We start from the raw sequence: 144,179 nt of genomic DNA, 5'->3' as shown, positions 1-144,179 counted from the left end.
TGCAGCTTGCCATCTGACCTGTCCTCCCCTCGTCTTCATCACAGGTTTTTTGGCTTTCTCTCCCAATGCACATCACCCCTCCCTCCTCACCCCTCGTAAATGATGAGCCCACACGCTCTTAACAAGACACAAATTGTTTAAGTCAGTCTAGGTGAAGTGAGTCCCGCGTCCTCAGGCTGTCAGAGATTATGTGCACAGGAATATCAGGTCAGAGTTCAGACAAAAGACTCGATCCAGCCTCTTTAGTTTCCAAGGAGGGGAATTGAGTGCGCTTAAATGACTTGGGAATCGTTTGCCTCTTGATTTTGGAATCAATGAAGGGGGTGAAAAGGGAGGGGTGGAAGGTTTCTGTAGCAGAAAATGGCATTAGAGTTAATGACCAAGTTTGTCCCAGAGGGGTAGTCCATATTAAAGCTATTTCAACAGTGACAGCACTCACCACATGACCTGACTGATTAATGACAAAACGGTGGTCAAAAAGGAATAACAATAAGTGTCAGTCACTATGAAAGAAAAACAATTATTTTCAGCAGCATTTGTAATATTTTTGCAGTTTCGCTCGTGGATTTTGTGACAAACACGATTTCATGACAGCTGCTTTTTGGTCCATTAATATCTGCTTTAATCAAGTGAATTTCATATAGATAAATGTAACACAGGTGGTTATTTTTACAATCAAGCTAAGATGCAATGGTCAATAAGTGTCAACAAATGTTGGAAAAAGGCCTTCACGGCTCCCTGATAGCCCAAAATGCAAATAAAAGAATTTACAAAAATATAAAACTGAGATCAGCAGCAACATTTAGAAATATTTAAATGTACACATACTTCCCTTTGAATGACTAAAAAATGGCTTGACTATTAAAATTCTCACTATTATTATTGATGACTTTTTGTTTAAACTCAAACGTGACAAACTGTTTAAGCTCAGTAATCAAGTTTGACAGCTACTGATGAAGCAGATAAAGTATGGACAATAAACCTGATCAGAGGCGTGAATCAAATATGGCAGCGGGCAGTGAAAATTTTCCTAATGACAAATATAACCACAGACTCGTGTATGCAAAGGCCATATAATCTGCAGTTTGGTGACAGGAGTCTCAAATAGCTATAAGCAAGAAAGTTGGAACAGGGATGTGATATTCATGACGGTCCAAAAACATGATCCCATTGGGGCCCAGGCAGTTTCCTGCAGCTGTAATTTTAAAGTCGTCCCACCACTCAAAAATGTGTTTTGGTCAATGCTATTTCTCTTGGATGTTTGAGCTTCACTGTGCAGAATGTTGTACAATCTGTAGAGTCTGACACCGGAAGAATGTTTCCAAATTTTTCTGGTGAGAGTGGAAAGCTTCTCGGACCTCACCTTCAGTGTGAGTTTAAGGATTGTGAGCAGAATTTGTGACAACACTACACAGTTTAGAAGCCAATCAAAGAGACTGAAATGAAAAATATTTGCACATTGACAGATTCTCGATTTTCCAACGATGTAGGATCCTGTCACTATTTTGTGTTTCCTTTGGGCGTCTCAGAAGCAGCCATGTTTAATACCTTACTTCACAACTATGTTCACAAGCTTATTTTTTAACATACACACAATAATTTGATCTGAAATATGTATAAAAACATGTAGGTAAATAATTATCAATTACTTAGAAGATAATTATTTACTGAAGCAGATGGGTCCACAAAGAATTATCTTGAAGAACCTATTAAAGTTCTTTGGAGCACCATTTATAGTGCCTAAAGGAACCATTTTTGGATCAACCCTCTGCAGCCCAAAACCAGCAAGAAGATTTGAAAGGCATTTTATCTTAGAAAAAATAAACTAAAATCACACTAGGCATCAGTCAGAAACTATAAAACAAAAAGAACCATCATATTATTCACCCTCCAACGAACTACTCATCTGTGAATTGCTGTTCTGTCAAAAAAACTAAACAAATCTGAGCTTAAAATTGTAAAGGCAATTTATTGCACATGTGTTATTTAAAATGTTGCCAAAAATGGACTGTTTGCCCCAGATTAAAAACTAAAAATCCTGTCTTGTCCTCCTCGTCACGAAGGACAAATAATGTCACTTAGTTGTGAAAGTCACATCAGGAAAATTCAGGAACTACTTGCCTGAATTGCCGGCTGTGCATAGAACAGTTAAGAGAAAAGTATGGGAACAACTTAAAAATGCATGTACTGAAATATCTCTAGTATGTAGAATTTTACCTTTTGTTTGTTTGGTTTATGGCACTACGACTTTGTTATACTGCTCACAAGACATTTTTGAGTTCTTTCTACTTCTATCATGGTTACGCTGTTTCCATGGAGATACAGGTCCACAGTAAGTAAAAATGTGACGGTAAAATATGCTCAGAAACTGCGTGGACTTTGGAAGGTTAAGTATTTAAATGTAAAAATATAAACACAACTGAACCGTTGTATTTGAAAGGGTCCAAAAGCTAACATTCATACATGTAAGTGTGACAGCAGTTTGCAAAATGTTCATTCTTGCACCATTTGCAGAGGATTTCTTTTACATATTACTTCTTGGTCAGTTCTGTGTGTCAGAATCCCTAAAGCCACTTTTGGGTTGTAGCCACCAGTAGAAAAACTCCTACTAGGTTGGGGATTGTTCCGAATGGTGACTGTATTGTGTCTGTGCAGCAACTGAGGCCCCATCTGATATTTACCACTGTGAGTCTGCTGGGGGTGATGAGGGGGCAAGGCCAAGTCCCACGTGTCCGGCTGGAGAGCAGATTAAAGTGCTCTGAAAAGCCGCACACCGGTGCCCGCAATGAGAAAAATAATAATGTGGACATGGCCTTCCCTTTATGACAGTAACAACACATTCTCCAGAGACCAATCTTTTTTTTTTATCAATTCCAAAGAGTGACAAACAGTGCACACCCAAAGCCAGAATTGTATGAGAGGATGTATGGAGCATTTATGATGCTTGTGCATCCAGAAGGTGGTGATGACAAAAGCAGTCAAACAAACTTATATTACTATCTGCCGTTTTTTATCAAAACAGGTTCATTGTATCTCGTTATTTCTTTCAAAATGAATGAGGCACTGGCTGTACCCTACAGAAAATCCTTGAACAAATGTGACTGCTGAAAAAAAAGTGCTTGAATCGGATGATTGCATTTATTTCTTGCAAAAAGGAACCTGGGAATACTGTGGTTTAGTGATTGAACACATACTCAGATCCTTGAGTAACAAAAGTAACAACCAGTAATAAAAATGCAAGTACTGCAGTCAAAGTGTTAATTAAAGCTGCTATCAACCCAAATGTCATCTAAACTAGTCAATGTGAAATGAGTCACTGTGCTATTAGCGACGCCAGATCTCACGTTTTCAGAGCATTTTAGCTTCTTTCACCTTATTGTTTTGGATTTACGGTGCACAACTATTTCAGTTCAGTCTTAAATCTCTCCTCAGTGCTGTTTCCAGGCACATAATATTAGAGAACAGCCAGTCAACATAGTGGCACATTTAGCACAATTTGTCCCTCAAACTAGAATAGAACTTCAAAAAGTGAAAATTGTCTACTGGGCAGATAAACATGACTGTAAACGACTGGTTTTGCTCCATATCTGCTGGATATGTAAATAACCAACTGTTTGGTAACATTTTCACTCTATTGCTCCACAAATATTGACAGCAGGAACTACAGAAACAGTGAAAATGAGACAAAGGTTTAAAGGAAGTGTTAAAACTGTTTACACTGTGAAAATGTAATTTAATGATCTATTTATTTATTTATTTGGGGGGGGGGGGGGGGGGGTATCCGTCAAAAGAAAATTCCAGGATTCACTGGATACATCAGAAAATATACTCTGTGTTTGGACATGCCAAAAGGTAAGGTAGCTAGTTTTCTTTAGTTAGCTTTATGTAGCAAAACAAATTCTATTCTTAAGATATTGGGCAGTTAAAATCAATTGTTCAAGCACAGAAAAGGTCACTAATAAGATTTCACTAAAGCTAGCTGTGACTGCAGTTGACAGACTAGACATAACTAGCTGGAACCCAGTCTCTGCAATTTGTTTATTACCTCTTTTTTTGTTATCGTCTCGTCTGTTCCGCACTCATTTTGCTGTGCACATGTTGAGCCTGAATGTCAACAGTGTTATTTAAATAAATATGTAGCATATGTTTGGGTTACGTTGCCTTGCTTCACATTCCACTTGCTGCGCAGTCGCATATCACATAAGTCAATGCTGAAGCAATACATCATGCAGCTCTAGTTTACAGCCTGATTCTGCTGCCTCAAGTGGACATAAAATGAACAGTTAATGCAAATTTAACTATATTCACAAGTTTTATCAGCAAAATATAGTTTCATATCAGTAAAAGATTTCACTTATTGTTATAATGTTCTGCATACATTAGAGGATATTTTTTTACTGATGCTGCTGAGATTAAGATAATTTTAACACCATTATATGCTTTTGAGGTACAAACATATTTTTCCCTCTGAAATATAGTGAACATAGTAGAATCAGATTGAAAATCTCAAGTCATGCACAAGCTGTACAACAATTACTTTGCAACGCTGCTGAAGTAGAAAGCATACATCAGTAGAAACGCATTTTGACTAAAGACATTGTTAATGGTGTGCGTCAGGACACCTGATGGTATACAATTTGAAATGCACAGTACATTTTGAATTGAAGAATTAAGAAACAAAATAAACTTTAACCCTACACACAGAGTCAAGCATTCATGAGGAACTATTCATTTTTGGAGCTCTTGTAAAGTTATTGCATAGATTATTAACATTTAAAGGTCCTACATATTCATGTCTATACAACTTAGTGTCATTTAAACAAGCAAAATTGCTTTTTTAAAGTTATAATAGTGTAAGGCAGTTGTGTATTTATTTTACATCAGTTATTTGCATCTTTGAAGATTATGTGTGTTTTGTCCTGCTGCTGTGAGGACAGCAGTCAGATTAAGGGCCTAAAATCAGACCTGTAATCTGATTTGAGGGAAACAGCAGATTCATGGTTCACAGTGTGTGCAGGGTTTTCACGATCAAAATGATACTTTGGCCATGATCTGTGTAGGTTATTGGGAAAACCATCACTTAAGTCCACTGCTGCCTCAGTGGGAGCTCAGCAGACAAACAGCAGACCTACGGTGTTTGTGTAAAGCAGATTTCTTTTTTTGAATGTTTAGTTGATTTCAACATAAAGAAAATTAAAGAGCTTCTTCCTGGCAACACTCTACTGCTACTGCAAAATAATAATTTTAAAAAATGTAAAAGAAAACCCAGAAATATTACAAAAGAATGCTTTAGGAAGGAATATCTTGGACCCATCTCTCAGGTGCCCTCCACAAAACTTAAAACACAACATGAATTGCTTTTTTCAGTATTAAATTATATTATTACTTTGTTATTTTTAGCCATTTTTTTTCCAAATTATAGTCAAGTAACCATTTGTAACCATGCAACACAAGCAGTTTGACTATTTTTTGTTCTTGTTTTCAGTGTTCCAAATGCACATACACACAATTCCAGGAATAATCTGGATGTCAAACCTAAAAACAAGGACAAAAAATTGCTAACTGAAAGTGACATTTATAAGAAATAAAGTAATATACCATATGCACATACAAAAAACACAAAAACACATTTCTAAAAAAAAGAAAGGAAGATAGTCTGTTTGTTGAAGAATAACTATATGATATGTATAGGGGGAAACTACTTTGATGAATGTTAGCAGTACACAGCACCTTTGAAAACAATGAAGACACATTCAAGACAAAAGCTGTACATCTCTGGGAGATCTCTGCACACTAAACACAATAGCACTTGATCCTTTTCTCATATCTCATATTATACAACACTGCAAAGTAAATAGATGCTATATTGACATAGTAAAATAGAGGTATAAATAGATGTTGTTATTCTAAACCATCTAATGTGAAACAACACAATTTTCCTCACAATGCTTCCTAGCTTCTTTTAAAACAAACACAGTGCTTTGATACAATCTTTTGTTTCGTCTGTCTTTCTGTTCTATTATTGCAAAGAATTGTTGCTCCGAATCTACAGAGGAACTCACATGCTCGAGATTAAACTGGTCACCATAATCAGGCTGCAGATTTTAATTGTAAGAGCTTCTGCTGGCACTGTTTTCTCTCTTTTTCTGTCCTCCTTGACAAAAATCTGACAGTGGCTTTGCATGGCAAACCTGTTTAATGAATGACTAATCCAAGAAGAGCGCATTATGGCAAACTGTCACACACACATTGTACCAATATTAACTTGAATTTACATTATCATCCTCTGGTAATGCTGGAATATTTGGATTTCCATTAATGCATGGCCTTTCTGTGTGAAAAGCAAACAGCAGTGAACTAAATCTGTTTTCCCCCCTCTTTTGACTGGATGTTGGTGTTAACACCGTACAGAGGAGCTTTCTTTATTGGGACGACAGCTCCGAGGCTTCCCCACTCCTCGCAATCAAGCTCACAAACAAAAGACCCCGCTTGCATTACTCAAAACCTCTTCTCAGGCAGCAAAGCCAAACTCCTATTACGCCATTGTACTGGTGCTGTAAATCAACAAGAACAATGAGGAGAGGCACAATCACGCGGGCCGGCACCATCATCCTTATAAAGCATGAACCCAAAGAACAATGAATCAGACACTCGTGTGAAAAAGTACTTTCCTCCTCCACTTATTTATTGTGTCTATTTTCAAACTCTCCATTCAATGTGTATATTTTTATTATCCTATTTCTGACACATCAGACTCAAAGCCAAAATAAATCCAAAAAGCAGACAGCTAGGTTTTCTGGGTGGGCACTCTACATGACCGTAAGACTCTACATACCACAGATCTGCAAAGACTTCATCAAACACTTCGTAAATGCTCAAATAGTCAGACATGTAATCTCAGTTTGCTAACAATTTTCATTAGAGCTGTAATTATTAATCAGTTAATCGATTACTTATCAAAAAAGGAATCCTCGACTATTTTGATGATCAATCAATTTTGGTAGTATTTTAAGAAAAAATGTTTAAATTCTCCAATTCACACTTCTTAAATGTGAATATTTCTTTCCTCCTCTATGACAGTAAACTGGATATCTTTGAACATTTGCAATTTTGGGCTTTGGGAAACACTGATCACCATTCTTCAGCATGTATTGACTAAAGAATTAATTCCTTAATGGAGAAAATAACCAACAGATTGATCAACTATAAAAACAATCAGCAGCTGCCGGCCTATCTCTAAATACATCTAACAGGGTCACTTTTATTTCACAATCAGCCTTTTTCTGTGACTTCTGCCCTAATGGTAAAAGTGAACTTGACACTTAGTCAGTAATTCACCTAAAGCACAAAAATGACTAATGCTGTCGACCTTTACTCCAAGAGATGAAATAGATCTTTTGTCGACATATTTCCAAAACAACCCACATCAGCAGAAGAATACATTTTGTCCTAAACTTCATCTCTAAGTTTTTAAGGAGGTTCATAATATTACACAGCTTCTGCCTTTGGTCCTCACAGCCAAAAGTCACAATTTTTTGGGTCCTATTAAGAAAAAAATTAGATATATTTTATTGCGCTCTAAAAATAATGTAAATGACCTTTTTCCACCGCCTAATTAAATGTATAGTTGCAAAATAAACATTTTAACTTACTGATTTTGATAACCTTTCAGTTTGCAAACATTACTTGATGGGTTGTTTTAACAACCTAATTTCTGCATTAGTTGATTTAAAACTAAATTCAAGCTGAGGGAACTTCATTAAAATGGCTGGATAGCTAAAAATGTTTTCACTTGGAAGCCAAGATTTAGACCTCTTACTAATATTGCTAGCTAGTCCTCTGCAGATATCATCATATCAAGCCCCTCCCACTGTTTTTAACAATTCAATCACAATTAAATCCCTCTAGGAGCTAAACTCAGTCCACATATTCCACAGTTTATAGAGTCATGTCAGTATTTCTACAAGTGAAAATAAAGTGTAGGAGCGGTGACTCAGGTGATGCTCCACTCCTATGGCCTTGGATCACTCCTTAATATTTTTTTTTCAATTTTTCTCACCGACAGAACAGCAGCTGCAGTGATCTTACATTCAGATGGGTGTGAGGGATTCTAAGCATCGCTTAATCTCTTCAAAACCACGCGTCAAAACAATCCTCTTCTCTTGTCCTTCCTTAAGCTCAGTGTGCTCAAAACAGAAAACTCAAATAAATGCTGTATTCTGTCAGAATCTCAGTCATCACATGAGCATGAAAACGCAGCACAAAACCTTGAAATTTAATATTTTGAAATCTATAGTAAGCATATGAAGAGTTAAGGACATTATTGTATTGCAAGGACTGCTTTGATAGTGGTGCTGTTTAAGTTACACTGATAATGTGTACTATGTCCTCCCTCCTTGTACTGCTCTGTAGGTATCTCAGGATCCAGAACTGTGTGTTTCTGATCTGCTCAGTGTTTGTTTTCTTTTTACTCAATGCTCATCTTTTCTCTCTCCCTTTACACAAGTGCCTAGGTAGATGGCTGCCCTCCGTGACCATGGTTCTGTCCAAAGTTTGCTCTGTTAGAATAGACTTTATCCTTCCAGCTGTTGCCATGTGCTTGCTGAAGAGGTTGCTGTGTTTCTCTTTATTTGATCGTATTCTATAACATGACCTAAGATGACTTCTGTTAAAATGTGGTGCTATTTAAATGAAATTTCATTGAATTGAAACTTTTCATTGTAACTTCAGCTCTTTCATTGTAACTGATTAATTTGCACTTTGTTGGAGCTTGGAGTCAATAGGCAAAGAGTTTTTAACATTAAAAAGAAACATTTTGTTTGAAGTACTCCCTTAGTATGTGTAACTATTTCATCAGTTTTGTACGGCTGTAGTCTTCTCACCAAAATATTACAATTTTAGGTGACTGATTTGCTCTAACAACAAAGCTTTTATTGCATTTTTTGGGAAATCCGTCTGTGTATTGTTTTGTTTTGTATGTTGATATGCTTGTGTGTGCTTATTTTCTATAAATATCTGTTTCAGTCAGTCTGTGTCCTTGTCTAGATTGTTCCTTGAATTGTGTGTATGTGCACTAGGGGCAACAAAAACACCTGATTCACACTGCTTGTATGTGTACATAAACATGGTCAAGAAAGTTGATTGTAATTCTAATAAATTACAGGTAAAAAATAACAATACTGCCAATGGTAATTCACAACGTGATAAGGTTATGATGAGGGCATCTGGTTCTGATGGACTTCCTTCATTTAAAGTGGGTACTTCCATAAGGACAGTGATGTCCAGGCAGGCTTATTGTTGGGTTAATTGATATAGACTTACACTGATTTTATTAATCCTCAGAGTGAAATTCAGTTGTTACAGCAGCGTGGATATTCAACGAAGGGTTAAACAATAAGACAACACAGGGTATAAGGGTATAAGGTGAATGTTCTCATCCAACCATTGGTCAGGCTATCGCTGGTGTTACTTCATAAGGAGTAAAGTGCTACATCAACATTTTTCAAGGGTCAAACCATTATTTTTGGCAGCAGGAGAAACATACTACCTGTAAACACCTTCACATTTTCACAACTTTGAACTGGCCCAACCTAATGGAGCCTGTAAAGTAATTGACAGCGTAAGTAATTTGTAATGTTTGCATTACACTCCTCAAAAGTTCTTGTGCTGATACAGTTCTTTCTTCAGACTCACATGATCTTATGAATATGGACGGGTGCACGCTGCACTGCTCTGGGTCTGTTGATGCCATTTTAGTACAAAATAACCAGGTTATAATGATTCAACAGGCTGTAAATATTAGTTTTTCTATGTTGATTTAAATTTCATTTGGATGAGTAAGACGAGCAGGTGGAGAGCACTCCATTTAGTTCATCTACAGATAACCTGCTGATTTGTTTTTCTCTGCAGCCAAATGTTTGGTTAATGAGTTGGTACCATTTGAGTCTGTAGAGTTTCATTCATCGTTTCATTATGTGCAGTCAGTAAAGTCACACTGTCTAAAAAGGAAAGATAAAGTATATCATAGCTGTATATTGGCCAGTGGTAAAAGCCTATATAAATATTTGTCATCATAAACCCGAACTGCTTAGTTAATAATGCTTATGCTTAGTTTAGTATAGTGGCAGCTTTTCACCAGTCACACATAACGAAAGAGCAGGTGTGGAAAGGACATCCATAAGCCCGAGACAGGAGGAGTGGTGCTGGGGAGACGGAAGAGCAAAGCAGCAAGTTTTGAATATTACTGACCCAGCACTTGGAAAAAGCAATGCACAACAAGACGAAAAATGAATGCTTTTTAGTCTGAAAATCCTTTCACCCTCTCACATTCAGCAGATCAGATTAAGAGAGAGGTTTAAGAAGATTTTGACACGCACAAAAAAAAACTTCTGAGCCATGGGAGGGGGTGAGTCGGGGAAGGTGGTAGAGAGCAGTTTGTAATTCAGTGGCTTCAGGCAATTCATCACAGAAATTGAGTTTCTAATGCAGCATCTTGTGAATCCCTTTTGCCCTGTCAACGTTTTAATACATTACATTGAGAATGTAAATCATGTTTGAAATTTGGCACAAACTACACAGCTTCTACTGCACTCGTTCTCACTGTATCGCACATACTAGTCTCACATTATATACAGCATGCACAGGGTGACATGCACACATGTATGCACCATAGAAGCATGCACATACTGTAGCCAGAGCTCTGTAGGCAGAAATATTCTGCAGGCAAAACGTCCTTTAAGTTCTGCTGTTGTTTGCCATTAAAGAAAAAAAATCGAACCATTAGATTCTACAACCTAAAGCTAATATCAAGCTGTGATTTTGCATAGAATCTTACAAGGATTCATTGTTTGTCTTAATCATTGAAAAAGAAGACTAAAAAGAATATGACAAACCATAGAAATAGGATCAAAAGCCATATAGTAAATATGCATAGTGAGCAATGAAATTTTCTGTTTTAGGAGGTAAGCTTATTTTTACTGAGAATATTATCATGACATTTACCCATTACTCAAAACACAAGTGTTGTTATAACACATTATTATAATGTTAAATCTAGCATTTTTCTTCTCTAAAAAAACCCCAATGCCTTTGCCCCAGAACCATCTGTGTGATTTTTGTTGTCACAATTTTTCTTAATTGTGGCCTATTATTTTTCACAGCAATAAAAAGTCCCATTCCTCTATGGCAACAGCAGAACCATGGATAGCAGTAGTGCCTATTCAAAAACATATTTTGTGAAGTAAGACACAGTTGTAATGCCATAAATTGGTTTTTTTTGTTTGTTTTTTTTTTTTTAAAAAAAGAAAAAATGTTTGAAGTCAACATGTACAACATTTTTCTAACTGCTCACAGCTGTTATCAATAGTTCAAGAAAGGGAGATTCTACACATTATAGATATTTAACTACTTACATTTTATAATAGTTTCAATACTTGTCTCCTCTCTGCTCTAGTTAAAAACAGCATACAGTTCAGCCAGACAATATCCTTGAATATTGGTCATGTGGCTGCTGGTCCTTGCAAAGTCAGTCATGGCTTCACATTAGGACAGAGGAACACAGGATTCTTAGTTGTTTACTATTTTTGTTGAATATAAAAATGAAGAAAAAAAAAGACCTCTTAAACCTAATTTCCCAGATTTTCCTCAGTTTGTGTCACAAGGCTGAAAACTAGTTATTTCCTCCGTAACTACCAACATTTTATAATTATTGCTCTGTTATTAAGCCAGAACCTCCTTATAATCACAATCTCAGTACAAATTATGACTCCTTTGCCCTTTTATATGTGAATGATATGTTGCTACATGACTCTGAGCTCCACATGTTGAAGGATTAATGAATGGACACATGAGGCACACGCCCAGAGATTCAAGGAATCAGCATTTCTTGCTGTAAAGTAAATCAAATGATCACAGTGAAATGCAAAAGTGATGACAAAGAAGCAAAAAATGACTCTTAATAACTACAAAGACATACAAAGAGCCACCAAATGACTACAAATAGAAGAAAACCAACAAAAACAAGCGACTTAAAAAGAACACACAGGAGATGCAAAACACATCCTTGTCTTTTGTAGTAAGTTTATGTTTCTTTCAGCCAGTGTGTCCTTTTTGCAATCAAATTTTCATTTTCAGTGTTAACATGAACAAAGGCCTCCTGTTTTAAAGTCCAATGTTTTGTCAACTGATCCATCCACCCTGACCTCGTCCCTGAGCAACACTTTGTAGCTCTGTAACAGTCATTTTATTTTCTCCTTTGTTCCAGTCATAATTACTACAGTTCCTAGATGTCGTAGCCTCAATGAAACATAGCTATGGGTTGCATTAAATTGCTCAAACAAATAACCATCCTGTATTGTGCAGGTCACTCATGAGCCACAGTGTGTGTGTTCTAACTTGAATACAGAGGATGATGTTTGAGGCTGGTAATGGTGTTCAGTATCAGGTCTCATGAGATGGGATGGTGCACATATAATCAGATAAACCAATGTTTATCAAAACAAACAGTACATCTTCTTGTCTAATGTTTTTGTAAACCTTCCTTTTAAAATATTACTTATTTGCCATGTAATCCTTAACCACTGGCTATCATATCATATATTCCAGAGGCTATTCAGTTAGTCAAGTCTACAGCACCTGTTGGGGATTATCCAGTTGCTGTGTGTTTGTCACACGGTGCACTTAAGATTTATGACAAAGCAGATCTTGATCCTCAACGATCTTGCTTAGATACTGCACATGTGTTTGACATAGTTGTATTAATTACTGGTGATTCTGTATTGCTTTGGTAAAATGAACAGATACTAAGCGATCACAGTTTGGCACTGGTTTGTAGCAAAATTATAAAAGGTAAACAATCTTACTAAAGCTTTATTTTTCTTCAGTACATCCACCCAACTGAGGTGGCAGATTTAGGCTGGAGGTAGAGTTTGAATGTTGGGATCAATATGAAGGGCACCACAGGATGCTGAAGGAGAGGGTAAGGCTTGAAACATCATTTATCTTCCCTGTTGAACCCAACTGTGCTCACTTTTGCTCTTACAACCTTTGTTATGCACCTAGTAAGGAGTTTAGAAATGTTTTACTTATTAGATTTGAGTGGTATCTAACCTTTCCTTTTAATAATTCACTATCACCACAATGTGGCAGTTTCTCCTGCAGAAAAGATATTTTCCTTGTTTCTTAGTCATAGTGGTTAAAGAAAAAAGGTTGAGAGGAGCAACATTTTTTAATGAAAAACTCCAGCTTGAAGTTGTTCAGAAGAAGCACACAATGAAATCTGTGTTTAATGTTCTTGAGGCAGCAAAGACAGTGCATTCATACATAAAAAAAAAAAAAGGTCATGCAAAGTTCATTCCTGTTTTTTTGAGATGAGCCAGAAGAGGAACGTCAGAAAAACATCTAAATGTTTAACAAGTTTGTGAGATGACAAAAGTCAACAACTTCTCACAGATAAAAGCTGGCCACATAGGACCTTCAGTGGTCATAAACAGTCACGCTTTTCTTTCACTAGAAGTATTCTGCCTACAACTTGATTAAAATTATTTTTAAAATGGCAGCCCTTTGTGATTGTTTTTGAAAGACACAAAGAAAAACTGCTGTCTCTACCTGCTATTTTTATTGTTTTGTTTTTTGTAAACACTGCCTAATTAGCAACAGCTACCTAATTATGTTACAGAATGAATAAAAAATACAAACGCAGGATGAAATATAATGTGACAGTTCTAAAATTTGTGTGCTTCATATATGTAGATGAAATCAGAGTGAGTACATAGCCAGTCATTATCACATTAAGTAGATTATGGTTCAGAGTCTAAATAATTATGAAATTGTTGGGTGGTGAGTCTTTTAGTTAAAAATACCATGTGATGCGTTACTGATTATGATCCCAATGTTTAACTGGGAAGACTATGTGAGCAAGACCATGATACAGATGTGACAGACTAAACCTTGATTCCCATTTATATACGACAATGTGGGGAAGGAACACCTACCACATTCTGTAAAAAATTAAAAATGTCAGTGTTCCTCAGCACAACCAGGAAGCCATTAAGGACTCAGCTGCAACCAACAACAACAACATGACCAAAATTCAGGGACCTTTCTGCTTAACTGTAGAATGTGTGTACAAAGAGCAGAGAGGAGACAAGTATACTGCTTTTAATCAGGTGTTCAGACATGTGGAAGTTGTAATCTCAAAGTCATATTAAAATTTATGATGTTCTGGTAGAAAGTCCAATATTGTGCACCCACTGCCGGTTACATACAAAACCTCTGCACTTGCAAGTTGCACATCACACCATTGTCCTCTCTTGATATCAACAAAGTAACACCACTAGAACTGCTGGAGTTAAATGAGAGGTTAAAAGAAACATGATGATACTGTAGGGCAACGTTAAAAGAGCAGAGAGCATCACTCAGTCACTTCCCAGCTCTGGTCCAAAGTCAGGCTTGCTAACCTTTAGGCTATCACAGCCCTAATTAACTTAAGTACAACAACAATGCCTCTAACAGTGGAAGTCTTGAGTCAGTCATTCTTCATAATGCTTTTTTTTCACTAGCAGTTGTGCAAATACAGCACTGCAAGCATGTCTTCTTTGGTGGAGTGTGCCACTTACGCTGCTCCACAAGGTAAAGTGCACAATGAGCACATTTGCTTCAAATACGGTACTATCATTTTCAGAGTGGGGGATCATAATATTCAAATCCGTATTTAACCTTTCAAGGCAGGAGGATTATGCAGCAAAGTCTCCATTCCGAGCGGTTTCCTCGCCCCCTACTCCCCTGCCATAATAATGATCATTATCATCATTGTGTGAAAAGAGGATTATCATATCGTTATATAAACCCAGGAACACCCCTACTATTATGAAGTAATTTCACTCTCATCAGTGGACCGGTACTGTGTCTGGCAGTCAGCTGAGCTGTCACAGGTGACCATGGCAGTCTTCCATCATTCTCTGAGCTGGCAGAGTCTGCTCTGAACGAGAAACAGCGTCTCATCTGAACCACGAAATGGAAAAGATAAAGCTGAAGTCACTGTCTAAGACATGGTGTCTGAAGGAACTTCTGCGATATCTGCAGCAACTTTTCATGTATTTGGTGAATGAAAATGAAAAAATATGTATTTTAGTAGACTGGGACATTTATTGTCCTCCTGTGTTAAGCTACTATATTATTGAAGATTGCACCAAAATGGCTGTTTCTACTCCACAGTGACATAACGGGTGCTAATGAGCAAAAAAAAGCATGTTCATATGTGGTCATAGCTAGACACTGTCCGAAACCATTGCAGTCTAACAATGAAGCTATGTAAAATCTCCCTGCTCACAGTGATCCAGAAATAATCATGAGAACATTAGAGTAACATTTATTTTATGATTTTTTGAGTTAGCCAAAACACAAAATAATCTAGGAAACATGTATCACATGACAGTGTCTGACTGCGTGCTCTGCCAAAGAAGTTTCGTAGGAGGTGAAAAGCTACTATGTATCATTTTAATATGACAAAGCTGAGTTGGACCAACAGAATGATGAGTCTGTCAGTCAATAATCCCAATCCAGCAACACATAATGTTCCAGTCCAATGCACTGTAAATAGATACCAGTGAAGCTCTAACCAGCAGCTAGCTTTAGCACCAAGTAAACTAGCCAGAATTCAGAAATACATCACATTAAAATGTTAACCAGCTTGATAGGCATCTGCTGGTTGTCCTGTCAGTGTGTGACTGTTAGCCTCAGCCGACAAAACGATAGCAACATGTACCAGTGGCAGACAAATTATCAACAGGAATAAGAAAATCATAGTAAGAATGTTGACAGTGTGTCTAAGTGCAGGAGATGCAAACCACCACGACAACAGAAAGGTTAGTTGGATGAGTGAACCAAGAATGCCACTTCCCTCTATCATAAACAATCTATCACATCCTTTGATAACGGAGCCCTTTCACACACTGTCGGTCTGCCTGTGGTTTCCATACAGATCCCCCATAGTACACTAGGACCTTTTGTCACAGTCCTCTGCAGGCTTCCCCTGGTGGAGGCTGCCAGGGATCAGTGGTTGTCCTTGTGAGACAGGTTTTACGGTCCCCCACCACCTCCATCTCGTCAGCAGCCTACTGCAAGGGCTGACAGACCTGATGTCAGGGAGCATAGATGCAGATCCAGCTCCTCCATCAAATGGTATCTGGTCCAGGCCACTACTCTGAACCTTAACCTCAACACAGCGATCATGATCACTTTTTTCTGCTGGCAACTATATTAGCTAACGTACCATAGCTCCACAACCAAATGGAAGTCTGAGGATCACGAGCATGATAAAGCGTAACGTGTCATCACCTTTATGTTTCACATGACTCATCAGCGGTTTGCCATTTGTATGGTCAGCACAAAACTACACAGCACCATTCCTAAATATGAAACTTTGAGTGTAGTCATAGCAAATAAAGCCATCCCAGTGGCGTATGTATCATCACTAAATGCCAACTACTGTAACTCGGTCTGGTTTTCTTGTTACAGATGAAGTTTAAAGTAAAATTTTAAACTAATATTTGACAGTCGCACATTTAAGTTCAGATGAAAATTGAAAATCTTCATATCTTCAGTGAAGAAAGACAAAAGACAAAATCTCATCTAATTTACCCCTTGAAAAGTACTAACGGGACCATTTTACTTCTTGCCAGACGGTTTTGGCTGCTACACTGCAAGCACGAAGCTTGTAAGGTACTGTATTTATTCTTTAATGTGACTGGTTTGCATATGGAAGCAGTGTCTTTTCTGAAAGGGACACTAGCACCATATTGTGGATAAAGTCAGCATTACTGGACACTGATTGCAAAAACTACCTAACGGCAGTGACAAACAAACACACGCCTTATTCAAAGATTGCTTTTCTTTCGCTTTTCCCCATCTAATTATTTACACTGTGATGCATGCTGTCATTTAGAAACTCAATAGCGAGGTCAGTTCTGTCATTCCCAAGAACCCCGATGTGTCTGCATCTCCGTGGGTACAGTCTTAAACATATGAACTCTTTTAATTAAATCATACCTTGACTCAGTCCTTCTCAGTCTTACTGACAGCAAGGTCATTAAACTATTAAAGGGAGTCACAGGCAAAATTGTTGTGAGCAGATTGAGGCAGGAAAGGTTAATTAAATGGCCATTGCTTCTCCTTACCTCAAGCAAAGCAGCATTCTTCCATCCCAGACAGGCCAATATGAGAGAATGTGGCTTTTTTTCTCCACACTGCACAGGAAGTGTGAGTGTGCCGCTATATTTTTTCATCTTTTTTGTGCAGGAGAAAAAACTGGTTTATCTTTTTTTTTTTTTTAAATGTTTTTTCTTCCTACAATGCTGATACAAAACTGTGACCTCTTCCTGTGAACCCCGCAATATAGTAAAACTTAGGAAACAAAAGCAGTGAGATAGCACCTCTGTGTCTGGTGTGGTTAAGGACAAATCGTCTCAAAGTGCTGCAGAGATTATTATAAAACATCCAGATACTGTATGACTTTCTTATTACTGTTTGCTGAAAGGGTCAAGACTTGGCATATAAAGCTCATTTCAAATAATTAGCTTTTAATTAGATGGCACGCCGCATATTGGAAAATTTCCCTTATTTTCTCTTTGGTTTGTCCTTTCAAAATTCCAAAAACATAAACATGCTTTTCCAGTCTCAAGGTATGTAGAGAGCAAAACAGTTCACCGTTCACCATATGAATAACAACATGCTCAGCTTCAGTACTGCCAAGGTTTGTCTACCTCCGCCTGCAGGTGTAAGACATTTTCCACTGAATTTACAAACACTTGCTTAAATCAAATATTACTGTGGAACATAAAAGATATTCACTCCTTTTCAAAATATGATCTCAAAATTCTTCTCCACCCTGCAACTTCCCCGTACATCTCTGGTACTGCTAAGATTTTGTGGTAGATTACAGACACGATGGAATCTGTATTGTGGCTACAATCACAGCCCTCTATTATAACCACCTTTGCATCAGACAATACAGCATTTTAACTGCAGACAGCTCTGATGGATTTAACAACAGCTGGAAGTGATACTTTACAGATCTCAAGAATTTTATCTTCTCTGTACCTGCTGCTGGAATTCCACAACAACCATGCAGTGTTTTGTCTGTGAGGCATCTTCAAATGCTAACTTGGTCTTTGTGATAATCTGGACATACAGTATATCTATAAATACATGAAGATCAGGATAGATGTGATACTGTAAAGGTCTAATGAACTGTCACATTAACAACATCCCAAAACCATGAATCAAAGCAATATAAATCTGTCTAAATAAAGGTAAAGGTTGTAAGCAGTTGTGATAAAAACAACATATTTGACTACATCATAGTCAGGGTATGTTAAATGTATATTCAGCGGTTTTCTTAATGATTCTATACAAGTCTATTAGAATATGTCCCTACTTCTCACTTGATCCGTTTCCTCAGTAAACATTTTTCTTTTGTCTTCTTCAATAGAGCATGATGTTGCTCATCGATCCACTTCCAGCACTTTTTCTGTACACTGAAATTTGAAGCTATGTTTGAGTAAAAAAACACCTAAAAGAATGAAACTGTCATTGTTATTTCTCATCATATCTTTGAGTCAAAACCTGCAATACTGGACAAGTCGAAAACAGTCTGATTATTGGTGAGTCAAAATGCAAAATCAACGTGCGATAAAACATGCTATAAGTGGGTCGACAAGCAATTTGTTAAAAAAGACAATCATATCAACCATAAATACCTTTTTAAATACCCATAGTTTATGATAAAGAATTTTCAAGTAAATCAAAGATGGTCAAGCAGAAAGCCCCAGATAATTTGAGATGGAATAACCCCTTAGTGGACTTATCAATTCTTAACAGGCTATAAAGTATACCTACAGATATGACAGATTTAATTATAAATCATGCACATCAGGCTGATATGTTGTGAAAACATTACTGATCATCACTGCATAAACTTAAATATTTTCACAATTCCACACCCACACTTCTGATTAGCATTTAATAGTGCTGGGCAACAATTAAATTTTTTTTAATCGCGATTAATCACATGATTTTTCTACAATTAATCACATTGTTAAAAAATTTATTTAAAAGTAGTGTATTCTGCACCTTTCTTTTAGAAGTTCTGCTATATGAGCAAAAATGCAATCACACTTGATTTGCAAACACTTTAAACAATGCTTTTGAACAGCAGTATTCCCTTTACATTGTAGCAGTCAAAACATTTCTTGTAAATGTCAATCTAAACATTAATGTAATCAAATCAAATCAAACCAAAGCTATTTGCCACTGCAAGGGCATTAATGTTTTATTTATCTGGTTTGCTATCGAAAAACAAGTTACCCTCAGAGTCCAGAGCCACGACCGTAATATTATAACAGGAACCTTCCCAGCAACAGCAAGTTAACATTTTTACGTCTGTATTCTTATTTTTTCTCTAAACGGGTACCAGCAGAAACTGTCTATGTTCAGTAGCAGCTATCCCTCTTAGAGTGAGGTGAAGTGGTTGAACACAAAAAAGTACACAGCTGGGACTGACTGTGCAGGAGACTTTTTAGTCTGTGAAGTCCATGTTTGTACTTGTTTTTTAGGCCTTTTTAGGTTTAATATACAGGACAGCGGAGAGTGACAGGAAATGTGGGGAAAAGAGCAAATGGCCGTGGTCAGACTCGAAGCCATGACCATTGCGTCAGGGACGACAACAATATCTTCTTTACTCTGCAATACATACATTTGAACACCTGAAAATCACTAAATTTTCTGTTATATATGGCTAAAACACGGGGTGAAAATGTGCATATTTAATTTGAACATTTAACATAGAAGGATTTATAGAAGCAAGTTGTGCTTGGTGTCAAAATTTAGGGCAATTCCTGTACTTTCACATGGTGTCTTTTATTTTGTGATACTACCTACCCCACATGCTGATATTGACCTTTGAATCCGAAGGTCGGACAGATATTTTTGATTTTTAGCTGTTCATATATCATACATAACATAACATAGGACCTTTATTTTACAGAGATCCATTCCCTAGGTAGCCAAGATACAGCACATAAAATTTCTAATGAATAGGATGATTAGTTTTTGTGTAACAGGTGGCCAAAGGTAGCATTTTAGAAGTTTGCGATGGATAAAATCTCAACTTTGTCATTCTCTGTAACATGCAATTACAAATTTTAAGTAAATATTTTCACATTTCTTAGGACTATGGATTCCTATGAAATGATCCTGAAAATATCAGACCTCTAGCTCTTTTTGTTCAGAAGTTATAGAAGCCTGAAAATAGCCGAAAATTTCAAGTCTTAATTTTGGTCGCAATTTTAGGGTACCCCCTACCTACTTCAAATGGTCATAACTTTGGAACTCTTTACAATTAAGCCTTGAAATTTGGGATTTTTCCATCATATATAATGTTCTGTAAGTATGTAAAAATTTAGAAAAATCTGAGGGGGTCAGGTGGGGACCACTTGATGAAATTATATGTAATGACCCACATACAATATTTTATGCAAGAACATACCAAAGTATGTTAAAAATGTTGCTGACTGTTCCTTCATTACACACAATGTTGTCATCCCAAAATTATGAGTTCTATGATACCTACCTAAATAAATCTTGAAACACTGCCACAGCAAAAGCCTAAAACATCAGAGAGGGACATGGAAAAATATGAGAAAACATGAGACTTTTAAACGCTTTAAATAAAAAACATTTGTGCACATTTTCGTCATACACTGTGACTCTGCAGGAATTGAAGTTGTTTAAATGTCTTGTGGTTGACTCTAAATTTGAAATAGGGGCGATCCGATTCAGTATCGGTATTGGGTTCCAATACCAACAAAAGTCACGAATCGGAAATTTCTGATCCGCATATCGCATAGCATTTCAGTACACCTACTTGGCTGAGGATATTCGGATCTCAAAATTAATATCCGCATACCACCATGGGGACCAAAAATTCGGCTATTCAGGTCCAGCCCTTGCAACAGGTTGAAGTTTCATGGAGAAAAGCAAGCAATGGCATTTTTGTCAAACTTTTCAGAGAATAACTGAAAACATACTTTACTGTGGTATATCGTGATATATATCGTTATCGTGATATAAAATAACCCATATCGTGATATATGATTTTTTCCATGTCGCCCAGCACTACTAGTTATTATATTGATATTTGTCACTCATAACTACATCCACCAATGTAAGAAGCTCATCTGGTGAGCTGCAATGGAAAGCAGTTAGCCATATCAGCCCTGAGTATTTAGAATTACTTTTACACAAAACAGGCCATCTAAACCAACAAAATTACCATCCTTAAAATGAAAAGGTGTTAGGCCCTAAAAATCTGTTCAACTGCACCTACAAAATCAGTACTTTAGAAGTATAGTGAGGCTGCTTCTGCATGGTGTAGCATTTGCTCACTGAGTGAAAGATGGGACATGCTAATGGCCATTAAGCACACCAGCAATGACCAGTATCACCATTCTATTGCTAAAGTGAAGCCTTGCAGCTACACAAGGACAACAATAAAGACAGAAGCATAGGGTCCCAGGTGAGGAGTTAGAGCTTGTGCTGGTGTAATTAAAAAGGATGAAAGTGCTGGACTCAATTACGAGATACAGCACATTGTTTAAGGCACAATGTGGTAGTCTACCATTGCTATGCTCAGAAGATGAAGTTAGTATGGCCTCATCTTTTGTGCTCACATGGCATGCATGCACGATCGCTGAATTACTTCGTCAGGTGGAGGTGCCAAGTGAGCACAGAGCTGCAGCATACAGGAAGTGCATGTGGAGTCTCAGCCTCAGATTTGATCTTTCAGCTGCATAGACAATGGCTATTTCTTCACTTGTTTGGAGATTAATTGTATAATTGGCCAAATGAATGATTAACATGTATATTTGTAGTGTTCGTTTGACAAACATAAAAATCCAACATCTATTTCATAACCATGTACCACATTAAACTGAAATACATGGCTCGTCTTTGCTTTTTCTTTTTGTAACTTGACCCCAACTTCCACTATCTGCCACTGGTGACACACTCTCAAGACCACAGCAAGGAATTTTTCAGAAAATACACAGCAAACTGCTTTGTTTTCCTGCTGTTTTTATCTGATTATCAGCAATGTAACTCGTCCATAGCTTGTTTTTCAGCTACTCCTTGACATTGAAAAGAATGCAGAGCTTGCACTGTAGCTGTCCATGGGCATCTTCTCTTCTGTTAAATTGTAACTTGGGCCAAGGTAACGTCCGATACATTTTAATTATGGCCCTTTTTACATAACTAATCTGAAAGTATTGGTGGAGAGCAAATTGTGAATGTTTTGCACAGAGGTTCTTTATCTGGTTTATACCTGGTGTAATCAATGCTACTTTATGGAGGGAATCTGCGGCATTCGTTCTGTGAAACAATAAGCAGTGCTTATCTCATACTTCAACAGATATCTGTCACTGTCTTGCTGGACAATGTCAGATGAATATTCCATTATTCAAAAATGTGGGAATGTAGCACAGCCTTGATCAACCACAATGGTCTACTAATACACATACATTCATACTGTAGAGCTGCTGCGATTACCTATGACGCTGAAAATGCAACATCGATATTTTTAGCAACCACATGTTTGAATTTAGTTCATTCTAACAAATGTTTTTCATCAGTATCATTGTATAACGTTCACAACGTGACATCAGCTGTTTTTGACACCCGTCAATGGTCAACTGCATGTCCAATTTAAACAATTTATACCTATTATCCAGGTCTGTAGGGAAGGACGAGGGGACATTTCAGAAACTTTGACAATGGGGAGCATTGCATCAAAGTTTGAGTGACTGTCTGAACCAATAATAGTGTTAAAATAAAATGCAATCTCTCTGACTCTGCCTCTCATCTGAAAACATAATTATTCATTATCATGAATGTTTAATGCTACACTGCCAGTCAAAAGTTTGGAGACAACTTTCCATTCAATGTTTTTTCTTTATTTTTACACTGAAGACATCAAAACTATGAAGCACGATATATGGAATCATGTAGCAAACTAACAATTGTGCAGTAACTCTAAATATGTTTTATATTTTAGATTCCTCAAAGTAGTTTATCAAGAAAATGCCAACAGTATGCAAAGCAGTAATCAAAGCAAAGGGTGGCTATTTTGAAGAATCTAAAATAGAAAGCATGTTTTGACTTATTTCACACTTTTTTGTTTATTACATAATGTCATACGTGTTCACTCATAGTTTTGATGTCTTCAGTGAGAATCTACAATGACAACAGTCATGAAAATAAAGAAAAACTATCAAATGAGAAGATGTGTCCAAACACTTGACTTCTGTTTCAGAGAACATTGAGAACATGGATGAGACACATCAGGACAGCAAATCCCCTAAGCCATGAACCTGCATGACATCTGCTGTCAGATTCTGTCTGTTTGATCAGAAGAGTATGGCATGATGCACAATAACCTGTTCAAGATGATAAAGGGAATTGATGAAAAAATTATGATTTATTTTAATTTTCTAACCTGAAAATCATAATTTGTATACACTATTATTTCAGTTTAAACATATTACTGTGGCTTGGATGAGAAGTATGTTTTTATTTAGTTTATTAAGAACTAAACCATGCTGCACAGTGGCATAGTGGTTAGTAGTTTAACCTTGCAGCTAGAAGATCGCCGGTTCGTGTCCGGCCTTCCCGGGATCTTTCTGCATGGAGTTTGCATGTTCTCCCTGTGTATGTGTGGGTTTTCTCCGGGTACTCTGGCTTCCTCCCACAGTCCAAAAATATGCTGAGGTTAATTGTTTATTCTAAATTGTCCATAGGTGTGAATGTGAGAGTGTGATTTTTCGTCTGTATATGTAAACCTGCAACAGACTGGCGACCTGTCCAGGGTGTCCCCTGCCTTGATTGAGCGGTGTATAGATAATGGATGGATGGATGGATGGATGGATGGATGGATGGATGGATGGATGGATGGAAGAACTAAACCATTGGGACTTAAGGTTTTTTGTTTTCGAGATGTTCAAATGAGAGTGTTTCTGAATGGAAAAAGGAACTCTACCAACAGAGTGCCTGTTTTTGTCAAAATCATTCTTTCTGGAGCTGAAACATTACCATGCAACTTACTCGGGCTGCACACTTACGGGCCAAATGATAATGAGCATTATTTTGATGAATTTTAAGATCACAATTAGGATATTTATCATTTATATTCATTTATTGTAGAAACAATAGATTTTTATTACATCTTCACATTTAACTAAACAGAGCCCTGCTTTCATTTCTATGTTGTGATATATTCCTATTAATGTTTAATTCTGGATCAAAATAAGACCTAAAATAATGTTCACCTGAATTTAGATGCTAAATATAAATAAAATTAGACCTATGCAATAAACCGATCATAGTGGCGACAGACACTTTATCAATATAAAAACAAAATTCTTCTACAGAATGTTGGACAGTTTCAATTAAATGCATCAGATGCCAATTATTAATACATATAACAAAATGTTAAGTTGCATTAAAATGTGATTAAATTAAAAAATAAACTATTTTTCACCTAGTCTTTATCAAAAATATAACATTAAAAATGATCTGAAATTAGCAAATAAATCAACTGACATTAAACATTTCATCATAATAAACTTTTCAGCTGCATCGCCAAGCCCTCAATAAAATTGTGGCCAAAACACTTGACTGGCAGATCATCTGTTTATCAATAGAAACTACTATATACCAATGTTCCCTAAATGTCTGTGCACAGAGAAGCCTCTAGTCTCCATTCAGTCACTGCAGTGCGACCACAATTGATCTCATCTACATCCACACGTTTCTATTATCAGAGCATTTTAAAAATCAATAATAAAGTCATTCAATTCATCGTGAGAAGCCAAAATTAATATTCCATTTATTGTGCAGTTAAACAAATGACATTTAGTTTCTGTTTTGCAATTAAATCTTGCTATTCAGTGTTTCTCTCTGGTTCCTCACTAACAAACTCAGTGTCTTGCCAGCAAAGTTTACAGAAAAAAAAAGTCAGGGAATCCAAAGGCTCTTACATTAAAAGTAAAATGACTTTCATCAGACAGACTAGCAAATTAGTAATTGGAAACGAGAACCATGGAAGTTTTTTTTGTAGCAAGTAGCAAAAAAGTTGTGATGTTGCAATATAACATGTACATGTGCACAACACAATGTCAGTGCTGAACTGATAAACTGTGCAACCCTATTCTCTTACACAATACGGCAGATGAACACTTATCAACTCTTAATTGGACTAAAACAAAAATAGTTTTATTTAGTGGAAAACTCAGGGTAAGTTGCCAGTGTGAAGAAGAGGCTGGTAGTTGACTGTGCTGCACTGCTCATAATTATATACAATAAAACCTGCTCGCCATCTCTTTCTTTGCCAGGGGACAGTGGTCAGAGAGAGGGAGTTGAGTTAAGTGTGAGGAAGCAAAAATTGCCTTCTTTGCTGCCCTGGCATTACCTATGCAGATCTTTATCAGGAAGGCCAGTGACTCTATTGTGACTATTTTGCTAGCTTTACAATGGCTTTCTGTGCACCCATGCTACCAGGAGATTGGCTGAAATTATATTCTCTTCATGCTTGGCTAGGTTGCAGCTTAGAAACAAGCTGCTTATGGAAGCCAGGGGAAGATTGCTGATAATAGGAGCTTCACATCCAGTTGACCTTTTTCCTACTCTTTTTTCGCAATAGCTCAATTGCAGTGACAGGAGGAAAGGAAACAATCTGTTCTGTAGAGGACACACAACCTGCACCATCTAAGCCAAGGCCCAAGTGCACTGAATGGCAAGGTCTTGGCTCCATGCAACCAATACTGTGATTTCCACCAGGCCTAACCGGGATTGCCAGGGCTTACTCATTATTTATGTCTGTCAATTTCCACATCTCTTTGCATCTTGTTGCCTGCAGCTGGGATTCCACACAATCAGGTCTTGGAGCTACAGTGGGCCTCTAGCTGTTTGCCGCAAGGCAGTAAAAACATCTGAAAATCCTCAATTTTATCTGTCCTTTGTACAACATATAAAAACAACCTTATGGGGCAGAGTTACAAAAATATTGTAATGACTCAAAACCTGTTTGCAAAGTTGAAAGCCTTCAAGCTCTAATATTACTTAGACACATAGTATCATCCCCTAAAATGCTTTTGGGGAAACGTAATCAAGCAGAAAGTTATTGAATTAATCTGAATGAGCTGTTGTTAACACTACCGGATTTGATCTTGCATGCAATATTTGTAAAAACTTAATTGCAATTTAATTTTCTTACTCTGTCTTCACTGAAGCTTTAAATGTAATATTTCACTGGAAACTCAAACTAAATTAATTTATACCTGGCAAAATACTTTCAAACCCATTTACATGAGCAAATACAAGTATTGAGTTTTTTTCTTACTTTTTGTACATGGCTGGGGGTAAATGTGACAGTCTCCCAATGTCAAAGACAAACATATACTGATTAATTAGTTGTTGTACCTCTATTCAGCATTAGTCTAACAAAGCTGGAAAACAACAGACATGACCACAATCACAAGCCCTATATTAAAAGGACTTTCCACATGTACTCATTATTCATACACCTGCTTTTTACGAGACACAGCATTAATCAAAGGACAGTAATTGGAACTACACTAAGAAATAGTACAATCTTAAGATCAAGGAAAATCTTTACTTTCCCCCTTTTTCCCAATATGGAAGACCCTGGCAGCCACACACAAGGGAGTGTGTGAACACACATGTTCTTCCTCTGATGCACGGTGAGGAGCTGAACCAGGAAATTGTAAGAACTCCAGTATGCAAAGTTTGAAATTGAATTTGGTGTGTTTTCTTAAAGCCGCTGGGTGCAAATGCCAGGCCCCCCTCGCTTCATGACTGAGGATCTATCCTTTCAACCAGAAGGTAAAGTTTGCATACCACAGTTAAGAAGTTCAAAAACTTTAACAAGAAAGGTATATCTGTTCATCCATGACCAGTTAACTGCAATGCTTCAAATGAAAACCATGGATCATTTACTTAACTCATCAAAATAAGTTTACAAAATGCATTGGAGTTTGTTGCAGCATTTTTTTTTCCTAATTTTATAAACCTCTACTGCTGAATAGCTTTTCACGTAAACATGCAAACCATGGGGTCGGAAAAACCCTAATTATTTAATCAAACATTTTAGTGCTGGGATTTAGAAGGAGGATTGGAACACATTATCATTGACTGTAAAACAAAGGTATCCCTTATGAACTTCTATTTTCACACATTTGCATTAGTGAGGATTAGTGTGTTGCATTTTAGTTAATGAGAAACTTGTTTTACACCTAAACTGTAGACGCTGCCGTCCAAATACTGTATCTGGGGCTCAAAGTTAAAATTCTCCAAGAATTTTTGTTTCTTCTACAATGAAAAAAAGTTACAGGATGGAGGCCAATGGCTCAGGGGAGTTAGATGTGCTTCTCTTTGATCAAGACTGAAACAATACAAACCATGAAGAAGATACTGCAGGTCTGTACTTCAGTTAACTCCTGCATCTTTCTATCTGAACGGAATTAGGTCAAAGAGTTCAAAGTTCCTGGGCTTATTGGCTTCCTGGTATAAGACTAGACACAGTAAATTCTAAATTTAAAAAAGGAATTCAAGTGGAAACAGCATATAGAAGTGAAACATTCTGTGTTCTGATCATGTAACATATGTGTGTCAAACTTGGAATATGTTAATAAATTACATAAATCAGGGTTATAATGAAGTTCACTGCCTTAAAATTATAATACTTTACAGTGTACAACTGAGGTTACAGTATAACTCCCCAGGTTACAAAAAGATAGTGGTCTTGAAGTAGAGTTGCATGATGTAAAGTTTCAGCATCAAGACTACGATGTGTGCAGTGGTTATCCCAGGAAATGTGACATGAAGAAAAGCAAATTAAGTCAAACACGTCATGATACAACATTCGCTTACATGGAGGTTCTACATGTACAATGTAAAATTAGCAAGGAACAGGAGAGAAACACGGAAAACATAGATTTGGTTGCAAAGAAAACATCAGTGTGGGGAAAATGTTTCAGCTTCAGACAGGATGACAAGGATGATGAGGATGAAAGGATGATGAAACTAAGCAATCCAACTAATTTGTTTGACCATTTAAATCAGCACCGCAAAGCTCTGTGTGACGAGTGCAAAGCCAGATTTGAATGCCATTCAAATTTAAATATATATATATATATATATATATATATATATATATATATATATATATATATATATATATATATATATATGCATATGCAGTTTTTCAGTGCTTATGCACTCTCCTAAAAAATCTCCTCAATCATTCTAAAATACTAAATTCTTGCTGAAAGGGGTATTCAAGTCATTTCTGTAATTTTCCAGAATGTGATATATCATCACAGAAAGACAGAACATAGCAATGTCATTGTTTTTCAATATTGTGCAGCCCTAAGTGGTAGTGTTGTCAGTGAGAAACAGGGACAGAGAAAGCTTATCAGTCTAAATCTAAAGTGTACACATTAAATTATCAGTTTCAAATATATAGACCAGTGAGAAATTAAGTGACATAACAAGGACAACACGGAAAAAAGCATGTTGCTACCTAATTGAATTTAAGTGGCCAGACTGAGCTCCACTGCCAACTTGTATCATTTCAAATTTAAAATGTGAATCACACTCTCTCTCGACTCTTCTTTTGGCTGAGTTATGAATCTCTGAAACAATGTACACGAAAGAAATTCTTTGACTAAATAATAACTCAAAAAGTTACAACATGTCTGCACACTGAACTGTATATCTATAGTCATTTAAAATGGGAAATGTGGGGGCGGGAATGAGTGAATCATATGTAAAACAAAGTGTTTGAACCTGCAGCTCCAGCCACCGTTAACCTTACCTATTCAGCAGCCTTTTGCAAGAAACGTGTTTTGCAGAATACACAGTGATATTTACAGAGATCACTGATAAGCTGCCATCGTGAAATGTAGATTACAGCAGCAAGAAACCTTTTTTATATTGCAGATTAATCTGTCAAATTTTTCTAGATTAATCAGTTAGTTTTTTGGTCTGTAAATTGTCAAAAATTGTGAAAAATGTTGATCAGTGTCTCCAAACGTCCAAGATAATGTCCTCAAACGTCTTGTTTTGTCCACAACCCAAAGATAATCAACTTACTGTCAGAGGAGGACACAAACCTGAAAATATTCACCTTTTAGAAGCTGCAACTAGAGAATTTTCCCTTTTTTTATTTTAAAAAAATACTCAAACCAAACCATCAATCATCAAAATAGTTGGCGATGAATTTAATGGTCTATGACTATTTGATTAATCTTGCAGTTCTGAAATGTTTACAGATGATTCTCCAGCTTTAGAGTTAGCTATTTTTCTATTTTGACTTGCTGTTAGATTTCCAGTTTCTCCAATCTTCTTCTATCTACAAGAATTTCACACAAACTCTCAAAGAGTTAAACCGACGTCTCACATTTTTTTCACCCTTTCAGATAAAAAAAACAAGAATAAAAGTGATCCAAGAGATAGCTCTGGCCCTCATGTGGGGGCCAGTGGTTGCAGGGGATATGTATATCTGCAGATAAAGCCTTCTGTTCCGAAACAGTATTTACCAGGCCTTTTTAGATACACATCAGCTGTGAAGCCATGGGTCCAGCCTTCATTATACTGTGTGAATCTTCCCTCATTTAGCTCGGATAGCATCTTCTTTCTTCCACCTCCAAATACCCCTATCCACATTTCCATTCGCTCTGCACAGCTAACAAGCAAGATGTTGCCATCGATGGTGGCAATATAGCTGGAAACAAATGTCTTTGTTCAGTCTTCGAAAGAGCCAGGAAATCAAAAGGTGCTCAAGGAGACGATACAAAGTCAGGCGGCGAGAGGTGAAAAAGACCACCGACCGATAAGGCGACCAGATAACCTTTGAGAAGTTATCGGAAAAGGAAAAAACAATAAGTCACAAAAATATCAACCAGCCATCTTTTAAAAACATGCATCTATATTTCACACACAAAAAAAGCTATCCCTGTTTATAAAGTAGCTTGTCTCACATAAGAATCAGACACTGTGTTAGAAAAATGTCCAAAACTTAACATGCAGTATTTCAGACAATTAACTGGGAATTCAGATCTACAGACTCGTGGTTGTACTATTCATCATACAGCGATTTCTGTGTGTGACATTCCTGCTCATGACCTCTGTCACAGCTGCAATTAGAGATGCTCCATCCTGATCTTACAGCCCTGCTGTGCCGTTTAACACAATAATATCCTTTATATCCACTTGCACAAACACGACAACTATCCACAATTGATCAAATTCTGGTGTGCAGTTTACACAACATTTACTCACAACTCCCTTAATTTTAATCACCATATAAGAATGTGTGAGTAATGACTTTTTTGATGCTACACACTCTGACATATTTGCTGCATGGGTCAGAAGGCACCCGATGCTCCCTGAAACACTCTATTGACATTTTTCCCTCGAGAACACAAGGCCCAGGAAGCATAAACATTGGCTTGCTAGGCGTGCACTTGCGCTGATGTCGAGATGGGACCATTCCCATATCAGATTTCCGTCATATTTCTCCGGCTGACTAGACTAAGCACAAGTCAGAGGTATGAGCCGATAAAGGGTGTCTTTCACACAGCAACAACACGTACCAGTGTGCTTATCACCTCAGTGCCTAACATGCAATCACAAGGAGGACAGGGGGAAGATTGTTACATTTGGTGATTTGTTTTTTTTTCTTTTTCTTTTGCGGACTGATAAAGAATGTGGAATCTGAGCAGGAAAAGCCCGTCTCAGCAGGCACGACATGAGCCGATGCTGAGGCAGGCCTAGATTTGTTCCCTTATGTCTTAATGTAAATAAAATGCTTTGTTGGGTGGTAACCGCAATAAACACAAAAGGTGTAGACACATCACAAGAAAATGCTGAAAATTAGACAATGTAATAAAGCATGTAAAAAGAATGTTTGCCTGTATGTTGCTGCTTTTTAAAGTAGAGAGGTGAAAAGGAGAGATGAAAATGTATAGAACATCATATGTGTCATTTCTTATTAATATAAAGAATTAAAAGGCTTTTATTTACATAAAAATGTTCAGTGAGCTTTTAGTCTGAAAGCTACTGAGGCTCAGACTCGTCTTCATTCCTTTAGCTGTAATGGCAGCAATTAAAAAATATAAGGCAAACTTTTAAAGAGCCTTTTCTCCAGCATGAAAAACACTGTGTAGCAAAATGGTAATAATATATTCATCCCTAGGTAAACATCCCTGCCATGTCCTTTATAAACAACAGCGGTGAACAAAATGAAAGTGATAATTTCTCTCCCTTTGAGAATTCTCTTCTTTAATTCTGACAGTAAACTCGTGGCTGTTACGGGGTGTTAAGTAGGATTTAAAACTTGTCAGACAAGACATGTTTGAAATTGCTTTAAATAAGTGCACTGTGTTGCTGTCAACCACAGGCTTAGAGGAAAATATCCCCACAATTGAAGCACTCATCTGGGCTCAGAGAGCTGTGCCCCAGCAACCGGCGCCAGATTCTTCCTTCTTCTCTGCAGCTCTAAGACCTGTGAGCCAGCGCCCCCTGCTGGAAGACGAACACGCCGCCACAGCCCTCATCAGCTCACAGCCAGGAGATGTTCCCAGGCTCTTTTCATCTGCACGGTCAACTTTGAATTCTGTCATCGCGACTTTAAAACTGCATCTATGAAAATGGGGTCAGGTGTAGAATCCAGTAAGTTTTGGCCCTCAGAAACCTATACTTGGAGAGTTTTTCTGGCAATTGGTGATTGGAAGTTTTTGACCTGGTGTCCACCTCCTTAAATTTAAACCTCTGCTGGAACTGCACTGTGTCAGAACAAACCAGCCTTCATGTTCTCCAGCACCACATAACAGACATCACCTTGAGAAAACATGCACCTTCTTTCCATCAGCACATTTTTTTAAATGCCTACACTTTCATGGAAGTAATTGCTATTATATTACATTGATTCAGGATAAGTGATTCTATCATAATACCAGATTTAAGCCAAAAAACAAAACTCCGATTTATGAAGGCATCCTGTACAGAAAATTACAGATGTGCTTTTATTGATTGTCTTTTGTTCATGCAGTAAATGTGGATTAAAGAGGAGACTATTATCAGTCTTTGAATAAAATAAGATCCCAAGAACTTTTCAGATTTTGCCTCCACTGCTCTAAGATCTATTAAACAACATACTACAAGTAAAAAAAAAAACATTTAAATCAAATATTTTTTCAAAGGAAAAGTATTACAATAACTTAACTTCAATCACAGTGTGATAACTTCTCTGAGTGAATGCTGTGAGGGCTTAATTGCTGATAATGTGTTCATTGAGGTGTAGAAAGAAATTCTTTTACTCGAAAATATTACAATAATAATAATATAAATTTCAGTGCAAGTGAGGATTATTTTGTAGTTTTATGTGTTCAATACTGAAGTACTTCTTAGGGAATATTTTATGCTGTTTTATCTGCTTTTCTTTTCCTTAAAATCACACTACCTCACTGCAGTTACAAGCAGAGACTTCTTAGTTGTAGATTTGTTACTTCTAACAAGAACTTTTATAGCAGGACACCAATTTTGCAGACCGAGGAAATGAATCCACAACAATCTCCATTCTGGATTAATTCCTTATAAAGCAAAATTCTACCTTCTCAAATGTGACAATTTTCAGGTTACCATAATTTTATAGTAATGAATATCAAATGTCTTTGGTTTTTGAAGTGACAGAGACACAAACTGGACATATTTTACTATTTTCTGATATTTTATGTACTAAAGATTTATCAGCAAACATAATTGACAATATTAAATAAGAAAAAATACTTGTTAACTTCAGCCCTATGTTAACAACACAATAATTCCTCCAAATGTTTTCATCCACATTTGCCATCATTTAACCAGCTACAAGCATGAAATGGGAAGAGGCAACAACAAGGTAGCATTGCTGAATTCTTTTGCACACATGCTGCGGTAAAGGGTTAAACCAGCTGTTGTCAAGTGTATCACACTACTTTTTGTACTAGTGCAATAACTTTGGCTGCTGGGTCTCAAATTGCTTGTATTTCTCAGTGAAAAGAGGAGAGAAAGACAGAGCGGGGTTGTGATTTGAGGGACTAAACCTCTGCAGCACCTTGTCCTATGATCTGGCACACTCTCCTGCCAAGACGAGTCTTTATCATACAAAGGGATTAGATTGCCCAGTGTAAGTGCCTTCAAGTTATTAGCACCTTCTTATACAAAGTATAACAGCAAACCCAAAGACATTGATTGCAGGGAACAGTTCAAATATGATTTCCTTATAGCTATTAATATGTATGCCTTAAATAGAAGCACACCGCTAAGCAGCTTATGATATTATGAAAAGAATGTTCCCTCAGGGGCATAATATGCCAGCAGTGACAGTAAGGAGAGATTCGTATTTACCCAGATTGGCTGTACTTACGTCAAGCATTCTCAGAGCTTGTGGGAGGGAAGATGGGGCAGTGGCAACAGCTCGGTTTCGATAAGCACTTACCGTGAATAAAAGACAAGCATGAAAGTGAGGTTTAGCCTCTTTAAAGATTCCCGACCAAATGTAGAGGCAGATAGGGCAGGTGCCTTTGGTTCCGGACGTGATTAGCTGTCTGTGCAGCACTGTTCCCACAGAAATGAGACATAGCAGAGACATTGTCCAAGCTTGTCCAGGTGGGGGACCTGTCATCCCAAACTAGAGCTTAGCAGTGCAGTGCTTGGAGCGAAAGATTAGGACCCAGAAATTCTGATTTTTCTTTTCCTTTTTTTTCCCAATGAATGCTTAATTCAAAACTGTTTTCCCCCTGTTCCTTCTGCTTCCCTCACATGAGCTTTCATTTTATTTTATTCATCTTTACCTTCATAATATATTGACGATTTACACCTTGTCTCACATGACGAATGACGGCTTTATAAGCTTCCAAGTCATGCAGACATTTTTAGGTGCAAATGTTGTCAGACACCACCACGCACACAAGTGTGCGCACTCCTTCTCCTGCTATGTTGAGAAATGCAATATATTACAAATTAACACTCATCTAACTGTATTATGACCCAAACTAAGATCATCTGCAGAAGAAAATGATCCTTTGAGTTACATCAAAAACGGATCCTGTGAACACTGACAGATATGATTAAGGGGGCAGGATTTTGCTGTATATATTTTATTGTAATATTTGACTTGCTATGGGTTTGTGTTTCCAGGACCAGCCAGCAGAAATCTTAAAATCACAAAATCAGGGAAGAGGAATGTGCATAATGTGTGTCATTCTTACTATTCTTTTTCATTTTTTTGAGCTTTTGAGCATGGAGCAGGTGGTTGTTTAAAGATGTGTGTCGATAAATGCATAAATGTGAATCACACCTCTACAAACGAAGCATGAAAAATGTATATTTAATAATGTCGTGTACATATTTGTATGTGTGTGTGTGTGTGTGTGTGTGTGTGTGTGTGTGTGTGTATAGAGAGAGAGAGATCAGAACTGTTTAGCCCTAAACTGTAGAATTAAAATTGAATTATTTCCTTGAAAAATGTATTTCTCTAACACTATCCCTTTGTGGGGCTTTAAGGGGCAATGAGTCAGATTTACTGCCCCAGAGCTCAGAATATATCTGTGATGGATTGGTAGGATTATTGATCAATACCAATGACTCAATGACTGCTTTGCAAAAAGCACAGATTTGTGGTTTGCCAAACTTACTTTCTAGCCTATACGAGTGCAAATAAAGACACTTGATGTCATTCTGCCAACCTATTAGAGGTAAATTTTCAGCTGTTTAGGGATTATATACAAAAAGTACATTATTTTTACAGCATGATATATTTATGATCTCTTTACTTTGGTAGGATGTGTAGTTTTCTTGGCTCTACTGTGAAACCACAACTGTGCTCTTTGTTCAGTGTTGTTCATAAGGTTCAGGACATGAATATGCTGACAGATGGAGAGTGGGGCTGTGACATCATTTTAGCAACAACATTGCAATGTGTGCATTTATCACACTGCAGAAAGTGCATGGATAAAAGACAAGTTAATTCAAATACATCATGCTACAACTTCATTTCTACGTATACAGAAACAAAACCAACATAGTATTTTCCATGACAAATCAACAAGAGAGGTCAGTCTGATACAACATCAATTACTCTGATTTAAGAGATCTTGGATACAGAGCATTTTTAACTGTACTTAACACAGTTTGCTGATCTTCAGACTCCACATGTAGACAACAAAATAAACAAGGGACAGGAGAGGAAAACTAAAAAGCAAGATCTGGTTGCAAAAAAGAAACACAACATCAGTTACAAGTTTGCACTATTTGTGGAATATTAACCATGATCAGGAGTTTGGCTTCTTACAATTAAATGAGCATTTGACTGTAATACTGATGTCTAAAATGCTATGCTTGCAGAAATTAGCTCATGTTGAGAAGATCTCCTGGTTTAAGGTAAACTGACATTAAAATTCCTTATTTTACTATCTCTTTTCAAATTGTTTTTCTGTTGCACACCTGTCTCAGCTGCTCTACTGCAGTAACTAAGTGGAGGCCAGAGGCTTCTCAGTGGAATGCCGCTTAGCTACCGCTGAATGCATGTGAGGCATTTAGTGAGCATTGGGAAACTGTAGTATCTTTAATAAGCAGATGTTAAGCCAGTCTGGTGTTTTGGGAACAATTTTTAGTAAAAATTTTCCTTGTAGGGGATGCTCTGAATGCAGGTGAAAATTCTTTTAAGTGGTATTCTGATGCAGATTTGTACATTAGCAGTGATGCAGCAAAACATGAAAGTGAAAGCAATGTCATGTTTATTTAAATGTACAATATAAATAGCTTCTAAAATCATGAACTAATTGTGATCAATAGGCTAATCATGATCGCAACAGTCATGCTTATCACTTGAGCCATAATCATGCAGCCCTAGTCAGTTGTGTGTAAATATTTCCGCTATTGAAACACACATCACTGAATCAAAACACAGCAGTGTACCATAGGTGATCACACCTGTACTGTCAGGGCAAAACTTGTTTCAGATCACAGTGATGAAGCTTTTCTAAATCATTTTCACAGGAAGAACTACAGTTAAAGCTGTATACAGCCCTTAGCATATTGGCAAAATTTCAGATTTCTCTGAGCAGCAAAGTGTTTGATGTGCGACTAAAACCCAAGCAGGTGAAGGCTAAACTGAAGGAGGTGGTGAGAGTGAAGACAAGCAGAAAAATCAAACAGCAGCAGCAATGTTAGGAGCAAGAAACTGTTAGCTGGTGTGTAAACAAAGCAGTAGACACTATTGTGTGATTTCAAAGAAGCGAGATGACAAACAGCTATTGACTCTGTTACAATGCATAAGATATAACACAAGTTTCTGTGTCACCAAGGTCACTCAATGAGTTACTAGACTGGACGTTTAACAAGCTGTATTCCTTGAACAAATAAAGGAATTCAAGAGAATATGAACTGTGCCTGCTCTTTTTCCCTCTTCTGTGTATCTGTGTAAAGGATGAAGCAGGTTGTACAGATCGGCAAGCGGGCCAGTACATTACACAATGATTTAGTTGATCTCATGTGATCACATGATTGCGCATATCGTTGCCTGGATACAAAGCCTGTCACTTCAGCTCAAGGGTAAACACCTAACTTGAAAATGTCTGCACCCTGCGCTCACTCAGATTTAATTCTTAAAGTTCTGACCAGAAGTGATCTATATCTCCTATGTAAGACTCTTGTCCAGCTGGACCACAAGTCCACTGTAGCTGCATACTATATTATTCCAATGTTACAGCTCTCTTTCAGCTTGTGCTTTGCAATTTTCATACAGCTCTGGGGAGGCAGCATACTGCTTGTGAAGCGAGCAGATCGTGCTTTTAAAAAAAGGGTTAAAAAAATTTGTCCTTTTAACTTTTTAGTTTTAGTCATTTTTAAAAGTAGTTCCAATTTTCAAATGTACTGAGTAAAAGCATGGTCAATGATAGAAAATTAAGTTTCCTTATATACAAATGCTACAATAATGTCATATTTGTGCATGTCACAGTGAAACTCAGCATGATAACCATTTCAGCACACAGTTATTGAATAAACACGGTTGACATGGACATCAAATGAGCATCTGTGGGGTCTATTTCCAAAAACATGCTTCCAGGCCAAGGAACACTATCAGCTTGCAGTTTGCTTTTTTTCATTAGGACTGAGATAACTCATCCTTGCAAGCATTTACTCAAGCATCAATACTATTTAAGCATGTATAAACACATTATGGCTTTCTTGTTCACTGTTAAACTTATAATTTTATGAAGCCACAGTACAATGCCTCTGTTAAGAGTACCAGTCTATATTTTGCCTCTGCTGTTCTAGGCAGCTGCTAAGTGCTGGTGACCAGCAGCCAGAGCTCGAGCGTTCAGGCTGATGTGCATACTCATAACCAATCACATCTGTCACAGTCGCAACATTCTCCAGGGTCAGATCAAGGCACATTGATATTTCATATGGCCTATTTCTACTGAGCATGTCGCAAATTATACACATTTTCACATCGAATATGTAGTCTGCGGCAGAATTAGAGCGGTCATACTTCTTAAATTTTTCATCACAGATATCAAAATAAATTGCAAGTTGGGTTATAAGATGCAACCCTATACAGAAAATGCTCTAGCAGGCAGGCAGTCACAGTGTGACCCTAACTGTTCTGTTAACTATCCACACAATCACAGTTTTGCGAAGTAGCCCTTCCTGGGTCAATTCTCCCTGTTATGGCAAATAAGAAAAATATGGTAATATGCGTATTGATACTGGACTAAGTACCTCCTGAACAAGCCCTGACAATGATCTCACCCTGACCCTAGTGTTTATCGACTCAATTATCCTTCTATCTCCACATTTGGACCATACACTTGGACTACTTGTAAAAGATGAAAGCAGGTGAAAAGTGTGGCAAGGAAAAAATGGGAAGGGATGGGGAGAGAGTCAAAGAGTTTCATTTATGAGAGGAGGGAGGTATTATGAGCACATTTATCCAAAATTGGAAAATAATGAAGAAAGATTAAAGCCCTCCCAGTATTTTAGATGTTCCAAATGGACAACCAGTCCTGTAGTTGACAATGGACCACAGAGAGTTCCAGACACTATTATGTGCCACAAATGTGAGAGTGACAATGTGAAAGCCTCTTTGCAAGATAGAGGGAAAGAAACTTAAATAAGGCCTACTACTTGTGCACACCCTCTTTCATACATTTTGTGTTGTGGTGACAAGACAAGAGATAAGCACTCTGTCTTAAATGAAGTAAAAAGTGTAAAGAGGCTTTTACATCCCCCATTATGGCTGTTATTACACTCCACATTTGCAAGCTCCAACCAGGCTGGTTATGCTGACCTCTTATCCCTCCATTGCCATGTAATATGTACCGCCAACACAAACATGCACATGGACTTGTTCATTCAGATGTCGCTGCCCCTGATTGACTTTCTAAAAAGCTGAAAAATATGCTTTATTAGTTATGTTTTCATTGAATGAATCAGCTCCTGTGAACTACAGGTGCAGCTTCAGCTACACATAACCGGTTGAGCATTTTGTTCAGCGAAGCTAGATGAGAACTACAGCCCCCCATCACCTCCACCTAAGCTGAGAAAATACAGACACCCGGGTCACGGAAATTCTGTCACAAGTTATTGGGCACCTAAGAGTGTGGGAAATCCTATGGTGCAATATTATTCTCTGTAAATCTCAAACTGTGAATAACACAAGCCAAGCAATTTAAGCAGGAAGGTCATAGCAAAGTAAAGCAGGAAAATTGCCAAAAAAAACAGGCTTTCTGAGAGAGTGAAATAGATGAGAGATGAAGGAAGATGAAAAGTTGACGGGCTACCCAGGCAGGTCTACAAAAAGTAATGAATATCCCTTGGTGTGGAGCGATTTTGAGGAACTGTCATTCTGAATGAAGTGAGATAAAAATTATATTTCACCGAGATAAAAAAACCAACCATTACAAAAGCAGAAAGGACATATGTCTGCCTGATGCTGCCCTTAATCCAAGACAAGGCCTGACAGCCTGCACCATCAAATGTCAAAGCCACTGAAGCATCAAAACAGTATGATTATACAACACAAATGGCAAAAATAAACACCGCCAGAAAATTCTGTAAAAAGAAACAGAACGCATGGACATAATGTAAAGCAAATTAAATAGAATCTCACACAACTTTCCATTATATTCTTGTAAAATGAAGAATTAGAGCGCAAAAAATGGAAAAGAATATATGTCTTCAGTCCAGCAATCGGGCTACAGGATTTTGGAAAAAAACAACATTGTGATATTTTGTTGTTCTGTGATATGTACTGCAATATAATAAAATACAGGAATTTTACCCAGATGATTTGAGTAACTCTACTTGCAAAGAATCAATCTTTCTGGATGATTGGGTTATTTTGTAGGAGAGTGCATTTACACTGAAAAAATAAAAATAAAAAATTTGAAAACGGCGAATTACTATGAATTTTTTTAATGGAAACTCGAAACTTTTCTCATATAGTGTAACACTGGTAAAGGCATGAAAAAAAAACTGTGATTCTGATTTAAATGGTCAAAGAGATTAGTAGTGTTGCCATCTATTGCAAGAAACTGCTGACAGAGTATCTGTTTGGTCAATATAATCCTTTCTGTAACTAAAATATTTCATAGCAACTGCTGTTATATTGTGTGATCAACTTCTCCAAGCCTGCAATAAGGTGAAAAAACTGTGTGTATGCAAGAACCTTTAAATCAGAGTAAATGATGTTCTATAAGCCAGAATTCTGTTCTGTAGGTTTCTCATGGAAAAGAGAACTATGCAAGTTTTATTCTTGTTTCAAGCAGCAAAACACATTGTAGTATGTTGTGTTTAAGTTAATGGCCTTTCTTTACACTGCACCTTCTGTGATGTAAATACTGCAGCCCTACCTAGCACGCACGTTTTAATTCTCTATTCTGGAAAGAAGTTTAAAAACATTTATCCATATAAAGTCATTTAAAAAAAATAGGATTATGAGTCAAAAAATGTTAGTTTTTTTGTTTCAAATTATATTCTGTGTCTCAAATGGCCCAAAATGGTCCACAAGGCTATCAGCTTTGAAATTTGCATTGCACTGCAGTCACTGTTCAAACATGGGGGCCTATCTATGAATACAGACAAACTTTTTTTTCTCCCCTCCCCTCTCTCCCTTTTATCAATTCAGTTTCTTTTGTGCACCGCAGAATGAATTGAGCAGCCATAGATTTTGCCTTGTGTTGTAGAAAATAACGTGTCCTTCGCAAAAGAATACAGTCATGCTTCTCATTCCAAAGTCTTAGTGCTTTTTCCTTGAATAAATCATCCACATCTATTGAATCCTTTTCATTTCACAACACAAGCTCACCATTCAGAGTGAAAAGAAAAGAGCCTGAATTATTTCAAGCTGGAGAGTTACCTTGCATAGAGAGGAATTAAGGACCATTTGCCAATATTGTGGATCAACTATGTTGAGAATAAAAGCAGCATTCTTGTGTTACCTGGCTGGGGAATATAGCCACAATGGACTTCAAGGACCAGCGTACAATCCACAGACTGATTTTTACTTGAGGGACCTTGGACTTTTCACAACAAACAGTTTCCAGCAAAGACAAGCATAAAGGAAAGCGTTTGAATAGTCGTTGTATTACCCTCTTGCCCTTTGTCAGGAAGAATGTAGGCTGTTCATTGTACGTCAATGGATGACCTCAATCTCATAATTTATCACTGTGGTGCCTGAAAATAAATAGATGCCTTTGGAAACTGTTGTTTTGCATTGTTCATAAGCTGTTTGGTGTGGTTTATAACTAGGAAAGTTTCTTGCAAATTTGTATACTGGGTACCTACACATGCCCTTGTCCGTTACACATTGTGTTACTAATACAGAATAACTCATAACAATGATAAGGATGGAATAAATGACATCCATTCTTTCCGCAGACCGGAGAGCAAATTAAATTCAATCCTTTTCAGATGCACAGGAGTAGGTGGTAAAAGTTTCAGCTTCTGATTTCAAATAAATCTTTCAAGAATGAATCAAAGTGAATATGCAGGTCTGATGTTTGCACATTTCATTGTCAGTACTGCAAGTCTGCTGACTATCCCTGCTGCTCTTAAAGGTGCCCACACTCCCACCTGAGTGACACTCACTTGAGCTCTGCTCCAGTCTCTAGCCCCTCTAACAGCAAGATAAGACTCTTATCACCTCCAAGAGTGAAGATTTGGCCTCAATCCAAGAGAACCAACGGAGCAGGAAAACCACTGTCTAGACACTTAAGGTGAACTAAAAGCAACAATGCTCTGTTTGACAGGAAATACTAAAGGGCTGTCGCTGAGGCACAGCAAGTCGAGGAGGCTGTAGTTCAGACAATGTCATTGTGCGAAAGCGCCTCACCAGATCCCCTTTCCTGCAGTCATTTTTCATCACCAGCTAGCATGAACCTTCTGCAGGTCAGTGGAAGAGATGCTCCAGAGGTCTGATTTGGCATTATATCCCAGCAGATTACAGGTACCCTCCAGATCTTTATTAAAAATCAACTCAATTATGTTTAAATTATGACATTTGAACACATTGCTAAAGATGATTCTTTAATGTTTTCTGCCTTAGTTTGTGCATTTTCTTCACTTGTTTATTGCCACGTCAGTCAGTGTGTCTAACTGACAGCTGCAATGTGTGTCATGTCATCTGCAAGTGTGCACATCTTTGTATGCATGTATAATAAGTGTACGCAATACCAGAAAAAACTGACATTCTGAAGTTTTGTTTTTTGTGATATAAATGGCAATACGAAAAAATACAGGAATTTCACAAGATGATTGAATGACCCTCTCTCTGGGGGAAAAATATTATCCTTTCAAGATGATTAAGGTGATTTTGTGCATCTGCAAGGAAAACAAGATTTTAAAAAAAAAAAAAAAAAAAACTTAAAATGGCATTTTACTTTGAAGACATTAGTGAGAACTGCTGGAAACATTTTCCTTTTGTGTAACACTGGCAAACCCATCTAATATACATTTATGCTCGGATGGGATTCAGATCTGGCTTTGCACTCATTATACAAGATCTTTGTGGTGCCGATTTAAAGGGTCAAACAAAATAGTCACATTGCCTTGTTTGGTGGTAAAAATTCCAAGACACTTGACACAGAGTTTAGAAGTTCACTATTCCAGCATCAATTGGTTTCCATTCATTTCTGTACAATATGAAAACATATTAGCATACTATACTAACTTGAACATATGCAACTGTTATGACTTAATACAAAGAAGACTAAATTAAAGTAGACCTGATGTCTACTGGTATGGACTACAAAACTGAAAAAAGTGAACAAAAGTGTAAGGGTCTGGTAACACATTTGTAAACAGAGAAGAAATGAATGGTTGGGATAGTAAAAAAATATATATATTAAAATATTATAAACTGCATCTGAGTATTCACAAAGACATGGTTATGGAGCAAACACAAAAAAATCTCTTTAAATTAAGAAATATTTTTACCTATAACTGGCTTTTTATAGCAATACACGGGTAAAAAACACAGATATCATCACTTGGTTAAACACACGTCAGATATAATTAAAACCTTTCCAGCTACAATCTTTAATTGTCGTGAGAATTATTTTAATTATGAGCTGAAGATTCAACAACAAACAGTAATGTTCGGTGCCATCTTGTCTGTACATCGGTTTGTTGTGGTGAGGTTAGTCTTAAAACAAGGCAGAGCAATGAGAGATAGCAGCAGCTGCAAGCTGGAGCGTGCAGGAACATGAGGCTATGCGTGCTATCTAACACCTTTTTAGGCAGGAACTCACCTCAAGGTTTTTCTTTTTCTGTCTATGCTTTGTTTAAGTGGTAAAAACAAGATCAAAATATCCAGATGTGCTTGGGTACAGCACACTGATCTGGGGCCAGATTACTGGAGAAATGGAAAAATAAAACAGGGCCTCATATTCAGAGACTCATGACAACAGTGTTCTTTCAGTTGTTTTTTTTATCAGCAGGTATTACCTAAATAAAAGGTATCACATAAATTTAAGGTGTAGTCCTGTTTAACATTTAAGGGTCAGATGAAAGTAATTAGTGTTTGTGTTTGCGAGCGTGTGTGTGGGTGTGTGTGTGTGTGTGTGTGTGTAGGTGTGTGTGTGTTTCCAAACAGACTACTGATGTAAACCTTTTCACACCACCAGAAAACATAAAATGTGCTTTCCTTACTGCTATTATTACTTATTACACTGTTGAAGGGAAGAAGGACTATTTTCACTTGCTTTAATTAGCTGTGACTAATGATTGTTTCCATTGTTGATTAATCAGTCAATTGCTACATTAAACAACTAGCTGTTTGGTCTGTGAAATATCCAAAAAGAAAAGTCAAAATTTCTGTTTTCCAAGTCCAAAAGATGATAAATGTTTTGTTTTGGCCACTGCCCAAAGATATTCAGTTTACCATCATATAGGAGAATTGAAACTGGAAATTATCACATTTATGAAGCTGGAAACAGATATATATTTATATATATGCACATATATCTTAAAAAAAAATACTCAATTCGGTTATCAAAATAGCTGGCAATTTATGTAATACTTGACAACTTAACAATTCATTGCAGCTTTACCTTACATCACAAGGCATCTGACAGCATAGTCCAATATGTAACTATGAAATCTGAAAGATGTAGGAGCTGATGTGACCATGCTTTTAAGAATTACTGAGTACTTTATTGAACTTTTGTGTAAAAATCAGAGAGTATTTATGAATGACTCGGTGGTAAGTCTCCATGTTAACAGACCTGCTAGTCGCTCTGTAAAGACAGAGGGATAAATAATACACTGATAACCTGCAAACACAAATGCAAAGAATTATAATTTTGATGATAAGCTCCTTTTTGTTTACATTTGATGGTGGAAAGTAAGTTTAAGCAAATGGAATAATTCCCTGGCCACATGTGACCCCTACTGGTCACTATAATGGAGTCCCCTTGCTTTCTCTCTTCCTTTTTGCTACACAAGTGCTGACACAGTCAAATAACTGTGAACTGCCCATTCTCTCTCTAAAATCTTTGGATACGGTACTCATGTCCTGTCAACAGATTCAATAATGCACTGAAATGTGGCTGTTGATTTTTTTTTTTCCCCAACTTGACCGAGGCAAGCCCAATGCAGGGCAAATCAGAAGGCAAATTGGATATTTTTTTTAATGGAAGTCTTTAAGTTCAGCAAAATTTCATATAGCCAAGCCTTTTCTGGGTGTGTGTGTGTCAGGCAACATTGTATTCACTGGCATATGAATGTGTTACCTCTCATCATTTGATTGAGCCCTGCCAGTCTCGATCACAAGGGGATTCCACAGTCTGCCTGTGCCATTTGCTGCCAGGGCCCTAAAATCCAAATTGACCTAGACAGAGACAGATGGAGTCTTTTTTAGGCAAATAAAATATGAAAATTAGAGAGGAGACAGGAAACACTTTGGCAATTTGCTTTTAAAAAAATCAGCTTTAAACATGTAGAAAAGTTTTACATGAATAATATTTCTTAATACTCAGCTCACTGTGGATGAATTCTATCGCACAAGATGTACGCTATGAACCTCATTATTAATGCATTATGCTACAACTAATTGACTTGATAAATCTATGTAAAATGTACACCTTCAACAGAAACTGCTGTAGGTAGCAACACATAGCCATCTCTGCATCTCAATGAGATATTCTCTGTTTTGTAGTAAATTGTATTTTAACCAAGTGGGTGTAAAAGACATGTCTTTGCAAAAATTGCCAGAATTACTTCACTTATCAGCTAGAAACTATAAAAACAGAAAGAATAATCAGATAGTCCTTGAACAAATCATGTGTGACATGCAGTTTCATCAGGAATAATAACCACATTGAAGCTTAAAATTGCAATATTTCATCAAAATCACTTAATTAAATATGTATCTTAAAACATTTACAAAAAACAAACTGCTTATTTTATTCAGACTTGTCAGTGCAACATTAAAGCTATAGCGGATTCAGCTGCGACCAGCAGACTTTTCAGCTGAACTGCAGGCTGTGTTTACACAGAACAGAGGGACAAATGAAAAAATGGAAGCAGTAAAATATCTATAGTATGTAAAGTCAACATGTTTTCCAGTATTGGTAACAGCTGTTGGCACTTGGAAAATATTAAATATGCTAATTCCTGTTTGTTTGTTTTTTTAAAATAATAATTTAAATAAAAAAACAACTTTGATTTTCTCTTGTTTTATAATTTATGGCAGTAAAATGTTGCTATACTTCACAGAACAAATATTTGAGTGCTCTGTGTTTCTATCCATGGTTGTGTTGTTTCCAAAGAGGTGCAAATGAAAAATGAGCCCACACTGAGTATAAATGTGACAGAAAACACCCAGAGGATGCTTAGTGTCTAGAGGGTTAGTATCATATAACGCACATACACAACGTTTTTTCAACGAAAGCAGCCCTCCTGCTAAAAATATATTCATTTTGTATTAAAGCTACCAGTAAAACAGTAATACAAATGTATCATATACATTTCAGACAGGCAAAAGAGGACAGGGAACTGTACTTGATATTTTACATAGAACATGAATAAGAGAATTTGTATAGAATAATCATTATAATGGTACTTCATCACAGACGTTAGTAGAATATTTCAAATGCGCCAGCTTTTCTTTTCAACATTGAACAACTGAACAACTGATTTCAATCAAAGATGCGATGTTTAGATACTTCGAGTTTAGGTTTATTTCTTTTTTTGACATGTTTGAGATGCATAAGAGGATTTGGACACACCGAGCAAGCTGATGTAGAGTGTGAAGGCTGATGCTGGCTGAGAGGATATCAAATTCAAGTCTATCAATGCCATCTAGTGGATGGAGGTATTTACACTGAGACTTCAACTGCCCTTCCATTCCCCGCCACACATACTGTACAGTACAAACTTATCAATGTTTGTTGCTATGTATGACACAATGTGCAAATATCAAAATAATGACAGTAACTACTTTGAGTAGTTTTTGCAAACATATCTGCATACTTTATCATTTTAAAGATTATTGTAAAAATGGATTAAATGTACTTCTGTGGCAGTTAATTCATCACGCAATAAGACATGATGACAGAGCAACAAAAATATAATCCATCATTTACATAAATTGTCATGACATGGCCTGTGGGTTATTTGTAACCTTCGTAAGTAAGATTTACCTAGTCTAGCTTCTAATGCCGTGTCCCAAATCCACACTGAGGAATTTCTGACACCCCCCGACAAACAAAGCTTAGAGAGCACTAACGGAAAAATCACCAGCACCACAATATTATGTTTTGATAACAGGGGTTTCCTTCACTCAGCTGTAACAGGCATTTTTGTTCATCAAATTGTCTAATATAATAAGAAAGATTCCTGTGAAATAACACAGAGTCACTGCTGTCACTGTCTTGAGTTGTCACATCCCAAAAGTCCATTCGGAGCCAGAAAAAAACCCTGACTGTTAAGTACTGTGTATAACAAAATTTAAAAAGTAATACAAAAAAGTGTTTATCATTTACCTGACTAGCTGTCCCACAGCACACTTTTATCTTTACATCAACCACCAGCAGCAAGTAAAAGTAAGTTAAAAGACTACTGTAACAGGTGAATGTGAACTGTGAATATGAACTCACTGTAGGCTATATCTATCAGTTTTGCTGAATTAAGATAGGAAAACGTCAAAAATTGGTAGCTTAGGGTACCTTGTGAAAACAGGCAAAAAAAAAAAGTTAAGTCATAGTAAGAATGTGTCTGACTTTGCAGCAGGTGCTGGTGGACAGTTTTGTAATGGGAGAAGTTAACTATATGTCAGCTTGAAAAGACAGACTTATTGCCACCTGCTGCTTTCAGAGTTTATCAATGAAATGTATTTATCAACTTTGGGAGACTTCCTTATGTTTAATTTGTAAGACTTCAGTTAAACAATCCTATGACCAAAATGTAATGATGATCACGTCTGATTGAGGTTATTCTTATAGGAAGCCTACTGGTGTTTTTGAGGACTATTTATACTTACAGGGTTATGTTATAAATAACTTAGAAAGTTATTTTGAGAAGGTTTTATAGGGACTCAACACACCATCAGGTGGTTCCACTGATAACACAATACACTTTGTATTTCCTGAGAAGTGAGATAAAATACATTGTATTTTCTTATTATTATTAAACATTAAAGTTATTAAATATATAACTGGGAAGGCATGAGACAGGTATTAACACAGTAATGGGCAATATTTAACCCAGTCAAAGAGTTAATTTCACTCACTAGGTTGGGTCAAATGGTAAAAAACGAGCACTTGAGTCAAATGAACCCAGCACACGTGTTCTATACTGGCAGTTGGGTAAGGACTGGGTTTTTTTTTTTGTTTGTTTTAACTGATGCATTTTTCTAAATGGACAGCACCAGGAAAAGCAAAGACTTAGCTGTGGAAGTTTTGGGGTGTTGGTATGATACAAACTGGTCCCTGCCAGTGCTTACTGGAAGATCTACATGAAGCAAAGCTATCATTAATGTTACTAGTAACTTTAGAAATCATTTGTATGCTTTTCTTTTTGTATGACAAGTCAGAATTTCTGACTAATGTGATTGCAGTGGTCTAAGTAGAGTTCCTTGTACTTCATGGCTTGGTATTTAGTGTGAAAGGTACAGTATGTAGTGGATTGAGAAAACAAGCTTGTGGCTTTTATAAAAAATCAACAAAATTTGCCTCAGGTGACCTGCAATCAAGTTAAAAACACATCCTTTGTTTGGAATGGAGTCTGAATAAAAAATAAAGCATTTTAGATTTAAAATTATATTAAAGGGAAAACATGCTTTTGCTAACTTATGAGTTATTGCATGTAGACAGAACAATAAATTGCATCTAAGTCACTGTATATACAGATCATAGGGTTAATTGTTTCAGTGTTGTGTTCATTAATTTACAAGGTAAATATTCTTTGTCTATTACCAGTCGTTCATAATGCAAACAGAAATACAGCAGAAGTCTTCACAAATAAAACTAGTTGAATTCATAAAAGACTGACAAACTCTCCGTTGGCAGTTTGCACTAAATTAAATGTGAGGCTGTTCATTCAGATGTTATGCTGCACAGTGACTGAACTGTAACTTTTCACTCACACTTTCTCACTTTTAAATTTTTCATCATTCAATTTTATATTATTTCTATCTTCCGTTTCATTTTACCCTTTAAATTCCACTTATGTGTTACCTTGTGCTTCTTTTATAATTATTTTGCTTTGATTTGCCATTTAAACATGTCAGAAAAATATCATACGTGAAAGTATCTTTCAGCCCAATGTGACCTCATCAAATGTCGAATTTTTGAACTACAAACTTTAAAAAAAAACTTTAAAAAAAATATTCAAAAATGCTAAAATTACTGTGATTTCAGGCCAACAAAGCAGGAAGACCTCGCATTTAGAAACAAAATGCACTGGCATTTTACTTGAAAAAAAAGTTAATCAATTCTAAAAATTGTTTTTGACCGATACTCTTGTAATTCATCAATCGATGAATCTACTAATTGTGGAGCTCTAAAGTAAAGCACTTTAAATTGTTTCTTTATTAGAAAGTGCTATACAAAGGAATAGTCTTGCCTTGAACTTCTGTTGCAGCAGCTGCTGCTGCTTGAGGGTTTTCTGAAAAGTCATAAGTCACAATCATGATTCTACAGAGGGCTCTTAATTTGAAAGGACAGATGCAAGAAGCTGTGACGTGGTAACACCAGGCCGAGGCTACAGAAGCAGATAAAGAAGACATAAAGAAAGAAATGTTAAACAATAATCTGGGATGTCTTGTCTATTGATGTTCATGGCCGACTAATTATTAATATTAATTATGTTATGGAAATAGTGGTTCAGCCACACTGTTAGCTATGTAATACTAATATTAGCGAACTCAGTAAATCATAACATTCAGAATATCATACAGTAATGGAACACCTTCGCCCTCTATCTCTCTCCCCTGGCTGCTAGCTACAGACCCCCTTTTGGAGGCTAAAAACATCCACAAGCATGTGTCCCTGCACCACCTCCACTAAAGAGACACACTCGTGGCAACCTGCTCTGAGGGTTGACAGACTTTATGTTGGGTACTCAGGCATTTTGAGTTCTCGGCTTTTATGGTTGTGCTGTTGCATTAACGGAGCAGAACTTTTGACTTATTGCAAAATGAATAAATAGTGAGTAAAAATGTGACAGGAGCAAAATATGGCAAGAAACTGCTTGGGTTCAGAGGGTTTATGTGTATCAAGGTGAGGTCCTTACGTTATTCCTATGTATTTATATTTATGTGTGAAAATGTGGAAATTCAAATCAAGGTAGGGTTAAAATCAAATTAAACCATTTTTTTTCTCTGTGCTGTTATAAAATCAGGTCATTAAGAACGATATCAACTAAAATGAAAGATTTTCATGTGATTTTTCAGCTGTATTGTACAGCCCAAACTGTTCCCCCTACTATTTACATTCCAAAATGGATGCAGTGCCATCTAGCCCCAGATGCCAAAAAAACACAACAGTTTCATCTATATTTTTATACTCCTTGACCCTGGTACAACAAATCTCTTTCCCTGAGATTTCTACGGGAAACACTGCCAGATTTAGTACAGTAAGTAGGACAGCCTGTTTCACTAATGAAATTTATAAAGACTGACTTAAGCTACAAGAACCTGACATATTTTGCTCAGATTTCCACCCCCACACTGTAATCTCATTCGGTATGTGTTGAATTTTGAGTTTGTCATTGGATGGCAAGTGAAAGACAGAAAAAGGAGACAGAGAAAGAAAGTGAGACAGAGATAACAGGCCACTTGGCTCTTTCATGTCGCAAGATGCAGGAGTAGATGGCAGCAGAGGCAGGTAATAAGACGACAAATGCCCAGAGACACAAATCCACCACTCAAATGTTTCTTTCATTTTCAAAATCAAAACTGCATTACCTTCCGGGCAACCTCAATGGGCAAAGAGATACCTGAGGCCACCTGGATCCCACTCCAAAGAGTTAGCCAAGACAATTTCCCTCAAATCACCTGCTATCTTAATCTGACAGCCAGACTCGATTACAAGGCGTAAAAATTGCTTTTCTCGCCACCAGCAGTCGTTGAGAAATTATCTTAATTGTGTCATGATTATGCCTCAAAGCTCTGGTGAGAGCTTTACGTTGCTCCTTTCAAACACAGGAGCTCTTCGTAAGTGTAGAGAGTGCGCCTCTATCAGCTTTCATGAGGAGACAGGATGAGAGGAAAATACAGCCATTGCTACTTTTTTCTGTCTGTTCAAGTATTTCACAAACATGTACACATGTAATCCACAAAAGGGAGGAGAACTGCGAAACGTCTGCTATTAAAAGAGCTTAACAAGGAAAAAAATATTTAACATCAATCACAAATTGCCCTTTCAGTAGTTTTAAAGTAGATGAAAGGTAGTTAAGTGTTTAATTTGGACAAGCTGCTGCATTTGTAGCTTTTTGCCATGTGAAAATGGGTAAATAATAGGGCTGCATGATATTAGGAAAACGTGCAATATTTTGTTTTTCTGCAAAAATGTAGGATTTTTTTTACTAGATCACTTGAATAACTATTCTGAAAGAATTACTTGTTTTAGAACAATTGCAATGATTGATTCTGCATAGAAAATCTTTTTAAATAATAATTTAAAATCTGAGAAATTACTTTTTCACATTTTGTTAATGCAAAGACATCTGAGAGTGAACCATTTGCAACCTTTCTCTTATGGTAAAACACTGACAAAGGCCCTGAAAAAGTTTTTTGCACATTTTTAAACATTCAGATCTGGCCATTCACTCATCAAAAGGAGCTTTGTGGTACTGATTTAAAAGGTCAACAAACCAGCTGTGTTGCCTCCTGTACAAGCCAAAATCTTGTTCATGAATGATATTCCATTAGTTGTGCTGTCCTGCAACTGATGTTACATTCCTTTTCTGGAACCAAATCAGAATTTTTAGTGGTTCTTTCTTGTTCTTCCTGGTTCATTTTTCTGTATACATGAGAACCCTGCATTTCAACAAACTCTGTCTTTTAAATAAAGTTTTTTTTTTTTTAAATCTGTTTATCTAAGAACCTAAAATTGGAGTAAATGATGTCCTATCACACTGACTTCTCTTGTATATTAGTTATGCAAAATGGGAAACCTTGTGGGTTTTCTTTTTGCATCATGCAGCAAAGCATGCTGTAGCATGATATAATAGAGCTTGTCTATTGCATGTGTGCACTTCACAATGTTGATGCTGAAATATAGATATACAGTGATTTCACACTTTGTTCTGCTTAGATGCAGCTTGTGCAATATGTTAAAGAGTCATCAGTGGTCCATTTAAACCATAAGGGGGCACAATAGTCTCCAGGAAGGGTCCATCAGGTTTAATTTTTAACCTGCAATATATGCATGGTTTAGCTGCAGTCTGGTTCAGAAGCCAAGACATCTAAAGAAGAAAAGTACAACATGAGACAAATACAAAATATTCAAAGTCAGAGGGAACTGAAAATGACAATTATCAACAGAAAATTAATCAGAAGTTATGTTTAAATTAATTATTTAAGTCACAGCAGCTGGTTCTGGCTTCTCCAAGATTTGTTGCTTTTCCCTTTCATTCACTTTAAATTTGAACAGAGCCATTTAAAACAACCAATGATAAGATATCACCTCGGCAAATGGGAAACTATAATCAGCAATTATAATTTATAATGTATTAGGGCCTGTATGATATGAGGAAAATCTGTGATGTGCAAAGACATTTTTCAATATTGCAATGCTGATATGAATTTCAATACATAAACAAATACTGAAGTTTATTAGGTATACAGTTCCCATGTCTTTCTGCTTTAATAGTCACACTGCTAATATATACCAAACTGAATAATTTCTTTGAACAAAATGCACATGAACACCCAACCAATTAAACAGAACATTAATGTATAAAAGACGTTATAACTAATAAATTAAAATGTAATTTCCCTTGCTGCTTTCTTTAATATATTTTCTTCTAACCTCAACAACAACATCTTTTGACATGTTCCTCATTCTTCTCTCCTTCCTCATTCATCATACAAGCTAACTTGGCAGTTATCACCAAATTAAAAATGGGTGCTCTCCTTTTCCTATAGCTGGGGCTTGAGTCAAGGTAAAGCATTTGGCAGCATAGGAAAACATCATCTTAAAAAGGTCCCATATGGTGAGGTGTAAAATACAAGAATACAAAGACATTTACTACTGCCATTCCTCTAGCCCCCCCACGAATAGATGGCCTCCCATCTTTACAAGCCAGTCAGAATTTCATCCAGCTTCTATGTAGAAAAACTAAAGGATCAATAGCTATCAAAATCTGCATAATACTGCCCCCACACTGCCCACTTCTTCCAAGGTGAGTCATTCAGAGTGAGTAGCTGCCTCACAGTCTGCCAGGTATATTTACTTTCTAGAGCCGCTTCTGCTAACTCCAAAATGTCTCAGCCACGAGCAAAACACACACAACAATAGGAAAACCCTCAGTGTTGTGCAGCGATTGTGGCTAATGTTACTATTAGTAACATTTAGAAATGGTGGAAACTTTAAGAGAGATTTGAATCAAAGACTGGGCTGGGTTTCTGTGTTTTTTTATGTCACTTGATGTGCTTCAGTGCAACCTAATCTAAGCCAGTGTTTACATCTGTTTACTTCTCTCTTGCTTTCTGTGCACACATATACTGTACTGTATTTTTTACAGCTGAATCTACAGTCAAGCCGTTATCATTTACGTTTTGTTGTCTGACAACAAAATGAGTGTGAAACAGTGATGTGCAACCCAGTAAGACTACATGTTAACCTGCTGTCAATTCAGAGCCATTTCCAAACTGCCAGTCTGCATTAGTAAAATACTGATTTTATTCACTATACACGAGTTGAAAACAAATGCTTTGCTGCAAATTTAGTAATATTTTCCATGCAAAATGATCCCTCTGAGAGGAAGGGATAAAAGGTCCTGATCCTACACACTTTTTTACATCAGTATCGGCTGCCATACAGTCAATTGTTTAGCTCGGGCCACCTCTAACAGACACAGAGAGAGTTTTCTTCCTGAAGAGGTCATGGACAGCAGCAGCTCAGCTGCATTAAAACCTACAGACACTAAAACAGCCCATTTAAAACATGACTAAAACCAGGGACTAGACAACCATGGTAATATGAAGCATCTATGAGTATTTTGAGCTGAAATTGTAAATACACATTCTAAGAAAATGTGACACTTCAAATAATTTGTTAAAACGGGCACAATACAGGATCCTTCAACAAAGAATCTGTCAGAGCAATCAATGTTGACTGTGTTATTATCAGCAAACAATACCTGCTGCTACTCTGCTGTATGTTCAGGATATTTACGTTATTCACTGACCACTTCAGCAATTTAACATTGAATCGTTGCTCGGCATCATGTCTAACCATGTTGTGTTTGTATCAGCTGTGTAGTTGAGGTAATTGCATATAGTCTCTATACAGACTGATCAAATATTTCCTAGATTTTCCTACAGAGGGATAATACTTTTAATACGGTGTGACTTTATTCTACTCAAGGAAATGCCAAAGGTGAGATCGTATATAGTAAATTTAGATCTGGCCCTAATATGGTTAAAATGCAATGAAGTTTCCCTTAATTGCAAATAAAATACATACAAATAGAAAAAAACGTTTCACAAATCAGAGGGCGCATTTTATTGGCTCTCTAACCTCTCTGGCATAATCTAGTCTAAATTTGACTACTGACTTAGATCTGGACCTTGTCTAATGTAGTCTATATTTTTTAAGGGCAGGGAAATCTTAGTTTTTTGCATTTTTAGAACTAGCATAAATAATAGAGGACACTGTGTTTCCAAAAGTCTTTAGCCTCTCAGGAGCAATCTAATCCAGAGCTGACCAGGCTTAGTAGAGTGATTTTAGGTCTGGACCTGATCGAATGTGGTCTAGATGCAAAAAAATTACAGCAATAAAATCCATGTCTTTGTCTTGTATTTTCACAAAAAGAACAAGCCTTCCACAATTCAGAGACGGCATTTTAAAGCGTTTCTGTCGAACAGTGTAGTTCAGATTTGACATGTCTGGGTACAGAGGCTATAGATCTAGATCCGGTTTACTGTAGTCTACATTTTAAAGAAGCAGTGAAATATCTATGGGTTTCAGGCAGCAACAGGGCTTTGTCTGAAATGTCCAAGAGGGTTTTCTACATCATTAAATGAATCTGTCACTAATCAATTAGGTTTTCCCCAACAACCTAATCAAACCACAACTTCCATTTCGTTGGGCACCGAGAGCCAGAAAGTAGTAAGTAAAGTAAAAACGTCAGAAATTGCTAATTATTCAAAGCCCAGCAAGCATAGGCATTTCAGCATCATAACGTCCTACTAACATATGAACAAGAAGTTGACACACACACACACAGCCGTCACTGCACATTTAACCAGATGACATTACACAGACAGCCAGAAGTTGTATGTTACTCACGTTACTAGTTGTTTCAGTCCGTTTACTGTCTCTCATGAACGCTAGGAATCCATTTCCTTTGACGTCCCACTGCACTTGTTGCTGTGTCGGTCCTTTTATTAAATCTCCTCTTCCCGCCATCGCTGCTAGCTAACTCAGCTAGCCAAATGTTAGCAACACAAGATATTAGCTACCTAACCGTTCAGGGCTTAAATGGCGTAAAGTTTTCATCTTAAAGCGACAGTTGAAGGCAAAATGTATTTTCCACAAACCTGCCTGTTAACAGATATGCGCAGGAAAGACACTGACTGCAATTTTTATTGATTTCCTAATAAGACAGCGGGAACTCACCTAGCTACACTTCGGCTACTGGATGTATCAGCCGTTAGCACACAGGGGCGCTGTTTCTCTCAACTGCGCAAACTCAGTAAAAAAAAAAAAAAAAAAAAAAAAAAAAAAACAATTGAATTTTTTTTTTCTGAAAGCAAACGCCGAAATAGTGTTTATTTAAACGCATTGCCACTATGAAATTTTGGCTTAGACAAAGCATACAGATACAAAACAATGTCCAACTTTTCACCATCTGAAGGTCTAAATTTTGACAGAATACAACTGACAATTAAATCCTGTTAATTTCATGACAGGGAGGTGAATCGTGCATATTTCACCAACCCAAACATTGATCAAAGTTTGTTCAAATACTCCAGAACTAAAGGCAAAATTCCTACAAAATTAGTTGTAAATATTCATAGCATGCATGATGAGTTATCTAGACTTTAGCCTAAAAATCCTGGATGTTTGCGACTTCCACTGGATTTTTCTCAACAAATTAAACACAACTCACACTCTACAGGTCAAAGTAAATATGTGTTGCAATGCCTTTGCCTTCTGTGGTTGTTTTCATATTTAAAGGAGAGGACAATTAATGCAGAGGTTATAAAAAAAAGTTTTTTAAAAACTTTAAAATGCATCAACTGTCAATAAATTGATATGTTTAAATTTCTCATAGTTTTGATATCAGCACTGAGATTAATAATTCCTCTACACAAGACATTAAAAACATAAGTGATTTAACACTTCATTTTGCACAGCTCTCAAGGCAAAAAGTAACAAAGCCTGTTGTGCAAACACAGTAATGACAGAACATTATCATGCATCAGATTTACGTTTTAATGTGTTACTTTTCATAGATAAATACATTTTTACAAAAGACTCAAAGGACACACAACAAAAGATTTTCAATTTTTATTGACTTTTTGGACAATTTCTTTTCCAGTGTCATCCATAACCGTTCACTTCCATGGTATTTGCATAATCTTTCATTCAGTACTAGGAGGATATAAACCAAGGTAGGCTGATGCTAGATGATGAATTAGCAGCTAGAAAGCTAAATCTGCACTCCTGAAGCAAAATCAAACTAGTTACGATAACTGGGGGGATGGTGGGGAGGTGTTCCCAGAGCTTTGAAGGGAATGATAAACATGCCTTCCAGTTAAAAGTGCACCTTCACATCATGTCTACCTGGTTTGTATCTTTCCAGCTGTAAGGCTGATTTCAAAAAAAAAAAAAAAAAAAAAGCGCCATTGCTATTGAACAGAACTATCTGCATAGCAACTGGAAGACAAAGGGACTGGACACTGACCCAATACAGAGGATGAGTACACAGGATATCACGAGACAGATAGTTGGCACAAGATGGTCTGCTGTTTTTTGCTCACAGTCATTATCTTTTGTGGAGTGATTTATTTTTTCTTTTGAATGTCAAAAAAAAAAAAAAAGTCCATTGAACAGTTAGTGTGAGGTTTGATACGTTGGAGCTCAAGGCCTAGTGTTGTAAGAGGTTTAGTTCTGGCATGATCTCCAAGCATCTGGCAGTTTGAGTAGGTGCTTTTCTGCGGTGCCCCCCTCCCTCCTTCTCCTCCTCCTCACTCGCTCCCTTTGTAAAGTTTACCAATTCATAAGGCTACAAGGTACGACTTGACCATATTCACAGAAGCACAAGCAAATGGAAGGATGTGACAGGACGATCACTACAGTGTGCTTGAGGGCTAACGACTGACAGTTTTCACTCAGCTACATGAATAAAGCAGGAGGGGGTGGGTTACTGAAACAGCTGGCCTCATTGCTCAGGCGTAGTGTCTGAATCTGTCACCAGCAGTAATTCAATCCCTTTACCCCACCCTGCGAAGGCAACTAAGATAAGGGCAGCTCAAATAAAAACTGATGTCTGGCCACCACTGGATTTGGTATAACAGTTCAATCACAATGAAATGTCAGGTCTAATCAACATTTAAACATCAGTCTTCTACAGACTCTGCAGACTAAACCGCAATATCTGCCACTTGTTTTCTTTTTTTTTTTTTTTTTAAGCATAAGACAGTATTATTTAATGCAGATACAAAGCTCACGAGTCAATTACAGTATCTGAAAGACTTTGCAAGGGTAGACCGAGATAATTAAACAGAGAAGGATGACATTCTCAGAACTGAAGACTTTTAGGGTCAGCGGTCAGTCCAGGTCAAGAGGGGGGACAATGACGGGGAAGATTGTGTCCGGTTAAGTTCAGGCCCATCTGTTGCAGCACGGCTTAGAAGCGCTTGGGTCCCCAGGGTGAGGTCTTGGTGGCCACTGGGGCTCCAAAGCTCGGGAAATCTTCAGAGCTGCTCATATCAGGGGCCTAAAAGTGGAAAGGCAAATAGGGATTAACCCTCTAAACCCCAAACAGTTTCTAGGTGTCACATTTTTACTCACTGTGGACTCAGTTTTCACTGCAGTATAAAATCCTGCTCCTCTTAAAACAGCACAACCATGGCTAGAAGTAGGGAGAACTCAAATATCCCCTGTGCAGTATGACAGTTATCACAAAAACAGTTTGATAAAAGTTGCATATCTTTAATTATTTTCTCTCCTGCTCTGTGCTCGCAAACTGTATTTTAATACAGCTGAATTCAAAACAAAGCCGTTCTCATTTGCATATTTTTCTGTTTGTTGGAAAATAATAGTCCCTCTTTCATTTGTTTTGATCATGTTGGAGTTACCAGTTTAACCCTACAGTTTAGCATTTACATTTGTACAGTGACATACAGTTTGTCACAATAAAACAACATTAACTAAAAGGGACTTTTTTTTGGAAGAAAACTGATTCAGATTAATTGGCTAATTGGTAAAGTAGTAACAGAAAATAAATGTAAGCAGAAGCCTTATTATCTAGATAACTTTTTGCCAACTCTACATTTGCCACACAACTCTGCACAAACTGCAGAAACATATTCCATCAGGCTCAAAGTATCTTAAAAAAAAAAAAAAAAACAAAAAAAAAAACCAACTTGCTCCTTTCCATACCACTTTTGAGGCATGCTCTACTTCGCTCTGTTCTGTGTAAACAAAGTCTGTAGTTTAGCTAAAAATACAGGATGAAAACAAGATCTGGTGCAAAGACTTTGACTTTAAAATAGTACATTTTTAAATGAAACACACAGAACATAGTGTTTTTGTTTTTTAAAAAAAAAAAAAAAAAAAAAAAAAAAAAACTTATGTAATTTTAAGCGTAGATTCCATTTTCCCAACTGAACGGCACATCAATTAATACGACTATTCTTACCATTTTCAGTTTTTGCTTTGTAAATGGTGTAATTTTGTTTTTTAAAGATAATACACATTTCAAACCCGCATGCAGTTTTTGGGGTTCAAAAGGTTAAGAAGGAAAAGTGTTATCTGTTCTATTTCAGTGTCAGGGTTGTGGGAAAATGCTCACCTTCTCATTGGTGGTAGTCCAGGGAGCCTCTCTCACCACAAAGCCTTTGGATGGGCCACGTTGTTCATCCATGGCTGCAGCACTGCCGCCAGGAGGCCTCATGTAAGCCATCTTTGCTTCATTTTCCACAACATCCACCATCTGAAAAAAATGCCATAAAGTGCATGAGTGCTTCAGACATTTTTTTGCATAATCTGCTGGATGGGAGAATCAGCAGTGGAGTAGGGGGAAGCTTACATATTCCTCTTCCAGGTTAAGGAGATGGTCGATGGCTTCATCCACAAGCTCAGGGCGGCCTATGACTGTCACAAGGTTCGGGTCTGCAGCTCCACTCTGGGGAAACCTGAGATCAACCTAAAAAAAGATGGATATGAAGTCATGAGGCATGAAACCCAAAAAAATGTGGGGATTCCACTGTGGGATCACGAAGGAGCCAAGGGCAAAGTTACGCAGATCAGGATTTGCATTAAAATGGAGTATCTGGGTCATGATTGGGTTTTTGAAGTTTTTGTTTTTGCACAGCATATTCCAATTTCAGAAACCTAACTTGGCCATTTTGCCACAGTTATGAGAGACATGATTATACTGCCGGAGTGGTTTGAGACAAACTAGGATGCTAGTTTCTGACTGCTACCTGCGTAGGCGAGGCACAGCCCTGAACATTTCCTATCCTCTCAGCAGCCTCACCTTAAACTCATCCATGATCTTGCGGATACCCTTGCCACGGGCTCCAATAATGCGGGCATGGACTCTGCTGTCCAGAGTGATGTTCTCAGAGATCATTTCTTCCAGCTCGTTCACAATAGCCTGGATGGCATCTCGTGCAGCAATGGCTTTGTGCTCATACCCTGTAATGGTAATCTGATCCTGTGGAGAGACAGAGGCAAGATTAACATGAGAAAAAAATATTTAATTCAAAATAATATAAACAACACTTCTTGTTCAGCCATGAAGCTCAGTAACTGGGACTGAGCATATGGGTAAAACCAGAACCAATATAAAATACTTACATTTGCATCCTCAGGTAGTATTATGGTGAAAGAACTGGTAATTTAGCACCACCTGCTGGACTATTGCAGTACAGCATGCTTTACTTTTTCCTCCATTTTTTTTTTTATTTGTAATGACAGGGGATATATCTGTTTATAAAAGTTATTTCAGCAGGTGAGACCTTTCTTTTACCTGGTTTTCATCAGTCTTCTCTGGGAACTGAATGTTCACATCATGCTCAGTGCGGATGTTTGTAATGATGGCACCCTTGCGGCCAATGATTTTGGGGTGATACTTGGGGTCCACAGTGATGGTCAGCTTAAAGCTCCTGAGAGCCTGCAGAGGGTTTGAAAGAAATAATTTGACAACACTTTTCAATTTCTCCTGACATGGAAAACGTTTTAAGCATTAAGCTCTTTCCTAAAGTTACTGTCCCATGTGAGTGCATAATTAACACAGCAGAGACACCAAGAAAGATTACAGCTTCAGTACACACACACACACACACACACACACACACACACACACACACACACACACACACACACACACACACACACACACACACACACACACACACACACACACACACACACACACACACACACACACACACACACACACACACACACACACACACACACACACACACACACACACACACACACACACACACACACACACACACACACACACACACACACACACACACACACACACACACACACACACACACACACACACACACACAATCATTTCAACTGGATGTAAACAGGCATCAAGTGTCACACAACTGATGCATTTGAATACTGAAACAAATACTAACCCGATCCTCCTGCTCAGCCTGCAGCTCTTTGACGCGCTCCAAGAGGCCCTCTTTGGCGCGGTCAAGATGATTGGCTAAGCCAGTGATGGAGATTTTATCAGACTGCTGCTCAGGAGCAGGCACTTGAATATTAACCTGAAGGGACATAGTAAGGTCACATCAAGTGCGAAGCCAAATAAAAATCTTCCGCATGCATCCTTGTGTCGGAACAAAATCTTTAACACGTACCTCAAATTCATCCATCATCTTGCGAATTCCACTTCCTTTCTGTCCAATGATGTATCTATGAAGCTCAAAAGGCACTTCCACCTCAATAGTGACAGGAACCAAGGCCTATAGGAAAAAACAAAGACATTTAGAGGGGGAAAAATGCAACTTCTTTTTTAAAAAACAAAGCAGAGTTTTGTTATGAACTCTAACCTTCAATGCTTCCTCAGCAGCCTCGCACCGCTCTTTGCGGCCAGAAATCACAATCACATCACACTTTTTAGGTGCATTTGGATCAACTGGCTCCTTCACTTCACCATTAGCCTCTCCATTCTCCTGAATAGGAGCTTCTGCAGGAGGTGCAGCTGAAAAGAAAATCAAAGTTTATCACTACATGTTGCTTTTAGTTTATATCACTCTAAAATGAATACTTTAGGGCTTGAGACTGGTGTTCTGGCAAAATAAGTCACCTAAAGATACCATTTTTGGCTATGGAAAATTAATAATAATTTTAAGTTTTAATATTTTGTGACTTTCCACAAGAAGATACTTGGCAGGTTCATTGTTTTAAAGAAAATAAATGTTTCATTGCAGCTCTAATATAAAGGACTACAGTCTTAGGTTTTCACACAGTTTTTACCTTGTGGGTCCTCACGTTCTGGGAACTTAATCTGTACATTGTGATCTCTTGTGATCTGCTGGATCCGTGAGCCCTTAGGACCCATGATGGAGCGATGGAACTTCTGAGGGATCACACACTCAATCGTCACTTGAGCTTCCTGGAACATAAAGGGTTCAAATAGGAGGAGAAAAAAAAAAAAAAAAAAAAGAACAGAACTGATCAAATTTCAAATACAAGGGAAAAAATCTAATAAAAGAGGTGTGAAAAACAAAACAAGGAACATGGTCCTAACAAAACAGAACTGTATCTACTAACCAAGTCCTCAACAATCTCCTGCATGCGCTTTTTGGCTGCCTCCACACATTCTTTGGCTCCTTTGAGGGTGACCTTTTCGCTCTGAGAACCTGTGCGAGGGAAGCTCACCATAACACCACCATACTCATCAGCAAGGTCCCTAAGAACTTGGCCACGGCGAGCCACAAAGTAGCGATGGTGCTTGGGGTCAACGATCATGGTGTCCTCAACAACATTGTCCTGTAGGACCGAAATGAATAGGTTTAAAATTCAGACACAAAAAAGAACCAAAGCTTTCGATTAGCTAATCCTGCTGTGTTCAGAACTCCTCTGGAGCCTTACCAGACTCTTGATGAGTTCCTCCAGCTCTTTCTGGGCTTCCCGCACTGCTTCCTCAGTGCCAACCACAGTGATGAGCTCCTGGTCTTTGTCCTCTGGAGTAGGGAAGATGATTCTGGCTCCAGTGCTGTCCCGAACCTTACGGATGTTTCCACCTCCTTTTCCAATCAGGAACTTGTGGTATTCTGGCTTTGCGTGCAGCTCGGCAGTGTGACTCTTTGTTTGCTGAAAAATAACATTTTCAGAATGATTTTAGTACAACTCAACTTTAGTTTTAAGGTCAGCCCAATGAATGCTCAAATTAGTTCCAAGTTTTAAAGTCCCTCTTTTTGTCAATGGTTAACTCTTTAAAAAAAATAAAATAAAATTTAAAAAAATCATCTCTGTATAGAAGTCACACATTCAGATTTTTTTCCCCACAACAATAATCCCTTTATGCCAGATCCAGGAATCCAAATGTTGACAGGATGAGTTTCTAAGGCTTGTTGCATGTGAAACTTCCTGCTGGCTTGCTGTGAATCTGAGACAGATCAGTATAGTTTCAAGGCAAAAATATTCAACCGTGGCACTGACTGCTCATTCCACTCATGTTTTCTTGAATATTATAAAAATAATGTTTTTCCAAAATAATTAATGCAATAGAGATATGATAACAAGGTTAAAAAAGAATCTTGATCTTAACAGAAATTCTGCAATTTAACAGAAACTCAGATTACAGGCTAGGAGCAATTTGGCCTCAAGCTGGAAAAGTGCACCAAGTAAATCAAAGTTTTGCCATGTAATTTCTGACATTAGCTTGCTGGCTTCCCTCCAACTATTGAAAAGACACTGGGAAAAAAGTTCTCACCGTGTGGCAAAGTAAAATCAGTTAACCCTCTGAACCCCAAAGGCTACCATCAGAAAAGTATGTTACATTTAAAAACAAAAAAATAAAATGCCAAAATTCAAGGAAGTTGAAAATGGTGATATTTCATCTAAATTACTTTAGCCTGCATGTCTCAGTAAAAATTTGCCAAAAATTATTGATTTACTTAAACTAGATTCTGTATAAAACTAAATTATTCTGTGCTTAGTGAAATCAAGAGGCCACGACTGACTCAGAATACAGGTCACATGACAAAAATTCAGTGTTTTCAAGTTACATCGCAGTGAAAAATAAGTCCACAGTGAGTAAAAAGGGTCAGGAGTAAAAAATGCAGAGAAACTACTTGCAGTTCAGAGGGTTAAAAACAAAAGCAGCTCTTTGCCTTTTTATACCCCCTCCCCTTCCCTCCTACTGTCTCCACCCTTCAAATGGTTGCCAGTTTAGCAAGGTCAGCAGAAGTTCAGCTTTTTATTAGAGACATTCATACAAACCTTCTCCTCTGCCAAAGCAAGCAGTTGCTGCTTGGCTTTCTCAACCTCCTCCACAGGGCCTCTGATGGTGACCTTATCAATCCCTGAGCCCTCTGTGGGAAAGTGGATGTGCACGCCGCCACATTCCTCCATGATGGAGCGCACCAAACGGCCCTTCGATCCAATCAAGGAGTTGTGCAACTTTGAGGGGATGGATACATCTATTTCCGTGATGTTCGCCTGGAGGCAATAAGGCATTAATGAAGCAACCGTACAAGATTTAAACCAGCTGCCAAAGCAATAGACGGACCGATATGTATGTGCACTTACGAGCTCCTTCTGAATGGCCAAAATACGATTCCGAGCCGCCTCGCAGTTTGCCTTCTTCCCAGTGATGACAATCATCTCTGAATTGCTGTTCTCAGCAGGCAGGTCGATTTTGGTGTTTGTTTCCTCCCGAATCTAGAAAGCACAAAGACGCAATGGTAAAAATCAAACTGAGACAGATTAGCTCAATCATATTAATTCTGTTGTCAATATGCATTACCTTCTTAATGTTTGATCCTCCTTTTCCAATTATATTTCTGTGGAACTGCTTGAAGATTGGGACTGAGACGGAAAAGCTGTTCTCCACCTATTTGAAGGAATCACTGAAGGTTAACACCATATATTTAATTGTTCCTTCAACACAAACATGAAAAGTATTGAAAGATTTTTGGTAAAATTAAATCAGGAGAATAGACTAAGACTTACCATTTCAGCCACTATCTTCTGCATGAACTTTGAGCATTTTTCCACCTCATTTCGGGGACCCCTAAGCTGAACTATGTCACTTTTTTGTGCTGGGTCGGGGAAATTGATGATGACCTGGAACAAGTAATAAAAGTTATTAAAATGCTATAATAGGCTCAGTCCAGACAATCCAACACCATATAAAAACCAATGCCACTGGTTTCCAACTGACCTCTGGGAATTTGTCGCGCACTTCTTTAATCTTCTCCCCTTTTTGGCCAATGATGGCTCTGTGAAAACGCTGTTCGATGATCAGGTCCTTTGTACGCTCGTTCTCCTGCGAAGTACAAGTTAATTAAATTTAGTAACACAAGACATAACAAAAGCTAATTTGCAGCATTTTGTAAGTGAACTCAAGTTCGTACTAACCATGCGTGACGCAAGCTCCAGCAGCTCCTTCTTGGCTTCCTGCACACCCTGGGGATCCCCCTCAATGCGAATCAGGTTGCTCTTCTCATTGTCAGGGGGGATGCGGACAGTCACCTTGTGCAGCTCTTTGATGCGGTTGACTATAAATTAATCGATACGGACGTGGTTTTAGGAGAATGCGCATAGTTTTTAATGCACGTTCCACAATTCAGAGCACCAGCATTTAACATGAGAACACTACTTACTATTAACTCCTCCTTTTCCAATAAGGTGACGGTGGAATTTGGGATCCACACTTATCTCTGCATAGTCCATTCTGCTAACCTGTAAAAACAAAAAAAATACAAAAACACTGCTTATTGTACTTCCTTATAAACAGTTCAATTTGTTTGAAACTGAAACCAATTCTGAAAAAGAAGAATGATACAGAAAGCTCCCCCTGCAACAGGACTGGTTCCTTCGGTTCACTTTGCAGGAAACACCTGAAGTCTGAATCTGACTCATCAGTACACTGCAGTTTCAAGGTGGAAACGCATAGTATGGTGGGGACAGCTCATTGTGCCCATGATACATCATGTAAAAACACCATCAGGACATGTTAACAAGGTTAAGCACTTGACTGGGTCTTTAACCCTCTGAAACCCAAATGCTTTCCGCAAATGTAATTTCTTTGGTTATTTATTTTACTGTAACTTTTTGGCAAATATATAAATGAAGGATATAGAATAACATGATTTTTAGGCAATATCCCACTTTTGAACTCCGATGTGGTTATTTTATCCAACAGAACTGAAAGTCACATGAGTATTTCAAGAACAGTCGGAAAGTTGAAAATCTGATCATGCTTTCTGTTTTTACAGTTTCTCACTGACAATAGTTGAATTTTGGCAACTTATTAAAAATCACGTCTTTCAAGCCTGCCAGTTGGTTTTGGGGTTCAGCGGCTAAAAAGTTTTTTGTTTTATTGTAATACATACCAAATCCGTAACAATGGCTTCAATCTGGCTCTGCACCATTTGCACGTCTTTGGTAGGACCCTCCAGGGTGATCTTGTCTTCTCCCTCAGTGAACTCAATGTGCACCTGTATGCAAAATACACGAAAAACAGAAGTTAAAAAGATGTAGAAATCACTCATTTAAAAGCACTAAAATGAAACAGAATTTAACAGACCTTGGGCATTTGTTGAGTAATCTTGGCCAAGTTCTGCCCCTTCTTGCCAATTATGAAACGATGAAGCCAAGAAGGAGCTGAGACCGAGGAAACAGTGTAACTGTTTGCCTGTAAAATAAACATGTTTAGGTTATTAATCATTCTCTCCGCTTTTAAACAGTATTAGTAGTCGTCTGAAGGTGATTGTACCTTGGCATAAACTTCAGTGAGGGCCTGACCCAGACGGTCTGGCTCCCCACGAAGGATGACAGTTTCTGAGCTGCTGTCAGAAGGTGGGATCTCAACTGACACACCAGTTCTATCCAAGATCTCCTGCAGTGTGTTTCCCTTGGGGCCAATCACATATTTGTGCTGAGACTTCTTTACCTCCACTGCAATGGTGGTGGCATTCTTCTTCTACAAAACAAAAAACAAAACTGATCACAGTCCATTTGGGTGCAACGAGGTCAAGGTGCAGTTTAAAGGTCCAGTATGATGCAAATGTATTTTCATGCTTGTACATCTTAAAAATGTGTCTTAAAAGCTGTGAGAACAAGGAGATGTTAACTACCTTATGCACCTACTCAGCTGGATGGCCTTCCAGCTCTACATGCTCGTCAGAATTCTTTTTTGATTTCTATGTAGAAACTGGCCAACAAGTAGCTATCTAGCTAAAGATTTATATCATGCTTCCCCCTCACTGGGTTATGTTAAGTGAACCATTCAGAGTTAGCAGCTGCCTCACAGTCTGCCCGATATGTTTATTTACTAAAACTGCTTCTGCTAATTAAAATGTCTCAGCCACATACGGAGCACACAAAATGTCCTGCTGTCGCCTGTAAGAGTGAACAGAAGAGTCTTCATGCACTTCAAGTGTTTGAGGAACAAAACAACCAGTCAAAAGGAACCAATTTTCTCACAAAGTTTTTGCATACCTTGTCTTCATAAATCTTCTTGATCATAGCCACAGCAAGGGCAACCTGCTCCTTTTCCCCAGTGATGACAATTTCAGTCTTGTTCACACTTGGAGGGGGGACATTGATGCGGGCACCGGTCTCCTGCGTCATCTCTCCTACTAGTTTATTGTAGGCACCGGTGATGAAGGGGTGGTACACCTTGTCAATGTTCACCCTCTCCACAGCACGCTTGTCCTAAAAAAAAGTAAGAAGGGGAAACAAAAAGGGTTTTTTTTCTTATAACTTAAATATATAGAAGGAATTTCTTTTTATGTATTATGAATGAAGGATTTTGCACAGGGATCCACAATACCTGCTCAGCAGAGATCAACAGGATCTCATGCTTCGCCTTCTCCAGGCCCTCCTTCGTACCAGAGATCTTGATCTGGTTGCTGGGGTCGTCAGGTCGTGGGATCTGGATTTTGGTGGCGGTCTTGAGCTCCAGCTCCTGAAGCTTCTCCCCATTTTTGCCAATGACAAAACGATGATGTTCCTTGGGGATGCCAACAGTAGCTGAAGCCTGTTGGGTTTAAAATGCACAATTAGTACTGCCATCTTAAGGTGTAACTATTCAGCAACATCCATGTTGTGCATTTATCATGAACAAACACAAATCTATTGACCTGAGTCTGCAGTCGGGACACAATCTCCTTACGGGCCTTCATCACAGCATCCAGCTTTCCAGAAACCATGATGGAGAGCCCCTGATCTTTTGCCAAGGAGAGTTCCAGGTGGGCTCCGGTCTTATGCATGATGTCAACGCATACCTTTGCTTGGTCTCCTTCTCCAAACTGGTTGATGTCCTTGTACTTACGCTCCTCTAGCGGCACATGGAAGACCTTGTTCATGTGAAAAAACAAAAATTAAAAGTCAATTTGATATCACTAATAGTTCTTACATCAGGTACACTTTAAATAAACCCATATGCAAATTAAACTAAAGCACAATTTGTAGCTGTAACCACCCCTGAACTGTAAAAAGAAGGACATTATCTTGTAGATACAGACAAACTGCAAGGCAAAAATCATGAGTGCATGGATCATAAAATAGAGTGAGCCAAGAGTAGACTAGACTGGATACTGAAAACTGGAAGCATAAAATGGGAGTCAATTATGTTTTCAAGTAGAAAAATTTAAATGGCTTGCTGTCCCTGCATCATTTTGCTCAAGTCATCTTAGTCTTTCTATTACAGGAAATCCAAGCCTAAACAGAAAGCACATTGGATTTTTTTTAAATCAGTATGAATCTTTAAAAATGCACAAAAAAAATATACAGATTTACTGATTTCATTTTTCCCCCAAATATTCTTGCATATTAAACTAATAAGGCAAGTACTGATAGTTTTCTTTCTCTCAGACAGCAAAAATTCATTGGCCGTTTTATGGCACCTCTTTCAAGGCTGTTTTCAGGGAAGATGAAAAGGGATTCTGCATGTCTCCAAACTTTGTCTAGTGAATAAAATAAAAAAATAATTTAAAAAAAAAAAGTTTTATCACAGTCTTTTCTTGTAGATTAGTCACTGAAAATGACAAATGTTCCAAGTTTGCTTTTTGTACCCAGCGAACATAAAAAGCTGTAGCATGTGGTGTCTGAGTTCATTTGCCGACCCTCACATCACACTTCTTACAATGTGGGGATTGTGAAGGCGAACACTGCAACAGTTGATGCCAAAACAATACAATGTAGAGCTATAATAAATGCGTAATGGAAAGTGCTGTGGCAGGTTCACAGAAATTATGAAAAACATTACTGGATATGTAGGACACCACTAAGCGAAGAAGTAAAGGGCAGTAGACATGAGAGTACACAAAAACTAACTGAAAACACAAAACAATAATTGGTATTGTTCCTATGTTGTTTTAGCTTAGAAAAAAGGTAATACCTGGGTGATGATAGAAGACTTGAGAGGACGGATCTTTGATGTCCAGGCGTTGGCAGTTTCCTGGGTCCCCTCAGGTGAGGCCGCCTTCTCGGGCAGAGGTGGGAAGGCTTCCTTGTAGGTAGGAAGAGCATCCTCCTCCTCTCCGGCATTGGGTCCTGCCCCAGCAGCTGAACACACACAAAAAGACATGAGTCCACTTATGCCTCTTTTTAGAAGTCAAGCACAGCTGTAAACATCCAAATACTCACCACCACTCTGCTCTGGCAAGAGCCCACTGCGGTGCTCATTGAAGCTTTCCTGCGTAAGTACAGCGACTGAGCTCATGGTCAAAATCCCACGTTAACACAGAGTCCGAGTGTGCCACTGCAACAAAAGATCACATTATTTTCATACGTTTGGCAACAGCATAGCAAGGGAGGAATAACATTTAAAAGTCTTGAAAAGTTATTTTCTGAAAAGGTCATATGGTGAAAATCATTTCTATTGTGTTTTGCATGTTATATAAACTTGGAAGTATAAAATAAAAGCAGTGAGGATACAGAGAAGCTCACTACTGTCATTCCTCCAGCCTTCCAGCTCCAAAAGTCAGTCAGAATTTTACTGAAGCTACATTCCAAATCACACACTTAAGGTACCCTTACAAAATTCGTACATGTGGTATGCATACAATTAGGACATTAAACTTTAATGCTGTTGTCTGTAATTTGATTAAAGATTACTTAAATGTAATACTGAAGGACATTCAGAGGAAATGGTAAGAAAAGCATGATGGTTTGCATATTTCAAAATACAGCCAAATGTAGTAGGACATCTGAGTATTTTTGACATGCTACATTGAACATACCGTGTATCAGCATGCATACTTTACATTATGGTAGTTTGGATGTGGAAACATACCCTCAGTTTCAACACAAACTGAGGAACCAATAGTTGCCAGGCAAAAAAAAATCTGCATAATCCTTCCCTGTCACTGCCTACTGCTTCCAGGTAAGCCATTCAGAATGAGCAGTGGCCTTGCTGTCCACAAGGTTATTGACTTTCTAGAGCTGCTGCTGTTAACTCTAAAATGTGTCAGCAACAAGTGAAGCTCACCAAATATTCTGCGGTTGGCTGTAAGAATGAACACAAGAGTCTTCAGGCACTATTCAGCACTGCTGAAAGGTCTTATATGGTGAAATAAGTTTCTTGGGTTTTTTGTTTGTTTTTTGTTTTTTAACTGTTGTAATGCGTTTTGTTTTTTCTGTGCTTGGAGTTGTAAACAAAAAAAAAAAATAAGACATGAAGAAGTTTACTTCTGCCATTTCTCTAGTCCCATGTCAACTACAGAGACTTGGAGCATCTAAAGACGACGGGATCTGGTGGACACTTAATTTTCAATGACAAATGTCACCACAAGAACAGGAAAATACTTAGTGTCTGCCAATGTAGAGAATAGAATAGAATAGAACAGCTAATGCAGCTATCATTAGCTTTAAACATATGTCCACAGGTCAAAGCTGTGTGGTGTGGAAATCATAATTCTGAAGGACATTAAAAAAGACAATAATAAAGAATGACTGAGTGGGTTACTGAGTTGTCATGTCATCGGTTGTGCTTCAGCGAAACCTAAACTTAGCTGGTGTTTAGAACTGTTGTTTCTCTTCTGTTCTCTGTACTCACATGTACCGTAATTTACTACAGTCAAATTCTAAGAAAAGCCTTCTTATTTACATATTTTAAGGTTTCAGTTGTCACACTGCAGAACAAGTATTTTGACTGAATCACATCCCATTAAGATGACATATTAACCAGCAGTCATTTCAGAGCCACCTTCAAGTTGCTGCTCTGCACCAATAAACTACTGATTTTATAACAATGTTGTCTGACAAACTCAGACACGAGTTAAAAATAATGCCTGTGCTGTAAATTTGGCGATGTTTTCATGTAAAATCACCACTAAGAGGAAAAGTTAGTCATTCACATCTGTATCGACTGATGTGTGATCAGCTGGTTTGTTCTGCACTGTCAATCACAAATGCAGAGAGAGTGTTCTTCCTGAAGTGGGCGTGGACTGTAGCAGGTCACTGCATTTAAAGTTACAGATAACACAACAGCCCATTTAGGGCAGGAATAAAACCAGGGAATATATATATATATATAACGTCATGGTGAAATAAAGATTCTTTTTTTTTTTTTAAATGGGATTTTAAGGTGAAAATTGGAAAACACATTCTTGTTGAAGAGGGGCACAATATGGAACCTTTAAATATAAGACTTCAAAAATGCAGCCGACAGTGTAGCTTGTTCAACTTACGTTAACTAGAGTTAACAATTTTTGATAGCAACTAACAGCCACCATTTGCAAACAGTTGTGAGGTTGTTTCTTTATGCTGCAGTATCAGCAGTCAAATATTATCAAACCACACTCGCACCGTCCAGTCACATGCTGTAATCAATCTTGGATTTGTGCCGTGTATGATTTGCACATCTGCACCGCTGGTGAGAAAAGGTATAGGACAAGTTTGGTTTTTTTTTTAAACCAAGAAACTGGGTTTTGCATGAAGTCATGGGTCATGATAGCATAGACTTTGTTTAAATGTTAGGAAAAGGGACACGTTCCTTTAAAATGTCACGTGCACAGCTTCAGCATGGTAATAACTATGCAAGCTTATCATAGGCGGACTTTGGGACTGTCATCATTATCTAATCTACCTTTATCAAAGAAAGGCATGCGTCTCACAGAATAACCACACTTGTCACAATAACGTGTCAGCACTGTGTTTGTGTATACAGACTAACAAGATTAAACTTTAGCACCACAAAGAACACTGGTGTGGGCTGGGCTGAAGCTACAGAGCATTTCTACAAGAATCCAGTTAGTCTTTCTGTTCAACTGCCTTAGTCTGGTGCTATTCTAAGAAATGTAGCCAAGTGTGTAGGCTCCAAGGTTAAGAGGATTTTACCCCAGTGACCACTCTGTATGTCCTCACTGGACAGGATTAAACTAAAAATCCACCAAGAGAAAACTCAGTAGCCCTGTCTAGGATCTTTGAACCTAATATTTTTTTCCAAGAAACCAATCCTCTCATATGTGACATTTAAAAAAAAAAAAAAAACTGAAAAAAAGGTCCCACTGCCATTTTGATTTCTGAATTATATAAACCTGACACAGTCTTATTAATAACAATTGCTTTACACTTAGGAAGTGGGGAATAAATGAGTGCTACAGCTTGATTTTCTTCCTCCATCAATGACATATGACCAGAAGTCTCCACTCTGTTCTTTTGGCAGGCAAAGAAACTTAAATTCTGTTGCCCCCAAGCATGCCTGAAATTCATCTAAAAGGATGAAAAGACAACTCCCCGATGTCACAGAGAACCAGCCGATACCTTACATTTTTCCATAAACCAGGCAACTGAAGGAAATGTGTTTCAAGCTTCAACATGGTGGAAGTCAGTGTAGCAGGCTTCCCCCACTCCTAAACGCATTTCAGAGAACAACCTTTCACTGGCCTCTTCCTTCTCAGGCTTCATAAACTTAAGGCTGCTGTGCCCAGCACTCATTACTGTTTGCCTATACTGTACCAGTTCAAGTCTATGAATATCCTTAATTTAAGCACAGAAAGAAACATGCAACAACAGATTTGATACTTGCAAAGATGCGTGTAAGAAATGTACTGTTATGATAGCTTTTGTTGATACATTTAAATATGGATTCCATTATTTTAGCAACTTTAAAGCAATAGCTATTGAACCACATTGTGTTGACACTTTCCAGCAGAAGACAGGTACAACACATCAAAGTCAGGCATGGTTGGGCAAAACGTAGCCACTCTAAAGATAAACAGACCAGGTTAAACGTTTGCTCTTCAAACTCACTTAACAGGCAACAGTGCACATTTATTTCAGGTTCTTCCCTTCAAGAGTCAGCCAAGCACACCGAGACCGAACAACGAAAGCTTTTACCAATGTCCTACATATAGCAACATTTTACTACGTCTCTAGAATCAAGTTTTCTGCAAATATAATGCTGCTACACATTTAAGCTGCAACAATCACTACATTAGTTGTCAACTGTTCAATTTATCAGCAACTATTCTGATAAATCACTTTGAGTAATTGTGTTAAATACAATTCTAATTCCAGGTTCGTCTGGTTTCTTTCCTTCCCTGTGACAGTAAACTGATTATCTTTGTGTTGTGGACAAAAAAAGCAGTTTCCAGATGCCATCTTGGGTTTTGGGAAACACTGATCAGCATTTGGTACCATTTTCTGACATTTTATAGACAAAACGACTAATCAACTGACTGAGAAAGAATTCATTTTTTGACAATCAAAATAATCATTAGTTACAGCCGTATTAAATCCTTAACATTTCACAACAAATGCTGTAAAAACTTACCAGCTAAATGGTCAGTTACCAGATAATCCGTCCTGTAAAGATGCAATTTCCCGTCAGCCTGCCAGCTTTTGCCTGAAGACCAGAAAGAAAAAAAAAGAATTTGTCATGAGGCAACCAGTATGCGATGATTCTTTCAAAAGAAATAGATATCCGAGAGGACTGTGTAATAAATTTATGTGAGCCTTAGGCTGTGCTATACTTAATCAAACTAAAGAAAAATGACATAGCAATGGTGGATATTGATATGAAGAGTTATTAAATAACAAAAGTGGCTAAGGTCTAACTTGCAAATGTTGCAAAAGTGTAGTTTATGAATAAAGAAAAATTCTGCAATCCTGTGAAGTCAGACAGCTGAAGCCATTTGTAAATTAAGAAGTGTTCAGGTAAAGTAGATGCCAAGAGGCGCATTACTGAACACCGAGAAAGTGTAGGTGCTACTGGAGGTCACTCTCCTTGACAAGCATCTGTCTTCTATAATTGGACACCACCTCTTCATACAGAAGTACAGACCTGGCAAGTGACGAAGCTGCTCTGGGTGAACCAGGTAAACAGGATATTGTTCTCTTATGCAAGAAGGGTCAGCAAAATTACACAATGATTGGTTCCAATTAAAGGATGCCATTTATCAAAAGACTGTGGGGTCTGGCAAAGCACAACATGACACTGGTGAAGTCAGAAGAACATTTGGATATACTTCAGTATGTTGCCACTGGTGTCACCAGTTTCCTTTCTCATTCTAGAAAAACGGGTCAAAGTTTCCACTGAGGTGTGCACAGGCTCCCATAAAGCTTGTTTTAATAAATCCCTAGCTGATGTTTTGCAAGAGAAATAATCTGAGAGACCCATTTGTGTGCATCCTCAAAATTTATAAAAGATGCACTAATATTGTGTACTTCGCACTTTCAGTGATATAGTAGTATTGGCAAGAGCAACAGCATGTGGCCGGTTCCCTTTCACACTATTAAAGGAACTAGTGACAGATTAGCTGTTTCAGCTGCAATGGTGAGTAAATAAAAGAATGTATACAGGCCTTAAAATTAAACATGTAAATTAGGCCGCAAATTAAGATATACATTGCGAATCTCTTAGACGAATCACATCAGAATTTACACAGATTGTTCATCACTAATGTGACTTATAGCACAGTGATTCCAAATTGTTATTTTAAATAAATTTAAAAAAAAAAAAAAACATGTTATGGGTAAGGCTTGGGCAATAAATCAACAGCAGTACAAACCAGTGATGAACGCTCAATACTAATAAGAAAATTGTTAGTTGAATGGTCCATATTTTCATTTATATGAATCAGACACAAACTGCCATGAAAATACAAAGTGAAAACCCAAAGTGTGATCCTTCCCTGAATCATAAGCAGACCAACATACCTTGACAAAAAAAACAATTTAAAAAGTCCCTTCCCCTTGTACTATTCAAGTCAGTGACCACCTGGACCTCTTTTTGCCTTCGTCCAAGTGGCAAGTGGAGATGGCCTTTCTAAAAAATACCCATGACCCCCGTGTCTCCCACCACCTCCACCATAAAAGCGACACTCAGTGGCCTGGTCAGAGGGCTATTGGACTTGATGCCAGGGGCCCAAGAAGGCTGGTGCAAGGTCCCTATTGCGAAATGTATTCATTTGTGTGTTTTTCCATTGTTTGTGTTAAAATTATCTGTATACCATGATAAATGAACTGTTTAAATTCAAATTAAACATTTTTAATCCTGGTGTTTTCAAAAATAAGTCATTAAAACAATCAGTAATTGTTGATATTGACGAAAATAAAACATTATAGCATGATAAAACATCAGCATTATCACCTAACCCTAAGTATGTGTAATAATTGCAAGCTAAAAACTCTAAAAAGCCAAGCCACATTATTATGGTTTACTAATGTAATTTAGCTTAATGAAAATTAGCAATACATTGTGTAATCTAAGAGATTATTCATATTAATTGACTGCTTTTAGATCCTCAGAGAAGCTGCTTTTAATTCTTCCACCATCAATTCTGATGGGGCAGATCGAACCTTTGCAGCTCTGAAATTTCTTTAAAGAAAATATCAAGACCCACCTGTTATCAGAGGCTACTGGTTGCCATTAATCGTCATAATATTGTGTTGTCTTATGTTTATTTAGCTTGTGTTTTTATAGAAACTGACTATACAAGCTGGTGTCTTGTTTTTTTAATATTTGTTTTTAGAATTTAGTATTACAAGTTGTTGTTCTGGTCTTTATCATTTAATGGCTAATATTGAGTGGATTTAGTGTTTTTCAGAAACTGATCTTAGATGTTATTGTCCTGTTTGTCCAGTTTTGCAATACGTTATATTAAATGATATTGCAAATTTCTATCCAAGTTTCTGTTTTGCTTTGCTACACATTGTTTTTGTTGCCCGTCTTATCACATGTACAGCACTTTGGGCAGCTCAGACGCTTATGAAACCTGCTATACATGTAAATAAACTTGATTCGCTTCTGAACAAATTATAGCTGACTAACTCATTTAGCTGATCAAACTTACATACACTGCAGCCTGACAGCCTTCAAGCCAATACCATTATACCCAAATCCCAGATTAAGGGTTTAAGTAGCTGGTTAGTGCGAGTGCTAGCTAACAGGATATCAAGTTAACTAGCTGACAGCTGCCAGCGACACATTACAGTTAATGCTAGCCGCCGACATCTCGGCTAACGCTGGTCAACCATAAAAAATGTACTGTGACCGTGACAAACTAACAGTATCTTAACTATCGAGGACGCTGTCAGATATATGTGGCTCTTATCACAAGTGGGATAGTCAGTGTAGCACGGATTACTAGCTCCGAACCGCTAGCTAGTTAGCAAACTTGCTAAAAACTTTGACTGTGGTGTGACACGTAGCCCCTCTGCTAATAGTGAAGTTAGCTTGGCTCACTCACAGAGAAAGTTCAGACTGTGCCTTTCCCAGCTAGTAACATTCAGCTAACAGTGAGCCGAAATCATTATAGTAGCTCCAACCACACTCACAAGGGAGAGTCGTGTCATTTTTGTGTTATTTAGCCAGTGCCGACACGCTCGTTAAAAGTTGAGCTGGAGCCTTAGCTAGCAGGCTAATGCTAGCTCACATTATAGTTGGTCGTACTAGCTCGCTAAGTCCACGTAGGCACACAGCTGAGCAGGAGAACTGACACGGAGTCAGGCCAGAACATACTGTAACATTGAGGATCCTCGGACAAACTGTGTCCCCAACAAGTGCCGTTTTATCCCGAATGTTAAAGCTGGGAGTCGTGTGTTGCGGGAAGACGGTCACGCTAACTATAAAACCACAAAGTACTTACTTATTTTATGTTCTCGTCTGCCCTGAAGGTGCAGAAGCTGAGATGAAATTCCACTGGCGAGAAGGTGGGATTGAAGCCGGACGGATATATAGCAGGGCCGCCCACCAATCACGTCCTCCAACGTCACGTCAAAGAGTCCGATTACAAATAAATAGTTTTCACTTCCAGCAGCACATAACCCTATGAAAGCCCTGAACTTTGATCGTGGAAATCATATCAGGTAAAATGTCACTAATGTTGTAATTAAAGTAAGCAGCGTTTAAATGACACGTGGAGGAGATTATCCACGCGCAAAATGCTGTTTTGATTTATTATTAATCTCACGTTGCAGTGTGCGAAAATTAGAAAATGTTTCATTGTAGTTAAATAGTGTACTTTTGGATAAATATATTTGTCTTTTGGATGTGTGTCTCATGTTTCACGAGACACTGTATGCAACAGAAGCGAGTACAACCCTGTGCAGTATCACCTCAAACTCAAATGGTTCAAAATCATGGTACTATTAATTCTAAATTGAACTGTGAAACATTTCCTTTTATGAACAGTAAAAATAAACGACTTTAGAAAGACTATGTTGAAAATACAGGCCCCAAAGTAGAGACTTAATGCAACAAAAGTGAATACACTTGTGATCGCCAATATGCACCAGTATACAATGATTTGTAAACACAACTTTTTCGGTTTTGGACCTGTGTGCTGTGTCTATCTACATGCCTGCATAATAGTTCCAAATGGAAATTAACTGCCAGAGAAATTTTAAAAATCTGATTGTGAGACTTCACAATGATGGAAAAAATTACAGGAAAATCTGTGGAAACACAGTTGCAGCACTAATCAGGAGGTATAGAACAATCCATAGTACCACTAATCAGAGCTGCAGTGGTCGTCCTCCTAAAATGACTCAGTGGACAGTGCACTACATACACAGCACTCAAAACCAGATGGGCAAGTGCTCCAGACATGGCACAGTGCTTATAAACAGTCAAAAGTTTTAGAACACTCTAATTTTTCCATTTTTTTATTGGAAGTTATGCATGTTAATGTCTCATTGTACTCTGAAATGAAAGCATGGAACAAATAAATAACATTTGAAAAAAAATATTTAGAAACTAACTAAACTTTTGACTCATCAAACTAGCCACCTTTGGCAGATATAACAGCTGAACACACTCATGGCATTCTTTCCACAATGGAAATCAAATATTCTTCAGAAAGTTCTTCCAGCTCTGTCGCAGAAGTTCCCATAAATGTGTGGCACTTGTAGGCTGCTTTGCTTTCACTCTTCTGTCCAGTTCATCCCAAACCAGTTCCATGGGGTTTAATTCTGAAGACTGTGCTGAACACTCCATGCTTCAAGCTTACCATCTTGTTCTTTTTTCCTAAGGTAGTTCTGGCATAGCTTAGACTTATGTGTTGGGTCATTATCTTGCTGGAGAATGAACCTCTGTCCAACTAGGAAACATATCAGAGGGTCCTGCATGGTGCTGCTGAATACTGTGGTAGTCGTTTGAGTTCAGGGTTCCTCTCACTCTGTAGAAGTCACCAAGCCTGGATCCGGCAGAACAGCCCCAGACCATCACGCTTCCTCCTCCATGTTTGACAGCTGATGTCGAACACTGAGGAACCATTCTGTCTCCTACTTGACCATGTACAAAAATCCTGTGTGATGAACCAAAGATTTAAAATTCTGATTCATCAGTAAATAATACCTTCTTCCAGTCTTCAGTAGTCCATTGGCAGTGTTTCATAGCCTAGTCAAGCCTCTTTTTCTTATTCTGACGTCTTAGCAATGACTTTCTTGCTGCAACTCGACCTGTCAGACCTGAAACTTAAAGTCTTCTTTTCACAGTTGAAACTAAGACTTCTTACTACGACCACTATTAAGCTGTGCTTGAAGTCGTTGTCCTGTGAGCTGCCTATCACCAAGCTGTTGATTCTCAGAAACTTGTCTTCTGTTTCTGTTGTGGCTTTCGGTCTTCCAGACCTCTTCCTGTCAGCATTTAGCCCAGTTTCTGAATGCTTTTGGATGGTGAAGAAAACTGTACTCACTGACACCTTGACTTTCTTTGCAATTTCTCTGTAGGAAAGACCTACATTTTCAAGTTCTATGATGGTCTGTCTCTCTTCTATTGTTAATTGCCTTTTCCTCTCCATTTTTATAGCAACACACTACTTTCTGCAGTACAATAATGCTCTGGAGAGTATGGTGCCACGGTGTGTTCCAACAGTACTTTTATGCAGACCGAGGGGATTGTAAGTAAGCAAGAAAAGTTGGGACACCTGAAGGATTTGGTAGCACCAACTTTCAAGGCTTGATCAACCTTCATTGCTGCAGAGCAGCTTTAAGTTGTTAACCCATTTCTTGTTCCCTCAAAAAATGCCTTTTTGCATAATTCTGAAAGGTACATTATTTTTCAGTTTTGGGTAACCTTCCTTTTTTTTTTTACCTCTGGCAGTTCACCACTTACTTTTATACCATTCCAAGCTATTCATTGGACTCCTTAAATTTCAATAAAAACTGGGAAAAATGGGGCATTCTAAAACTTTTGACCAGTAGTGTAAATGGAAATCTGAGTTTCTCTGGCAGTTCAAACAGGATAAACAGCAAAGCATGACGTGTACCTGTTTGGATGGTGTCCGATAAACACACCCTTGCTTGTTTTTTGACACAAAACTGCAGGAGGAAACTTTGCTAAAAAACATGAGAAGAAGCTTGAACATTTGGAGCACATTCTTTGTTCAGCTCAGATGAAGTCCCACATGTTGACAATGAGATGACACCTGGCCAGGACTTTCACAGTGAATGCCAAGTCCCAATAGTACAACACAGTTATCAGTACCACAACCCATCCAGCAAAATGTTCTTTGCCCAAGGGTTTTTTTTCTTCAAAATTCCCTTAACGGTCATCTATTGGATCCACGTCAGGCAATGTACTTGACTAGGTTGTAGTTTAAACTTTTAGATTTTTTGGAAACTCTTGTGGGATTTTGGCTGTGGGCTTTGGATTGTCATTGTCATGCTGGAATATTCCTCTTCTGCCAAACTTCTTCAGACTGGGAGTCAGCCAGGATTTTGGTCTAGCTACAGACATTCATGGTACTATTTATAAATGTCATCTCCCTAACACTTTTTGCACTAAAATAGCCCCACATAATCATATTTACAACTTTGTGTTTCACTGTCAGGACTGTGCATTCACTATGGTAGTTCTGACCACATTTATGCTAAACATGCCTATATAATTGCAGAATAGCTGCAGGACGACTGGCTGACCTAGGAATGGTGATGCACCAATCCACTGAGCAGTGTTGATGCACAAATAGAATCTGAATGGAACAGTCATCAGAAGAACCATTACTTTCAGTCTCTGCACAAAATTCAACATCTGCAGTATGCAAAGCAACAATTTGAGAAACCATGGAGGTTGTGGTAACAAGCGCTGTGGACAGGTGAAGTCATGAAACTGAAACTGTAAAAAGGCATCTGTGAGAGGACAGTGCTTCAAAGGAGGCCTAAAAAAATACACTGTGAACTTCTTTAAGAAACACAAGCTGAAGTTTTTGGAATCCCCCCTACAGTCCCCTAAAAATGTCTGAGAGCTTGAAATGATCTGCAACGAAAAGTGTGAAAATTACAAAAACAAGAACAGACTGACTCTTAGCCATCTACAAAAACAATTTAAAGCTGGATATTACTAAGACATTACTAAGCACTGACACAGTCCATAGCCCAGAATTTTGCACATGCCACAGTTAGTGGTTATTTTTTTCATTTTTTTAAAGTAAAATAAAACATTATATAAATAGATGCTGTTGCCCATTCCCTCTTCAGGAAGAAGACTCTCTCTGTGACTGACAGCATGAAGAAGAGCAGTTGACTGCACAGCAGCCAACATACAATGCCTATAACAATTATTCACCCCCCTTGGATGTTTCACCCTTTTGTTGCTTTTATACATGAAATCATAGTCAATATATATAATTTGTGTTTTTTGACAAGAACTTGCAGAATAAACCTCTTTAATATCAAAGTGAGAGCAGATTTTTACAAAATCATGTCAATTAATTAAAAATACACAAGGTGAAGTAAATGATTGCATAAATATTCACCTCCTTTAAAGTCCATCCATCCATTGTCTATACATCGCTTAGTCCTCAGTAGGGTCGCAGGGGGCTGGAGTCTATCCCAACTGACTTAGGGTGAAGACAGGGGACACCCTGGACAGGTCACCAGTCTATCACAGGACTATACAGAGGGACAAACAATCACATTCACACCTATGGACCATTTAGAATCATCAGTTAACCTCAGCATGTTTTTGGACTGTGGGAGGAAGTCAAAGTACCCAGAGAAAACCCATGCATGCACAGAGAGAACATGCAAACTGCAGAAAGCTCCCAGGCCCAGACCGGGACGTGAACCGGGGATCTTCTAGCTGTATGGTAACAGTGCTAACCATCAAGTTACTGTGCAGTCCCCTCTCTAAAGTGCCTAACTTAATTCAACAGAGATCCAGCTAGTTGTTGCAAACAATGTCACAATTAGTGAAATGGAGATTACCTGAGTGCAGTTGATGTGTGTCAAATGATTGTAGTATTAAAACCGCCTGTATTTGGAAGGTCCGGTCTCTGGCTCTTCAGTATTCCTGCTACAAGTGCAACATGAAGACAAAAGAAAACTCTAAGCAACTCAGAGTAAAGATCATTGAAAAGCATAAGTCAGGAGATGGCTACAAAAAGATTCCTAACTTACTGGACCCACAGAGTCCAGTTAAATCCATCATTAAGAAATGGAAGGAGTTTGGCACTTGTTTAAATCTGTCTAGAGCTGGACATCCTCACAAACTGAATGGCCGAGCAAGAAGAAGACTAGTATGGGAGGCCACCGAAACACCTATGACCACTTTGAAGGAGTTAAAAGTTTCAGTGGCTCAGATGGGAGAGACTGTACATACAACAACTGTTGCCCAGATTCTTCACCAGTCAAAGCAATACAGCAAAAGCTACACAGAAATTGTTCAAAGACAGCAAGGTGAATGTTCTGGAGTGGCCAAGTCAAAGCTCAGATCTCAATCCAGTCGAGAATTTGTGGCTGGACTTGAAAATAGCTGTTCACTTCCAATTCCAGAACAACCTGATGGAGCGGTTTTGTAAGGAAGAATGGGGAAGAACTGCAGTGTCTCGATATGCAAGGCTGATTGAGACATATCCACACAGACTCAGTGCTGTGATTGGAGCCAAAGATGCATCTACTAAATACTGAATATGTATGCAATCATTTACTTTACTTTTTATATTTTTAATTAATTGACACGATTTTCTAAAAAATTCTTTTCAATTTGATACTAAAGAGATTTGTTTTTGCAAATTGTTGTCAAAAAACACAAATTATATTGACCATGATTTCATGTATTAAAGCAACAAAAGGATGAAACATCCAAGGGGCGGTGAATATTTTTAATAGGCACTGTACATGAATGAGTATGTGAGACCAGGACTTCCTATCACTTGTAACTTTTTGTGAGTGATCATTGTACATGGAAGGATCACTGAACTGGCTGCTCAGTCATTGTTTTTAATTCATGCCTGATGACAGTTTGTCAGATGACGCTGCATTTATAAAATCGGTATTTTAGCTGTGCAGAGCAGCTCTTGGAAATTGATTTGAGGTGACTGCTGGTTAACGTACAGACTCAAGGGGATGCGTTTTAGTGACTATTTCATTTCTCATTCCATTGTCTGACAGCAGAGACAGAAAACTATGTAAATGACAACAGCTTTATTAGAGATTTGACTGTATGAAAATGCAGTATATGTGACCACAGAGTAGGAGAGAAACAAACATGTAAACAGCAGCTGAGTTCAGCTTTCACTGAAGCACAGCTGGCTTGAAACTTGAGGATGGTAGATGTAAATAGTTTAATATCTTAGCAGCTTTTCCTTCACACTCTACGTTTAGAATAAAAAACATAATAAAATGGATTTTTATCATACAGGGCTTTTAATGGTTTTGCTGCTAAAATGGCACTACTAACTTCAGAAAAGGTGTTAATCGTGTACATTACTTTACGTCTAGATATCAGTGGTTATCTGTCGAGGCTGCAACCACTGAATGCATGTAAAATTAGTTTCATGCCAATTTGTTTTCTTGCTTCATGTGGGTTCCTCCTGAGCCAGGGCCATATAATTGTACTGAAATATGGTGGTCAGTGAAACATATTTAGTTGTCTGTTGTGTAATTCTCGATGAAACTTGTTGCAGTTTACATATTTCTACTGAGACTTTCTGAAAGCCTTCCACTTCTGCAGAGTTGAGATCACTTCAAATATTTTAAGCTGCATCTCTTGTCTCCTCACAACTGAGACAGCAGGTGTCCAAACTCTGGTTTAAGAAGGACAGCAGGACATAGACATGCTTTACTTTTTTTTTAAAGGTTACAGGGGCAAAGTGTGGTAAACAGGAATGAAATATTCAACCAAAAATACTGCTTTTGGCAAAATTCTGAGCAATTTTTCATTAAGCTGCTTTAGAGTTACTTATTTTCATCCGTGGTCATTTTAAAATATAATGCAAACGGAAACATCATAATCTACAGCCTCTGACCATCACAAGACTACTGTATTCTTACCAGATGAATTTCATCACACATGGGGACTATGAGGAGGACCAGGGATCTTTGAAGATATTAATACAGTTCAAAAGACAGACAGCTCCCGTTCTTCATCTTATTCATTTGGGGATTATCTTTACTTTTCTCTCACATGTTTACATCAACAACCATCACAGAAAGAAGAAAGAAAAATAAATATCAGTAAAACTAAAACACAAATGCAGTATATGCTGGTGAAAAGGTACACTTTTGAAAAGCGCAGAATATCAATATCGTGATGATTCCTGTGTGAGCTGCTGCATGCTGGGATAGGCTCCACTTTGTTGCCCGAAAAACCATTCAGTAGGTAAAAAACTTTTAACTAAATATCTATTGCACTGGTTCCCATTGTTGGAGAATATTATTTCATAAATACTCTGAATCTCAAAAATTTTAGCATCCAGAATTTGTCAAAATCACAACATTTATCAGCCAGAAAATCATCAGATTCTCAGCTTTCCAATAGTCCTTGAACAAATTGTGTATGAGACACAGTTCCAAACAAATCTGAGCTTAAAATTGTAATATTTCTTCAAAATAACTTTTTAAAATACTGTATTTAAAAATTTGCCAAAAAGGAGAGAAAATTGGCAGCAGATCCTGTAAAAATCTAAAATTTCTGAACTACTCGACCAAAGTGGGAAGACATGACTGAATAATAGTCATATGACAACAATTCTGACAGTTTTCAGGTAAAAAAAATGCCTTGAAACTGCTTGGAGTTCAGAAGGTTAAATAAAGAAATTGTTATACTTTTTATTTTTGAATTAAACACTACAGTTTGTCTTTAAAGTGTGATACAACAGAAAATATCCTTTAGATAACATAATAATATTTGACAGTAATACTATAATATAACTGAAAATCACCATGTGCCTTTATAACTATGTGGCCGACATTATACATACTTCACATCACTGGTGCATTGCTGGATTTTCATATAAGGTGAAATGCCAAATGCAAATACACATTTCATCTGAATGAATATACTTTTCAGATATTCAAACAAGTATGCTACAAATACATGTGTTTCAATGTAAATATTATCTTACATTTAGGTTACAAAATAAACATATCTGGTGCATGTTGTTTTGAATCATGATAAACAGGTATGCATCAGATTTTCCGTATGGAAGCATTTTGGAAGTAACCATATTGTTCTTTACTCTAAACTGAACAGCAGGGGGAGCTATCTCACAGTAAGAGAAGGAGCCTCAGGTCTGAGTCTTTTATGGTGCTGAGTTGTGGAACTTTTTCCTCTCACCGGCTTCTGCATCTCTTCTCCTGAACTATCAGAAAGGTCAGTCACTGAAATTACTGTTCAATAGAATTTACATCATTGTAGCTGTAAATCATTATGAACTAGACTAATTCCATTGCACTGTTACAGAACTACTAGTCTGAACTCACTGTGCTATTAATGTGGAACATGGGAAGAAGGGGTGAAGACTTTACTTCATCAAAAGCACAGTGTCTCACATTTTATTGTGAACTACAATATAAGCACAACATCTGATATTTTGCTCAATACTGCCTTTTTTTAACAAAGGAAAATAATTATTTCTTGTTCCAACACACAGTATCTCTACAGCATGATGAATTTCATGGAGTCACAGTCCAGAAATCACAAGTCAGTAACGAATGTGCTTGTCATTTGCATTGTGTAGCGCCACACATCTGTGACAGAAGAGTTAATGAGGTTGTTAATGTTGGCTTATGGAATGTTTACTTTCTCATTCTGAAGGACATTCTAGGTGACAGGAGGATGTTGCTGGACATGTCAGTCCATAAAGTCCCACAGATGTTGGCTGGGTAACATGTCTGGAGAGTCAGCAGAGTGTGTTAGGACTGGAACATTTTCAGCTGTTACTACAGAAGAGCAATGCATATTCTGCAATCATACTGTCTTGTTAAAGCTTTAAGTGATGGCGTTAAATAAATGTGACGGCCATGAGTGACAGGATAAAAGTTCAAAATTGTTTGGTATTGAGACTGAAATCAATGAAATGCAGCTGTATTCTTCATCCATGACATGTTACTGTCCAAACCGTCACTCCTTTGCCTCCATGGGCCGTTCTCTGTACAACATTGCATCCACATGGTGTTTAGTTATCAGGGTTACTGTGGTTCAGGTGGAGCAGGTTGTCCACCAAACGCAAAGTTGGTGTTTTGATATCCAGCTTCCTCCAGGTGCTGAACTGTCCATGACCAAGATGCTGAACCCCCAGTGGCTCTCAACGGCAGGTTATTACCTTGCATGGCAGCTCTGCCACTATTGCTGTGGGAATGGGTGAATGAGAAGCACATTTTTAAAGTGCTTTGGAGCCTTAGGTTTAAAAAAAAAAAAAAAAAAGAGCCTTAGGTTTTTAAAAAAAAAAAAAAAAAAAAAAAAAAAAAAAAATATATATATATATATATATATATATATATATATATATATATATATAAATATATATAAAGGCAATTTCCCATTTACTGTGCTGTCTGAATTGCTGTGTTAGACTACAAATGGTAGAGGTGTGAACATTCAGCAACGTGGATACAGTCCTAACTCATATGCCAGCATCCACCAAACTGTCATTTGAATAAAGCTGCACTTTAGAGTGGCCTTCCTGTCTGACAGTTGTCCTTTGAAGTCACATCTGACAGTCGATGTATTAAGTTAGTGGTTGAGAATTTGTCACTAGTTGAACAACTTAAAATTTTTTGTGCACAGTTAGATTTTCTGCCCTCTACTCAACTTTTTCTCACACCATTTGTTTTGTTTGCTGCAGAAAATTCATGTTATTCTGAATAACTTGGTAATGGTGCAGCTATCAGGTCAACATCTAAGGACTGCTGGACTGGGCTGAGCGTCCAGTGTGTCCACATCCATACTCTGCCTGATGGGACTGAGCTCGGAGGCTTTGGCACAGCAACAGATCAGACAGTAAAGCCTGGTAACGAACATTATAATTTCATGCTCAGATAAACGCTGCACTTGGAAGTTGAGAGAGAAACCCTTATCTGTGTTGTACTATCTACGGGTCAAGGTTTAGCCCAAACTTAAATAAAGACAGCGTCGCTTTGTGAGTCAAATCACATAAAACCGATGAGATCAATCAGTCCTTTAATTTCGACAACCAGACGTGTGACCGTGAGACCACGCGTTTTCCACGGTTTTCCACGAAGCCTCTCCCGACTCTCCATCCATGAAAAGCTATTTAAAGTGAAGGAAGGTAAATCTTGGTTACAGCTTACAGCCTTCGCCACACATTCGGACCAATGGCAGCCTGAGCAGCGCTGCTTTAGCCAATCACGAGCCAGAGAGAGTTGCGCACTGCTGGGATGACGACGACCATGGAGCGGAGCAGCGTCCTCCTCGCTCTTACCAACTTTTAGCATTTAGTTTCTTTTCGGACAAAACGGTAAGTTTGCCGCAACTTGTCTTCTCGTGCGGCAACTTTTTGGGAGCTAAAACTCGGTGAAACTTTTCAACTTCGGTTCGCGACTTGTCGGTGAATACTGAACTCCTTCTCGCAGGAAAGAAAATAAAGCGCAACTCAAACATTCTTTCTGCGCTTCATTAACGAACTCCACGGCTGGAAGCTGGTTCCAAGAAGAACGTTCAAGTATTTCGGACCTCACATGCAGTGTCGGTACGGTATTTAACGCTAAATCGGTGCGCCGTCGTTTCTTTGCGTATTTCAGGCCGTCGGTTGTTTTCTGCTCCACTTCAACCTGAGACTCCTTTTGAAAGTCACACAGAGAAATGTGCTTCTGTGAAAATTAATCTCACGTGTGTCGACTTCGAGTGTTGCTTATTTTATGAACCAGAGCTGCATGATGTTGGGAAAATCTGACACTCCGATATTACGTTTTCTTGTGATAAATATGCTGCAATACGTTTAAAAAGTAAAGGAATCTCAATGAATTGTTTCAGGAATGACTGATGGGATTTTGCAGAGCAGTGCATCTACGTGTTTATTCTAAAAAACAGATAGTAAAGCTGAAAAAACTGTTTGGAGCCATCTCACGTGGTGCAACACTGACTTAAATGGTCAAACAAATAAGTTGCGTTGCTTCATGTAGTAGCAACAATTGAATTCACTGCCAACAAAGTACCTGATTTTCACGAACATCGACCTTTCTGTAGCTGATATACTTCCATTCAACTGACTAGAGCTCCTTCATTATGGCCAAAATGATAATCCAGATTGTTTTGATCAGTATTGAGGTCGTGACAATACTTTGATTTTTAAGACAGAATATGTTTATGGCGCTGACAAATTTAAATAACTAGATCACTGCTTTCACTTCCATCTTGTGCTGCATTCCTGCTAATGAACAAATAATACTTAAAATCATCTTCATCTGAATACGGAGCATCTCCTCGAGGCAAAACATAAATAAAAGTGTGCTCAACACTCCTTACTTTCTGTACAGCTGCTTGCCGAAAGACACTACAATTCACCGGTGTTCCCTGAATGCCTCACATGCAGGCTAATGTAGAAGTTAAGTAGTTGTCTGTGCACAGAGCAGCTTCTAGTTTCCACTGCAGCTCAAACAGTTGTATGACCAACAGTTACTTTGAAACGAGTGAAATAAGCAGTTCTAATGTTGGATTTCCTGGAAACCAAGTGATGTATCTACATGGCTGAGTGGAGCTTTTTAAACATCATAGTAGAAGTCAGTCATGTTCATTTAATTGTGAGAAGCCAAAATCTTGATCATGGTTAATATTTCATTAGTTGTGCAGACCTACAACTGATGTTGTCCATAATTTTTGCAACCAAGTCTTTCTTTTCTGTTTTTCTCTCCTGTTTCTTACTCATTTTGCTGTGCAAATGTGGAGCTTGAATGTCAGTGAACTCTGTGTCCTGGGACACTTCCTGCGATGTGACTATAGTGCATATCATAATGTAAATGTTAAATAGATATATCATGCAGCCCTGATGTCAGTGAGTCTCAGTTTAGTTTGGAATGAAACATGCAACAACCAAGTTAATTTTGAGTCAGTCTGTAACAGTCAAAGTTTTGCAACAGCCGTCCGCAGAGTGAAGCAGACACAAAAGTTTCATCTTGCGTTGCGTTTAATTTTTGTCGTCCTTTCTGTGTTTGCAGGAGTGAGCTGCTCTGAGCAGTCATGGGGGAAATAGAGGGTTCATATCGGGTCCTGCAGACTCCAGGCACAAGACTGGGAGCCCAGTTCAATGCTGGTATCAGCACTCTGGAGCCGGGCCAGAGCCTCAGTGGCAACGTGATCAGCGGGAGCAGAAGCCATGGGCGTGGACTGCAGATTCGTGTGCAGGGGCTGGACGACTCCCAGGAGTTCTTTGATATAGATGTAAGTTTCCTCTCAGTATGTTTCCTACATCCTCTTGTATTTACACTGAGATAAGATTGCAGTTTGGCACACAGCAGGATACGTATTACCATGGCTGCCCTGCTTGCGTGTAGCTTGGGTTGGTGACAGCTGCCACATGGCTTTGGTGCTGAAATCCCTTCCTCCTTAAGGCTTCTTATTTGGGCAGCTAAGTGTAACTCACCAGGTCACTTTTTAGTTTCTTGGCTGTGATTCCTGTTTTCTCGACTGTTCCAGAAACTTAACTAAAAAAAGAACTTGATATTAAAGACCTGCTCTGGTGAATATCTGTTTTTTATGTTGTGTCCATATGGTGTTTTTTTTATACGCTGAGAGACAAATAAGCAGTCAAACCTGTGGCCGAGCATTTCCACCGTAAAACTGCAGGGAACTGATGACAGTCTCAAAAACACAGATGTCTTTTTTGATTAAATAAGTAACCGGGGGAGGTTGTTGCTATTGTTGTTTGAAATTAGTTTGTTTTGTGTAAGATTTAGAAATTTTGAAGAAATGCAGTAGCATACAGTGCTAACTGCATACTTAAATCATTAACCCTCTGAACCCCAAAAAGCACAGGCAGGTTAGAAAGGCCTGTTATCTTTAAGAGTCAGCAAAATAACACAATTCATCAGAGCCAGAAACTCACCAGAGATTCATCAGATTTTCAAATTTTCATCGGTCCTTAAACTACTTATCTGCAAATCATGATATTTCATCTAAATCACTTTATTCTACATGTCTCATTTGAACATTTGGCAAAAAATAAACAATTTCCACCAGATTATGTAAAAAAAACAAACTAAAAATTCTGTTCTCCTTAGTGCAACCCTGAAGACATTAGTGACTCAGCTGTGAGCAGCACATTCAAGAACTTTTCAGGTGAACTGCAGACTGTGTTTACACAGAGCAAAGGCAAATATGCAACAGTTTTTTGGGATTTATGCCAGTATGACTTTGCCATTTTGCACAGCAGACTTTTTTGACTTCTCTGTACTTCTTGCCGTGGCTGTACTATTTCCAGAGAGGTGCAGGACTTTATATTACAGTAAAAAATGTAACCGGATCATAGAAAGCCCCTGTAACTGCTTGGAGTTCAGCGGGTTAAGTGAAAAAAATAAATCGTAGCCAGAAAATCTTGCTTTTGTTTTTTCTTTTCATTGTAATTACTCTACAGAGAGGTTAATCCCCTTTAAAGATTGGCAGTTGGTTGGAGCAAACTTTTAGATCCACACTGTTGCACTGTTTTCCTGTGTTGACTTGCCAAGCTGCTGCAGGAGTCATTCACAAGGCAAATAGGAAGCAATAAGGAAGCCACTATATCAGAGCATGTTTCCTGCTTCCTTCTGTGGAGGGAAAATATCAAAGTGATCCGAGTGGAAGCTCCACAGTGATTAAATCCACAGTTCAGTGAACGATTTATGGTCCTGGCAGCTGCTAATTGTGTTTGAATCGGTTAGTATATTTATACTGTCCTATATCTGTCCTAAATCCTTGTGTAGCCACTACAGTAACGGGTCTGGCAGATGTAATTTAGGGCCACTGCTGAGACAGACATTTCATAATCTTATGCACCATATGTTGTCTCAAAGTCTTAAGCTAATAGAATGTGACAGACTCAAGTTTAATTTGTGTGGAAGTGGGTCCATGTGCCGTTCAGTCTGGAGGAAAAGAAACTTCCAAGCTTTGTTTGTCAGTTTTAGGAAAATATTCTGCCCTGAGAAGGCTGAACTTGGCTCACTGAGTTCAACGCTGCACATGGTGTTGATAGGAGGTGGCAGACAGAAATACATGGCTGCAAAAGGAGAATGACGGCAATCCTGTTGTCAAGCAGACTGCAGTTTGCCAAGAACAAGATGGCCTCTGAGAGGCTCTGTTGTTCACCAGCACTGCTTAATATTTGTGTTCATTCATTCTGAGGAGTCGTGGGCTGGTGGGAGAGTAGCATTAGTCTCTGTGTGCAGATTGATGCATGGCTGTGTGAGTTATGCTTCTGTTTCAGTACAAGAACATCTACATATCATCATTTCCCTTACATTTATCAGACCACAGTTTTTAAAAGAAAAATGTATAAAGCAGTCGTACTTTTCCTACGCTGTAATTGTATTTTTTCCTTGTGCAGACTGTATACAAAAATAGACACAAAATTGCAGTGTGGAATTTTTGCAATGGTTGTGGCCTTGAAGTAACCGCCTCCCCTCATTGTGGCATTTTGGTTGCTCAGCTGCCAAAATATCTTACACATTTGTGTACAGTGCTGCCATTTACTCTCCCTGTACAGTGAAGAAGGGCTGAATGTGTGAAATATCTAATTGTAATTTTTGTAACAGTTACTGTTACATAATTGTTTTTCAAGACAAGACTGAATTCACTAATCACAGTGTAATAAATATAAAACATGCAATGGAGCTTGATGAGATACTATCAAAACTCTGTCACACAGGAGGATGACATGAATTTGTAAAACCACTGACACAAAAGTTTAAAGTCTGGGTCAGACGGCCGGTAAAATGTGGCTGTTAACTGTCTGAATCCCAAAACCTGTCAGCAGGTTTCAAAAGCATTTCATCTTTTCAAAAATCTCAAACTACACCATTTATCAGCCAGACAGTGTAAAAACAGAAAGAATTGTTGGAAAAGTTAACCTTATCTGGGCTTGTAATGATGATTGTACAGCAAAATCACTTTAACCTACATCTCATTTAAAAACATTGCCAAAAATAAACAGTTTGCTGTTAGCATATTTTGTAAAACACAAAAAGTTTTGCACTCCAACAGAACTGAGAAGCAGTTAGTGACTCGGTTGCAAGTTTTGTCTAGTTTTTGTAAGTACATTTTTTTGTTTTGTGTGATTTATGGCATTATTACTGCCATACTGCACAGAAGACATTTCTGATTTCTCTCTAGTTTTAGTCAAGGTTGTGCTGTTTCCATAGAGGTGCAAGACAAAAAATGTGACGGGAGCAAAAATGTTCAGAAACTGCTCGGGGTTCAGAAGATTTAATCATGAAACTGGGGTTTTGCCAGTGGAACCACAGCATGAATGCCTGAACCTCGTAGTGTGCACTGATCAATGGGCACCATAAACAACCTCTGAAAGATTCAACCACCTGGGATTAGATAAAATTGAATTATAGGATTAGTGTCATTATTTTACCTTGTATATTCTTATATATTGCACCTGTGTCCCTGTTTTTATCTTGATTTTTACTGTTTCAGTCTGCAGTACATTATTCATTGAGTCTCTTGTGATGGTCGTGCACTGTAGAAACATATGGTGCAGGAGAGATTGTGTATTTATGGCCATATAATGTCTTTAGCCTGGAACTAAGACAGACAAATCAGATCAGAGAGCGTGTGCTTTGATCTGTTGGCCCGTCATCTGCTGCAGGTATCCAGCCCGGGTCATCTTCAGCAGACATTTGCTGGCATGGCTCTGGTCCACAGGCTCCTCCCACAGCCAGCGCAGGAGAAAGCTCAGCCTTGTGGTTTCTGGACAGGGAGGCAGGGCCGGCAGGGCAGGGGAACACAGGCTCCTTTTATCCAGCACAGCCGGCCCCTTTGCTGGCCTTAACTTCCAGCTCCAAACTTGCAAAAAGGGCCGAGGGTGGGATGAGGAACCTGGCTGTGTGAAAACGCAGTACAGTCGGGGCGCCGGTGGGAGGGAGGGAATCTGGGTAGGCTTTGCTTTAGTGTTAGCAAACAAGCACATAAATAGCAAGGTTGACAACCAAGTGGGCTGGGAGAGGGGGGCAGAAGAGAGGGGCAGTTTGTGGTGTTAAGAGAGCAGTTCAGAGGGATCAGTCGTGGCCAGCTCAAAGTTTGAGTCGGGCTGGTGGGGGAAGGGAAGCACACTCAGGAGTGGAGAAGAAGTTTGGCCAAGGAATTTCTACCCCCGGCCTGTTGAGGAAATGGCATTTAGAGTTTGACAAAACGTGTAAAATTCAATTTTTATTTGTTACTGCTGTTTTCATTTTATGTGAGAAACAAAATGCAGCAATGTTAACTCTCTGAAGTCCAAACAGTTTGTGAGTGTTTTATGCTCCTGTCGCATTTTTACTAATTTTCCGCTGCAGTATGAAGTCCTGCGCCTCTGTGTAAACAGCACAACCATGACTAGAGTTAAAGAGAACTCAAAAATGTCTTCAGTGTAGTATGACAGTTATATTGTCATAAATCAAAAAAGGGGTAAGTTAAACCCCTGGAATTAAAATGTACAACATCTTTACAGGTTACTCTCTATACTGTAAATATTTCAAATTTTGCATTTTAATTTGTCTCCATACTTGTCCCGGCTCTGTGTGACTGCAACCTGCAGTTCAGCCAAAAGAATCCCAAAGTTTTGTCTTGTGACTGTTGGTCTCGGCTAAGTTACTAATGGCTTCACCGTTTTTACTTTTTTACAGGATCTGGTGCATTTGCTTTAGTGAATTTTAAATGAGATATGTAGAATAAAGTGATTTTCATTAAATACCCCAATTGTAAGCTCAGATTTGGTTAATTTTCTTGATGAAACTATTCAACACGTGTATATTTAGTTCAAAGACTGTTATATGATTCAAACCCCCCAAATTCTGTCTGCTTTTACATTTCTGAATGATAAATGTTGCCATTTTGACAATTAAAACATGCTTTTCAATCCCACAGGCGGATTTTGGGCTTCAGAGGGTTAAATTAGTAAAGAATAGAAGTGTGATTATCTCTGTAACACATGGAGGAGAATCTGTTTCATGTGCTGCTCATAAAGATAGGGCTCTCGTTCATCATTACAACCACTCAGCTCTCTCTCTCATTCACACTGTCCCACTGTACACTGAAGTAGCTAAACAATCTAGCAGCTGTGAAAAACTCACTAAACATCTCAGAGTTCTTCACTCTGCACATTACCAGCCCTCTTTCTGTATAATTACAGAGCTGCTGCAATTAGTCTACATAACCAATGATGTTGAAGCTGAAGATGCGTTGACATCAATATTTTTTTCCAGACATGTCTTTCTGTGACGTCAGTTTATTATAACAAATGTTTTTCTTCAGTGTCATGATGTTTTTGGCTCCAGTCGTTGGTCAGGTCCAGTCAGTGCCACAGTTTCACACAGTGGTGGCTGCAGCAACGTCCAACTCAGTGTTGACATTTCCAAAGATACACGAATTTCAAAGTCTGAGAGGACTTGAGATGATCACAGAACAAAAAGATGGTTTGTGAACTGTGCAAAGTTTGGATGGCAGACCAAAGGAGCACAATGTACGAACATCTGTTTGTGTCTCTCCTGCTCTCTGTGCTCGCATAAACTGTATTTCAATACAGCTGAATTCCCAATGAAGCTGTTGTCATTTACATATTGTGCTGTTTCTTTTGTCAATTGAACAAGTATGGACTAGTGACTGAAACGTGGCTTATTAAGACTACATGTTAACCAACAGTCAGTTCCAAGCTGCTGCTCTGCACTATTAAAATCCAGATTTTTCTAATTGCAACATCTTCTGACAAACTCCCATGACAGCTGTGCTAACAATTCAGCTTCATTTTCATGGAATTCAAAGCTACTACTAAAGTCAGAACAATTACTCAATGAGAAGAAAATGAATTGCTTCAGCTGCTCTGTGCTTGTGAAATATGCACTGTGTCCATGTTGCACTTTGTTTAATACACAGACCAAACTTTTTCACTTTAATGTCTTTGATAGAAACTTGGATTTGTTTTGTAATAATAAGTTTCAATCTGCAGTTTTGCACCTTAATTTGATAAACATTTATTTCCATTTTATACTGTGCTGCACTATACAATGAATAGGAACTGAAATGAAACAATCACTTTGGTTTTTCGGAGGAAAATGAATCATTTACATTAATCAAGTAATTGATAAATAGTCAGTAGATTAATCAATAGAGCAATAGTTGTACCATTATGTAAAATATGTTCTGGAAACACGACTACTGATCTCTGCTGTTACTCTTCTGGTCATTTTGTTGCTGCTGGTCTCTGCCTCAGAAGCAGCCAGCTATCCTCAGTGTTTTCTGTGCTTTGAGGCTGAGGATTATCTGGGTTACACAGGTGACCGGAGCAGGAGGCAAACTGTAAAAGACCAGATCCCGATTAACACCGCCACGCAGTGTTTATCTGCCAACAAACGTCGCTGCCAACTGTCCACAGGTGTGCTCCTGAAGCCAGGCAATAAAAAAGGAACCAGCGGCGATTCTATAGAATTAAAGTTGCCGTTAAGTTAAGAAAGGCATCAAAGAAGCTGTTGAAACTCAATGCACAGGCTTGTGAAAGTGGCCACTGGTGTGCAGAGCTTTAAAATGTATATTAGCAGGAAAATCTCCAGGTGGCAAGGCCTGAACAATGTGCATCCCACTGTGCCAGATGCAAGCCCCAACACACCCCTGCTGTGAGGAGGAGGTTCACCCGGAGCCTTAAACCAAGCTTAACCTGTCATGCGAGGTACGACCCAACCCTACATGTGGGTCGGTCGATATTTGGGTTACACCTGTGTTTCTTTGTCTGCTTTCTTCTCATTTCTCTTTCTTTTATGCATGAGAAGAGCAGTTAGTTCTCACCCATAGTTGAGTGCTTTTCAAACTTACACACACACACACACACAGAGGAAGATTTGTTCCCTAGAGAAACATCTGTTTGTCATAATCCCTGCTGCTCTCGGAGCTTGATTGGGTGACCCACTGACCTGCCTTAATGTTAGCGCTCTGAGATGAGACTGTGGTTGACACCACAAGTTGGGTGTGAACAGACTCCAGTGATCTCGCTGCCACATCACACATGTGCCTCGACTTAGAAATTGGCAGAAGGTCCTGTAGGTAGCAGCCCACTGGTTTATGACACATCTGTGGGCATAGTAGAATGAAAAGGCATTTTGAAAATGCCAGATACGTAATCAGTTAATCAAATTTTTTGTCTAATATATTTTCAGGTTTACTGTTTGTGTTTTCAGAAGATGATTATGTCCATAAAACTGATATAAAGCCATGGGTGATTTGATGTAACTTTTTAAACCCCAAACAGTTTCTGGGCCTTTTTTTTTTGGCTCCTGTCACATTTTTCTTCACTGTGGGCTCCTTTTTTACTGAAATATAAAACCCTGCACCTCTATGGAAACAGCACAGCCATGGCTAGCGATAGAGGACTCAAAAATATCTTTTGTGCAGTGTAACAAAGTGACAATGCCATAAATCATAGAGAGACAGTGCAAACACAGTCTGCAATTTAGCCGAAAAGTGTCTGAATTTTTGTCTGTGGATGTGTTGCTGAGTCACTAATGGCTTCCTGGTTGTGCCGAGGAGCGTGGAGTTTTGTGTTTTTACCAAATGTGGCTTGAAATTAATTTTCTGATCTGTTAGTTAACAACTTATCTTTGGGTTGTGAAGAAAACAGTATCCGTCATCTTGCATTTGGGAAGCACTTTTTCTCACCATTTTCAAGAATTTCATAGAGCAAACACCTAATGGGTTGATACAGAAAATAATTGACAATGAAAAAAGATGTGGACTTGGTCAGTAAGAGGAGAATTTGAAGGATTTTTTTTTCTGCACAAGCCTTCATTGCTGGATACATGTCATTAGATGAGTTCATTGCAGAACTGTGTGCAGCTACATCACTGATACTGTCTATGTATTTATGTGGGGCTGTAGTGAAGGTGATTTGCAGTAGCGTACCTTGTCCTGTTTGTTTGCTGTTTGGCAGCACTTAGATTTGTGTGAGAATGTCACCCCTCCCGCTCAGACTGTAGAAGATAAAGCTGGAAGTCAAAGTTTGATCTTACTGAGTGCTGCAGCTTTACATTCCTGCAGAGGGTTAATAAGTAACATGAAGGAGGGGCTTCTGAAAGCAGTCAACACTGAGTGGTTAACTCATGACTACTGCACTCAGGAAATAATCCAGTTCAACAGTTCAAATCTGCCATCCACTTCTGGTTTTCTTGTCAAACCAGCTGCCTCAAATCTGGGTTTTAACTTTCTCTTGATTAACCACCCAAACCCCAAGCAGTTCCTGGGCGTGTCTCAGTTATACTGACTGTGGGTAGCATGCACAACATTTTTCCAAGCGCTCACAGGGGTTATCAATACTGGGAGAAAAAGCTGTACAATAAAATTATTAGAGGTATTTTACTGTTACATTTTTAATTTGTTTCCATACTTTTCACCTGCCTGTTCTGTATGAACACAGCCTGCAGTTCAACCCAAAATGTTCAAGTGCATCTAGAAATCAGACATGAAATATCATGATTTTAACCGTAGATTTGAATCAAAAATGTGATGGCATGTCACAGGTGAGTAGTTCAAGGACAGCAGGAAAGTTGAAAATTTAACGAACCTTTGTACAGTTTCTGGCCACTAAATGGTGTAATTTGCAGATTTTAAAATGTATTTTCTGTATTTTCTTTTAAATACAACATCTTTTTCAAACCCACTGGTGTGTTTTGGGGGATAAAGCAGCCTTTTTTCATATGGTTGAGTAATGATTAGTATGGTTATAGCTGTTTAACATTGCAGTTTAAGCTTCAAACCCGCAGCTTTGATGCTGGTTAACCTGACTTTACTCTAAATTACAACAGAATGAGGTGTACATTGTAAACCTCCAGGGACACTGAGGAGAAACAAGGATTACTGTATGGAAATGTTGTGTAACCACAGTGAAGATTTGGCTTTGCTTTAATGACTTTGTTGACAAAGCACTTCAGCCATTGGTTCCATCTGCTTGGTGCTCAGTGTGTGATTGCATTGAATCTCTGTAAAAAATTTATTTCTCTGAACTAGTCAAACTGAAGAAATACCTCAAAATGTTCCTTACATTTGGCTGCTGATTCATTTGGAATACTTGCTGTCTGGAGAGCATGTTTGGCCTGCGCTCAAAGGCAACCCAGACAAAGTGTTGGAACACACCGATTTTTGTTCTTGGTGTGAGATTAGCTGTAATCAGATACTGTGAATACGTGGGAAACAGGCATTTTACAACAGATTCCTAATATTTATGGATGTTGTGTCGGTCAGTTTCACCTGCAATTTATAGATTTTTCAGAATGCAGAACATATGATAGTATCAAAGAAATATAAAGGCTACAGTAAATCTTCTGGCGTTCCTTGAGTTGTAATGCTTCAGCCAATGCAAAGCAGTTCTTTTTATAAGGCTTTTAAAAATACTATTTTACATTACAACCAGATGTTTCAGGCTATAATTTTCTCAAAAAGTCACAGGCTAGGATTCCAAACCTCAACTGCAGTGTGTTCTTAGTACATAGTAATTAGTTCATCGTTTAGTGAAAACAAACCCCAGAGCGTTGAGAAGGTAAACTTCTGCAGATTTCCTGCCTGTGATTTTTGTGCTGCACTCTGCTGAGGGCCAGACAGCAGCGGTGCACTACAGTGAGGTCTGCTTGCCAGCTTGTATAGTCCTGTTGTAAGGCTAAAAATGTTCGGTACAACTAAGTTTTATGCTAGAGTTGTACAGTCGGTCCCCAGCATTTAGAAACTGCTGCATGCTAACTGGGCAATTTGCATATTTAGCACAATTTAGCATTATTCACCTGTATGGACAATATTTCAGAAACAGTTAGGTCAATATGGACAGTACTCCAGTAATTAATCTGCAGTGATTTAAAATGTGACAAGATCAAACAAAACCAAAATGCTATAAACTTCTTGGATTCAGCATCCTCAATAAGCCCTTAACGACTCTGATATTAACCATATTGGCTCAAATGTTTTCTAAATATTGTCCATATAAGAGATGATGTTAATTAATGCATTTATACAAAATGTCCTACATGTACAAGTTACCGTTTTGCAGTTTGTAAATTTTGGGGAACCACACTGTTCGTTTCTAACATTAATTTGTGGTGCTAAACATTTCAGAGTTCAAAATGATGGTGAGTCAACCAGACGGGCACATTTTTGCTGTTTAGCTGCTCATCCAAGTCAAGGAAACTATTTGAATGGACAGATGGAACATAAGCAGCCATAAAACTCACAATGAAATGGACACATATTTTATGCACCACACAGACAGATAGCATTTATTCAGCTTCGAACACAAGCCTTCCTGTCCTCGGCCATAGAAAATAATACATTTGTGATAATGGTGGCAGCCGTGTTGTTGAGGATTCCTTCTAAATATTCCAACACAATTTATCTGCCCAGAGCCATTGTATCATCAGAGGACTTCTAAAATCTTTATGTTGACACAGTGATGAAAATAATGATTCATTCTCATGTTTTTTTTTCTTCCTTTCAGCCCAAAGCCTTTGCACAGGCCCTCCTCACTGAGGTTTTCCACAGAGGCAACCTCATGGAGAGTGATTACTTTGGCCTCGAGTTTCAGAACATGCAGATGAACTGGGTACGTACACCAACAACTCTGTCTTTAATTTCCTGCATGGATGTGCGAGAGCTGCCGTGCAAACTGATTGTATGTGTCAGTTAAAGCTGACTGCACTGCAAGGGTCAAACGTCGCAGCTTGATGACATGATTCAAAGTGCAACATCAGCTTTAAGTCATGTCTTCGAGTTGCTTTCTTCAGCTTTCTGCATCAGTGCACACAGAGAGGCAGTTCTGTTTTCACTGGACTTGAGTAGTATATAATCTGAGAATATTTTTAACTTGTCCCAAACGAGTGCCTGTATACAGCCGTCAGACTTTCCATTGTTTTAATTCTTCCAGAAACAGAAGTGGAATTCAGGACCACCTACAAGTTTTTTGTAAAGCAGCAGAGAGGAGCTCTGAAAGCACACTATAGATCTTCTTCAAAGAGAACGCATTGTTTAATAAGTGTCTCTGGCCTTTTAGTTCCTATTTTGATGTGCATTGAAAACCACAGTGCTTATATGCAGTCCAGTTGTTGCCCTGCAGTCTGGTTTCTAATGGAGATTCCTCTTTTAACCCTCTGAACTCCAAAATCCATCAGCAGGTCTGAAACGCTTTTTGTCTTTAAAAAAACACACCACAGTTGCACCAGCCAGAAATTGTACAAACCACAAAAAGTTATTGGATTTTGAACTTTACAAAAATCTTTTTAGTCTGGACCATGAACAAAATGTAACTTCATCACGATTTTTCATCAAAATGACTGAATTCTTTATGTTTCATGTAAAAAAAAATGCCAATAATCAACCAGATTCTGTATAAAAAAATAATAAAATAAAATTCTGCATCTCATAGCACAACCAGAAAGCTCTTAGTGATGAACAACCAACAGTCGTGTTTACACAGAGCAAATGCAAGTATGAAAATATCTGCAGTGTGTACAATCACCTGTTTTTCACTGTTATTAACTTCCGTGAGCACATTGAAACATGTTGTGCTCTGAGATGTTAAAATCTATTTTATCAAAATTTTTGAAAAGAAGTAATCAAAGGAATCTAATGTTTTCTCCTTTTTTTTGTACAGTTTATGGCATTATAGCTGCGTCATACTGCACAGAGGACATTTCTGAGTTCTCTATGCTTCAGTCATGGTTGTGCTGTTTTCCACTGAGATGCAGTACTTCAAATTGCAAAATGAGCCCAAAGTGAGTAAAAATGTGAGTGGAGCAAACAACATCCATCCACAACTCGGAGTTCAGATAGTTATTCTTCTGTCTGTTGATTTATAAATCAGGTGTAGAGGTCTCAGCACCTTCCCTGAATGTATATTGATGCCTTACACAGACAGAGGAGCAGCTACAAACTGAGCAGAATTCAGGCAGGTATCAGCTGATACAGTATATCTGTCTGGATGGAGCACATTCCTCCCTCAATCAGGCCCAGATGTAACACGGCTCCTACAGCGAGGCAGTGAAGCCAGGTTTTGCCGACAGCATTGCGACATTTCTCTGCTCTGACATAATGTACAGTCAGTGTGTAGTAAGGAAGTCATCTAAGTTGTGCTGTCATCACCTGTCATGTTTTGTTCTCATAATATTGTGAAAATTATTATATTTCTTTCCCTTCAGGTTTGGCTGGAACCCACCAAGCCCCTTGCAAAACAAGTCAGAAGTGAGTGAGCTCAGATATCAGCTGAAATTCCAACTAATGAAATGTGTCTGTGCACTCACGATCTGTTTTCATGTTTTTCAGGACCAGCAAATACGTTGTTTAGACTGTCGGTGAAATTCTTTCCCCCTGACCCTGGTCAGCTGCAGGAGGAGTACACCAGGTCAGTGACTGTAATTTCCTACTGGATATTGCTTTTAGCTCATGCCTGTGTAGAGGAGCTTTACAAGCTAAACTGATTTTTTCTTTTGTCTTTTTAGAAGCTCACATGTATGGATTTCAGGGCTTTTTAAGATTATAGTGTTTCTCCTCTGAAAAAAATGTTTTTGAAATTCTTTTTCGCTGAAGTCAAAGCTCTAAACTTGTGCATTCTTATCCCTCTAAACCCCAAGTGGTTTCTGAGCTTTTTCTGCTCCTTTTTACTTGCTGTGGCCTCATTTTTCACTGCAATGTAAAGTCTTGCACTTGTGTGGAAAAAACACAACCATGACTAGAAGGAGAGAGAATTCTTCTGCGCACTATGACACAGTTATACATATATCATAGACAAAGGCACAAATAAAATTTTATTTATTTATTTTTAAAAATTTGAAGAATCAACATGGGTAGAACTTTTTCCAAGTGATTACAGGTGTTACAATTACCGGAAAAATGGAAACTCTACAGACTACAGATAATTTACTTCTTGCATTTTTAATTAGTTTCCATACTTCTGTATGCTCTGTCTAAACACAGCCTGCAGTTCAGCTGAAAAGTTCCTGAATCTTTATCACATGACCGTTGAGCTGAGTGACCAGTGGCTTCACAGTTTATTTTATGTGCAGAATCTGGTTCAAATGGTTTATTTTCTTCAAATCTTCTAATTAAGATAGGAAACGTGAAGTGATTTAGATGAAATATCACAATTTTAAACTTAGATCTTGTTAAGTCTTCCAGTGCGATGGTACATCACAGATGAGTAGTTCAAGGATTAATTATGTTTACCACTTTCTGACTCATTATTAGTGTGACTTTTGTGGGGAGTTTTGGTGCCTTTCAAGCCTGCCAGTGACTTTTAGGTTTAGAGAGTTAACTGAATACATAATCACATTTTTTGTTCCAAGAGTTGTTTGGTTTAATGCTGTTACATGGTATTTAGTGTTCCTAACAATTAAATTAATCCACAATAAGCTTTATTTGTGCCTATTAATTCTCCTTAACATAAACAGATGGACACTAAGCCTCGCTGTTCTGTTTTTTTTCTGTAGGTACTTATTCTCCCTGCAGATGAAAAGAGATTTGATGGATGGACGACTGGTCTGCACAGAAAATACTGGAGCCCTGCTGGCATCTCACCTTGTCCAGTGTATGTTAGAGGCTGCTGTCTGAACTACAGTAGTAGATAGTCATACATATTACAGATGCTTTCTATGTTTTTCTGATATTTAAGTTTGCTCTAGGCTACTTTGCTTCAGACACAGGAATACAAAAATTATACATTGCTCCAGATACTTTCTCTCTGAAAATCCATAACCCTCTGAATCCCAAAACTCACTGCAGGTAAGAAAGATGTGTTATCTTTTTTTAAAAAATGACATGATTTATCAACTAGGAACTGCAAAACCAGAACTGTCAGATTTTTAGCTTTCAGGTGGTTCTTGAGCTACTCGTATTAAAAAACTGTTGAAAAACTTAAACGTCTCAGCAAAAAATCATCACTTTTCTTTCAAAATCACTTAATTTTCCAGGTGTTATTTATATATTTGTCAAAACTAATCCATTTGCATCAGATTCTGTAAAAATAAATAAATAAAATAAAGAATAAGAGATTTCTGCATTCCTTGGCAAAGCAGTGAAGCCAGTTCTGGCTCAGCTGTGGCTAACAGTCCTTTGATAAATTCAGAGAATTCTCGGCTGAACTGCAGGCCGTGTTTACACAGAGCAGATGGTAGACATGCATGAAAACAAACTGGATATGTAAGTAGTAAAATAGCTATAATTTGTGGCATCACTGTTTTTTACAGTATTACTTAACCTGAGGGCACTGAAAAAAATACATAGATTCCATTTTTTTTTTTTGCAAAATCAATAAAGAAATTCAAGTTCAGCTTTTTTATCATTTATGGCCTTATAACTGTTATACTGCACAGAAAATATTTTTGAGTTCTCTCTACTTCTAGTCATGGTTGTGCAGTTTCTGTAGAGGTGCAGGATTTTATATTGCAGTTTAAAATGAGTGCAGTGACAAAAAATGTAACAGGAGAAAGTGTTTGGAGTTCAGAGGGTTAACAGAACATTTGTAGTGTTTGAATGTCAGATTTCTGAATACTTTACACCAGGGACTTTCCAGTGTAAAGGTCAGAAAATGGAGAACACACCATTAAAAGTTGTTTGATTACTGTTGTTAATAAACAGTCTAATCAAATTTTAAATGCACATAGTACAAATAAAGAGAATGAACCCTCCTAATAGATGTTTACCCTGATTTTACAAACCGATGTTTTGCTTTTTCCTTCACAAACCACAGCGGAGATTGGAGACTACGATGATGTAGCGGACAGAGACTTCCTGAGGATAAACAAGCTGCTGCCTTACCAAGAGAAAGTGCAAGAGAGGATCATGGAGCTCCACCGCAGGCATCTGTAAGTCTGTGGTCTGCCCTGCACCTCGTTTCATGTGGAGATGAAGCTGTGTGATGATTCCCTCACATTTCTGAACAGCTCATGTCGTCTGACTGTTGCAGTTCAGTTTGCGACTCTGAGAATGTTTGAATCTGACCTCCTGACATGAACATGGTAAACTATGTTAATCTGTTAGGGCTGCATGATATGTTGTTTCAGCATCACATTATGATGTAAAGTCAGGCAGATTAACTCGATCACATCATGTTACAATGTTTTTTTACTGCTTGATATAAAAAGAAAACTGGCGTAGTTCTAATTTTACATTACTAATCTACAAGACAAGTCCTTCTTATAGAGCATCATTTACGCTTAAGGGTTGTTGGATAAATAGTGTTTTTTGATTTTATCTGATAGACATAGAGTTGGTTGAAATGTAGCCTCCACATGTACACAGCAAAATGAAAGATCATGAGAGAATCACAGAAGAAGTAAAATTTGGTTGTGAAAAGATATGTAACATAAGTTGTAGGGCGACACAATCGATGGAATTTTACAGTCATGATTTTTGTATTTTCACAGTAAATGAAAATGAATGCTCCATTCACAGAAAACAGCTCATCTAGGTGAAATGGTTTTAGCTTGGGTAAATCTGACATTACAAATCCTTATTTTGGTCTTTTTAAAATAATTTTTGGTCTCACACCAGTCTGAGCTGCTGCAGTACCAAAATGGAGACTAGATGCTTCCCTGTGCACAGCTGTCTAGTTAGCTTCCCCTGCAGCCTGCATGCAAAGCTTTTAGGGAACACAGGTGAGCTGTTGTGTCTGTCAATAAGCAGATGTTCAGTCAGTAAGGAGCTTTGAGTACAGTTTTAATTATGTTTTGCTTTTAGGAGATGTTCTGAATTCAGGTGAAGAATATTTTAAAGCAATAATTTTGAGTCCTTTTCAGACATAAGGTGCATAGATAGATGTTGATTACCTTGACAGTTTTGGCGAAAGCTCTTGCCTTCTTCAGAAGCGTCTCACTGACAGTGTGTGAAGTGTCAACCGGTAGATTTTGACAGCCTGTCAAACTGTCAAGGTAGTCAGTATCTATCTATGCACTTTATGTCTGAAAAGAAGAGCTCAAAATTATTGCATTAATAAGAAGACATGATGAACGTTTTTGAGAGAAGAATATTTTAAGTCTTATTTTAATGTAGATTTGTACATTAGCAGCACAACATTGGATTGAAATTTTGCAACCATAGGCAGTTGTAACAGGAAATATTTTGGCTACAAAAGTGATGTTGGCCAAAAACAAGTGCTTTGTTTGCAGGGTCTTACAGATGTTGCCACTACTGAAGGCAACACAACTAATTTGTTTGAACATTTAAATCAGCACCAAAAAGCTCAATATGACGAGTGCAAAATCCTCCCAAACACTCCAGAATGCTGAATTCTGTCCAAAAAGTTATTTAAATCATCTCGTCAAACTTCCTGTATTTTTTTATTATGGCAACACACATCGCAGAAAACCAAATGTCGTCATGTTGGTTTTTCCCGACATCGTGCAGTCCTACAAATGAGACAACCGTGTGTTCTTGTTGAACAGCCATAATGAGACAGTTCTCCCCATTTCAGAGTCTCACAAAACCCCCTCGCTGCACTTTTCCCACAACCAGCCTCTACCCTATGGCCAATAGGAGCCCTTTTCAACCCAGTGTATTAGGCGGCACTAAAGACTTGTGCTAATCTCCTCCTTGGTTGCCAGTGTGGAAGCAGCAGCGAGTTCCCCTGGCCTAATCCCTCGCTCTGGCCGGTCTATTAGCCATAAGGCCAGTGGGGCAGGGGAGGGCCCTAAGGAGATTTCACTGCTTAACGGATGAACAAAATTAGAATGGGGTGATGATTGGATGGATATGTCTTCCTAACATGCTGTTTGGTTGTAATCACATGGTTTCAGATAATGCTTCTAAAATCCTAGAAGTTACAAAGGATTTAGGGTCACACTACATGTCATGATACTATCTTACTTTGTTAAAATTTTATGTCATAAATCAAGAAGAGAAGTTGTACTCCTGCCAGTAGCAGTCATTAGAATAGTTTTATTATGCAACTGTATTTAAGGCATCGCATGTCAAATTTCAAATGTACTGTGCCACAGTAGACAATCAAACCAAACGTTTCAGAACATATATATGTATGTATGTATATATTCACTGCCCAAATTCTGGAAAACTGATGTTACCCTCTGAAATCTGAACAGTTTGCGGTTATCCATGTATACTACGAGGTTCAGGCATTCATGATGTGGTTCAGCTGGCAAAAGCCCAGCCTCATGATTTAACCCTCTGAACCCCAAGCAGTTTCTGAACATTTTTGCTCCTGTCACATTTTTGTTCACTGTGGCCTCATTTTTTACTGCAATATAAAGTCTTGTACCTCTTTGGAGTAGACAGAAGTCAAATATGTCTCCAGTGCAGCATGCCACAGTTACAATGCCATAAATCATGACAAAAGTAAAAGCTGAATTGCTTTGATTTTTTTTTTTTTGACTTAAAAAAATACTTGTAATCAACATGTCCAACATATCACAGGTTTTACCAATACTGTAATAGTGTGACTAACCCACATACTATTAATACTTTATTATTTACGTTATTAATTTGTTTCCATACTTGTCTCCTCTCTGCTCTATGTAAACACTGCCTGCAGTTCAACCGAAAGTCCCTGAATTTTAACTCATAGCTGAGTGGGTCATAGTTTTTTGTTTGTGTCTTGGAGTACAGAACAAACATGTAAAATTAACAGATTTTGCTGAACTATCACAAATTTAGGCCTACTGTTGGTTAAGTTTTCTGACTGAACAGCATGTCACAGGTAAATGGTTCAAGGACTGTAGGAAAGTTTAAAACCTGACAATTCTTCTGTTTTTGCAGTTTTAGGCTATGCTATATGGTGCCATTTGGGCAATTTGTGGTTGAATGAATAGTATTACAACAGAAGACATTAGATTTACTTATATTCAATGGGAAGTTGTGCATCTTAGGCACTCAAACTAAGTGTTGATGTATTGCACAACTTATCTTGGAGAGCACCCACGACCTGCAGGACAGTTGAGGCAAACTTATTTGTGTAGCACATCACATGCAACACCACTTCAGAGTGCATGATTAAATGCATCAGGGATGTTCAATAATCACGAGTCAGACATTGTGAAACATATTAAGTAAATAGAAGGAAGTTGAAGGAAAAGAAGAGGGAACAATGGTGAGCTTCACATTTTATAGATGAGCTGCAGTGTTATAAGTCAGTTGTGTGACCAGTCGGTGAAATATATCTGTTTTTCTCCTTTCAATTTAATTTCTTATCTACTTGATTCTCCTGTTAAAATGTTGTGGACAACATCTCCACACAGATATCTAAACCTTTTTAAGTTTATTCTATTGGTATTGTCTATACTTAGCTTTATGAATTGAGGCAATCAGGGATTTATTTAGTCAGATTACTCAGAAGGTCTGGGGGAGTGAAGTCAGTGACACAGATAAGTAAATATAGATGTTTGCTGTAAAATTGTAACAGGAATTGAATTGTTTTGCATGATTTGGTGTAGTGGTGTGACAGACCGTAGCTGATCCATGATCAATACAGATCCTTATCCATGGTGTGTCACACACAAGAATCACAGATAAATTGCAAAGTTAAACTTAAATACATTTTCTCTGCCATCTGAATCCCAAAACCCACCAGCACTTTGAAAGACATGCTACCTTTAAAAAAAAAAAAAAGTCTCCAAAATCCACTTATCAGCCGGAATCTGTAGAAACAGAAAGTATGGTCAGATTTTAAATTTTTTAACAGTCCATTAACTACTCATCTGTCACATGCGATGCTGCTCCAAAAATGATCCAAATCTAAGCTTAAAATTGTAATATTTTATCAAAATCGCTGTAATATATTTCTAATTTGAACATTTGTCAATTAAAAACAAAAAACTCTGTGCCTCTTAATGCAACTGTGGAACCACTGAGTCATCAGTGCCCAGTTGTCAAGTGACAAAAATTCTGTCTGGCAGTTTTAAAGCAAATTACCCAGATCTGCACCTCTTTGTTTTCAGGATTACACAAATACGTTCATAAACATACCTCCAACACAAAGAGAAACTAGAAAAACACTCAGAGAGCGCAGTACTGCACCAAGGCTGCTCAGTTGACGTATCATTTCCGACGGATGAAATCTTTAATAAAAAATGACCTTGCGCTGAGGTGCAGGCATGTGTTATGCATGTGCATGTTATGTATTTATACCGAATTGCGTGTAAATCACTCTTATAAAGGTCTGTTGATCAGTTCATCACTTTTGACAAGCCTTTGTTTTTTGCTAGTGTTAAAATAACCGTTCCTTCTATGCTTTTATTTTGAAGGCATATTTTTAATGTTACAGGCTTTTATTTTGTCACCATTCCAGCGGCACAGGAAGTGTTTATCTAAGAAGCGGGTTCTTGACATGACAATATTGCCGAAAAGTTTGAAAATTCACGTAAAGATGAAAGAAAACGGTTCCACGCTGTTGCTGTCTAGCAAAGGATGTGTATAAACTTAGAAGCACCTGCTGGAATGGAGACAAGCTCTTACGGTGTTTCCTAAAGAAAGGACTGAAGTACAGAAAGGTGAATTTGTGTTCAAAATAAGGCTGACGGCTGAACGTAAATAAAGGCTTTGTGAAACATCAGGAGCTTCACCATTGTCTGGCTGGGGTTTGCTACATTGCGTGACCTAAATATGTTGCTGGCGGCAGGAATTGATGGGACTCAGAAACACCCCACAGTTTAATCATTTGTTCCTTGTATGATTTCCAACTGATAAATCACAGTCAATTTGCAGTAGGATTGCAATCACATGATCGTCAGCAGGCAAACAACAGTGTTCACGTCATGGTTACAGCAGGCAGTTATATCTGGCAATGGGAAATCCTTAACAAAGCCGTGGATCCAGACTATAAGCCGCATCACTGTGAAAATTTAACGAGGTGGTCCTTGTGCCATTTTTGACTTCCCCTGAAAATTTCATCCAAATCTGGTAGTCCGTTTTTAAGTAATGTTTCACACAGACAGACGGATTCACAGACAAACGTACGCTGATCGTCACATAATTAGAACAGCAATTTCTGTTTTGACTATTAAACCAGACTAGGATAGTGATGGGAAAATCAGATCAATTTCTAATATGCACAGCAGTATTACATGGTCTACCATGATAAACGAAGCACTAAGAAATTTTAGACCTGCCTGTGAATGACAAGCATGAAATGGATATGTTGTTACCACTGAGTGTTAATGTGTTTGTTGTTTTGTGACCACCAGAGGCCAGACTCCCGCTGAATCAGATTTCCAGATCCTGGAGATTGCCCGTAAACTGGAAATGTATGGAGTCCGCTTTCACCCAGCAGCCGACCGAGAAGGAACCAAGATTAATCTGGCTGTCGCTCACATGGGGCTTCAGGTTTTTCAGGTGATTTGCTGCTCTGTGAAATCCAGTCCCTACCTGTGTTCTTTAATGTTACCTCTCTCTTTATAACAATTATTTCTCTTCCAGGGCCACACAAAGATAAATACCTTCAACTGGTCCAAGATTCGCAAACTGAGCTTCAAGAGAAAACGGTTCCTGATCAAGCTTCATCCAGAGGTCCATGTAAGTACTAAATAAGAAATTAGTGTCCAGGTCCAGAAAACGAGACGGTTTGCACGTTATTTAACAATCTGACCCCCTAAAACCTGTTGATGGGTTTGAAATGGCCAATATGACACCATTTATCAGCCAGAAACTGTAAAAACTGAAATTTTCATGTTTTTGACAGTTCTTGAATGCATCTTATTTGACAAAGCGACTCAGCTGGAAAACTTAACCAAATCTAGGCATTAAATTGTTTCAATGTCACTTCATTCTGCCTGTCTTGTCTAAAAATTCACCAGAAGTAGGTCTTTGACCAGATTCTGTAGAAAACTAAAGAATTGCTGCTTCTGAGCGCAACAGAGAAACAATGAATGCCTCAGCTATGACCAACAGTCACCAGACAAAAATTCAGGGACTTTTCAGCTGAACTACAGGCCGTCTTTGTACAGAGCAGAGAGGAGACAACAATGGGAACAAATGTAAATAGTTAAATATCAGAACCACGATTCTGCTGTTTCCAAAGAGGTGCTGGATTTTATATTGCAGGAAAAAATGAGCCCACAGTGAGTAGAAGTGCAACATAAGGAAAAATGTCCAGAAACTACTTTGAGTTCTGAGGGTTTATGTCAGATTTCACATCTGCTGCAAAGAACACAAGATCTGTGTTTTGGTTTTTTTTTTTTTTTTTTAAATAAATTCTGTTTCTTAACGTATGTTTTAGGGTCCTCATCAGGATACTCTGGAATTTATGATGGCCAGTCGCGACCAGTGTAAAATCTTCTGGAAGATTTGTGTGGAGTATCATTCATTTTTCCGTTTGTTTGACCAACCACAACCCAAATCCAAAGCGATCCTCTTCACTAGAGGCTCCTCCTTCAGATACAGGTAGTCACCGCTGACATGAAAACAAAAGCATCTGTCATTTCTTTAATTCTTGTTTATGTTAAGCTTGGGGTTTTGTTGTCGGATCAAACAGTAATTTCAATGACCTTTGCTTTAATTCAAACCTCTCTCTGTTAGTGGAAGAACCCAGAAGCAGCTTGTGGAGTACGTCAAGGAAAATGGAGCAAAGAGAACCCCTTACCAGAGGTGTGTGTTTTAATGTATACACTCTGTCAGTCACTAAATCTTCTTAAGCCCCTGCTGGAAAATATTTCCATCTGCATTCATAATAAAAATTCTGACATGAATGTGTTTTATTCTTCTTCTTTAGGAGGAACAGTAAGATACGAATGTCTGCTCGCTCCCTCGCAACAGATGTGCCAAAACAGGTAGGTGGAGCCTTTAAAGGCCCATTCATGGTTTAAAGGCCAGGCATGGTCAGTCATGCATAAGTCTGCATGACTGATGTGGACTTTGAAAACAGACAGCAGACATAAACTTACTTCTGTTCATGCTATCGCAGGTATACGATATCACCCAGGCCTACATGTACCTTTCAGTGTGGAGAGCATGAATTAGCCTTAATGTATTTTGTCTAACATGTGAAACTTAAACTTTCCATTAACTGTGCTGTAATGGACAAACTGATACAAGTCTCCTCTTTTTCCTTTTCTCTGTCTTCCCTCACTCTGTATTTCTCCTTGTTCTCTCTGTTTTCTATTGTTTCAGAGCTTGTCATTCAATGATAGTCTCAGGACCTCTTGCTCCCCTTCCTCAGCTGCCGTTTCCTTTCACCCAGTGCACATCTCCAGCATTCCCCTACGAACAGATCTCCAGCCTCAGTTCCAGCCTTTGTCCACACTGAGCCATTCTCCAGCGCCTCACCAGCAGCAGCAGCAGCAGCATCTTCAGTCCCCTCTTCAAGCTCCCAGACCCCCCAGCCCTCCGAAGGAAGAACCTGTCAAGGCCGCTTCCCCGTCACACTTCGCTTTTCAAGGTGCCCCCAGCAATCAGGCAGCAGGACACTGCAGCCCCTTGTTTGTGTGTGTAGAGAGTGCCACTTCCCAATCACAGCCCTCCAAAAATGGCAATGAGGATAGTGAGTGTGGTGGGAGGAGGGGGACGGGCTGCTCGGTGGGAGGGGGAGGACGGAAGAGGAGGGGGGTTCTTACACCTGAGGCGTTTGAGGCGGAGCTTTTGCGTACGAAACAGAATCCCATGTTCTCAATGTCAAACTCGCCGCTGCAGGTAACCGAGGAGTTTATCGATGATGATCCCGCTGAAATCTCGTTCTATGGTGGGGGGGCAGAGGCGTATTCGTACGGCCTCGAGGATAAAGTAGATCAGTTGGATTTTGTGGAGGAGTCAGACCTCAGCAAGAATAGGATCTATAGTGTAGGTATTGAGGACCTTAATGGGAACACCAATAATTTCCCTGATAGCATCGTAGGTCACTCTGAGACCAGCTCTCTGGTTAATAACCGCTCAGAGTGCAGCTCACTGGACAATCTGGGGCTCAGCTCTGCAGGAGAGTCCATGTCGGTGGGTTACGGAGGCCCCGACTCGTCCTCACTCCGCCTGCCAGGGTCTGACATCCAGTCAGAGGCCAGCTCCATGGTCAATTTCCCAGCGTACTCGGTGCGCTCTGAGAGCAGCTCTGCTGTTCAGTTCAGTGACCTGGTGGAGCAGCTGGAGCAGCTCAGCTACCCGCCCACAGCCACCGAAGGCTCTGGGAACGGCAGCTCGGATTCAGACTCCGACTGGGGCTCTGACAGCGTCCTTCCCCCTGAACAGAACCTGTTCTACAGCAACCCTCTGACGGGGAGCAGTGGGATCGAGGGGTTCCTCCTTCAGTGCCACAACCTGCAGGCCCTGGCCATGACAGACCCCTCTGGATCCCCACATGTTAAAATGTAAAGCAAAGGCCTTTACAGCACTTGAAGCCTCAGTCCAGGGCTGTCCACAGTTTATGACGTTGTCGTTAATATAAACAGCAACACATCTCACCCTTTGGAGTTGACACCATTTAGTCTGGGTCTCAACAACACACTTTAGAAGGTTTGTAGCTGCTCAAAAAGATGCACACAAAAGCCCCTTTCAGACATTCACTCCTTTCTGTTAATCTGATGACATCCTTGTGTAAAAGTCAAAACTGCAGTGTTACTAGGTTGGATCCAGTAACTTTGCTACATTGAAGACAGAGTCTGTAACACGCTAAGATTAATGAGAATCACCAAAATGAATATAATCTAGTTTACGTTGTCAGGACCTGAAGCTTTGTTTAGTGCTTCCAGCTGTTTGTAGGACTTCAGGTCTTTCCTTTAAGTTTATTTAATAAATGCATGGAGACGGGATTGACCATAATCTAATAGACTGTCAGACTGTGTACTTTCATTCACCTCAAACAGGTGAACACAGTCACAGTTAATCAGCTCTGTCAGTTCCAACTAGGCTATTAGTTATTTGGACAGTTTAATTAGCTGCTATTAGTTAAGATTTAGTCTTTTGTTATCTAGTGCATTGTTTTTTATTATATGTCACTAGATGTTCTCACATGAATGATAAATATTGTAAGTGTGGCCTTCCATCAGTGTAGTTGGAACGTTAACATGACCTGAATCTGAACGGCAGAAAGTCGTCTCTTTAACAGACTGAAGAAGCAGCAGTGTTATGTATCCCATGTCTGAAAGGGGCTTTAGTCTCAACAACACCCTTCAGAAAGCTTTTAGCTACTGAAAAGGTGATGCACACAAAGATGGCTGCATGAGACAGTTTGTAGGTTGATAGATTTGTCCAGCCATCTTTCTATTTACTTTCCAACAGCCTGGCCTCGGCATATCTGTGTACATCCACCTACATCTGCTGTTTAGATTTGACCTGGCGTTCCTGGGATCCCGGCTATGGTCGGGTTGTGGTGCTTTTTTACTTTTTTTTTTTAAATCACTCGTGTCTTCTCATGAAACTTTGCCCATCAAATTATGTCTTTCACTTCAAGATTTTTGAGTGCCAAACGTCTTTCAGTGTCCTTTTCAACTTCTAATAATGAATATGCATTTGAGGGTTCATCACTCATGCCATGCAAACCGTTTTGTGCTTTTACGAAACGTGCGTTCTTTTACTACATAACATATACACTAGCATAGTCATACTAGATTTACCTGCCACTTGCTGAATGTATAGCAGTTTAACCCTCTGAACCCCAAGCAGTTTCTGGGATATTTTCGGCTCATTTTTCTCTGCGTTATAAACTATTGCACCTCTATGGAAATGGCACAACCATGGCTAGAAGCAGACAAAACTCAGAAATAATAAAAAAAAAATCATGATTATTTATTTTCAAAAATTTGAAAAGCCAGCAGACTTGTCTCCTCTGCAGTGTGTAAACACTGCCTGCAGTTCAGCCAAAGATTCACTGAATTCTTGCCATGTGACTGTTGATCACAGCTGAGTCACTAATGGCTGCTTGGTTGTGGTGAGACATGCAGAATGTTTTGTTTTACAGTTTCTTGCACTGATAAATGGTGCAATTGTGGCAGTTTTTTGGGGGGGTTTTTTGTGTAAAGCTAACATGCTTTTTAAACCTGCTGGCGGGTTTTGGGAGTCAGAGGATTAAAACACAATGTACACATTAGCATTGACCTATTAGATTTATTTTCAACTTGCTGAATGCATAGCAATTTAAAATAACGTTCTCCATTCGCCTTTTAATTTGATTACTTGGCATTATGGTTCCAAATACAGCAAACTCACATATTGCTAAAGAAAATCTGTAAGAAATGTATAGTTTTGTAATTATTTCTGCTTATATTTTTAATTGTATCTTTAAGTAGGCTTCAACAATGGGACACCCTAATTGACAAAGTACTTAACAAATGCGTAACTGCTTTTATTTTTACTTAATGATTATCGTCTGGCGTTTAAATCTAATTACTTACATTTCCTTGTCTGTGCAGTAATGATCATTGGTCTGTCTTTAATCTCAGGGTGAAATGAAACTAATAGCTGTCTAGGTCTAGTGATCGTTACAGGCCTCCTATATTTAAAAACAAGATATGCCATGAAGCCATTTTTCCATTTTCACCGCTGTGCCTCACTGACACCTACTGGCCATAGCAGTTATCGGCATTCTTCACATCACACCAATCCACTGTCTGCGTTTTATTTGGCCACTTCAAGAAGTCTGAAGGACTACAGACTTGTATATTTCATCAAATTTAACTCCATCCAACATTTTTGCTTTGTGTTAAACTAAGTTGAATGTAGACGGTGTACTAATGAGCCAGAAAGTACACTGTTAACACCACTTTCTATAAAATGAATGTATCATCTTACATGTCTGTAAGGCTTTAGTATGAATAGTGTGGAATACACTAGTGCTTCCTAATTAAGTTAGAATGTAGAGCAATGCAGCGCTTCTCAAAGTTTTGATCAAAGGAAATCTTTTCTGGTGTATTTGGTAGTAATCATGTACTCCTGGTACAACTGATTTGTCTTCTCTGGCTTTTTATAGCTGTGAGCATGTTTTGGGGTTTTGGCATCAGCTACTTTTGGAATACCAACAAGATGATATTCTGGTTTTTGAAAGGAAACAGGGGTCTTTTGCACATTAGCTGTGAGTTTTTCTGTGTTTTTTTTTATTAGCTGGATTTTTGGCATTGTTTTATTCAGCTTTGGTATAGAAGGAATAGTTTGCTGTCATGCAGAAGGCATTTTTTTTATATAGAATTTGGTCAGTCTCCAGGCCTCAGAGATGTATCTGGTGTCAGGTCTGTCTTAAAATGATTCTATTGGAGCACAAGAAGTTCAAATCAGTAGTTTTGTTAGTTAACCCTCTAAACTCCAAGTAGTTTCTGGGCATTTATGTTGCTGCTGTCATATTTATCTTCACTGTTGGCTTATTTTTCACTGCAATATAAAGTCCTGCACATCTGAAAACACCTGCTTTCTGTGCATTATGACATAATTACAATGCCACAAATCATAGCAAAGAGGAAACAAAAGTTAATTTTCGCTAATCACTTATTTTACAAAAAGCTGAAAAATGGAATTACCACATGTAACATTTTTCCAAGTGCCCACAGGTGTCATCAGTACTACATGTCAAGTTTGAATCTCTTCAAATTTGACACTTTACACACGACTCTGCACATTATAGAGATTTCACCATGCTGAATGTATCTTCCAACAACTTGCTGGCAACTTGCTCCTCTGTAAACCATTTTTGAGCAATGCTACATTTATTTTATTGATCCAGTGTGGTTTATTTTTCTCACTCACTCCTGTGGTCTCCTCTCTGCTCTGTGTAAACACTGCCTGCAGTTCAGCCAAATAGTCCCTAAATTTTTGTCATGTGACTGTTGGTCACAGCTGAGTCACTCCTTGCTTTCCAGTTGCAACGAGGAGCACAGAATTTAATGTTTTTACAGTCATGTTAATGCAGACTGTGTATTTTTTTTTGGCCAACTAAGTTGTAGAATTTAGAGATTTCATTGAAATATCAAAATTTTCAGCTTATTTTTGATTTTTTTTTATGTTGGAACGGCACAAGATGCATTATATGTTCATGGACCATTGGAAAGTTTAAAATCTGACATTTCCTTCTGTTCTTACAGCTTCTGAGGTTTTGAATGCTGTGATTTTGTTAACTTAAAAAAAAAAAAACATGCCTGCTAAACAGGTTTTTGGGGTTCCGAGGGTTAACTAACATCTTGTCCTCTTAAATACATGCTAGACTAGAAGAATCACTTCAGTGTGCCTGGAGTCAGACTTGACTTGGATTTCTTTAAGTCTTTCTTTCTCTGTACATGTTACAGAACCTCCTTTTGTCTGCAGCACTTGCACCGCAGCGCCTTTAAGCACTTACCTTCACCCTTGTCATGCAGTATGCTTTTATCTCAGGTGTAGGTTCCTGTTTTTGGGATGTTTCTGACAAATCTATGTGGAAAAGGGGGATTTACATATAAAAGTTAGAATTTAGTTTTTTGTAATCAAACAACAGTTGATAAATTCTTGACTGTTCTCATTGTCATTTTGAAGGATGGCAAGTAGCCAAAACGTATCAGAAGTGTTTTTGCAATCTCTCTACAGTCACAAGTGTGGACAGGTGTTTCTGTGTCACCTTGGAGAGCTCGGAGCATCACTTTGTTTCAGATCACATCAGTGAACTCCGTAGAGTCACTGATGTGATGAAGGGTTTGCCTTTTTCTACCATGTGATTCTTCCCACTTCTTAATGAAAGATTTAATCCACTAATGACGGGCTGACATTTATAACCAGCTAACTGCACTTAGGCACCAAGTAATCATCACTTAATCCTGAACATGTATATTTACTAATTATAAACAACTTGTACTTAATGTTTGTATGTTTTACTCTCAAGAATAAAGTAATCACTTTTGGGTACCATGAATGTCAGACTTAAAATTCTTTTTGAGATGCAGATTAGGGCTGAACAGTTAGTAAAATATTATCGCAATATGGACAAATCATAGGAGCTGCAACTTTTTGATAAAGGTAAAATGTGTCTAAGCATGTCATTATAAAGGAAGCACTGTGGTGCTACAGATACATCCCAGCCTACCAATCGTCTTCTGTGGGCTGAAGGGAACATGCTTGTGTACGTATTATATTTATTTATGGTGGAAAACAGTTCAAAATTCCCACCGAAATATCAAAACATGATTTTTAAAAAAAAATGTATTTATTTGCAGCCCATCAAGACTAAAATCAATAAAGCAGCAATTATGTAATTCCTTCAACTGCTTTACCAGAAGCCCCTTAGTGTCAGACTTTATTTTAATGATCCTGATATTGGAGGACCAACCTCAAAGTGCAACTGAGGATTCTGTTTGTAGATGTGCTGTTTTGTTCTAATCATGCTTCATCCCTCTTTACCCCAAAACCTGCTGACAGCATTGAAAGGCATGTTTTCCTCTTAAAGAATGGAAAAGTAATTTCTAACTTTAAACTTAAAATTGGGATATTTGATCAAAATCACTTTAATCTCTGTGTAATTTCAAAAATAAACAGAAAATTCTGCATTCATTGGCACAACTGCAAGGCCATGACTGACTGAGCTGTGGCCAACAGCCATGTGACAGAAATTCAGAGTTTTGGGCTTAACAGCAGGCCGTGTTTAAATAGAGCAGAGAGAAGACAAGTACGGAAACAAATTGAAAATGTAAGTAGTAAAATAGCTATATTTTGTAGTGTCTCCATTTTTCCAGTACTGATAACACCTAGCGGCGCTTGGAAGAATGTTGCACGTTGATTCAATTTTTTTCAGTTTTTATAAAATAGTCAAACAAATTTAGCTTTTTAAAAATGATTTTTGGCATTTGTTCTCTCTGCTTCTAGTCATGGTTGTGCTGTTTCCGTAGAGGCGCAGCACTTTATACTGCAGTGAAAATAAACCCACAATGAGTGAGAATGTGATCTGAGAAAAATAAAACCCAAAGCCGCTTGAGGTTCTAAAGACTAAATGTAACTCTGCAGGAACAACTTATGATTCCTCATAAATAATATATATCTTTACCATCTGTGGCAATAACATGCTCCAAAATGTTTTTTTTCCATCTCTTCATGCTTAAGCCAGTCCTTTTTGTTCTCTGAATGAACCACATGTCCCTGCAGATCAGGCAATTGTCCTAACAACAGTAGAAAAAGAGAGCTGTCTGTTTTTTCAACAGTAATTTTCCTTCGTATCTGGTGCAACAGACTCGTATGCTGTCTGGGGTTGGGTCAGATTTGTACACAACAGTTCTGCACCTAATTCCAGCTGAGTGTGAGCTCCCTGTTTGGACAGGCTTCGAGCCAAGCCATTCCACAGCAAACCCCCGTCCTCCTGCCACGGAGCCCAGCGTCGCTCTCTTCCCTCTCGTGTCATTCCCGGTGGGGAACTTCAAATAAACAACTGTTTGCCCTCCAGACGAGCCACATTCCTGATAGTGTGAGCAATTATTTCCGGGTCGAGTAGTGAGGTTTTTTCTCCTCCTCTCAGCCTTCCCCCACTTCTTTTTTTTCCCTCACTAATAGAAGTGGAAGAACAGCTGTGGTGACCCATGACTCAGTGAAGAGAATGGCCCGGCGTTTCATCCGCTTGTTTTGTTTCCTGATTTGTTGTGCAGAGAAGCTCACAGGCAGAACAAAAGCGGTACAGCTTGTTTTCTGAAATGGAATCGGGATCGTATAACTCACAATTAATCATTTGTTCTTCTTGTCGAGGGCTTTGAAAAACAGCGGTGGGGGATAAAAAATGTGGGAACCATTACTCGCCTTGGTCGGCTTCGCTGTCTCCCATTTCATTTGTGTTTTTGTGAACTGCTCCACTTCTTTTTATTCAAATGTGCAGCAGTGTTTTTCTCGTAGAAAGTAAGATGACTGGAAAAAAAACATGAAGATGAATTTTACTATCATATGTTTGACTATATGCAGCATCTTTGTTGACTGAACCCTGTGGTCCTCATGTTTCACTGCAATATAAAGTCCTTCACCTCTGTAGAAACAGCACCACTGTTGTTAGAAGTACAAAGAACTTGAAATTGTTTTCTGTCTATTATGGCACAGTTTTACTGCCACCAAGCATAAAATAGAAAAAAAAAAGTTGAATTTCCTTGACTTTTTTCATTTTACAAAAATGGAAAAAATGAGAACACATATATCACAAGTGCACACAGGTGTTTCCAACAGTGTAAAAAACGGTGACCTGACATACTATAGATACTTTAAGACTCACATTTTTAAATTGTGTCCATCCTTGTGCTCTGTGTAAACCTGCATTTCAGCCAAAAGGTTATGGAATTTTTGTCATGACTGCTGGTTGCATTTGAGTCCCTAATGGCAACTGATTGCGCCAAAAGTGCAATTTCTTTTATTTTTTTAATTTTGTTTCTTTTTTACCAAATCTAGTCAAAGCAAATGTGGGTTTTTTTGTGTTTGTCTGAATTTTTAGATGAAGTGGGTAGAATAAAGTGATTTAGATCCAGTATTCCAATTTTAAGCTTTATTTTGTGGAAGGTTTCTGACAAACAATTGAGTTTTTGTTTTTGTAATGACAGAAAATCAGAAAGTTGAAAATATGCAAATTCTTGCTCTTTTTGACAGTTTCTAACTGACAAAGAATGCAGTTGTTTGTGTTTTAATTTAAAAAAAATCTAATATGAAGAAGACATGTCTTTCAAAACCCACCGATAGGTTTTGGGGTTAACTTTTCCCCACTTCAGAATATCACGTTTGACCTTTTGGGCAGATTCCTTTAACTCTTCTCATTCTTTCATTATTTACTTTCCCACTAACTCACACTGTCGTCTTACTTTAGCTGACTGTTCATTTGGCGTGAGTAATTGAAAGGCTTGCATTTGTGTTTCCCTCTTCCACAGATTCAGTGGTTGACAGCCCTCAGCTCTCCCCCTTCGCCTCCAAGGGTCCCCTCTGCCTGTCGCCCTCCTTCCAGATGTCCACCCTCAGCCTGCCGGGTCAGGCCCCGTCGCCCCTGCAAAGCCCCATCCTGAGCGAGGTGGGCAGCACTGCCAGGCTAGAGGAGGAGGAGGAGGGCAGGAGGAAGGTACACTGCTCACATACCACCCTTCCAACCCCCCGCCTCACAACCCTAAGTCACACAACACACCATTTACATTGCAATTTATCATAGGATGAAAAGTTATTATTTTTATCACAGTGAAGGGAAAGTCAGTTTGCATCTCCTCCTGTTTTGAGGTTTTGACTGTTGCTGTAGTGCTTTTTTTTAATTAACGTCCCTCTTCTCTCTCAGCGATATCCCACCGACAAGGCCTACTTCATTGCCAAAGAGATTCTGACCACAGAGCGAACGTACCTGAAAGACCTCGAGGTCATCACCGTGGTGAGTTTTTGTTTTCTAAACCTGCTGAACTACAATAACCAGAAAGACATGCTGAACATTGAAAATGCCACAAAATACACAGGATATCATGTAAAATTACATTAAAAAATACATTTTTAATGTATGTTTTGGTTCATTTTAATTTTTGTAATAGGCCTACATTCATTGAAGGTTTGCATTGTCTTTGCAGCTGTAATACTGCAAATGTTCCCAATAATGTAGGCTTTTGATCTTATCTTTAATTTTGGTACATTACTGTATTTTAGGAGATGGTTATTTTCTATTGCTGTAAATTTTTGGTGGTCCAGCTGCCAAACTGTTGTAGTAGTAATGTTATTGTGTTTTGCAGTGTACAGTACGTCATAGATTTTTTGTTAGACAGCCCCATTAGCTTGAATTTAAAGTTTTAATAGAATAATATCTAGAGTCTGAGAGATACTGGACTTTAGGGACTGATGCTAATACTGATTGTAAACACTACATGTTATCTATTCTTCATTTGATTCTAAAAAGCTTAATATTCACTAGTAATAAATTTATCTTTATATTTAGAAAGATTAGGGGAAAGTTTGTCCATGTCCGGTTGGAAAACCGAAGTTTTAATTTTAGGTTTTTGTAAATGCAGTGACTGGAATTGTTTGATTCGAACAGTCTATGCATGTAACTTTAGCATTATATAAACTCCTATTAATGTTGTAATGTAAAAGAAAATGAGGTTAGATGCTAACACTTTAGCTTCCACTCAACTGACAAGGAGAGCAACTAGTGGGCTTGTTATCGCTAACAATATAAGCGTGAGTGACATGGACGTTGTAAAAATATGAAGCTTGTTTGTTACTTTCCAGCATTAAATCTTGACATTGGAAGAGATGTTCTGATGCTAACATTTCAATCTGCTAACAATAGCCCACTATATTGACAAACTGTAGCCGGTTAGCTGCCTGGCTAACAAACAGATGAGCAACATGACGGTTATCAGGACAAGGATGATGTTAGTTGTATTGGGAAGGGAACATAATGGGATCATTGTTTATTTTTATATCTTTCCAGCAATGTCTTTTACAAACTAGCTAGCAGATTACCATGAAGACAAAGCTGGATGCACTATGCTCTGCTTGTTACATGGGCTGCTGCTGCTGCTGAGAGTTTTACAGATAATGCAGTCAGAGCGCTCTCTGCTGGGCAAACTGTGTGATGACACCATTTTAAACTGATCTAAAACCTCTTTTGTTGTGTTCTTTTAAAACAGTTTTCATAACAGAGAATATGCAAATATGGATGTGATCTGTGAGAGACCCTAAATTGGCTGATAATTTGGGAGGTTCTGATAAGATCCCAATACTTAATTTATTGACTTTCACTATTTCTTCAGTATAATGATGGACTAAATAGTCAGACCGTGGAAACTATTTATTGTTCTCTAAGCCTGAAAAGTCCTGATCTAGATTGCTGTTTTTATCCCTGATCATATGTAGCCTATATGTGTGAATGAATATTTTGTTGTACTCCCAGTGGTTCCGCAGTGCTGTGATCAAAGAAAACGCCATGCCTGAAGGCCTGATGACCCTCCTCTTCTCCAACATCGACCCCATCTATGAGTTCCACCGAGGCTTCCTGAAGGAGCTGGACCAGAGGCTGGCTCTCTGGTAGGTTCTCAACACGTTTTATGTGTGATCAGATGCTCTGAGGCTCCGTATTAAATCTGTGTGTTTCCTCAGGGAGGGGCGCTCAAACGCTCACGTCAAAGGTGATTACCAGAGGATTGGTGACGTGATGCTGAAGAATATGTGTGCTCTTAAGGTAGGAATACTTTATTAACACTTCAATTAGCATCTCCTCCACTTCACTTGTGTGGCCAACAAACAGAACATGATTGATTTGATGTGCAGGAGTTCACCAATTACCTCCAGAAACACGACGAGGTGTTAACAGAGCTGGAGAAAGCCTCCAAGAGACTGAAGAAGCTGGAAACCGTCTACAAAGAATTTGAACTGCAGAAGGTCTGCTACCTGCCCCTCAACACATTCCTGCTGAAGCCCATCCAGCGCCTCATGCACTACAAACTCATCCTGGAGAGACTCTGCAAACATTATTCCCCTGCCCACCGAGATCACGACGACTGCAAAGGTGAGCTGAGCTTCTTTCAGTTTATGACATTGCTCATAGTATGGAACCATGTCACATTTTCACTCATAGCTGAACCAAATGCATTAAGAAAAAATGTTAACAAATGTAGCTTTCCAGTGCCAGAAGTAGTGGAAAAAATATGCATGTTTGGCCTTTAGGTGTAAATAATTTTCACACTCTAAAACTTCACCTACATTTGGCTGTGAAAGGCTTGTTGTCTTAACATTATCTCAGGAATTACACCATTTATCAGCCAAATAAAAAAGATTCATCAGTTTTTGGACTTTCCGCTGGTCCTCAAACTTTTCATCTGTGATGTTCTGTCTGGAAAATTAACCAAATCTAAAGTAACAACTGAGATATTTGCCTGAAATCACTTTGTTTTGCGCTTCATTTGAAAATTTGTCAAAAACAACACTCACATGACAAAAATTCCCAAATTTTTCAGCTGAACTGCAGGCTGTGTTTACTTGGAGCAGAGGAGACAAATATGAAAACACATTTTAAAAAATCACCATTCTTTCTAGTATCAGTAACACCTGTGGGCACTTGGGAAATGTGTTGTATGTGTAATTTTAAAGTTAGTTTTAATTTTTATAAAATTAATAATCTAAATTCAACCTTTTCTATGATTTATGGCACTAAAACTGACTGCACAGAAGATTTTTTTGAGATCCCTTTACTTCTTGCCATGATTGGGTTATTCCCATAGAGTTGCAGGACAGAATCATTAAACGTCCAGACACTGTTATGAGTTCTGAGGGTTATTGTAAATCTTTCATGTTTGTATCATAGTGGCTCGATTTAGAACCATGACAGTTTATTTATGTAAATTCCTGACCTGAAAAGTAAGTGTAAACCAGCTCAAACTGGAAATACTCAAGTAAAAGTACAATCAAACTGACTGCAGTACTTGAAATACTTGTAAATATCTTTTCCTAGAGTGTCAGTTCTCTGTGAAAAGGAGTGGTCGTCGGTTAGATGTTTGTGGTTTCACTTCAAATGATAATTCTTAGACACACGAGTAATGGAAATATTTTTTATGCCTAAAAATAAACAACATGAAGACTAAATATTCTCAAAACTGTCAAAAGGAACTGTGTGAATGTTGGGAAAACTTCTCCCCTCTTGCCTCAGATGGTAATAAATCAGTGATGAAGATGTTTTTCGTTTCACACAGAGGCTCTGAAGGAAGTGGCGGAGATAGCCACTCAGCTTCAGAGCAGTCTGATCCGGCTGGAGAACTTCCAGAAGCTGACAGAGCTGCAGAGAGACCTCATCGGGATCGAGAACCTAACAGCACCAGGCAGGGTGAGTGTCGCAGCAGAGGGCGGAGGGCATCAGGAAACTGGGTAAAAGAGTCTAACAAGCTTCTTGTTTTCAGGAGTTCATTCGAGAGGGGTGTCTGTACAAACTCACCAAGAAGGGGCTGCAGCAGAGGATGTTCTTCCTGGTTAGTACTAAACTACTTCTGCTCAAACGCTGATGAAAGCATCAGTGGTATTGAGCCTTTAATGTTTGTTCTTGTCTTTTCAGTTCTCAGATATGCTCCTCTACACAAGCAAAGGTGTTACAGCGACCAATCAGTTCAAAGTGCACGGACAGCTGCCGCTCCATGGCATGATCGTGAGTCCACGAGCTTTAATTCACCTCTTTGTCAACCTTTAACCCTCTGAACGCAAAACCAGTGTGTTTGAAAGGCATTTTATCTTTAAGAAAATCTGCAAACTAACACCATTGATCGGCCAGAAACTTCGAAAATGCAAATTTCCAGTGATATTTGAACTACTCATCTGTGACATGCTGTTCCAGGAGGAAATTTAACCAGATCTGAGCTTGAGGTATTTTAATTAGTGTAATATTTCATTAAGATCACTTTACTCTTCATTTGTTATTGAAACATTTGCAAAAAAAAGTTTGCTCTAGCCAGATTCTAGACCAACAATCTGCTTGTCTGGGACTTTTTGGTTGAACTGCAAGCTGTGTTTACACAGAGCAGCTAAGGGACAAGTATGGAAACCAAAAAATTATAATTAAAAACGTCACTCTTAAAATATCTCTAGTATGTAGACCCGCCATAGTTTTTTCCAGTGTTGGTAACACTTTCAGGCACATGTTAATTACAAGTTTTAAACATTTTTTGGGGGAAAATGATTGCTTAAATAAATTCAGATTTTGTTTTTCTTTTTAATGATTTTTAGCATTGTAAGTGTCATTTGCAAAGAAGATATTTTTGGGTTCATTCTACTTCTTGCCATAGTTGTGCTGTTCCCATAGAGGTGCAGGACTTTATGTTGCAGTGAAAAATGTCAGTGAGTAAAAAAATATTACAAAACCAAAAAATGCCCAGAAACTGCTTGGTGTTCAGAGGGTTAACTTGCCTCAGATCCCGCAATGATTCTGGTACACTGTTGGAATAATAGTAGCACCTGATGATAAGATGCGTTGGTTAGTTTGGACGTTAAAACGTACATTGTGTTGAGAAGGGAGGGTGTGGGTCTCCTAACTCTGCATGTCTCTGCTTCACTCCTGGCTGCAGCTCATAGTGCTGGATGCACCGGTAAGTCCTCAGAGCTCTTCCAGCTTTGGACGCCCAAACCCTGCCCTTCTTCTCCCTGCCTGTGTAAAGCTAAAAGCACGCCTAGTAGATTGCACAAGACACTCTAAGACGTCAGTGTTTGCCCAAAATGCTAAACTCTAAGCAGGTTGTTATTATGTGTCGTCTTGTCAAAACTGATGGGTGCGTTTTGACTTAAACATGGATTCTTAACCCTCTGAACACCAAGCAGTTTCTGGGTGTTTATTACACCTTTTACATTTTTACTCACTGTGGGCTCCTTTATCTCATCAAATTAAAGCCCTGTTGAGCAGTTATAATGCCTTTTTTTTTTTTAAAGTAGATTTATTTAATTACTTGAATCGGCATATGCAAACAGGAAGTCCCCACAGATGGTATCAATACTGTAAAAAACAATAGTGGCTCTACATACTATAGATATTTTGCCATTTCTAGTTTTAATTAGTTTCTATATGTTCTTCCTATCTACCTGCAGTTCAGCCGAAAACTTTCAGAATGACTCGTGACTGTTTTTCACAGCTAAGTCACTAATTGCTCTGAGAAGCACAGCATTTTTAGTTCTTTACAGAATCTCATGTACTTAAAGATAAATGTTTGGACACTTTTTTAAAATTAGACATGTAGAAAAAGGAATTGTAATGAAATATCTTGAATTTAAAGCTAATATTTCTTGAAGTTTTCCAGTGGTGTAGCATGTCACAGATGTTGAAACTTGAAATTACCTGGTATTCAGATGGTTAACTTAAAGTCTTAAGGGGCTATGTTTTAGTCGCTTTATCATGCTCATTCTGTTGTCTAGCAGCAGAAATAGTTAAATATGCCAATGAGAACAGCTTTATTGGAAATTTGCTGCATTAAAATACAGTATACATGAGCACAGAGAGCAGGAGAGAACAACAGGTGACATAGAAACCCAGTCCTTGTTTACTGGTTTCAAATCACTCTTAAATTATCCACCATCTCTCACTGTTCCTCAGTATCTTCATTTTCTTCCAGCTCCAAGTTTCTAAACCACAATAAAGTCTTGATTTTGACCATAAGGGGCCTTTAAATCATTCCTGGTAAAAAGCTTGTTCAGATTGCTGTTAGAGGGCTGCAACTGCTTCTGCAAACTGGCTGATGTTGTTAAATGATTTTCTCTTTTGTCTGCAGGTTGAGGAAAGTGAAAATGAATGGTCGGTCCCCCACTGTTTCACCATTTACTCTGCTCAGAGGACCATTGTAGTGGCAGCCAGGTGAGATAAGGAAAAAATGTCATTAGTTACATATGACGTGTTTTTAATAGTGTATCCAGAAATCACAAGTTTTTGCATCTGCTATGTGCAATTATGTTGGGAAACCTCACCAAACCTAAGCTAGAGAATTGTCTCATTAATTCTGTCTCATTTAAATATTCTCCAAAAATAAACTGAACTGCATGTCGTTGGATAAAATAGATAAAGATTACAATGCACTGATGGAGGATGTTATGTTTAGTGGGCAACACAACCTCATGCATGTAATGTCATCTGAGGTGCTGTGAAAGGTGAAACATTAAAGTGAATTATGTTTGAATGATAGAACGCCGTCTCTTCATCAGTCTGATGATGCAGCAATGTTGAAAAAGAAGGAAGTAACTTGGCATTCAAACTAAAAAACAGAGCTGTGTTTAAAAGAAAGCAAAGAGGGCAAGTGTGTTGTTACAAATATTGTCGCGCTATTAAAAAGGGATCCCGTAAATCCGGTTTAAGGAACAGATCAAGGAGTTTCAAGGTGCATCAGCCGATCAGGAATGCCGGCAAATATCAGTTTATGCCCATTCAGATCAAAACACAATCCCAGAGTTTTCAAACTAAAATGGAGTCAGCAGTGTTTCTGAATCTCAGTTTACAATCCTGAAACTCCTGAGTATTGGCTGTAGAAAGTAAACGTTCTGTAGCAGCAGCAATCTTATCTTTTGTTGCACTGATTGTAAGGTAAACACTAGAAATAGACTTTTTGCCCTGCAGCATAAGGCACCATTAGTAACAGGAATGTGTCTACTTGCTTTTTGAGATATCAGTGAAAGCTGAGCCTGAAAACACTGAAGGTGTCACAAGAAATGTCCTGTAATTGCGTCACTTTTCATGCTGTGACAATGCTGTGATAATATCAGCATGTTCAGCTCTGCTTCCAACAATAACCGACTTTTAGGCGTATAGTGCCACCTGTTGGACATCATTGTGTTTATGCTGCTGTGCTCTCAGATGTACATAAACTTATTTTGGCGAGTACAATGTCAGAATCAGTGGAAATGAACAATACAAGACCCAGCTTATAATAAACTGGAACTATCTGTAATGATTTTATCATACAATACTGAAGAAACTGCAGTATGTCATTTACAAGTACTTCACGAATGCATTCAGAACTTTACACCAGTTGTGATTCATTTTGTCGTATCTTCTTTGTGAGTTCAGCTCTAAAGTAGAGATGGGGAAGTGGATTGAGGATCTGAACATGGCTATTGACATGTCTAAGAAGTCTCAAGAGAAATCCAGCATCTTCCTTGACGCTGGACTCGGCGATCGCTCCAACCGTAAGAGCTTTTCATTGACCTCAATAATGACAGTATTATTGGAATGAGTGCTTTATGTGGCTGTTTTGTATTTTCCTCCACTTAGTAAGAAGGATATTCTTTTGGATGAGGGGTGGGCAGTCTGACCAAAAGATCATATGACGGTCTTTTTGGGTAGAATCACGATCTCAATCACACTTCTTCCCAAATTTATTTAAACTCCTGTAATCACATGATTGATTGTGCATATGACTGCCTGGATATGAAGCCAAACTCACAAATCTTTGCAGCCGGTTTTTACTCACTGCAGAGTCTTCAAATGATGTTCAGCTTCTTTACTCAGCAGAAAAGAGACATTTGCTGCACACATAAACAGCAGTGGTTGTTTCCTGAATTAGAACACCTACAAATAGAACAAGCTACGACATTGATGGAGGAACATAGTAACTCTGACAGCATGCTGCCAGGTGTTAGTTAAACTTTATAATCTTAAAGCTTGGAATGCATTTTAATGCACATTAAGCTAAATCAGCTATTGGATTAATTAATGTACAAAATGAAAATGACAAAGACTGTCAACAACAAAAATAGCTTAAATGTGGAGGAGAAAAACATTTTTTGTTCACAGGAAACTGTAGTTTTATGAATTATTTAGGTAATTAAACTATGACTGCATGGTAAATTGTTTCAGCATCAACACTGATACACACAATAGTGACATCACAGGATGTAGATATGACTGCGATGTGAAGTAAGGAAAATTAATTTCTCTTTAACTTTTTCTCTCCTTCATACAAACATAAAACTCATACAGTTCTCATTTTTCATGATTAATCTACAAGAGAACTCTGACCTATTGATCATTCACTCAGATTAAAGCAGTCTTGGATATATTGCCTTTACTTGAAAGATACAAAGTTTGTTGACGTGCAGCTAAACAGTAACAATCTACATTCACAGTCTTTGTGAGAACAATTCACAGCAACACTGTGTTCGTGATGTTGATCTGTTCACTGCTATCTTTGTCTTCGACACAGTCTTCTGTTTCCAAAAACCTCTGGTATGCGTCTAATGAGCATCAGCCTTATTGTGGCAAAACCAATCAGTTTAGGTGCAGCAGAAACGCTTGGTCAGTGCAGTTATTTATTAGATAAAAACCAGATCACATGAGACATTAAGATCATCCATGATCTGAGATGGTCAGATCGCCCACCCCTGCATGGGACACAAGCAGCTGAAACGTACAGTTAATCCATCTCCTCCACACAACTTCCTGTCCCTCCTCCCCCTCCTCCCTCAGGATCATCTGACGAGGTTTCTCTGGAGCAGGAGTCGGAGGACGACATGAACTCCTCCCGCACCTCACTGGACAAACAGACGCATCATCGTGCCAACACAACCATGCATGTGTGCTGGCACCGCAACACCAGTGTGTCTATGTCTGATCACAGCCTGGCTGTGGAGGTACTCCTCCTCCTCCTCCTCCTCCTCCTCCTCCGCCCTCCACGACACGCAAATACAGCCATTTACATACCCGAGCGCTCTGGATGTGGAAACCAAAACCACGAGCAATTTCACACACATGTGAACACCATTCTTCATCAGTGGAGTCGAGAAAAACGGCTGCTGTTAGCCTGCGGCTCATCTCAGCGTTTTACCTTTTCTTCTTAACCCTCTAAACCTCAAGCTGCTTCCAGAGTTTCTTCTTTTTTTTTAACAGAAGTTAAGGAAACTTGGATCAACAACAATTTTCCAAGTGTCCACTGGTGTTGCCAAGACTGGAAAAATAATGTCTCCGCATATTATAAATATTTTACTCCTAACATTTGTGATGAGTTTCCATATTTGTCCGGTCTCTGCTCTGCGTAAACACAACCTGCAGTTCAGCCAAAAGTCCTGGTTTTAGGTCTCGTGACTGTTGGTTGCAGCTGAGTCACTAATGGCTTCACAGTTGAGTGAAAAAGCACAGAAGTTGTTTGTTTTACAGAGTCACATTGTAGAAAATTGACTCATTTTTAAATTTTTTTCAAATAAATGAGAAAGTGAATTTGATGAAACTTGACAACTTTTTAAGTTGACAACAGTGAGTCACACAAAATCACTTCAGGCACAATTGGAAAATTGAAAATTTGTTGATTCTTTCTGTTTTTCAGTAAAATGGTGTAATTTTGTTTAAACGTGTCTTTTAAGCCCACCAGCAGGTCTTGGGGTTCAGAGGGTTAACTTTTTTCCTTTACCATTCCTTTTTTTCCCTTCTGTGTTTCTGTTGTCTTTCCTGTTTTACTTGACTGCGTTGTGTCAGGATCTAACAGCTCATTTGTCCCACATATTCCTCTTCTGTTCTTTTTAATAATGTCCGTGCACGAAACGTTCTCTGACACTGACATTTTCACTCCACAGACCTGGAGGATTTTTCTAACCAGCTCTTCTTTCCCCTTTTCCTTCCCCTCAAAGCTAACAATGCTAACACTTTCTTTGCATCCTTTCTTCCTGTTTTTGTCTCTTCACCCTCTCAGTCTTCGGCTCTCCGGCTGTCTCACCAGAGCTTCCTCCTCGTTATCTCCTCGGTCAGGGCCAAAGACCAAACACCATCACACATGTTTGCTGGTACCGAAACCAGAACCTCTCTCTCACTGATTACCTGCGCATGAACCAGGTACTGGAGCACCAGGCCATGATGAATTATTAAAATCAGAAATCAGAACAGAATCTCAGCCGAGTTAATAATAGCGAACTGTTTGTTGAAATTCCATGAATAACAAACATCGTCAGAGTTTATTTGTTCATTTATTGATACAGTGACACTGTTTCCTCTGTATCCCAAGAGATGCACATAACTTGCTGCATCCATTCCAGTCTGGACTTACAGAACCAAACTAATTATGTTGAATAGAAATAATAATATATAGATGTAAGCACAGCATCGCCAACAACATTTACTGTAAGTTCTTTTTTGAAATTAACTAGAGCAGGAAAACTTACTAAAAGAGGGGAATAAAAATGTCCTAGAATTTGAGTATTAAAACCCTAAAACCTACAATATTAATTAAACAATATTACATGAAATATTGATTTACTTGGTTAAATTAAATACTAAGATAAAAATCTTCAAATATTATTAATTATCCATATTTACCTGACTAATCTCAGTTTTAAGGTTAAGACCCCACAACATTATGTACAGTTATATATGACCATTTACCTGACTAAATGAAATATTCAGGTTAAGAACCTACAGCATTATTATTTGTGCATTTAATAGCTTTTTGATCAGTAACATCAAGGAATTACTCCACGGGTTACCTTTAAAGTGACAGCATGCATCAACACTGACCTGCAACAGTCCTAATTAACACACAGACGTCTTTAACGACATCAGTGAAGCTGCAAATCATATGAATTCTGTTCTAATATGAATTTCATTCATTTGTCTAGTTATCAGTGTGCAATCTTTGAACTTTCTGCTCTTCCCATCTGTGCAGAACCAACTGTCAGGTTACCTGCTGAGGAAGTTCAAGAACAGTAACGGCTGGCAGAAACTCTGGGTCGTTTTCACCAACTTCTGCTTGTTCTTCTACAAGACGCACCAGGTTTGCTCCTCAGCTTTATTTGTATTATTTCTGCTAGAATACAAGCTCACGTAAAAACATGTGACTGAGGTGAGAGGGTTTGTTGTTGTTTGCTTGCAGGACGACTTCCCGCTGGCCAGCCTGCCGCTGCTCGGCTACACAGTCAGTACACCCGAGGAGTCGGACAGCATCCACAAGGAGTACGTCTTCAAGCTGCAGTTCAAGTCTCACGTTTACTTCTTCAGAGCAGAGAGCGAGTACACCTTTGAAAGGTACATTACATGTTTGCAACTCTTCGAACTATAAGCAGTTTTTGGGTATTTTCTTTGTGTTACATTTTTACTCTGTGAGTTAATTTTTCACCTCAATATGAATTCTGCACCTCTATGGAAACAGCACAACCATGGATAGAAGTAAAGAGCACTCAATGCCATGAGTCTCATCCTTAGAAAAGAAAAAAACAAGTTTAATTTCATTGATTTATCTGCTTTACTAAAATTGAAAAAAAGACTCAAAATCCCTGAAACGTCCCCGGCAATGCATTTTGGGCAGTTTGTCCAAGTAGACTTATCGCAAATGCACAAATGGGCAGTTGATCCAGTAGTGGCAGAATCAGGCAACTCGAAATGGAAGACAATAAACAGCACGCTGGCCGTCTCGGAATGCTATATATATATACTCCTTTCTTTCTTTGCTCATGCAAAATGAAACGCGATTAATATAGATTAAAAATGAATGATGTTTAATCAAGATGAACTGAAATTAATCCACAGCAACCCTGTGATTAATCTGATTACAAATTGTAATACTTTGACAGCACTACTTTTTAGATAAGACGTGTAGAATGAAGTGATTTTGAAGAAATGTTGTGATATTCAGCAGGTATTTAGCAAAGTTTGCAGATGGAACGATATGTTACAGATAAGTAGCTCAAGGAGCCCCAGAAAGGGCCTGAATATCTAACAATTCTGTCTGTTTTAAAGTGACCCATTCTAATAAGAAAAAAAAACACAGAAAAGAAACAGAACTTCAGATTTAAAGCTGTGTAGCGCTACATTAGTATCTGCTGTTGTCTCTTCACAGATGGATGGAGGTCATCAAGAGTGCAGCCAGCACTACGGGCCGCATGAGTCTGCTCATACCTAAAGGAGGCCCCATGGAGATCAACGGAAACTGAATCTAGTGTCGTGTATCTGGAGGCTGGGCCTCTGGGACGCCACAAAGACTCTTCAGTGTCATTTCAGAGTGAAACAAACATTTGAACAACTGAAAGAGACTGAAAGATACTGCCAGTTTATGTGTTAATGTATCTCAGCTTCACTCTAATGGTCTGTGCATTTTTTTGATTAATGATGTAAATTATAACATTTGTTCCAGTATACAGGATATAATGAAAGGGAGACATGTACATTATGATCAGTTTTTTTGTTTTTTGTTTTTTTTTTGCATGAGTAGTGCTCAGTTTGGTTGTTCACATAGACTGATGGGAAATACTGTTTTATGGGACCAACTGCAAAACAAAGGGCTCGAATGCAGGATTTTGGAAGGAATTTTCTTTTCAGCACATCACAACTGAAGCTTTACTGGGAGACAGATGAATTACAATTATGTGGGAAATGAAGGTGCAGCAGATGGTTTGTTCTGTTCATTCCTTTGATAGAGTCCGGAGTTGTGTGAGATGAAGGTGAGCAGAAAGTTAATGAAATGTTGAAGCAAGTCAGAAACTGGAAGTTTTGGGAGACTAATGGGAAGTTTTGTGGAATTCATGCTGCTGTTGGGAGAAGCGACTTAACTGTGAGTATTTGAACTGGTAGTGTAAGCAGTATCTATGTCTAAAACTCTGAGGCCAGTCCAGCTTGAAGGCTTTATTTGCATGTTTAATGGAAGATGCAGCCAGTGTTTCAAACATTTAAAAGGGAGCAGTTCTGCGTAGTACTCCTGATTAGTTAGTAGCGTTATGGTCAGTTTGGTGCTACATATCTCTCTTTAATATCAAATGTAATCAAACGTATCCTGTTTTTGTTTGCGTAACAACTGGAGGACATACTGTGCAGTGGTTACTCTAGTGTTTACTCTGTGTAAAAGATTTTCTGCTAAAAACAAAAGTGAAGAACATATTTTGAAGTAACAGTGAGGTGTCTTGCTGTGTGTCAGGCTGATTTAGACAAATCAGAGCTGACTTACAGGAGGCACAGATGACAGTTACATGAAACCATGGTATTATTTGGTATATATATTTTTATGAAGACTGGAATCTTTACCCTCTGAGTGTGTGATTGTGTGTGCATCTCCCCTGCCTCTGGAGCTTTAGCAGAAAGTGATGATGGAGGTCACCTCCAAACCATCAGACATTCTGTGTGTGGACGAGACTGACTCTGTTAACGTCCAATATGTTACTCCTATTTATTGTTTAGAGTGAATCAGGGCTCTGCTCCTGAATGCCCTCATGTAGTCTTCATGTTATTCTATTGAAAATCTAACAAATAAAATTTCTGAATCAGTTTCTGTGGCTTTGTGCTTTCTATGCTACTTTTTTTTTGTCTCAGTCCAACAGTTTTAGAACCTCCACTTCCTAGATTTTTACATCTGTGTTTATGCTACGTGAACATTTAACTAGTTTGCATCATGTTTAAATGACTACTGTAGTGTCCTCTCCTCCTCAATGACATTTTATCCTCTCAGCCTCATCTAAGCACCTGCTCAGGTAAATATAAGATGAGATAAAAGACAATAAAATCATGCAATGTAAAAAATAACACACAGATCTACAATATCTCTGTTATTGCTGGCATCGTGTCACCTTCAGGCACATGTACACTACCAGTCAGAAGTTTGGACACACCTTCTCATTCAATGCTTTTTATTTATTTGTACTATTTCCTACGTTGTTGATTAATACTAAAGATTAACACTTTTTTGTTTACAACCTAATTCCATTTGTATTATTTTATAGTTTTGATGTCTTCAGTATTAATCTGTAATGTTGAAAATAAATAAAAACTATTGAATGAGAAGGTGTGTCCAAACCTTTATCTGGTAGTGTATATCTGAAACAACTTAAAAGCCACCTGCCTAGTATTTTTGTAGGTTCCTTTTGTGCTGCAAAACCTCTCTGGCCCATTAGGACATGAACACAAGACCTGTTGGTGTGTCCTGTGGTGTCTGAAACTGAGATGTTGGCACTGAGTCCTTTAAGTTGTGTGGATGTGGATCGGGCTGGTTTTGGTGTGTTCTGCGAATTTGGTCATGAGATGGGGATGCATGTCAAAGTAACATCCACATCAATGCAAGACCAAAGGTTTCCCAACACAATGTTGCATCAAGACACTACTTACATATCAAATACACAAATAATCTTAGGTAAAGTAAGCGCTGCTATTACTAGATATCATCAATGTATGCTAGATTGTAATGCTGAGAATATAACACCACCATTGTACACTGTGGTAACTGACACTCAGTTCTTCCTCTTGACAGTAACCAAAACATAGTATAGACTTTCTTTTTCCCCTTTTAATAGTAATCAGTGATATGCATTTGAAACCATTGTATGTCTATGACCATGTGATACAGCTACCATGCGCAATATACAACAGAAGTGAGCAGGTCCCTGTGCAACATTAGCCAAATGTCAAATGATTCAAAATTGCATCAACTCTCAATATTTGCATCTCTAATAGGGGTGGTGAAAAAAAATCGATTAATCGCGATTATTAAATGGCCGATTATGAATCGATTTTAAATTTTTTTTTTTTTTAAAAAATCGATTATTACATTTTTAGGGTCCGAGCACCGAATGGTGCGAAGACCCTATTGGAATGCAAGGAATTATTTATTATTATTTATTATTATTATTATTATTATTATTATTATTATTATTATTATTCTTTTCCGGACTTTTGAATTGCCTTTTTGGCGGCCTTATCATACCCCAAAACGCATCAAACGTGGCATGCTCATCAGGCCTCGCGAAAAGTTTGATATTTTATGGGAGTTGCGCATGTGTGTGGCAAAATGGCTCCATAGCGCCCCCTGGAAAATTGAAAATTTGGTCATTAGGCCAACTTGCACGATGTTTCATGTACAGCTACAAAATTTTGTATGCATATTCAGCACATCAGGAAACCCAAAAAAGTCAATCATGACCACGCCCTAACACCAACAGGAAGTCGGCCATCTTGAATTAGCTGTAAATTTTTCAAAATTAATAACTCATCGGGGATAAGTCCGACAGACGTCAAATTTGGCCAATATATGCAAACACGCGACCTGATGAAAAATTATCAAAATGTTCATTTCATTTCAAAGGGCGTGGCCATGGCGACTCCCAAAAAAATGGATCCTTCGCCATGAAACAGGAAGTGGTGTCTAACTCAGCTGTACATGGTCCAATCTGCCTGAAATTTGACATGTGTGATCAATGTCCAGCCCTGACAATATCCATGTGGTTATATACATTCACAGTCATAGCGCCACCTTGTGGTAGCAGGAAATTGACATTTTTCACACTTTGATGTACTATTCTTAGCACGTTGATCAGATTCACCTCAAATGTGGTAACATAAGCCTGAACACATTGATGATGATTCCCAAAGAAAATGGTGACTCGTCGTCAAGGGGCGTGTCTGTGGCATTGCGGCGAATTTCGATTTCTCGCCATAAAAATTGAATTATTAATATCTCAGCTGGAAATGATCCAATCCGGACCAAACTTGATGTGATGGACACCAGTCCGGTTCTGAACACATCCACATTCATAAATTTAGAAATACTCATAGCGCCACCTATTGGCAACAAAGAAATTGTCATTACATTTGCACGTGCCATTGCCTGATACTTTGTCATATGATTCTGAAAATTGGTCAGGTGAGTGACCACACATTGACGATGGCACAGTGTGAAGATTTTGACGATTCATAAAACGCTGTTGCCGTGGCAACGTATCGTTGCCGGAATAAACAAAGTACTTTTTGACAGGTTAAAAATGCTCAAATGCTCGCCAAAATTACCACACATATCTGGACCGGCAACCCATTTCAGATTTTAGGGAAACTGCACATGTGTTTGGCAAAATGGCTCCATAGCGCCACCTGGAAAATTTCAAACATTTACTACGGCCAGTACGTGTCACCTAGAATTATGAAACTTGGTAGGCATATGTAACTCGTCAAGACACACCAAAATGTAATTGACAGCCATGCCCAAAACCCAACAGGAAGTCGGCCATTTTGAATTATATGTCATACGTTTTGACGATTTTGGGTCATTTTTGTACATTTTCAAAAGCTATAAACTCACATAGGGTAACACCGAGAGAGCTGAAATTCGGCCAGGATGTAGTCCAGGCATGGGTGATCAAAAGTTATCAAAATGCTCACCTTAAGTCTGAGGGCGTGGCCATGGCGGCCTCGTGAATTTTGATGCTTCGCCATGAAACATCAACTGCTGTGTAACTGCCCTAAACATGCTCCAATCTGCCTCAAACTTTACAGGTGTGATCAGAGTCCAGTCCTGATCACATCCATAGGCCGACATAAACTCTCGGTCGCAGCGCCACCTGGTGGTTGGAAGGAAATGCTCTATAACTAGCCTGGACATGGTCCGATCTGCCTGAAATTTTACGTGTGATCAGAGTCTGACCCTGATCACATCCATAGGCCAATATACACTCTCGGTCGCAGCGCCACCTGGTGGATGGACAGGAAAAGCTCTAGAAGTAGCCTGAATATGCTCCAATCTGCCTGAAATTTTGCACGTGTGATCAGAGTCCAGCCCTCATCGCATCCATAGGCCGACATGCACTCTCGGTCGCAGCGCCACCTGGTGGATGTGCGTGGATTCGCCGACCAGCAAGGATGCGAGGACCCGTCCAACGCTGCTTGCAGCTTTAGTTTACTTTTTGATCGCAACAACTTGTCAAGATATGGAAATGATTTTAATTTGATATTCATTTCCACGTGTAGTAATCCTGACACCACAGCATACAAACTAAACAGGAACTATTAAGGAAGAAGTTTCGGTTATCTCCCTGCCTTGTAAATGGAGAAAATTTATTTTTAAAAAATGCATAAAAGTTTTCTTGGTGCATGAACTGAGGCTGCTGACTGACCTTATATTGCACAATGTTCAATGTCTTTAAATATTTTCACAGTAAGGATTCATCTGTCGATCTATCTATACCTGAAACCTGATCCTCTGTATATAGTCTTCTACATGTTTGTTGTTTTTTTTTTTTAAGAATAAAGTCATCTGTATATAATGCTATGGGCAATTTTTGCACCGTTTTTTTCTTATTTATTCTTGCACTGCCTTTATACTCTTATACTTTCTCCTTTCCTAAGGAAGAAGTTTCGGTTATTTCCCCAGTTATGTTTGAAATGTAACATTACTTCTTCAGCTCAGTGCATCAGTGATCATATTGGTTTAGTGGTTGGAAGTCAATAAAACATTAGCGTCAGTCAAATTGAATGCGTCAGTGGATGGAAGTGGTGGTTGCCTTGTGCTGCTCTTCACTTGACTGCAGCTCCATGGCTCCATCTGCTGGACGGACAGAAGTGCAGCAGCTGATGGCAGCTTCTTTGACCTCACGCTGCTGTCAGACCCACAGATTAGGGTTTATTTCAGATATATATATATAATAGAAAATAGTAATTAAAAAATAAGCTGATGTTGTATTTTTGCAGCAGTGAGTTTTACAGGGTTAAGAGCAACCAGTCAAAGGTTATTACTGAGGATTTTAAACAAAAACATTCAGGCAAACAGTTAACATCATAGCGTGCCTGACATGTTTGTTTTTTTTTCCGGGTCGATACAGATTTTTTTTGTTAATCAAGGAGATAATTAACCAAGATTTGGAATCACTACACATTTGCAGAAAAAATAAAGTTTTTGAACAGCACATAAAGTTAAGCTTAAAATTTAAAATAATCACGAGTTGCAGCTTGCTTATTTATGTTTTACATGCTGAAGTTGTCCTTTAAGTGTTTCACTGATCAGATTGTGCTGGGGGCAGGAACAAGATCAGAGGGAGCAGCTGCAGCAGACCCAAAGTAGTTTCACATTCATTTATCTGATCCAGATTTCAGGGGGCTTTTTTTTTTTTTTTTAAGAAATGGGACCAATAATTGAAAACATGCTAAATAATCAGATGGGATCATTGGTGTCACAGGACATCTGCAGACACAGGCTCAAAGATTACAAGGAGTTTATTTAACGAATGAAACTAAAACCAACACAGAAAGGATAACTAAACCAAGGTGAAAACAAAAAGGGGAAACCAGACTAATTGTAGGAGAAAGGTTCTGGTTTCAAAGTCTGTGGTCTGGCAGAGAGCGGAAGAATGAAGAACCGGGCCTTCGTGGATTAAGGTGATTGAGAACAGGTGAATCAACCCCCACACCTGTGAGAGAGATGGATGGATGGATGGATGGATGGATGGATGGATAGATAGGTAGGGAGGTAGATGGACCATAGATAGATGGATGGATAGGTAGATCCTGCAGTGGGGAAATTTTCAGTGTGGCAGTAGCAGATAGGAAAAAAAGTAAAAAAAAAAAAAGCAGCACTCAGTGCACAGATATAAATAGATGCTTTCTCCTTAGAGAAGAAATAGAAATGCTTGTAAAAAAAAAAAACCCTGTGAAATTGCACATATTGACTTATTTACATTTTATTGCAGTTACTTCATGGGTGATCTGAACTACTGGGAGCAGGCTTGATTGAACACAGTCTGACTGCTGCAGGAAGGAAGGACCTCCTTCAAACATCGTGGGTGAAGCAGTCTGTCCCTGAAGGAGCTGCCGGTGATGGTCCTGTTTCCTGCAGGGGGTGGGAGATGTCCTCCATGATAGACAACAGCTTTGTCATCATCCTCCTGTCTACCACCAGCCCAGGACAGAGCTTGCTTTCTTAACCAGTTTCTTTAGTCTCTTCCTGTCTGCAGCCGTGATGCTGCTGCTCCAGCAGACCAGTCCATACAGGATGGCTGATACCACCACACAACCATAAAAGGTCCTCAGAATTGCTCCCTGCACCCCGAAGGACCTCAGTTTCCTGAGCAGGTGAAGTCTGTTCTGACCTTTCTTACACCGTGCGTTGGTGTTCTATCTCTAGACATGTTTGAATGTCTTTATCAATAAATGCTCAAACATATGTTGAGTGTCAGCTCAGCTCTTTGTTCCATACATGTAAATGTTCCTATGTGATTGGTGTCTTGCAGTCAGAGTGTAAAGAATTGAAGCTGTCAGAGGCTTTCTGTGGTGAAGAGGCTGCAGGACATCAGCTGCTCCAACAGGTGAAGCCTTTGTTCTTTGGCTCCAACCAGAAGCAGCAATAAATCAGCATGAGCTGCAGCTTATCCACCTCATAGAGTGTATAATAAAGAAACCAAGAGGTTTTAGTTGATAGCTGTCGCTAGCAGTGTGTTGTTCAGGTTGTGAGGAGAAGTAAAAAGCTTACAGCACCTGGTATTCCCAGGTAGTCTCCCATCCAAATACTAACCAGGCCCAACCCTGCTTAGCTTTGCAGATCAGATGAGATCAGGTGTATTCAGTCTCAGAAACAAACCTCACATGATTCAGATCTCCACTCACACCTTTTATTTGTCGTTTGGTTGCGCCAGTACTAATTGATAGCATCATTTAAGCAAAGTTAGAGCAACATCTTGTAGGACAGGTGGTGTAGAGGTAAGTTTTTTGCCTCCCCGGTACCTTAGTACCTTTATTATCTTCACTTCCTTAATACTTTTGTGTACCATCATTTACGAAAACTAACAGCTACACCCAGTAGGAAGGATAGTGCAGTGGTAAGTTATCTGCCTCTCATCCAGGAGGTCCTTGGTTTGAATCCAGCTCAAGGCTCTTTTTACACTTTGGCTGCATGACAACCTCTTGCAACCATCATTACAACAAACTCCACCAGGGACCTTGTGTGACAGATAGCTCACACAGAGGGTGTGTGTCTGTCATGTGGATGGTCACGGTTCGAATCCCGCTGGGAACCTTGTGGTATAGTGGAGTGGAGTGTGAGTGGACTGGATGGATCCTGGAAAAAGGAAAACAGGAGATTTACCCATAAGCAAGGCACGAAGGCACGAAGGCACGAAGGCACGAAGGCACGAAGGCACGAAGGCACGAAGGCACGAAGGCACGAAGGCACGAAGGCACGAAGGCACGAAGGCACGAAGGCACGAAGGCACGAAGGCACGAAGGCACGAACACGAAGGCACGAAGGCACGAAGGCACGAAGGCACGAAGGCACGAAGGCACGAAGGCTACGAAGGCACGAAGGCGACGAAGGCACGAAGGCACGAAGGCACAGCACGAAGGCAGCGAAGGCACGAAGGCACGAAGGCACGAAGGCACAGAAGGCACGAAGGCACGAAGGCACGAAGGCACGAGGACAGGCACGAAGGCACGAAGGCACGAAGGCACGAAGGCACGAAGGCACGAAGGCACGAAGGCACGAAGGCACGAAGGCACGAAGGCACAAGGCAATTTTGCCCAAATGTAAAAAAAAAAGCTTGAGCAGGGTGGGGGATCAACCTGCACTCTCCAGGTTCCAAACCACCACCACTACCTCTGGACTACCAGTCCTACATACCCAAATACAGGCTTTTCTTCTATTCGTCAAGGCGGTGACATCAACACTGAAAGAAAAAAAAACAATCCACAAAATCAAAAAAAGAAGATAATCTACCTACAACTTTTAAAGAACACGCTAAAAAACACAATACTAAAAAGTCACACTCTTCTCCTCATCACTCATTTTTACATTTTAACACAATTTCAAAGCCACACAAATCACATTCTTCATGTCAAATCACTTCTCTTCACTACAAATGGGAGAGAACAGCAAACAAATAAAATACAACTTATGGCTTAAATATCTTCAAAATCTCTTTGCTATTCCTCTACATTCAAATTCCTCAACACCACTCAACAATCACCTGCAGGATCTCTTACTTCTTTCTTAGCTCTGACAAAACATCTTCAAGACTCTGAGAAGACAACTCATTTTCAACACATTTGCTGCTTCGTCTAAGTGTCCACACACATCTCCAGTCATCCACAGGCCTCACCACTGATCAGCTGCACAAACTTACATGTTAAACTTCTCCAAAGATAAAATACAGGCCCTTCTGTCTGATCACAACTTTTACTGGTGGCTCATATTTCAAGTTCATTTCCTTGCAAAGTCTTTATTTTGGATTAAAGTGGGATCTGTGACCAGGCAGATCACTTGTTTATTCTTAGCATTTGGATTTCACTGACATTCCTGTCATGTAGAAAAATAGAAATATCTTTGCATTGATTCAGCTAAACTAACTGCAGACACTGAGAGGCGTAAAGTTCAACAAATGCTGTTTTTATTTACTTCACTGGTGACATCAGTAGATGCTTGCAGTGAAACCACCACTGCAAATATTTATGCATTTAAGTATTACAACTGAAAACTCCCTACAAACGTCCACTTCTAACACCACAAACATTGTCCAGAGGAAATGATATTAGCTGAACATAAAAACATGTAAAACAGCTCTGATGCTTTCATCCTGAGCTCCACTCAAACATTTCACTGTGCAGCAGCTCAGCAGTTTGTTTAAGAAAAGCATTTAGGTTCAATCTGTGAAGCCCAAAACCCACCAGCTTTGAAAAATGACACCATTTACCAGAGTCACAAACTGTAAAAACAGAAGGAATTGTTGGATTTTCTATGTGAATGTGTCGCCTCTCTAGTTAACTCACCCGGTTACGTCTCCATCCTGACGCTGCTCTGCTGGACCGGAGCTTCTGGACCAGCCGGGTGGACCTTCCTTCACAGATCTTCCCGGTGGGAGTGATTCTGAGTCGGCCTTGGTTGACTGCAAACTCCTTAAAATGGACACATGAGAGGAAATCGTGGACAAATCGATACAACAGCTTGTTCGGTTTGTCCTGTTCTTAAATGGGTAGAAAACTGCTGAGAGCTCTCAGTTCAATTCAATTTTCAATTCAATTTTATTTATATAGCGCCAATTACAGTCAAATTGTCTCGAGACGCTTTACAGAACCCATATGCCTGACCCCCAGAGCAAGCCAAAAGGCGACAGTGGCAAGGAAAACACCCTTTTAACAGGGAAAAAAACCTCGAGCAGAACCCGGCTCTAATGTGGGGGGACCCATCTGCCTGCTGGCCAGGCGGGTTGAGAGGGACAGAAGAGGTAGAAAGGTAGAGATAGAGGGGTAGAGGTAGAGATAGAGGGATACAGATAGAGGGGTAGAGATAGAGAGGTGGGGGGGTGGGACACAAGGACCATAAAACACAGCCACACATCTGAAGCATCCAGCATCCAGCTCTGGGACCAGGGACACTCGGAGAAAGGACACAGAAAGAAACAGAGTGAATGTAATGCAATAATGGTATATGTAGTAAATACATAGGTAGTTAGAGAAGGGCTCAGTGCATCCAGAGAGGTTCCCCAGCAGCCTAGACCTATAGCAGCATAACTAGGGGCAAACTAAAGGGACGTCAAGAGGGGAAGTCAGTTGTGCAAATGAAAACACCAGCATACCCCGTCAGGGTCCCCCAGTCAGCCCTAACTATAAGCTTTGTCGAAAAGGAAGGTTTTAAGCCTGGTCTTAAAAATAGAGAGGGTGTCCGCCTCCCGAACCCAAACTGGGAGCTGGTTCCACAGGAGAGGCGCCTGATAACTGAAGGCTCTGCCTCCCATTCTACTTTTAGAGATTCTAGGAACAACAAGTAAGCCTGCAGTCTGAGAGCGAAGAGTTCTGCTAGGATAACATGGTACTATCAGGTCTTTAAGATATGATGGAGATTGGTTGTTAAGAGCTTTATATGTCAGAAGAAGGATTTTGAATTCTATTCTAGATTTAACAGGAAGCCAATGAAGAGAATCCAATATAGGAGAAATATGATCTCTCTTGCTAACTCCCGTCAGTACTCTGGCTGCAGCATTTTGGATCAGCTGTAGATGTTTCAGAGAGCTATTGGGACAACCTGATAATAAGGAATTACAGTAGTCAAGCCTAGAAGTAACAAATGCATGGACTAGTTTTTCTGCATCACTCTGAGACAGGATGTTCCTGATTTTCACAGTATTTCTCAGGTGGAAAAAGGAAGTCCTACAGATTTGTTTTATGTGCGAGTTAAAGGACATGTCCTGGTCAAAGATAACACCGAGGTTCCTCACAGTAGTACTGGAGGCCAATGTAATGCCATCCAGAGTAGCTATATGCTTTGAAAGCAATTCTCTAAGATGTTTGGGGCCAAATACAATGACTTCAGTCTTGTCTGAATTTAGTAGTAAGAAATTATAGGTCATCCAGGTCTTTATGTCCTGAAGACAATCTTGCAGTCTAGCTAGCTGATTAGTTTCATTTGGCTTCATAGATAAATACAATTGAGTGTCGTCAGCATAACAATGGAAATTAATACAGTGCTTCCTAATAATGTTGCCTAAGGGAAGCATGTATAATGTGAACAGTATTGGTCCTAAGACAGAACCCTGAGGAACTCCATGATTAACCCTAGTATGCTCAGAAGAGTCATTGTTGACATGCACAAACTGGAACCTGTCTGATAAGTAGGATTTAAACCAGTCCAGTGCTGTCCCTTTAATGCCAATAGAATGTTCTAGTCGCTGTAATAAAAGTTTGTGGTCGATTGTATCGAATGCTGCACTAAGGTCCAATAAAATAAGTATAGAGACCAGTCCATTATCTGACGCTATGAGAAGGTCATTAGTAACTTTCACCAGAGCTGTTTCTGTGCTATGATGCACTCTGAAGCCTGACTGAAACTCTTCAAACAAGCTATTCCTTTGTAAATGTTCACATAATTGATTTGCAACTGTTCTTTCCAGAATTTTGGAGAGAAATGGGAGGTTGGAAACTGGTCTATAGTTGGCTAAAACATCTGGATCTAGAGTGGGCTTTTTAAGTAAAGGTTTGATTACAGCAACCTTAAAAGCCTGTGGTACATAACCTGTTACTAGAGAGAGATTAATCAGATCTAACATTGAGGAATCAGCTCTGACAGAGTGTTGCTCTGACTCCATGTGTAACTGAGGCTGGAGTGAACAGAGCTGCTGCTGCTCAGATGCAGCTTCTTATTAGCACAACAACAGACGCTGCGTTCACTACGTCTGTGGGTGTGGAGCTGATAAAGAGGATCTTCACCACTGACCTGAGCTGCTGCCACACGGTGAGACTTCCAACAGAGTCACTGAGCAGCTGATGATGAAGAAGATGAAGGCTTCAGGAGGAGGTGGAGGAGGAGAAGCTGCAGGGCCACATGAGACACTGAAGAGACAAACCAGAAATGATTCACACACTAGACATGAAGAAAAGAAAACATCAGAGAGTGTAAAATACAAGAATGAGTCCTGAACATCACAGGCGTAACCCGTAGAGCTACATGAGCACACATGTTCTGGTCTTGAAAACGTGTATTAATCCAATAGAAAGTCTAGGGGTAGGGTTAGGGTTGGAGAGGAAGGTCCTTACAGTTGTAATGAAAAAAATAGGGTAATTAATATTACACATAAATATTTTTAATGTTAATACTAAGCAGCCGAATATTCTGAGAAATTAATCCATGGTTTTTCCTTCAGCCGTTGTAGATCTAGATAACCTAAAGGTACAGTGCAACCACAACGGCTGAAGGAAAAACCCCAACTTTATTCTAAGAATTTTTTGGCTAGTGTGACTTAATATTAAATTATGAAAAAATGTATAATTTTATATCCATGTTTTTGGTACATTGCTACTGTCAGGACCTTCCTCTGTAACCCGAACCCTACCCCTAGACTTTCTATTGGATTGATACACCTTTGCTGACAGCCAACATGTGTGATCATATAGCTCTGCGGGTTAAGCCACTGACGCATGTAGTTGGTCCTCAATGCTGAGGCCCTGGTTCGATTCCCGCTCGCAACCCTGTGCTATATTAGTTGTTCTCATTCTTTTTTCTACCCCATTGTCTGGCTGTCTCTCACTACGCCTATCCATCAATTAACTGCAAAAGACTACAACACTTATTTACAAATTTCCTGTTTATTTATTAAATACAATTCTTTAATTTCTTACATCTTTTTCCCCCCATACTTTATAAAAGTTTAATTGTCTTAACTTTTTCCCATTTATTTAATTGCTTCTTTTTAATGTATTTTCTTTCTTTAATCTTCTTCTTCTTTCTAGGATTTAACACCAACCTTCAATTTTGGGTCATTTTTAGACATTTTGAAAAGCTATCAACTCAAACAGGGTAACACCGACAGATATGAAATTCAGCCAGGATGTACTCCAGGCATGGGTGATCAAAAGTTATCAAAATGCTCCACAAAAGTCTGAGGGCGTGGCCATGGCAGGCTCCCAAACTTTGATGCTTCGACATGACACATCAACTGCTGTGTAACTGCCCTAAACATACTCTAATCTGCCTCAAACTTTACATGTATGATCAGAGTCCCGCCCTGATGACATTCACATGCTGAAATACAGCCACAGTCATAACGCCACCTGGTGGATAGAAGGAAAAGCTCTATAACTAGCCTGGACATGGTCCGATCTGCCT

At 38.6% G+C, this 144,179-nt stretch overlaps 2 protein-coding genes across 4 annotated transcripts; one reads left to right on the top strand and one right to left on the bottom strand.

Moving 5' to 3' along the window:
* Positions 1-55,844: 55,844 nt before the first annotated feature.
* Positions 55,845-75,937, bottom strand: hdlbpa (high density lipoprotein binding protein a). The gene is made up of 28 exons (XM_023281444.3): positions 75,827-75,937; positions 72,511-72,582; positions 68,379-68,493; positions 68,131-68,297; positions 66,872-67,087; positions 66,562-66,768; positions 66,228-66,443; positions 65,503-65,709; positions 65,314-65,421; positions 65,120-65,224; positions 64,388-64,466; positions 64,143-64,282; positions 63,946-64,050; positions 63,735-63,848; positions 63,529-63,615; positions 63,312-63,443; positions 63,003-63,221; positions 61,650-61,871; positions 61,329-61,547; positions 61,032-61,170; positions 60,605-60,756; positions 60,413-60,517; positions 60,185-60,319; positions 59,551-59,694; positions 59,056-59,235; positions 58,606-58,722; positions 58,369-58,509; positions 55,845-57,291 (listed from the first exon to the last, which is right to left on the bottom strand). The coding sequence occupies exons 3-28, from the start codon at positions 68,452-68,454 to the stop codon at positions 57,202-57,204; spliced, it is 3,822 nt and encodes a 1,273-aa protein (XP_023137212.1). The 5' UTR covers positions 68,455-68,493; positions 72,511-72,582; positions 75,827-75,937; the 3' UTR covers positions 55,845-57,201.
* Positions 75,938-85,725: 9,788 nt separating this feature from the next.
* farp2 (FERM, RhoGEF and pleckstrin domain protein 2) lies at positions 85,726-132,106 on the top strand. 3 transcript variants are annotated; one of them, XM_035953440.2, is made up of 28 exons: positions 85,726-85,882; positions 87,579-87,801; positions 98,060-98,164; positions 99,756-99,798; positions 99,880-99,958; positions 101,043-101,140; positions 102,302-102,416; positions 107,745-107,892; positions 107,977-108,072; positions 108,776-108,939; positions 109,075-109,143; positions 109,268-109,325; positions 109,666-109,933; positions 118,314-118,450; positions 118,706-118,795; positions 120,308-120,441; positions 120,514-120,595; positions 120,685-120,922; positions 122,103-122,233; positions 122,307-122,375; positions 122,459-122,548; positions 123,462-123,482; positions 124,653-124,735; positions 125,939-126,057; positions 127,337-127,500; positions 129,519-129,626; positions 129,726-129,877; positions 130,689-132,106. In XM_035953440.2, the coding sequence occupies exons 2-28, from the start codon at positions 87,601-87,603 to the stop codon at positions 130,780-130,782; spliced, it is 3,156 nt and encodes a 1,051-aa protein (XP_035809333.1). In that variant the 5' UTR covers positions 85,726-85,882; positions 87,579-87,600; the 3' UTR covers positions 130,783-132,106. The 3 variants fall into 3 exon arrangements, with proteins under 3 accessions (XP_035809333.1, XP_035809332.1, XP_023137214.1); XM_035953439.2 differs by having other exon boundaries at positions 118,314-118,498; XM_023281446.3 differs by lacking the exon at positions 123,462-123,482 and having other exon boundaries at positions 118,314-118,498.
* Positions 132,107-144,179: the final 12,073 nt, after the last annotated feature.

Source organism: Amphiprion ocellaris, chromosome 2, assembly GCF_022539595.1.
Source record: "Amphiprion ocellaris isolate individual 3 ecotype Okinawa chromosome 2, ASM2253959v1, whole genome shotgun sequence".
NCBI lineage: Eukaryota > Metazoa > Chordata > Actinopteri > Pomacentridae > Amphiprion > Amphiprion ocellaris.
The sequence above is the reverse complement of the archived record's forward strand: the minus strand, read 5'-3'. Positions and strand labels throughout refer to the sequence as shown.

What these genes read in the sequence shown, in the direction of transcription:
- hdlbpa (XM_023281444.3), bottom strand. Translation starts at nt 68,454, where the DNA reads ATGAGCTCAGTCGCTGTACTTACGCAGGAAAGCTTCAATGAGCACCGC. An exon ending in TTACTCAACAAATGCCCAAG is followed by an intron (nt 65,225 to 65,313) that starts GTCTGTTAAATT and finishes TTTTGCATACAG; the next exon opens with GTGCACATTGAGTTCACTGA. An exon ending in GAGGATCAAACATTAAGAAG is followed by an intron (nt 63,444 to 63,528) that starts GTAATGCATATT and finishes TGTGCTTTCTAG; the next exon opens with ATTCGGGAGGAAACAAACAC.
- farp2 (XM_035953439.2), top strand. Translation starts at nt 87,601, where the DNA reads ATGGGGGAAATAGAGGGTTCATATCGGGTCCTGCAGACTCCAGGCACA. An exon ending in AGCTTCATCCAGAGGTCCAT is followed by an intron (nt 108,073 to 108,775) that starts GTAAGTACTAAA and finishes CGTATGTTTTAG; the next exon opens with GGTCCTCATCAGGATACTCT. An exon ending in CAACAGATGTGCCAAAACAG is followed by an intron (nt 109,326 to 109,665) that starts GTAGGTGGAGCC and finishes CTATTGTTTCAG; the next exon opens with AGCTTGTCATTCAATGATAG.